The sequence below is a fragment of the Cervus elaphus genome, chromosome 22 (assembly GCF_910594005.1).
Source record: "Cervus elaphus chromosome 22, mCerEla1.1, whole genome shotgun sequence".
Classification (NCBI taxonomy): domain Eukaryota; kingdom Metazoa; phylum Chordata; class Mammalia; order Artiodactyla; family Cervidae; genus Cervus; species Cervus elaphus.
Genome location: NC_057836.1, coordinates 57,422,100 through 57,566,278, shown reverse-complemented (window position 1 = coordinate 57,566,278; position 144,179 = coordinate 57,422,100).

Here is a 144,179-nt window from a genome sequence, read left to right as displayed (position 1 = left end):
CGGTTTATAAGAAAAGGTTAATGGTATTCAAAAATCCCTGAAAAATACCCATGCTGACCCTCAAAAATTCCAAGCTCAGTTTAAACCTGTTGTGGAGAGAAAGGGGGGAACCAGTGCTCAGGAACTGGTGGGCGGGAGGACGGCCAGGCTGTCAGTGAGGTCTTGGTGGACCCGGCGCCTGGGAGGGGGGCGCAGAGGGGCCAAGATGTGGACTGACCTGCTTGCTCACTCTCCTTTGCTCTCATTCGTCCCCTTTGAATTCCTCTAATCTCATTGCGCTTGTTATGTGTCTGCTCAAAGCTTTCCTTTTTGGTTTATCCAACCCTGGGGTGGAATCACTGTCTCCTTACATCTGACTGGAGTCCCTGACTACATGTGTGCGTAGCTTACTAAGTTGCTTCAGTTGTGTCTGACTTTGCGACTCGATGGACTGCAGCCTGCCAGGCTTCTGTGTCCAAGGGATTCTCCAGGCAAGGATACTGGAGTGGATTGCCGTGCCCTTCTCTAGGGGATCTTCCCAACCCAGGGATCAAACCTGCATTTCTTACCTCTCCTGCACTGGCAGTTGTGTTCTTTACCACTAGAGCTGCCTGGGAAGCCCCGACTACACATATGGGAGTGGCCAGGGCACTCTTTTTCTATTTCTGGGGAAAGCATGACATTGAAATAGAAAGCGTAGACATGCTGCTTGGTGTCTTCCTGGTCTCACCTTCTCAGAGTCATCCCTCCAGGATGGTCATAGCCTTGACTGTTCTTTTGGGCTCAGTGAAAACTTCCTCTGGCCCATGGTCTCTGGCTCCTGAGAGTTTTGGCTCTGTCCTGGACCACAGGGTAGGTAGAGGAGTCATGTCTTGTCTTGGCAGCAGTAACTCTCCAGAGAACATCTGACCACTGATGCTACTGTCCAGGAGTACTGGCAGAAGGAGGGAGAGAGAGAGGAAGGGAGGGGGCGTGTGCATTGAGAAGGAGAAGATAGATAGTGATACAGAGGCATTTGAAGGTAGAAAATCTTGAGTCAGTGTTTGATTTGTCCAAGTGCACTGGGGACCCTCAAGGACAGTAGATCAGAGGCATAGAAAGTCCAGACATTTGAGCTGAGATTTAAACCCCCATACCAATTCTCCCAGTTTCATCCAGAAAGTGGGGATAACGCCCTTTAAAGGGTTGTGGTGAGCCATAACTAAGGGGCAGAGAGTGTAAGTATTCACAATGTGGGCTGTTATCACTAGAAGTCTCAGAGTAGAATGTCCAACCCACCCTTTTTTTAATAGGTGCCTTGTAGTTTTGAGGTCAAAATATTGTTCATCTTCGGGTAAAATGAATAGACAGATTGAGGGAGCGCAGGTGGTGTGTCTTTTTTCCTATCGCACATACTGTGTGCTGCGAAATGCTGCTTGTCTGGCTGCTCTCTCTTGACAATTATCTGCACCACATGCAATGTGTATTTAGCATATATGGAGAGGAGGGTGACCAAACCAGAGGCTTTAAACTATAGTATCTTCAGTGACAAAAAGGCTTAAGGCTTTCCCTCTTCAATTATGCCTGCAATTTTCCATGAACCAGGTGCTTTCCATCAAAAAAAATTTTTTTGTAATACCTGTCTCCCTCACAACCATCTCCCCAGTCTCTAATTCTAAGTACTAAAGCACATCTACCAGTGCTATATGCAGGTAAGACCACAAGAGTTCTTGAATTTATCTTTATTCTACTGAGAACTTTCATTCAGGTCTTACTGGTGGACATAAGAGTGATGAAGTGGATGTTAGGAGAATTTCTTACTTTTAGCTCCTTGTTTTTCACCTTTTTCAAGGATTCCTCTTGTTGGTTCAACAAATAAGAGAAGTACCAAAGCGTAGAATATGTTTTTTTTTCCCAATCTAATGAAATTGTAGCTTTGAAAATGTTAAAATATGGTGGGCTGTGTAGAGGACTAGCTCTTTGTGGCTGCCTGGACAGTGAGAATGTTTAGGGCCAGTTATTTGCCTGCCTGTTTGACCTGATGCACTGGCGTCTGAGAGAAATGAATCTCAGGAGAGTATTTATTTGGGTTACCATAGCAACAGAAAGGGGCGGGTGCAAAGGTGGGTTTGGAAACCTGTAAAGAATGCACACAAGTTGGTATGACAACTACAGTACCTACTTCTCTGAGTTTAGATGTTTCCGGGAAAGTCTAATATTTAACTTTTCCAGTGGCATTCAGACTTTTTTCTGGCCATTGGTGGTTAATGTGGCATGACTCAGACTTTGATGTCTGATGTCTTTTTAAGAAGTTAGATTCCTGCAGGAATTCAGTGACTATTACATTTTGAGTCATAATACTCCTGTGGCAGTCTAACAGGAATAAACTTTTTCTTTTTTTAATTATCTCGTTCTATCTTTTTGGCTTCCGACTAATAAAAAAAATGTTCTTTTTACTGATGTGTACTAACACCGGGTGCCCTTCTTTATCATTCCATTATTGAGCTGAACATTTTAAATGTCATTTAGAAGAACATTATATTGAGCTGCTCACAAAGAAATGCCTTTCATGTTGGGATTCAATATGGGAATTTAATTCAGCCTTGCCCTGAGATACTGGAAAGATTAACAGATTATAGGATGAGAATGGAAATTTAAATGACAGATCAAAGAGAGTTGAGTAGGCCGTGGTCTTGATTTCCCCAACTAAGAGACAGACGAGTGAAATAAAAGTGTGTGTATTGGGGAAAAAAGCAGGTATAAAAGCAAGTTATACACATTTATTTGAAATCTCTACACTAGAACCTGGGTGTTGGAATCTGTAGATTCATGGAAATCTGAGGAGCATAGGGTTGCTAAGACAAAGACCTCCTTCCCATCCATCACGTGTTTTTATCTTCACTCTGTCCCGTGCTAAGTCGATTCAGTCGTGTCCGACTCTGCGACCCTATGGACTCTAGCCTGCCAGGATCCTCTGTCCATGGATTCTCCAGGCAAGGATACTGGAGTGGGTTGCCATTTCCTACTCCAGGGGGTCTTCCTGCATCTCTTATGTCTCCTGCATTGGCAGACAGGTTCTTTATCACTAGCACCACCTGGGAAGCCCTGTCCCAACCGTTCCTGCTCCATCTCCTGCTTCAGCTTCTTTAGATCTTGTTTGGAATCTTCTCTTAGCTCCTCCTCGGCACTGAGTAGGTTGACCAGTGGCTCCAGTTTGCTGGGACCATCACATCTGGAGCATTGAAATTGCCATGATGCTTCACAGTTCCAGTCACACTGGGCAGGTGGTCACCCAGCACTGAGTGTGCGTCGCATATTCTTTCCTGCTTCCCGCGTCCTGTTTCCTATCACTGCTCCGTGTGCAGCCACTTTGTAGCTTGTCAGTGGTCCACACAAGTGCAGTATAATACGCCAGCCACTCGCTCTATGTGATTATTTACATTTAAAGTGATTAAAGTAAAATGAAAAATTCAGTTCCTCAGACTCTAGCCAAGTGCCCGAAGGGCAGGTGGCCACCCCCTGGACAGTGCAGCTATAGAACATTTCTAGGCTCTCAGCTGTTCTATTGGACAGTGCTGATCTAACAGAGCTCCTGAGAATGGGGCAGGGGCATGCATGCAAATTTGCTCTGCAATTTATGGTTTAGATATAATGTTCCTTGGATATGTTAAATGCTAGAAGAACCAAGTAATTCTTAGGTTCCAATTTCTTTGAATTTCTCCTTCTACCAACTGTAGAACATGTAATAAGGCTATCTGTCATCCTTATTGGGTCATTTGTCAAGCAGGTATTGAGTACCTGTGCTAGGATACCATGATGAATTATGGTGTCTGCCTTCCAGTAACTTACGGTCTAAAATGAGAAGAAGAGTTGTGATAGTTATCATATAATAAGTCTCTTCATAAGGCACATAAGAGGGGTTGATGAGCAGTTGAGGTTCTCAGAGAAAACTTTGCAGAAGACATGATACAGAACGAGGAATTGAAGAAGCAGGAAGAGGCAGTGCAGTGTATGGATAAGGACCTGGAACATCTGAGTTTGAATCCTGCTTCCTTGCTTCTCCCAGCAGTTTATTTGCTGTGTGACTTTGGACAAGCTTCCCAACTGACCTGTTCTGAAGTGTCCTCCTCTCTAAAATGAGGACAATAATAGTATCTTTCTCATAGGGATGTAATGATTAAATGAGTTAATGATTAAATGAATTAATTAAATGAGTTAATACTCAAAACACTCATTGAGTAAGGTGTGGCCCATGGTAGGAGCTCTGCAACTGTTAATAAACAAGAAGGGAAGGTAATTGAGACACAGCATATGAAAGTGCAGAACATGCATTACAGAAGCATGATGTGTTAGAGAACCAGACTTTCTAGAACTGTAGGGGTTGAAATGGTGGTGGTGGGCGGTGGCCATGCTAGGGGCATGGGGATATAGAACAGGGAGGAGGGGCAGGGAGGACGAAGGACAAAGTAGATGAACATATCAGTGGACCATCCCCATGACTGGTGACATGATTCTGTAAGTGACAGGAAGCTGATTTTTTTTTTAAGCAGGGAAAAGAGGAAATTAGATATTCAGTTCACACAGGTCGCAATCTGATGGCTGGGAGGATGTGTTTGAGAAGATTGACAGCATCTGAAGCATGAGAAGGCCTGAAAGGAGACAACAGATTTGAGAGGTATTTAGAAGGTTTAAAAAAAGAACTGTGGGGAATGAGCAAAAGGGACAAGTACTATGTAGCAATATGTTAATTAACCTAGTGCACTTGAAAGTAAGAACATAGGGTTACATTTGGGGGCTAATTCTAAAGACAGTCTCCCCTGCTTCTAGAAGATGTTGTCACAAAGAATAAGCTATTATTCTTACTTACTGCTTTATTGTAAACTCGTAAATGGAGCCTTATTTTTTTAAAGAAAATTTCCCGATTATGTATGGAGAAAGAAAAGGGAAAACGTGAGGGTGGGAAGTGGTGGAAAGTTTAACATCATTCTGTTATTCTAAGTTATTGCTTTGTCTTTGGAAAAGTAATAAAAGCTTATTTCCTTTATAACTTCATCTGTGTTCTTGGCGCTGTCACATTAACCCCACATTAGTATTAGATTTTAATAAAGGACAACACTGCAGGAAGAAAGATGTTTGCTAAATCTAGGAGCAGGCCATATAATTTTGTTTTTGGAAGGTTTCTAATATTGTTTTTATTTTTTCATTGTCTTGAAAATGATATTTAGCTTTGTCAGATAACTGCAACAGAAAACAAAGGCTTTTTTGAATAGGACTTGGTAAGTGTGCACTTCTGTTTCTTTACCAGTTTACCTCTTGGTAGCATTTTGGAGCCAAAAGTGTGTTGGACACCTTGATTGGAAAGAGTCCCCAGAGTTCATTTCTGGGCTGAGGTATGTTGCATTTCTTCCAGTATTATACACTCAGTGAGTCTGATGATGACATTACAGTATGGGACCTCGTGTCATCTGTGAGCCTCTGATGGCTAATGAGCTTTGCTTCGCAACCCAAGCTGGTTCCTGCTGCACAGGCACCTCAAGATGTCCTTGGCATGCTTCTTCTGGAATCTCTACCCTCACGGCTCCTTTTGAGGGCCTCAGATTGCCTACAATATCTTAGATGATTCAAACCTAAGTGTTTCCATGGATGGAAGATCTTTCCATCTAATACCCCACCTCTAAGATTTAGTTCCCCGACCAAGGATCGAACCTGGACCCTTGACAGTGAGAGTGCAGAGTCCTAACCACTGGACCGCAGGGAATTCCCCCTTCAGAAATATACTTATTGACTCCTTAATTTCAAGTGAGATCAATCACTCTATGATCCTTGAACCTTCATTAATATCAAAATATATTAATGGCTAACATTTTGGGTGCTGAACGTGCTGAATACATTCATTATTTCTTTTATTCTTTAATAGAACCTACTGAAGTTTGTGCAGCTATTATCCACACCTTACAGGGGAGGGAATGGAAAGTTGGAGAGGATGGTGAATCTGTAACAAGTCACTCAATAGAAGGAGATGGAGCTGGGTGATCTAGCTCTAGAATCCAGTCTCTTAACCAATATCCTGTAAAGATCACTTCCCCTGCAGCCACCAGCCTTTCTCACAGGCACCTTGCTTTCAGGAAATGCCCCATGTGGTAGGAAGCCTGCTGAGATGTCACTTGGCAGGATCTTGCAGAAACCAGACTAGCTTTGTCTTTCCTGTTAGGCATGACAAGCTTCTAGGCCTCACTTTTCAGGGACTCCTAAAGTTCTCCTAAGAGAAAATTGCCAAACCTCAGCACGTAAGTGCGGAGTTTCCAGGGGTAGCTTTCTCTTTGTAAGACATTTTGATAGCAGTAGCTCAAACTCCTTGAAGAGGAAGAGACAGTTTTATCATCTTCATGACTATAGATGAAAAATGGACCCCAAAATAGTTAAGTGGCCTCTTCAGGTTTTGAATTGCGAGTCTTCAGAGGTAACAAAAATGGTGGCCGGAAGATAAAGAAATCTCTTCTTTCTCTCAAAGCCTCATCATTTTGGGGTGTATAGGATTCTCTTTGCTTCTTCAGGGTATCTGGCAGCACTCCCAGGGACTGGCCTGATCCCCCACCCCCGGGAGAACAAGGCAGTGCAGCGGCCAGTTCTTGCAGGGGCCCAAGTGGGTTGATTTGCTGAGTAACTGCCGTTTGTTGCTCTCTTCCATGCAGGAAGGGCTCTTTTTTCCCTCTGTGCTGACTCAATTACACTGCTGAGAAAGGCCACAGAATATTTTTATTTTGGTCATCCTCTCATTACCCTTAGATAAAGTAGCCACAGGCACTGTGTAGGTGGCATTTATAGTGGTTTGCAGTGGAATTGGTGTTCTCTTCTGTTTTGCCAAAACACAACTAAGAAAAATCTTCTGGTTGTGGGAGGGAATGGAAGCTGCTCACCCACAGGTCATATCCTGTTACAGAGAATGCTGCCATCACCGTGTGATGAAAAGGGTTTTCGGCTACAGCACTCATCTTTCAGAAAGCAACATGAGACCCATTTACGCCTTCCAGCTACCGTTTCATCTCGTTCCTTTCATCTTAATCACTTCTGGAGCATTATTCCATCTCACGATTTGAAATTCCCAGACACCCCTTTTAGAACAGCTCTTATTCCTCCAAATTATACAGAGTCCACCTCTTTTTACTAAGATTGGTGAAGGTTCCCTTGACTGTTGGATTCAAAGGCTGCTTCTCAGTCTCTCCACTTTGGTGCTATGAACAACACCTTTAGCATGCACTAGTCGGCAGACTCTGTGGATCCCACTCAGTGTCTAGTACATACTAGGAACACATAGAAGACTCGCCCACAGTGTCTTGGCCTCTGAGGAATGGTCTCAAGTGGGCTGCCCACTGTTTCTCTGACACCCCTTCTGTACTTCCTCTTCCTCACTTAAATGCCTCTGGAACTGTAGCCTGGGTTTCTAAACTTTCCATCTCTGTTTATCATTTACATCCTCTAGCCACAGTTTTGTTTCTTTCAATCTACTTCATTCCTACTTCCAGCACCTCTGATATTCTTCACTCCTAACCCACACGCATACAAGGACACCTGTAGACTAATTGTCATGGGGACTGCTTCCAGCAAAGTAGTTAGACATCTTCTCCTCTTCAGGGCAGCAATCTGGGTCCCTATATCTGTCCACATAGGCCTCTCTTCTGTTGACAGATATAGAAAAGTGACTGATCAATTTCAAATGACTGCCCTCCCAACCTCCTAGGCCAAGAGTCAGCAAATATTTTCTGTAAAGGGCCAGATAAATATTTTATGCTTTGTGAGTTTTGTGGCCTCTGTGGCAACTGCTCAACCCTATTATGTGAAGGTAGCCATAGGCAATGTGTAAATGAATGAGTGTGTCTGCATTTCAGTAAAACTTTATTTACAATAAAGCCAGCAGACAGGATTTTGTTTGCAGACCTGAGTTTATTAACCCTTGGCCTATGCTATGTGTTTTTTTAGCCTGCAGTCTTTGAAAGAGTTAACGGGATTCCCAGTGTGAGTTTTGTGATCAGGCCCAGGTCAAACTGCTGTGTTTGGTCCACAGGAGTGTTACCCCTGAACTCTTCAGGAATGTGTGCCCAGATGCTTTCCAACTTCTCTCTCGCCCTCACTGACGCTTTCGCATTCCCCTTTCAGACTTCTGTTGATTTAATCTTTCCCAGAGTCCCTGCCTGAAGCAGGTCCTTTTACTTAATTTCTTTGGTTCTTTACTCTTTTCAGTCATAGCTATGTTACCTTCAAGTCATCTCTTTGGTCTTGGGAATCCTGGATCCAGGTTTGTTTGCTTTTTCTTTTTCGCCATTATAAAAAAAGATAGTTGGGGAAAACATAGATATGGTGGGAAAAGCACGGAGTCTAAAAGATCTGCTGGTTATCCTCAGTTCCTTAGTTGCAGACATGAGAATTCACTCCAGGCAGTTTAAACAGAAATGACTTTATTACAGAGTACTGGATAATTTCGCTTTCCGGGTGGCACAGTGGTAGTCTGCCTGCCAGTGTAGGAGACACAAGTTCAATCCTTGGGTCAGCAGGATCCCCCGGAGGAGCAAATGGCAACCTACTCCAGTATCCTTGCCTGGACAATCCCATGGACAGAGGAACCTGGTGCGGTGCAGTCCGTGGGGTCACAAAGAGTTGGAGACGACTGAGTGACTGAGCACATTGGGTAATTTGTAGATTTACTGGGCCTGGCAAAGAAGTCTGTATGCTGTGCAAGCAGAAATAATGCAGCCAGCAGAAACACTTCAGAATTGCAAGGGATTTCTTTATGTAAGATCTCTCTGCAAACTCTATCTGATGCTCCTCACTCTTGTGCATTGAACACATAACTTCCTTGACCACTGTACTCAAAGAAGCAAAGGTTACCCTGTGCTTGGCAAAGAATTCAATCTCTTCATTTGGTGCTCACTACTGCCTTCCTCATCTTGCATACGTGTATCTGTTTGGCTGAACCTAGGTCATATATAGATGAGAAAACAGTGGAAACAGTGGCAGACTTTATTTTGGGGGGCTCCAAAATCACTGCAGATTGTGACTGCAGCCATGAAATTAAAAGACGCTTACTCCTTGGAAGGAAAGTTATGACCAACCTAGACAGCATATTAAGAAGCAGAGACATAACTTTGCCAACAAAGGTCTATCTAGTCAAGGCTATGGTTTTTCCAATAGTCATGTATGGATGTGAGAGTTGGACTACAAAGAAAGCTGAGCACTGAGGAATTGATGCTTTTGAACTGTGGTGTTGGAGAAGACTCTTGTGAGTCCCTTGGATGGCAAGGAGATCCAACCAGTCCACCCTAAAGGAGATCAGTGCTGGGTGTTCGTTGGATGGACTGATGCTGAAGCTGAAACTCCAATACTTTGGCCACCTGATGCAGAGCTGACTGATTTGAAAAGACCCTGGGATGATGCTGGGAAAGATTGAAGGCGGGAGGAGAAGGGGATGACAGAGGATGAGATGGTTGGATGGCATCACCGACTCAATGGACATGAGTTTGGGTAAACACCAGGAGTTGGTGATGGACATGGAGGCCTGGCATGCTGCAGTCCATGGGGTTGCAAAGAGTCGGACACAACTGAACTGAACTGAAGTGAGGTTATATATGGGACCAGAGCTGCAAGGGAGTCTGAACACTGGCCTGCATAGTACAGAGAACTGCAGTGGGAGAGAGTAAAGTGGGTTAATGGTGGCACCAGACACAGATATTTACTGGCCACAACCGTGGGTATATTACTTTGAATTTTCCTGTAGGAAAAATAGGGCTAAAAATACATTTTATAGCGTTAATAAGATTGTTTGCAAAACACCTGACACATAATAATAAGTGCTCAATACATGAACATTTTAAACTACAGTTGACCCTAACAACATGGGAGTTAGGGACACTGACCTGCATAATTGAAAATCTGTATATAACTTTACAGTCAGCTCTCCATATCCATGGTTCTGCATCCCTGGATTCAACCACCATGGATCATGTAGTACTCTAGTGCGTATATATTGAAAAAAATTGTTTATAAGTGGATCCATGCAGTTCAAACTTCTGCTTTCAAGGGTCAGCTATATATGAGGATACAATGAGCTTGTTAAGGAAGGTTTTCTCATAGAAAAATAGTGAAAATGGAGCAAGCGTCTCACCTCAGTAATTTTAGTGTTCTGAAACTCTGTCATTCTGTCTTTTGGTCAGTTCAAGCAATTACCAAAATGGTCTTTGATGTGTGTTCATTGAATCAAATGCTTTCAGTCTAATTCCAACCTCTAAAATTCACCCACGTGTTTTTACTCATAAAACATATAAATTTGATACATGATCACTGTAGGAAAACTGGAAAATACGGAAAAGTATAAAGAAGAAAGTAAAGATCACAGGCAATTCACACTCATTCCTCACTTACGCATGGTAAAGTAAAAAGACATGCATGGCAGCCAGTTCAGGTGTTCATTGTTTGATGCTAATGGAATTGAGGTTGGGGTTCAGAAAAACTGGAGCACAGGCCACTGTGTTTTGATATCTGTTATTGATTTGTTTCTCATTAACAGCCAGGGAGGCAGCTCTGCTTGTCCTGTACATCTTACAATGGAAGAAACTGTAACAGGAAGTGACCAGTGTGTGGTTTCTTGAGAGGCTAGGATTCAAACTTGGGTGTTCAGGTCCCAAGTTCAGCTCTCTTTCCATTATCATATGTTTCTTCTCTTTTCATGAGTTGTGTTAACATGCAGGGAACAATTCCATCACATTCTTAACCCATTATACTGTCCAGGTGGGCTGTTCTTATGCACTCTATGATAAAGAGAAAATTAATATCAGAGGTGGCTTATTGTATTATAATCATGAAAGTGTGAGTTTTATTTTTTGACTGTGTATGCTATTAGAGTCTCAGTTAAATATCTTTTGAACTCAGTTCATGTTCACAATGAAAGTATTTGACCTGTAGGAAGACATGTTTCTAAATCATTTCCTAGTGATTGGTCTATTCTCAGGAGTTATTTCCTCATATACTGATCAAATGAAAATAAAAGACAACAAATGAACACCATCCAGTTTAAATTTATTTGACTTTTAAAAATATTTTAAAATGCATTCTCACATAATATTTGAATTTACAAGGGGGAGGAATTTTTTTTTAAAGGATACCCTGAACGTGTGCCAGATGCAAAAGTGTTCCCCTCACTCCCCTTTCCCATGATCCGTGGGAGGGGACCCCCATTCTGTTCCTTTCTGCACCCAACTGCAGTACCTCAGTGAAGTCCCTAAGCTCTACTGTTCACCTTATGCAGTGCTTCACCATACATGAGTCTATCCTCAAACTCACGCAGTCTCCTCAGGGCTAAAAACAAAAATAGAAAGAAAAAAAAGCCAAAAAAACCTCTTGTGTAGCTGATAGAAGAGGATGGACGCAGTTGATTTCTAGGGACACTGGGCCTCTCACCAGGGCTGTGGGAAGCAGCGCCGGTTCTACGCGTGTGGCATCACCCCATGAGGCTGGCAGAGCTCACAGCAGCCCAGAGTCTCCATGCACTGAGGGTGAGTCATGGGCAAGAGAGAAGAGCGTGGTAGCCAATCAGCAGCAGAAATGCGCCTCCACGGAGGCATCGCCTTTTGGGTCCTAATGTGACTATTAGATTTCCTGTCCAGGGCGTGCACACATCTGGGTTTCTTCTGGGATGTCACCATATTGTCTTAGTCTTTCTATGGAAGCCGCTCTTAAGAAAAGGCAGGGCTTCTCTTTAGGAAACTAAATGTCAACTATTTCAACATATCTTTCACTCTTGTTGTAGACACGTTTATTGTTTTCTGTGAAATTTAATTGCTTTACTCCTTAGCTAGCCTTTTCCTCACTGCATTTCCCATAATATTAAGAAACTGTCTCTCACACGACAGAAGGAGGACAGGTAGTGAAAAGGTGTCAGTTTTCTTCCTTCTCATGATCACCTTCTAGTCCACAGATGTCACCAAAGACAGACCCACTTTAAACATGGTTCTTTGGTTTCTTCAGTAGAAAGATTTCTAAGCTTGGAATAGATTATTGTGATCTATTTTAAATGCGAACCAACAGGGATATCTTTTTCCTGACACCGTGCTTTACTTGTGTTGTTAATAAAATTAGAAAGTGCTTACGGTTCTGAAATTCTTTAAATTTGCCTGGTAGTAAAAATAGTAATTAAAGATGAAAACTCTTCTTTTTCTTTAATTCTTGGGGAAATCATGAATTCTGAGTGAGAATTTAGTTCTTTCTCTAGGGTTAAATTCTGTCTTTAAAAACATGTCACTTTTAAAATACCAAGGGGTATTGCAAGCCTCCTTCATTTTCTGACAATAGGAAAGTGGACATATTTCCATTAACTCTAGAGCAGTGGCTCTTAACCTGGGCTACACATTAGCGATCACCCGGGGCACTTTAACAAGGACTGGTTTTACCCTCATAGAGTCCCGTTTAATTGGCTTGGGGTATGGCCTGAGTGCTAGGATTTTAAAAACTCCCCAGTGATTCTAATGTGCAGCCAACATTAAGAACTACTGATCTAGAGCAAGGATTTTATAGCACATCCATTGTATCCTGTTTATAGCTATTGAAATGGACCCCTGTTATGCTTATGGACCAAAGGAATTTGTTAGAGGATAAAGGCAAGCTCACTGATGCAAAGAAGAGTTACATGACCGGGTCTCAGGGAGGATGGAAACCTCCCTATCGTTATCCATCAAGGTGGCATGAACTAATGGACAAACTCTTTAGGCACTTCTGGGATGAATCAGCTCCAACCATTTTCTTTCCTTGAGGTTCTTTTGCTTAAGGTTCAACTGCCAGGGAGAGAAAGAGGACTGACTGAACGCTTAGCCCCACCTTTGGCCAGGAGAGGATGGGGTGGAGTGGTTCCCCAAAGGAAAATTGATTTGCTCTTCTTGGAAGAGGGCACTGTGGATTCTTGGCAGACAACATGGACAGATGTCCCCACACCCTGAAACCATTTTGCTCCGGATGGGGAGGATGTAAGGAACATTTCTCTCAGAAAGCAGTTGGCTCAGGATCAGACTCCCTTGGTGTCTGCTGATTTGTTCATAGTAGTTATTCATTCATTCAGAAAATGTTTATTGAATATCTATAATAGGAGTCTCTCTGTGACTGCCAGGTTAAGGAAGTAGTTGATGGTTTTAGGATGCTTACAACCTCATAAGGATAAGAGACATACAAGTGTAAGCATCGTATTCCTGACAGACCTCCAGGCATTGCTCCTCAGAGGAAAAACAGCATCAGTCAGTCACCACTTGAGTACCTACAATTGGTTAGACCCTTATAGGCCCTGGCCAGTGGAAAGGAGACGCTGCTGCTGCTGCTAAGTCGCTTCAGTCGTGTCCGACTCTGTGCAACCCCATAGACAGAAGCCCACCAGGCTCCTCTGTCCCTGGGATTCTCCAGGCAAGAACACTGGAGTGGGTTGCCATTTCCTTCTCCAATGCATGAAAGTAAAAAGTGAAAGCGAAGCTGCTCGGTTGTGTCCGACTCGCAGTGACCCTGGGGACTGCAGCCTACCAGGCTCCTCTGTCCATGGGATTTTCCAAGCAAGAGTACTGGAGTGGGGTGCCATTGCCTTCTCCCATAATAATGGCTAACATTTATTAAATGTTTGCTATACTTAGTAAATGGCATACAGTAAATGCCCCATAAAGACTGGTTGTGGTCTTATGGTTGTTGTTGTTCATATTGTTATGTGACTTGGTGGGCATTGTACATGTATACACATATCAGGATAAGTGCTTTACATTTGCAAACTTATTTGGTTCTCTCAACAACCCTATGAGGTTAAGGTAGCTTTATTAAACACATTTTATGGATGAGGATACTGAGTTATACAGAGATTCAAGAGCTTTTTCCTGGTTCCATAGTTAAAACTAAGTAGCATAGTTAGGGACTAAACTTGGGCAGTATAGCTCTGCTTTCTTAATTCCAGGGTAGACATTGTTTGTTTTTACTGACCAATATAGTGCTTGTATATGGTTGCCTCACAGCTGTTTGTTGAATGAATGAATGAATTGTAGGTTCTATGGCTGGGTTTTTTCAACATGTTCCCTACTACCATGCTGAAGAGCACAAGAATTGGAACTTATTTAAAAATTTACCTAAAACATAATTATGATGACAATTTGTCTACGTAAATACTACATACTCTATGCTTTATAAATCCAATTTGCATTTAAAACATTTTAATTTATTTATTATTATTTTCCCATCTTTATGATATAATTGACATACACATTGTGTCCACTTAGGGTATATGAGTGGTGCCGTGCGTAAAGTAGCTGGTGGGAAGCTGCTCTATAGCACAGGGAGATTAGTTCAGTGCTCTGTGATGACCTAGAGGGGTGAGATCGTGGGGTGGGAGGAAGGGAGACTCACAGCGGGGGGACATATATATATATATATATATATATACACACATATATATTTATACCTGGCTTAGGTTGTACAGCAGAAACTAATACACCCATTGTAAAGCAATTATCCTCCAATTAAAAATATATATATAAGGTATACAAGAATTGATTTGGTATATATTGCAGCATGGTTATCACCATGTTAGCTTGCATGTCCATTCCATCACATTATTACCATTTTTTTTTGTGTGTGTGGTGAGAACATCTAAGATTTACTGTCTTAGCAGTTTTTCGAGTTATGGTACAACATTATTAACTGTAACCATCATGCTGTACATGAGATCCCCAGAACTCGTTAATCTCATAACTAGTCATTTGTACACTCTGACCAATATCCAGCCCCCTTTCCTCCACTCTCCAGTCCCTGGTAGCCACTGCTTTCCTCTCTGTTTCTCTGCATTCAGCTTTTATCCAGGTGTTTGCTTAATGTGATTCCTCATCATTTTACTAGTTTGAATCACTGAAATTTATTCTCAGATGAGTAATAATTTGGCCAGGGTGGGCAGTACTTCAGGAAAAGGCAATAATAACCAAGAGGAGAGATGGGAGTGCTTCATTCTTGTCGTCTTCCTGATTGTATTTCCTGGGCTTGCATTTCCCAGGCTGGAGATGACTCTCCTCAAAGTTAATTCCTTCATTGTCCTTGCCCTGTCAGATGCCTTTCTTTTCTGAAGGATTTCCTTAATCCACTGTGGTTCTTTAAGTGGCTGTCTTGATAACACCAAATGCTGTCTGGCAGGCGAATGACCTTACCTGAATATCCACATATATTGTCAGAGGAGACTGCAAACTTTGTTTTGGCCTTAATTTTAGGAAACCAAATCCCAAGGCAGATATAGCAAACATGAAGACCTTTCCTATTTCCTGTTCCTGCCCTTTGCTAGAGATTAATAGAAATGATTGCTCTTTTCAACTTTGTGTTTATTTACCTATTTTTGGAAGAGCTGCTTATTTGTAAGTGACAGGGGAAGAACGCCAATAAAGCAATACCTGGATGAATCACGGATTGGAAGTAACCCTGCCGGGGAAGATGCCGCTGTGTCTTTCAGACCAGGAGCTCATGAAGGCAGCTGTTTGCCAAAAGCCCTGTAAAGCTTTGCCTTCAGTGCTAAGCTGTGCTATGACAAAACAGATGTCTGTGATAAACACTAAGTTGTAGTCTTCCTGGGCCTGGGACAGTCAGAATGAGGCACACCCCTGAGTGTGGTTTTGGGAAGATCTTCAGTCGAAGAGTCAGAGTTAGCCTGGCTTCAGTACTGGAGAGGGTCTCCAGGCAGAGAACCTGCTGGGGGCTGGCAGGATGTTGGGCATAGGTGGTAGGTGAACCCATGTGTATCCTCACGTGAGATGAGAGAAAGAGAACATCTGCAGGCATTGTTGTTGTTCAGTTGCTAAGTCGTGTCCAACTCTCAGCGACCCCATGGACTGCAGCCCACCAGCTTCCCTGTGTGGCTTCTCAGACAGTTCTAGGCTAGGAGAGAAACGTCCAACTCAGGCCAGGGTGAGCTGGAGGAGATGACCTCTGATCTATGTCTTAAAGAGGTATGAGTCAACCCAGCAGAGAAGTGGGAAGAACTTTCCCACTTCATGTGTGGAGACATAGAAGGAGAGAACGAAGCTGAGGAGCTGACAGAGCTCTGTGTGGGCTAAGATGGGGGAAGTGAGCAAGGACCGGATTATAGCAGGCTTACTTCCTCCTGATAAGGGTTTCTCCTTTATCCTGAAGGCTCTCGGAAGAGGTAGGAAAGTGACGGCAATGGATTTTCATTTTTGAATCATCATTCTGATACAAAGGATGTGTCAGGGGTGATTGAAAACTAGAAGAGGCAGGGATATCAGCTTCAAAGAGTAGTAGCAGGACAAAGAGGAGGGTTTGGGTTTATCAGATGCCTCAGTAAGTAGCAATCACCAGAACCTGGAGAGCGCCTGAGTGGAAGGAGGTAAGGACTTTCCCCGGGCTGGGAGACGGTGAATGATGGCCTTGGTTTCTAAGCAAAGGGCTGCTGGAGGAGAAGCAGGTTTGGAGAAAAAGAATATGAGTGCACATCCCTAGAATCTGACAAGATTTATATACTAGGCTGTTTTTTTCAGTCCCAGCTTACATTGTGTACATACATAATGGTACTTAAGTCCTCAGCCTTGGCTGACACAGGCCAGCAGTCCTTGTTAAGATTGTCACTACTGATTCTCTCTTGAATCATTCCACTGTCTCTGATTTTCTGTCTTCAAAGCAGAGACATCTTGCATCTCAGAATGACTTGAGGTCCTCCCCCAGGCTTGAGCCTTCGAATCTGGGGAACCAAAGCAGGGTTTGGGCTTACCGGCCTCCGGGGGTGGGGAGTAGAAAGATGGTATCACAGTCAAGCTATACCTGACAGCAGTCGAACCACTGGATCTACAGGGAAGGGTTGCTGCCACAGCCTCCCAACCCTGTTACACAGAGCTCCCTCATCACGCAGGAGGCTCCTCTTTCCTCCTGCCCTCGCAAGACAGCGTGCCATAAAAGAGCCACACGTCCTGTGCTCTCGTCACCTGCAGGCTCTTTGTAGATGAAACATTTTATTATTTCCAAGATTCACTTTTCAAGTTGCAGAGTCCTTCCCCGTGTCTCAGAGGTAATAACAAAGCATTCTGCGGCTCTTGCCTTCCCTCCCTCACCCTTTCCAGCCAAGGGCCTCTGAGGCACTCCCAGAGGGAGTTTCCCGTTGCTCGCAGGAGGAGTCCTCACGGTCTTTTCTTCTGAGTGGTCACCCCAACCAGCCGCCACTGCTGAGCCTGCCATTGTCTTGCATTTGTGGTGGGGATTACAATGCCTGTGCAAAAGATACTCTTAAGAATTCCCAATTTGATGTGTGATGGTTAAGTGAAGGTGTGAACCTTGCTAGACTATGGTGCCCAGCTGTTTGGTTAAACACAAGTCTAAATATTGCTGTGGAGGTATTTTGTAGATGTGATCAATGTTTATAAACAGTTGGTTTCAGGTAGAGCAGATAACCCTCCATAATGGGGAGGACCTCTTCCAATTGGGTGAGGGCCTTAAGAGTGAAAACAGAGATGAAGAAATTCTGCCTCAAGATTCTAAAATTGAAATCCTCAATTTCCACCTGCTGGCCTGCCCTGTGGATCTTAGACTTGCCACTCCCCCACAGCCAGTGATCCAATTGTTGAAAATCATTCTCTCTTGCTCTCTCTCCATCTCTAATGTTGGTTCTGTTTCTCTGGACCAAGAGTACTCTGAGCATTCTTCCTTCTTGAGTTTCCAAAGAATTATGACTGTGTCTGCAGGGAAGAGGCCTCTTTCTTTCACCTGTGGGCAGTTTGTCACTAGGGCTCAAAGTGACTTGACCCACGCCTCCCTGTCTCAGTCTCCCTGAAACCTTCATGAACACTTTCCGCCTAGTATCTACCTGTAGCTTATCACTCCATATCACTCAGTTACTGGTGGAGGGTCAATATTCTTGCCTCTAACTGAAACCACCTGTGCTTATTCACCTATGTATCCCCCAGTCCCTAGTAGACTACTTAAATTTGAAGTCATAGTGTTTATTTGGGGAGTTGTCATGCAATATGACATGTTGTGTAATAGGTACAAGTAAATATTTGCAGATTGATGCATTGAGACAGACCCTCCCTACTGACTGCTTTACTGGTCACTTTCTGTGGATCCAACAACCCGAACGCATATCAACTTGTTCCAGTCCTGCTTGTGACAACCAACACACTCAGGTCAAGTCCAGGTAGCACTTTAGATTCTAGTTGAGAGTGAGTATGCAGTTCCTTCCTCTCTGACTGGAATTTATCCCTCCCGTGCTCCCTTCTCACACATCATAGTCATGCAGAATCCAGCTCGTCTGCCTCACTTTGCATTTTCATTATTTTTTCCACTGATCCTGCTCCTCAACACGAATGGAGCCCTGGCTTATATAGCTTTGTCTTAGGCAGTTTCTGGAGTTTCTAAGATGCTAAGATAATTTTTCAAAAAGAAAGAATGGGTCTAAGTAGGGAGGGGAAGATGATGGCAGAAAGGATGGAGAAAAAGACAGAAGGAGAGAAGGAAGGAAGATGGAGCTGATTTAGAGAAGCAAATTCTTACTTTTAAGACAACCTCTGTTCTCTGGGAATTGCATTTAGTTCTGTCAGATTCTTTGGGTAGCAAGTGTTCTGTTAGCTTTTACATGAAGTAGTTTGAGAGGTTTGTTAGTTTGAAACTTGGTATAGTACATAGACGCTAACTTAAGATCTGAGAATAACCTGAGTTCAACTCACTGAACCTCAGAAGCCTAAACTCATTTCCTACACTCTCAGTCTGGAGCAGACACTTAACTGCTATAATGGAAAATAATCGTATTGCACGATATGCTTTGACTAATAAATGTGTGGGATGGCGCTCCCGTGACGGCAGTGCACATGGCTCTAATGTGGCTAAGCGGAACTGATGTCTCTGTGCAGAAATCTGGTGTTAGAATTGTCGTGTTTGCAGCCAGATCCTAGCGAGACTCAGAAGGAAGAATCAACCACAATTAGAATGTCAAATCACACTTCCCCTCTTCAAATTGCATTTCTAAAAATAAGATAATGAAAATATGTATTTGTGTGGGAGAGGGCTTATTGTACAAAGCTGCAAATAAGACACAAGGAAATGTCTGTGCTCAGATACCCCATTCAGGAGGAGACTTTCACTGCAGGGAGCTTCTATGCCATGAAGAAAGCTGCATAATGTGCTCTTCGCACAAAAGGGTCGCAGCCAAGAAAGCTGATTGCGTTTCTAAGCCTCTGGAATAAAAAGACATGCAGACAACATTGTTTTTCCGGTTAAGGCCAGGCTTTCCTTCTCCCTGTCATTGGATTTCAGACATTCTTTAAAGGGGCTGGGGAGAAACTTACATGGTCTATTAAACCTTGCTGCAGTTTTTAAGCCTTTATAAAATGGTTCATTATTGAATACATTTGGAGGCCACTATGTAATGGAAAGCATCTAAGGAGTCAAAGGATCACTCTATACTTTCTTTCCTCCAGCTTCCTATTGTGTAGATAGAACCAAATATAGTAAAAAGGTTTAGGGTTGCTGCTGATGGCAAAGGAAAGAATCAACTGATTTGTGAGGTTCCTTCCTTTAGGAGATTATTCTTTGATAGTGAGAATTATTTGAGGTAATCTCTGTCTTTTGGAATGAAAATATTAAGTGGAAGGAGAGGTTTGGGGGACACATGTTCTTGAGATTGTTTTTATTTGGGGAGTTGTAATGAAATAGAATCATTTTCAGACTCAGGAATAGACTCTTGGATTGTTCTTTTCCTTCCTTTTTGAAGGCTAATGGATTCTTAAGGACTATAAGATTTCTCTGACTCAGGATGGGAGTAAGGAAACTATTCATTTGGAGCAAGGTGCAGCTAATGCTATTTTAACAGTTAAAACTTACTAAGAGATAATCAGTGTGCAAGGAATTGGTGATAAGTGGTTGAAATACTCACTGCTTTGGGGATTAATGACAGATATTTGAAAATGTAGGCTTTTCATTGCTTGCTGCATTTCAGTGTTACTATTTCAGATTACTTTTCTTCTGCCTGAAAAAAAAAAATCCTCTTAGTAATTTTATTTTTTAGCTCAGGTTTGCTAGAAATGTATCCTTTCCTTTCCATATTTTTGGTTTGTTTGTCTTGAAATATCTTACTTTTCTTTTTATTTCTGAGTATTGTAATCTTGGTGGTTGTTTTAACACTTTAGAGATGTCATTCCATTGTCTGCTAGTTTTCATCATCTCCCATGAGAATTAGCTGTTTTCCTACTGTTACTGATTCATGTCAATGTATGGCAAAAACCACTACAATATTGTAAAGTAATTAGCCTCTAACTAATAAAAATAAATGAAAAAAAAGTAACGATACCAACAAACAAACAAAAAAACTATGTACAGAGTAATAAAAACTTTTCTTTGGTTTTTAGCAGCTTGATAAGATATAGCTAGATGCAGTTTTCTTCACATTAATTTTTTGATTTAGAGTTCTCAGAATTATTAAAGCTATAAATATTGTCTTTCATGAGTTTGGGAAATTTTTGGTCATTTTTGAAGACAAGTATTATTTTCATTCTATCACTATTTTTCTTTTGGGATATCATTTATGTGTATGTTAGACTTTTTTTTGTTGTTTGATATGTGTTTATGCTAGTTTGTATTTTTTACACTTTTCCTGTCTGTTCTTCTATTTGGGTATTTTTATGCACCTGTCTTCCAATTTAGGAATTTTGTCTTCTGCCATATTAAATTCATCTAATAAATTCTTAATTTTAGTAATTGTATTTTTAGCTCTAGAATTTTTATTTGACTCTTCTTTATACATTTCAGTTCTTTGTTAAAATTCTCCACCTTTTCATCTATTTAAGATTTTTTTTCTCCTATAGTTTCTTGCAGTTATAACTCATAGTTATTCTAAAGTTTCATTTAGCTCTAATATCTGGATCAGTATGGACCTATTTCCATGTTTAGTTTTTCTTTGGCTTTTTAGACATGTTCTGTCTTTTGGCATGTCCAGTAATTTTTAAATTAAATTTAAGGCATTGTATGTAAAAACAAATTGTGGTCTGCAGATAATATTATCTTCCTATAGTCAGAGTTTATCTTTTTTCTATTGGGCAGAGTTGAGACTCTTTCTTAATTCATGTAAAGACTATGTTTCAGTGTTGGTAAAGCTCACTCTGCTCCTGGTTCACCCCTGCCCATGAGGCCTAACATTCTTAAGAGCTTAAGAAGTTCACTGGGTCCCTCTCCCAGGCAGGGTCTAAACTCTAATCCTTTTCTCCTTAACAAATGAGATTCCTAAAAACTCTGCCTTGTTTTTTAGTTTATCTGCTTAGCTTCTAAGCCTCCTGGCCTTGCTTCAGAAATTGGCATTTATATTAAGGAAAGAGCTGGCTGTATATCAGGCTTAGTTCTCTATTCCTCACCTTGTTACCAGAAACTTGGCTGTTTAAGTCTCAAATTTTATCTCGTAAGCCTTATAAGACAGTGAAAAATTCTGCTCATTTTTCTATCCCTAGCAGTGGTCTTCTGCCTGGGTGCAACCTAGATTTGCATTCTTTTGCCCCAAATCCAGAATCATCCAAACAATTGCACAAAGTCAGTGTGTTTTCTAGCCCTTTCCTCCCCAGAATCTTGTCCCCTTTGGTTCTGCTTGTTTCAGCAACTTGCTGACGCTTTTAAATGGATTTTATTTTTTAATCTTAAATATTAAGTTGTTCCTGAAAATGTTGACCCACCATTCCACTGGCTATCTTTTGCAGGGAAGACCTGTTTGTTTCATCATCTAAGATGTACGTATCAGAAACTGTTTGAGGCCTAGGTGCAAGGGCAGATAGAGCTGATAAGTTCTTGGGGTAGATTGTGTTCTACATAGGAATAGGGTCTTGTTATGGGTTAGATTGTATATCCCTCAAAAAGATGATTGAGATTCTAACCCCTAGTACTTTAGAATCTAGCCTTATTTGGAAATAGCATCATTGCAGATATAATTAGTTATTACGAGATTATACTGAAGTACGGTGGGCTCCTAACTCAATGTGACTATTCTTCTTATACGAAGACAGCCATGTGAAGGCCCAGAGACAAAGGGAGAATCGCCTGTGAAGATGAAGGCACAAACTGGAGTGATGCACCTAGAAGTTAATGATTGCTAACGATAGAAAGTCACTGTCAGAATCTAGGAAGAGATAAGGAAAGTCTTCACTGCAGATTTCAGAGGGAGCTCATTTGCTGATACCTTGATTTTTGACTTCTAGCCAAAACTGTGAAATAATACATTTCTGTTATTTCAAGCCACTCCATTTTCAGCACTTTATTATGGCAGCCCTAGAAAACAGATAGAGGCTTCCTGTCTTTAGAAGTCAGAGAAGCTACTCTGAATAAGAGAAGAAGAATAATTACGAACTCCTGCGAGATAGAGAAAAGAAGGAGCCAGGAGGAAGAGAGACAACAAGTTAGAGTGGTTTGACATGATACTGTATGTTGACAATAATGTTTGTGACATTCTAAATCTTTGGGACATTTTAGAACTGGTACCTAGCTGATATGATGAGATTTCTTACAGCAACCGGAAAAGAGCATGAGAGCAATGTCTAGGTAATTGTGAAACAAAACCAAGTTAAGATAAATGGTGTCAGAGGACAGAAGAACCCTGAAACATCTAAGCCTTGGGCATTCAGAGACATCTTAGGGAGGATTTTGGAATTCTGTTGGCTCTGAGAGTTTTCTTCAGTGGGAGTGAGGAGGATTAATTTTAAGAAATTTTACCTTGAACCCAAGAGTCATGACTATTGGTTATTCATGTGTTCATTCACTCAAAAATTTGTAGCATTTGGTGCCTTTTTAGCTATATTCTTGAGTCATGGTTTTCAAAGATTGCTTTCTTCCCCTGGTTATTTTTTCAAGCAGTGTCAACTATATTATAGGATAGGCTGTTGATGCCGCAAGAATAAATCCATCCTGAAACCTCAGAGGTCTTAACAATGTTTATTTGTCTTTTCCATAACAACTAATGTGGATAGCAATGAGGGGTGTTCTGCCCTGCATAATCATTGAGGTACGCAATGTGATGGAGGCTCTGCTACCTGGATCGTCACCATCACTAAGGCAGAGGAGAAGAGAACGTAGAAGGTTATTTGCCAACTCCTGAACTCTCTGATGGTCTGGGTGACAGAAGTACCTTTGCTTTTGGCTTGTTAACCAAGCCAAAGTGAACCAAGCCAAGTGAAGTGTATGATTCACTTCACTACAAGGAAGTGGGGAATGTATGAGAACATATGGAATGTTTTGATAAGCATTATTGTCTCTTCCATTCCACCTTAGCTAGTAAGTGAGTTGCTATTAATATCCCTGAAGAATAGATGAGAACATTTGAAGCATAGAGAAGTTAAGTGATTTGCCCAAGGTCACAGAGCTAGTGAGCTGCAGAGACAGGACTCACAGCCCGATCTGAATTCACAAGCCCTTGTGCCATGTTGTATGGAGAGGAAAGAGTGGTCAGTACGCTTTGGATTTTGACCTTGATAGTGTTCTTCTCTCTGTCACCCATGCCGTAGGGATTTCTTGATGGTATTTCTGATTCCTAAAGTAAGATATCAAGAGCTGAGTGAAACATGTCTTTTGCTCATTTTTGGAAAATGAGAAAAATAGATTATTTTTCACTAAATATTTCTTAACTAGCTGTGTTACTCTGTTCAGGCTGCTATATCAGAATATCAATGATTGGATGACTTAAACAACAGACATTTTATTTCTCATAGTTCTGAAGGCTAAGAAGCCCAAGATAAAACCCAAGATAAAGGAGCAAGCAAATTCTGTACAGCTGAGAACCTACTTTGTCATTTGTAGGCAGTGGTCTTCTCACTGTGTCCCCAAATGGCAGAAGGAGCTGGGGTCTGTTTTATAAGGAAACCAGCCCCATTCACAGGAGCGCCACTCTCATGACTTAGCCATCCCCAAAGGCCCTAGACTCTTAAGACCACCACACCTGGGATTAGGTTTCAACCTGTGAAGTTTGGAGGGCACAAGCAGTCCAGTGCTAAGTAGCTAACATGGATCCTTCCTTGCTCTGAACCATCACTGCACTTGGATTGCATTGCAATAAGAAGGAACTGAGGGGCATTAATTTTTCCATAATCCCATAATCTTGTAACATCTTTTGGCCTCCCTACCATACATGCAGCACACACACACACACACGCACACACACACACACACACACGCATCTCTTCACTACGTGTGGTTGTAGTTGCTGTTGTTTCGTTGCTAAGTCATGTCCGACTCTTTTGCGACCCCATGCACTGTAGCCCTCCAGGCTCCTCTGTCCTTGGGATTTCCCAGGCGAGAATACTGGAGTGGGCTGCCATTTCCTCCTCCAGGAGATCTTCCCAAACCAGCATCTCCTGCACTGGAAGGATTCTTTACCCCTCTGCCACCTGGGAAGTCCTTAAAGCTCTTTAGGTTCATCCAGTTTCATCCTCACAGAAACTTAGAGGAAGACATTGTGTATTAGCTCCATTATGCCTTCACTTCACAGAGAGGTTAATTAATGTTTCAAGGTCACATGGCTATAACAGTAAGTATTAGAACAAAAATTAATGATTTGGGAAACTGACTTTTCAGAAAAACTCTTCCTGTTTGAGTGTGCAGGAGGGAGAGAAGGGTGAAAGTCTGGAATCAGGGCAGATGATGAGAAGCTACTGCAGCAGTCAGGACAGTGGTATATCATGGGCGTTAGGGTCCTGCAAACTACAGCAGACACTTGGAAGTGTCAGAGATGATGCCAAAACTTTCAGTCCCTGCACCTTGGAGAAGATTACAAATTCAGAGAAGCAGCCTGTTGGGAATGATGCTCTAGGAATAGTAAGTCGCATTGGAAACCAGTTTGGGTCTGACTATATCTTAAAATCACTGCAAAGACCTGCAGTAAACCATACACAATCATGTCACAGTCATGCATAATTAATAAGTAATTCTCCAGCAGTTTCTAATCTGAGGAAATGGTTGATAATCAATGCCTATATTTAATTGCTTATGTTGCAAAGTCAAGAATATTGTGAAGTGATACTGAATTGAGGCCAGTGAAGACTCCGGAAAGATCTAAATTTAAAGATCCTTTCTTAAATATCTGATGAAGAGAAACTCACAACTTGGAAGCAGGCCCTGGACTTATCAAAATCAGATTTTAAAAGAACACAAAGACCTCCTAATTTCTGTGGCAGGCAGGATAACAGCATCCGTGCCCCCCCGCCACCCAAGATGTCCACAGTCTAATCTCCAGAACCTACACGTATATTAGGTTATTTGTTATTAGGTTATTTGACAAAGGGCAATTAAGGTTGCTGGTGATATTAAAGTTGCTAATCAGCTGACTTTAATGAGGGCGAGTGTCTTAGTTCAGGGGTCCCTAGCCTCCGGGATCTAATGCCTGGTGTTCTGAGGTGGAGCTGATGTAATAATAATAGAAATAAAGTGCACAACAAATGTCATGTCCTTGAATCATCCTGAAACTCCACCCCACCCTGGTCAACAGGAAAATTGTCTTCCACAAAACTGGTCCCTGGTGCCAGAAACATTGGGGACCACTGCCTTAGTACATCCAAGTGGGCCCAATGTAATCACTAGTGTCCTCAAAAGGCACAGAGGAAGACAAAGGAGAGCCAGAGAGATGACAAGTGAGAAAGACTGGGCCCAATGTTGTTGGCTTTGAAGTTGGAGGAATGAGGATGGTCTCTGGAAGCTGGTAAGGCAAGAAAGCAGATTCTCCTAGAGCCTCCAGCAAAAAGAAAATGCATTTTGCCAACCCCTTGATTTTAGTCCAGTGAGATCCACTCTGGACCTCTGATATGCAGACTGTAGGATTGTACATTTGCATTGTTCTAAGCCACTTAATTTGCAGTAATTTGTTACAGCAGTCACAGGGAACTAAGTCAAGTATGTTAGAAGATAAACTATTTCTCTGGGTAGTTCAAACTTTTATTTTAACAACTTATCTTTAGGCTGACTCTTGTCTACATGAAACAAACAAAGCTAACAAAGCATCATAGATTTCCATTTGTATTCTTGACAATGGAAACGGTCTTAACCATGAATTGAGCACAAAACTTCTTACTGAGTCATATTCTATCTAGTCTCCTCTTCATATTAAAAAAACCATGCTGGCAACAGTGTTTCTCACATACTGGGAGGCAACTGCTTCTTTTTATCAGGACATACCCTTAATTTAAAAGCAAAAGAGGCCAAGCCAAAAATATGGTGATCTTTGTGAACATACAGGAAACAGTCCTTTGTCTCAGCAGAATAATGTGAGCGGAAAACGTCTTGCTCAACGAACACATTCTTAAACTATATCAATAACTGGTTGGCATGAAAAGGAGAATGGTGAAGATTGTGACCTTATTTTCTTCCTGCAAATTTCCTCCTTTCCAGGGTATTCTCTTAAGCCCATTCTCTCAGTTAAGAGGCACAGCTCTTTCTGCCAATTCTTCAGCGTTATTCTCAGCAGGTTGCTGAGTTTGGGGCTGTGTGGTCACTTCAAGATCAATGCAGCCCTTAACCTTATTAAGTAACAAGACAAGAGAAATCCAGGCAGTATGAGAGTCTGTAGTCCAATAAAAGTTCCTTTAACCAAGTCCCAAGTGTGATAACACAAGCGATGTCACCTTAGAATATAAGATGAAACCTGCCCTGTTTGGGGGTCAGAAAGCAGGGGAGAACTTAACTTGATTAAAAGAGCCCTGTAGCTTATTTTAAACAAGTTCCTGCTCGAGGATCTCTTAAGATACAGCCAGCGTTGTGCTAGCTCAGCGGTATTACCTGCATTAGAAACCATATTACTCACCTGCTTAACTTTAGTCAATTACAGAAAATAGCACCTCTGACTTCAGTCTAATACTTTGAATTTCATGGACGAACATAGAGCCTCTAATAGAATAAATTAACCTCTGACCACATCAAAACCAACCTCAAAAACTTGAGCATCTTCCTAAGTGGGAAAAATAGAAAAAGCTGGAGCCCGGTAAGAATGTATGTCAGCCTCAGAAAGCTCCTTCTGCCAAGAAGTCCTAGAATTGCTTCTCAAGTCCAGATGGTCAGATAATTAATAATCAACCAAGAGTTACTGAGAGTTCAACCAAGCATGGTGGAAGGACCTAACAAGTATAAGATATGCCTAATGCCTTCAAGAAATTTGCAATTAAGTTGGGGAAATCAACCATGGGAAGGTTACAAAAAGTAATTACACCCTTCTTTGTGTATCTGTTGGTCCTGCCTTTACCCCATTGAAAGAGAGACTCCATGCACCTTATTCATCGCTGCACCCACAGTGAGCAGCACAAAACTACATTGAGCAAAGAGAGTGAATCCCCAAATGTGTGAACAGCAGCGCCAGAATTTCTACTCAGTTCTGGTGGTTTAGGAGCCACAGTCTGCTTAGGAGGGAAGTAAAAATCCATATTTGCCCAGCACTACTGCATAAGATTGAGGATATGGTCAACTGCACGTTGGGCTTCCCAGGCGGCTCAGCGGTCAAGAATCTGCCTGCAATGTAGGAGATGCTGGTTTGATCCCTGGGTTGGGAAGATCCCTTGGAGGAGGAATTGGCAACCCACTCCAGTATTCTTGCCTGGAAAATCCCATGGAGAGAGTAGCCTAGCCGGCCATAGTCCATGGGGTCGCAGAAGAGTCGGAAACGACTTGGCGACTAAACAACAAAGGTGCCTTAAACAGTCTCAGGTATACTGTAAGCACCCAGCAATCATTGGCAGGTAGCATTATGATCATCTCCAGTGTGATTAAGATATGTGCTCCTGTCTGCAGGCCCCTCAGGCTCGGTGACCTCTTCATCTTTCCCTGCTCACCACCCACCCACAGTACCTACACCCAGGGCTTCTTATCCTCTCTTGGGCAAGGAGAGGTGGGAAGCCTTTGTTTATCTCATGAAGCCCTTTTGCCTGCACCCCACCTGGGCCGGAGCTTCTGAGACTTAAAAGGCCAGGCTTTGAACTTCAAAAAAGCCTCTTCTCTTCGTTTTTGTTCTAACAACACTTCCTGAGTTGGCAGCTTCATTGTTCAGCTTGAATGAGGAACGTGCCACAGTGTAAATAAAGAAAATACTAGGAATCCCTGTAATCCTGTATACACACCCACCCACCAAATTATTAAAGTGTTACACTATTTGACTTAAGAAGTGTTTTGAATAGCAACAATAACAAATATCTATTAAGCTATTTTTATGGCATGAGCACTGTCTTTGGCTATAGGTCCCTTGTCTCTGACCTCCACTTCATTCCTTGGCCCTGGATTTACATCCCTACCACTGACAGTTTGACTCTGCTGTTTCCTCCTGTTTGAATTGTTCTCCTATTTTGTTTATTTACTAACTATATCCTCCATCGTTTCCAGCCCATTTGTATCACTAATCACTCTAAAACCCATAGCTCCTCTCTCAGCCAGGCACCATGAGAAATAAAAGTGAAGCAAGAGGAAAGGGTCTACCAACTGCAAAGCTAACCGAGGTGATGAGGCTAATAAATACAAGACACAATAGAGAAAATTCCACAGTCCTGTGAAATTCTGGGATAAAAATTATAATTGGTGCACAAGTGTCCAGAAGGCATAGCCAAACAACCAATTATAATCCTAAATCGACACAGGTATAGAATTGACCAAATCTTCTTTATCCTCGAAGCAGAGTTTCTATTATGAGTTTATGAACCTGTTCCAGTTACTAGGTATAAATTAGTTCAGGGGCTTTTCACTTTCAGCAAAGCTTATGTAGACACCCGCGAAACAGGATTTACAAAATATTTTCAGTCATGATTATTTCCACCAAAAGGCTCACCATAAAATTTCTTCTAAGGAGCGAAGCTTATTTACTAAATAGATTTAAAACATGATTTGATTTGCAAAATGGTTTTGTTTGCATGGGAGTTCAGGACAGACAGCCATTGCATTAAAATGAGGCAAACTTGTAATTACTTTACCCAATAGCCTGGAGTGCCATGAGTTCATGCTCTTCCCCAGTAAGCTTAATTCATTCCAGAGAAGTCATCTGAATTTAAGTTTTGGTAGAAGGTGTTCATAAAGCATGTCCAAGAGATAATTAACTGCTCACAGTCATCAATTCAGATACCCTTAGGGGAGTCTCGCCTCCGTCTTTACTCATTTATGACTTTATTTATGCATAGTGAGTCACTCCAAAAAAGAGAGTTTGAGCCAAAGAAACAAGGGATCTTGGCATTTAGATTGGTTCTATCTCTAGAGCAAGGGTTATTAAAAGAGATCCTCAAATCATGGATGGGTTTTAGTGGTATTCTCAAGCACTGGGAATTGTAAGCCAAAAGTTGTGTGTACATATGTGCTTCCTGTGAGGACAGCACCACAGCTCTGATCTGATTTTTCAGAGGGATCCATGACAGCCTTCCCAAAGCCAGTCCTTATTCCCCATGGCTGAGCGCTAGGAAGTTTCAGGAACCACCTCAATTTCTATCACAGTCTTGTATGGCAGAGATACCTGGTTCAAAGCCAGCTGGGTGCCCAGACTCTCAGGCTTCCCAGGTGGTGCTAGTGATAAAGAATCTGCCTGCCAATGCACGAGACATAAGAGACTCGGGTTCGATTCCTGGGTTGGGAAGATTCCCTGGAGAAGGAAATGGCAACCAACTCTAGTATTCTTGCCTGGAGAATCCCCTGGACAGCTGGCAGGCTATAGTCCACGGGGTCACACAGAGTAGGACACGACTGATGCAACTTCACAAACACACTCGCATGCACGCACCCAGACTCTCAGTTCCCCTTGTCTTCCCCTCCTTCACCCTACGTTACCCTGGCACTGACATTTGCCAATTTGGATTCTGAGAACTTGACTTTATATAGAGTTTCATAAAACATATTTTCCTTAATATAGTCAAATGACAAAGCTAAAACAACTGAGCATGAGCTTGATGACTTTATTCAAGTGAAAACAACCCGTGGGTTCGGGAAGTACAGTGCCCCACTAGCAGTGGCGTGCTCTTCCCAAAGGGGTTTGGGTGAGTGCGGGTTTTGTGGCGCGTTGGAGGAGGTGCTGTGGAAATGGCCCGACTGGCCAGGAGGTGGAGGGTTTCCTTGTCAGGTGAGCAGGTCCTGTGCTCTAGGGTGAGGTGAGCTCGCTAAAGCTTAGCTGGGGGATTGTGATTGGTATTACGCTTTCTTGATAGTGAGGCATTTACCGTAAGTGCAAGCTGACTTAGGTCTTCTCTTTATTTTTTATTTTTTGGCCACACCACATGGCGTGTGGGAATCTGAGTTTCCCACCAGGGATCTAATCAGCATGCCCTGCGTTGGAAGCATGGAGCCTTAACCACGGGACCACCAGGGAAGTCCTGACTCACACTTAGATTGGTCACGTGGCCTGGGCCGCTGGGGCAGCCTCCGTGCGGTGGGTCCCTATATATAGGTTGACTTTCTCAGAGTGGATTTTGTACTTTCTGAGCCTTAGTGCCTTGAGAAGGGGTCACCGTGTTGTCATCCTTGCAGTGGTCTATTTGTTGTGAGTTGTACAAGTCTCTCCCTTCAGAGTGATCATCTAATTTTTGCCAGGGGTATTGTGTGGGGCACGACCTTCCTGATGTCTGCTTATCCAGTGATTGTGAGATTATTTGTACCACTTTCATGGGTTTATTTTGACTGTAATGCAATTTTTTTCCTGCATTAAAGTTTGAATTACTTAACGGTATACCATGTGTATACCTTTCTGTGAGCATTGTCTCAATCATTAGATAGAAAATAGCCCCATAAAAAACCTAAAAAGGATCAGGGGAACAGCCATATTGTAGAATAATTAATGAAGGGAAAACACCTTGTTAGGTTATGTTATGATAATGAATGTTAACTGTTGAGGTAATTGAGCCCATTGTAATGGGATTTGATGTTGTTTTAACATAAATGCCTATCAATTTGGAGAATGGAAATACAAAACTCTTTCCCATTGAAATTGATTGTAATAACATTTTGAGAAATAGCCCTACAGATTTCTTTTCAGGAACAAATTACTCTCCCATAGATTAGTGTAACACTATTTTGTTCTTCTGTCTGGAAAGAATCTTTTTCAGTATTTTCAGACCTGTGATTGTATTTACTTCCTCTATCTTTAGGGGAATTGCAGTGTGTTTCATGACCATTCTTCCTTTTCACAGGCAAGTGATGTTTTTGTTGTCGTTAACAAAAAATGTAGCTCACACTGTAGACACGGTCTCAAAGGAAAGGAAAAAAGATGCAGATCAATGATTGCCTTACAGAGATTCAGGTAAGATAAGTTCCCTCTTACTGTAGAATGTCCCAGTTTTTATTATCATGGACTTGAGGTGCTAAAAACACACATATAAATCTATCTGATGAGTGTGTGTGTGTGTTTTGTATGTGTTGGGATATTGAGAAGAAGCAAGACGATCGCTATTGGCCCCGCGGTACTGCAGGAAGATTTTGATAGATGCTGTTTACTGTTGTTGAAGATCTGACTCAAGCCTTCTGGAGAAAGGTCATGAATGACATCCAACAAATCACTTTTATGTTGTACCTGATGTGAAAGTCAAATGGAAATTGTTTATAAGAGTCAATCAGAGTGAAGCTCACTGGTTAGAATAACTTTCCCCAAACTTATCAGTTTACAGGCAAAATAGCCATGACCAAGAGCAGCGGAAGTCAGGAGAGAGAAAAGACCCAGGTCCGGGAGCACCTCGGGACGAGGGCCTGGAGGAGAGAGGCGTTTCAGGGAGGACGGCCTTCCCAGAGCCGGCACAGCGTGCGGCCTGGCCCCTCCGGCTCCTCAGCTTCAACAATGTGGACACTCAGCACAGAGGCTGCCAGCGCCGCTGGACCAAACCTGCCAGGCGCTGCCTGCCAGCTCAAGCATAAAGACCCAGGGAATTGAAGTCCGTGATTAGGAAATTGAAGACGGGCTGAAAACTTGAGATTTCCTGTGCTTAGCTGGGGGGACTCGTGAGAGATTTGATTAGAATGCGCGCCGAGAGGCCGGCTCTTTTGTCTCTTCTGCTCTACTCTGGCCTGAAGTGGTGGGGTGCATTCCAGCGCCCTTATTGGATTTGTCGCCGAAGATTTAAAGCATTCAGAAGTAAAATTCCATTGATCTGAAAGGTCAGGCAGGGCAGGAGGAGGCATTACAGGTTTAATTTCCAGTTCTGGGCAACTTCCTGGAACTTTCCCTCCTTGAATCAGTACCTCATCCATAAAAATGAAGGAAATGTTTTTTTTTGTTTTTTTGTTTTAAAGGAAAAAAGAAAAGGAAAGGAAACATTCCTGAGAAACTATACAAATGATAAAAAGTAAGCATGCTAAATGCTTTCAAAAGATGTTAGTAAAATTGAATATTGTTAGTACTGTTCCAGCCTAAAGTCTATAGAACTTACTGCTACCAATAGAAAGCAAAAATAAGACAGGAAATTGTGTGCTGTAGTTAATTATGATTAATGTGAAAATAAAGTATCTTCTAACAGAGATGAGGAAGTTGGGGCTTCACTATATAGCTTTGGAGCTATGTAATGAAATCCACATATCTAAAAGGAAAAAATAAGAGAGGTCAAGACTAGACCAAACGTGCTCAACAGGAGCAGCAGGAACAGTCCGCTGTGGGTAACTTGGATGCTTTTGACGGGTGCATCAGGAGGTGTGAGCGTGTTAGATGTGGCCCCCTGCCTTCTGGGAGGCCAATGACAACGAGATGCTCTCTTCTTCATGAGTGTGAACCCCTTCCAAGTCATCCCTTTGATGAATTCCTCCAAGTTTTTGTACTGCCAGAGTTATTTTGATTTAGTGACATTTTACGATCCATCTCCTGTGTTTTCTTCCTCCTTTGGTCTAAAGTTAGCATGGCCAGATCACTTTGATGATTCTGAACCTCAGAATCCTGAAAAAGCCCAACGGTGGCACACCCCTGACTTTGCTAACACAGAAGAAGGCAGAGCTGAAGAGCATCTGTGATGGAAAATATTTTGAATGGCCCTGCTCTCTCTTAGCTCCCATTTCATTTTTAACATCGATTTTGTACTCCAGCCTTCCTCTCCCTTCTTTCCATTTGGTACTTTCACACCAGGATTCTTTCCAGTCATTTCCAACTAACTCAGCTCCCACACTGGTGATGGTGCAGAACTCTTTGACGTTCTCACAGCTGATTTATGACAGGGACATGTATTGTCAGAAGGCCAGAGAAAATTAAAAGGCAAGAAAAGAAGCTGGGTGTTACTCATGATTCTGTCTCTAATGCCTGATGTTTCTGCCTAAGCCGCCCAGCACCTTGCCTGGCTCATGTTAAGTGCTAAATATGTGTTTTTCCAATGAAATAATTTAATCTATGGTGAAAGTCCTAATGAGCAAAATTAATGACAGACCCCAAGATCCCAGAGTCATCTTTTAAAATCAGATGTTTCTGAATTTTAGGTGGAAAAAATATTTATACTGTGTTTGTAATTAGCACCTAGGTCAGGGATAACTACAGTCCAATCTGGGGGTCCTCTATGTTCATTTGTATTTTTTGTAGGTAATTATAAGTAATGGGAATAAGTTCCTGTCTTGATTTGGTAAGTAACATTGTCAATACTATTTAATGTTACATTTTCTTTCCTGTAAAAAAAGGTAAAGAATGCAATGCAGGAGACCCGGTTCGATTCCTGGGTCAGGAAGATCCGCTGGAGAAGGGATAGGCTACCCACTCCACTATTCTTTGGCTTCCCTGATGGCTCAGCTGGTAAAGAATCTGCCCACAATACGGAGACCTGCGTTCAATCCCTGGGTTGGGAAGATCCCCTGGAGAAGGGAACGGCTACCCACTCCAGTATTCTGGCCTAGAGAATATCACGGACTATCCATGGGGTCACAAAGAGTCGGACATGACTGACTGACTTTCACTTTCTTTCCTGAGCATTCCTTTTCATTTTTAATAGCACTTCCATCCTGCCAGTCTCTTATACCAAAGACTTTGAGGTCATACTTCTTTTTTCTCTCCCTCATCCAATGAGTGTGTGCATCTGTGCGTGCTAAGTCACTTCAGCCGTGTCCGACTCTGTGCAACCCTATGGACTGTAGCCCTCCAGGCTCCTCTGTCCATGGGATTCTCCAGGCAAGAGCACTGGAGTGGGTCTCCATGCTCTTGTCTAGGGGATCTTCCCGACCCAGGAATCGAACCTGTGTCTCACATCTCCTGCATTGGCAGGCGGGACCTTTACCGCTTGTGCCTGGGAAGTCTATATCCAATGAGTAAACACAGCCTATTGTCTCCACTTTCCAAATACCTGGACTATGACTGTCTCTCAATACTTGGGTTCAAGCTACCACTGTCCCTTGTCTGAATGGTCACAGTGCCCTCCTACCAGGTCTCCTACAGACTTTTCTCAGCAAAGCAGCCACAGTGATTCCTTAGGACCCTTTTAAGTCAGATTCTTTAATTCCTCTGCTCAGAAACATTTCTGGCTCCCCATTTCACTCAGAGTAAAAGCCAGAATCCTTACAGTGACCTTACATCTGCTCTGCTTTGTCTCTTGGACATCATCCAGGACCTCATCCAGGACCTCACCTAGGACCTCACCTAGGACCTCATCTAGGACCTCATCCAGGACCTCATCTAGGACCTCATCCAGGACCTCACCTAGGACCTCATCCAGGACCTCACCTAGGACCTCACCTAGGACCTCATCCAGGACCTCACCTAGAACCTCACCTAGGACCTCATCCAGGACCTCACCTAGGACCTCATCCAGGACCTCATCCAGGACCTCACCTAGGACCTCATCCAGGACCTCATCCAGGACCTCACCTAGGACCTCATCTAGGACCTCATCTAGGACCTCATCCAGGACCTCATCCAGGACCTCATCCAGGACCTCACCTAGAACCTCATCCAGGACCTCACCTAGGACCTCATCCAGGACCTCATTCAGGACCTCACCTAGGACCTCATCTAGGACCTCATCTAGGACTTCATCCAGGACCTCACCTAGGACCTCATCCAGGACCTCATCCAGGACCTCATTCAGGACCTCACCTAGGACCTCACCTAGGACCTCATCCAGGACCTCATTCAGGACCTCACCTAGGACCTCATCTAGGACCTCATCCAGGACCTCATCCAGGACCTCACCTAGGACCTCACCTAGGACCTCATCCAGGACCTCACCTAGGACCTCATCTAGGACCTCATCCAGGACCTCATCTAGGACCTCACCTAGGACCTCATCTAGGACCTCCTCCAGGACCTCACCTAGGACCTCATCCAGGACCTCACCTAGGACCTCATCCAGGACCTCATCTAGGACTTCATCCAGGACCTCATCCAGGACCTCATCTACGACTTCATCCAGGACCTCATCGAGGACCTCATCTAGGACTTCATCCAGGACCTCATCTACGACTTCATCTAGGACCTCATCCAGGACCTCATCTAGGACTTCATCTAGGACCTCATCTACGACTTCATCCAGGACCTCATCCAGGACCTCATCTACGACTTCAACTAGGACTTTCTTGCCCTCCCATGCTTCCTCCCTCTGACCACTCTTGTCCTCACAGGGCCACGAGTGGGGTCTTCACCCCACCTCCCCATTTCCTCCCATACAGAACATGCTTCCCACACATATCTCCATGGCTGCTTCCCCGACCTCCTTTAGGAATTTACTCAAATGTCACCTTCTCCAAAATCCTTCACTGACCACTCTATTTTATTTTTTATTGTTACCTTTCCTTTTAATAGATTGATTTTTATTGGAGTATATTGCTTTAGAATGTTGTGTTAGATTCTGCAGTACAGCCAAGTGAATTAGTCACACATATACTTATATCTGGGCTTCCCAGGTGGCGCTAGTGGTAAAGAACCTGACTGCCAATGCAGGAGACTTAAGAGATGCTATTTCAATCCCTGGATCAGGAAGATCCCCAGAGGAGGAAATGGCAACCCACTTCAGTATTCTTGCCTAGAGAATCCCATGGACAAAGGAGTCTGGTGGGCTACAGTCCATAGCGTTGCAAAGAGTTGGACACAACTGAAGCATGTGAGCTTGCATACATGCATTTATGTATCCACTCTTTTTTAGATTTCCTTCCCATTTAGGTCATAACAGAACACTGAATAGAGTTCCCTGTGCTATACTGTAGGTTCTAATTAGTCATCTCTTTTATACATAATAGTGTATATATGTCAGACCCAACCTCCCAATTCATCCCACCTCACCAACTGCCTTGGCAGCCATAAGTTGTTCTTTACATCTGTGACTCTATTTCTGCTTTGCAAGTAAGTTCATCTTAACCATTTTTCTAGATTCCATATATAAGCATATTATATAATGTTTGTTTTTCTCTTTCTGACTTACTTTACTCTGTGTGACAGTCTCTAGATCTATTCACATCTCTGCAAAGGGCACTCTTTGTTCCTTTTAATAGCTGAGTAATATTCCATTATGTGTATGTACCACATCTTTTTTATCCATTCCTCTATTGATGGACATTTAGGTTGCTTCCACGTCCTGGCTATTGTAAATAGTGCTGCTGTGAATGCTGGGATCCATGCATTCTTTATAGTTTTCTCTGGGCACATGCCCAGGATTTCTCTGTTGTATGGTAGCTCTAATTGTAGCTTTTTAAAGGAACTTCCATACTGTTGTCCATAGTGGTTGTGCCAATTTATATTCCCACCAACAGTGCAGAATGGTTCCCTTTTCTCTACACCCTCTCCAGAATTTATTGTTTGTGGATTTTTTGATGATGGCCATTCTGACCAGTGTGAGGTAATACCTCATTGTAGTTTTAATTTGTATTTTTTTAATAGTCAGTGATGTAGAACATCTTTTCTTGTGTTTGTTGGCCATCTGTATATATTTCTTTGGAATGACCACTCTGTTTTAAATGGTTTTCTCTTGACATTCCTATCCCTGCTTTATTTTTCTTCATGTTACTTATCATCAGGGGATGTTCTTATACTTCACTTGTTTGTCATTAACTGTGGGTCCCACCAGCATTAGTGAACTCCTTAAGACTTAAGGTCTTCATCTGCTCTGTTCCCTGCTCTGTCCTTGGAACTCAGAGAGCTGATTCATTAAATATTTGCTGAATGAATAAATGAACACTTTCCTATTGTTTGCACTCAAGTTCCAATGCTTACCTCGATTAATTCAGCTTTTAGCAAACCAAGTAGACTGATTTGTTCTATGACAGAACTTAATAATATGATTTAATACATATTTGAAAGTAGATGACAGAAATTCTGCCAGACCTGTACTCCTCAAATGAACGTAGCTTTGTATGTAATTACTTTAAGCTTCATGGGAATGAAACTTATTGATCTAGAATTGCATGCTGCTTTATCAAATTGCCTTTGAAATTATTGGTACTCCATTACCTCTGTAAGCCTAGCTACTCAGATTCATCATACTTAGAAGTCTAGAGGGACAGTCATGTTGCCTGCCTATCAGGGAGAAAAAGATGCAAGGGGTTAGCAAATAGGTGGAAAGTATGGTTATGGTCATACACAGGTGGAGGAAACTGGTTATAGTCGATTACTTGTTATATATAGGGGGCATTGCAATGTTTAAAATTATTACACTGTGTAAAGCCTGGAAAATATTAGGTGAATCATCATGTTAAAGGTGAAATGGTTATGAAAAGCATGGCACAATCTTTTCTGAACATTTATTGGCCTTGCTTAAGAACTAGAGAAAGCTGTAAGAATATTTGTCATAAACAATAGTAACCAAAGAAAACAGATCCCTTAAAGAGCTGACTGCTCTTGAAATCCCATTAAAGTACCAGCTACATTCCAGAGTCCATTAATAAACCTAATTAATGGCATCCTATTTTGGTATTAATGAGACAACTCTTTGACATAGTCTTTGGCTTTGTAACAGTAAAATATACAAAGAACAGTAAGATGTAGAAAATAAAAATAGACAATTCTTGGCTCTGTTACTCAGCCCATGAAACTTTGAAGCCACTAGAGTTTTCTAGCTGAGAATGCTTTAGTAGAATTAATTACTCATGTGAACTTATTTCCTTTTACCTTTTAATTATTGTATAAATATACTGATATATTTATGTTTATGTGGGTGTTGAAATATAATCAAAGATGATAAATCTGGAAAAATGCTCTATTTGGAATAGAGGTATTATTAGGTGACCTTCTGAGTTCAGCTCAGTCAGAAGTATTTTTATCTTATTTAACCCATTATAGTTATTCAGATACACAGTATTTTTAGAAGTCCTGTTTAATTTCTTTTATTAAATACTAATTTAAAGGGCTTATATCATGGCAGTCTAGTATGTCCTCTCTTATTTAAAATAATGCTAAATTTACTGGTTGTAAAATATGATAAAAAAATCTATAGTGAAAAGAAGTATTAGAAAAATGCTTTTTTTCCCACTTTCCTAAAATTTTCTAAGTTTTCCATTCATCACCAACTAATACATGGTCATGTTTATATCTGCCCATAATGTTTTGCAGCCTAGGGTACAGTGGTTGTTAGACATTTGTGCCTACCATCTATATTATTAAAGTTATGTCAGAAAATGTGTGGCAGCAATGGTGCTGTGCATAGAAAAGGCTGTCAACCTTGTTGACTATCCTTGCAAACCCTGAGAGAGAGTGTCACATTCAGTATTAAAGGAGTGAAAGGTGTGCTATTGAATGAGTATCAAATTATGTAGCCTTTTGAAGACCACTGAATTTTCATCAATCTGTTTTTATTTCCTTATAATGATTTTTATAAACATTGTAAAGCCTGTGTCTTTGCAGGGGTGAATTTCTCTCTTTGCAATACAAAAATAGTTTTTAGGAGGTTGTTCTTACGTTGAGACAAATGGACACCAAACAGTTGGGGTTCTAACTCCATCTTTGATACTTTGTAGTTGTGTGATGTTGGGCAAGTAAATTAATTTCTCTTTGCAATAGTTGCTTCATCTGTAAAATGGGGATATTAATTGCATCTTCCTTAAAGTCTTGATATAAAGATAAAATGAACAGATATGTAACATGGTTAGAACAATGTCTGAAATATAGTAGATTCTATTAAATGAATGAATGTATGAATGGACTTTGGAATCAAACAAATCAGAGTTTGAATGTTCTTCTAATTATTAGGCATATGAGCAGTTATACAGCCTGTCTCAGTTTAGATTTCCTTGTATGAAAAGTCAGGGAAATAATTTCTGTCTTCTAGGATTGTTGGATAACATCAAATGAAATTATATTTTTCACTATTAGAGTGAAAAATCTATACATTTGATTCTCTGCACTGTTGGGAAAATATGGGGAAAGGGTTGATACTCCATTAGCAGAAGTATAAACTGGTGCAACTGTTTTGAAGGACAGTTGGCAATATCTGTTATCCATTTAAATGTACCTGTTTTTGTCCAGCAATTTTACTTCTAGAAGTTTATGTTGTTGATAAGTAAAAATACATATGTGAGGATCCTTATTGTAACATGTTTGTAATAGTGAATGACTAGAAACAACTTAGACATCTATCAATTGGGAACTAGTCAAATGATAATAAATTTATATAATAGAATTATATGTAGCCATGAAAAGGAGTGAGATAGATACACAGTTATAGAAAGATATCCAATATGTATTATTATATTAAATAGCTGGTTGAGCTAGTTGAAGAATAGTATATATAGGTATCATGTAGAGACACATGCATATATATGTATACATACATACATATAATAAGTATATATAAACACAAAAAATATGTAGGATCTTGTATGTAACCAGCTTGATATACTCCACTAATTTGGTACGCAGATGAACACACTTGCCTTATTTGTCCCACTAACTGCTCAAGTGTCCACCTGCCCCAATGAATTGTCCAAGAATTCCAGGGTTTATGCAAGTTCAAAATGGGCATGTCATTCCAGCTCTCAACACCAGGGGGAGCCAGCACAGCAGCGTCTGTCCAGTCCTCTCTCGGCCTGGCTTTTCCTTTCCAGGCTGAGCTGTCCTGGCCGGTCCTAGTGCCAGATGCCAGGTCATGCTTCTTCATGGCTGTTGGAATGCCTCACTCTTCCAGAATCCTAGAGGCTGTGATGGGTCATGTTTGTGCTGTGGAAGAATAGTTGTCTTAGCTTGCACAGTCCTTATTCTCTAAATCACAGGCCTAGTCTCAGTTGCATTTTCAACAGGAGCCCTTCAGTGGAAGCCCACGGACTCAGAGATGACCTGATGTCCTCTTGCCCTCCTGGCGAGGCCTCTGTGTCTTTCCCTGGTGGAACCACCCAACCAGCCCTTCAACCAGTTTCCCTAACTTCGGGCACAGATTGAACTTCCTCTTTCCTAGAAGACAAAGGGGACGGTGGTTCTCTCTCAAATTCGTCCGGCTCCTCTCCAAACTCCGCATATCAAGGACAAGAGTGGCTTTTGATAAAGCAAGCATGTTTGTATTGTCCCTTCCTCTCCCATCCCAGGGCATTGGGTGTCTGCTGGCCTCGTGTTCGCGTAACTACAAACAGCTGCTTTTTCATTGCAGAATGAAGACATCCCCTTCAAGGTGAATTGCTGGATCTGCCCATTCAAACAGGTAATACTTTGGAGGAAATGGGTGCTCATCCCTGACTTACTCGGCATCCCACTTGTCTGAATATTTGTATTTCTAAAGCATGCAAGTTTTTGTTTATTTATTTGCTTGTTGATAATGCATAAGGGTCTAGAAAGTCCCTGGAGGAACTGTTATGAATGCTACTTGTCTATGAGAAGTAAGAATGGTTGTTAGGAAGAAGACTTTTATTTTTTACCTTATACCTTACTTTTTGCTAGGATTTTTTAAAGTGCATTTTTTTATACATATAAAAGATGATTTTGAAAATAAGTAATTGTATTTCCCAGCCTATGACAAATATTAAAACATGATTGTTTTCCTTTCTCTACCTGTCACTAGCATTTTTCTGACCCCGTTATCTGGACAGGAGAAGATGGTCAAATCTGTCACGTCTAATATTCGTGAAAGTGTTTGACTATAGTTGAAATATGAGAGAAGAGTCAGAAAAGGCTTCAACTGTTTTAAGGTGGGCCAGTGTATGTGAGTAGTCTTTAGCATAATCTTTGCTCATAAGGCTGCCATATACAGTTGTATAGGATGTACACTGAATAAGATGTGTATGTCTAAGGGACATGTTCATATAACAGGCATAGTAAATTGGTATATTTATCACTATCGTTGCCTGGAAGACACAAAAAGTGTCCTGTTCAAGTAAAGTTGTTATGACAGTCTTATAGCAGATGACAGTAAAGCACATGGGCACTGCAGAGCAAACGGCAGCAGGCCCCTGCCGGAATCGATCATTTCCAACAGTAATGGTGAAGGCTGCTCTCTGCTCTTCTCTGACTTCCATTCACCTCTGTAGTCGCGCTGTCATGTGCCACCGTAAGCCTTTCCTGTAGGAGGAGAGAAAAACAAATGATGGCATACACTGTCCTCTTCTCTGAACCTTCCTCTCAAACAAGGTATCTTCAGAATCAGTGGCCGAGTTCATTGTCATTTTCTGTGAACCAAGATGGAGGTGTTCCTGTGGTCCTTGCTTGTATTGGAGTGCTCTTAAGAAGGATGTGACTGAGTTTAAACTAGATGAAATTTTTGTAATTTCATTACAAAATTCAGAAAATTCTCTATCTTCAAATTGTTATGGACATTTAATGACAAGGAAACCAAATAGGGTTAAGAGCATTTGCTTGAATTTATTTATTTATTTTTTTGGTATATTTATCAAAACATAGAAACTGTTTTAGGGTACTGCTTGGAACTTTCCAAAGATTAATTTTTAATACATTGATGCCTGTTAATGTTTGTATATGTTATTTAACTTTATGCTTAACTTATTTATAATATAATCATTGATAGCTGTTTTTATATCCTCAGTGTGTAAACTGTTGTACTCAGACTCTAAAAAAACAAGTGCTACACAAATACTAAAAGTTTATGCATTAAAAGGAATACAGTTGCACAGGAGTCTGCCTGTGCAACTCCATTGGCCTTATCCAGGTATAAAAAATAAATCATCTGATAACAATGTCTCTGAATAGGGTGTTAAATAGATAAAAGGTTCTATCAGTTAGGACTGTTTCAATTGTAAGGCCGAAAAACTCACATTGAATTGGCTTAAGCACAAAGAAAATTTATTGCTCCTACAACAGAAATGTTCAAAAGTAGGGAAGGCTTCAGGACTGGCTTGAGCCAAGGGCTCAAACAATGTCATGAAGACCTAATCTGTCCCCAAGTAAGTTTTTATTCTTGGGTTTCTTTTATGCCAGAAAAACAACTGTTAAAAGCTTCAAACATGAACTTATCCAGTTTCAAGTCCAGCAGAAAAGAGCATGCTCCTCCCTTAGACTCTGCATCTAATATTGATCATGGACACATTCTTGAGCCAATTGCTGTAGCTGGAAAACATAATCTTCTGTTTTCTAGAAATGAATCACATGCCCACTTTGGAGTCAGGTGTGGAATCAGCTCTACACCCATAATCTAAGGTTGGGGGAAGGGCTGGTTCCTCAGAGAAATGTTAGGATGCAGGTAGCAGAAGAAAAGGTACTGGGATGCAAAAAGAAAAAGTACAATAAGGTAGAAGTATCTAACCAAAAGAGAGTGGGTAGTCCAGATTTCCAGGTGAACATTCCTATCTAAGGTGTAAAATAAAAAACAACAATCTAAGCTATTGGGAATGTGTGATGATGATAGTATTATGTCCTTCTGCTCTTCATTGATTCATTAGATTCATTTAAATCTTGGTGACTTTTTGTCTAAGTCTGATGGAAAACATTTGTAATATTTTGTTTTTGAAGTGATTTCCTTTTTAACTTCTTTTTTAATGTTAACAATTGCATCTCTCCCCACACCTCCCATCTTATGTCTTTGTAGAAAACTTGGGAAAATCCCATGAGAAATGAACAAAAATCACTGACACTCATCAGCTTAAGATTTTCACTATTAGCATCTTGACATATTTCCTTTTTTCTATTGTTTTATTTTCCATCAAAAAGTATAGGAGTGACTTAGAAAGATCAATGAAATAGTGGCAGTTCTGGGCTAAGAGCTTGATATCTAAAGATTCAGATACAAATATTTCAAGAGGTTTTAATGTATAAAATCAAATCTCAAAAGACAATGCATTTTCTGTTGCTGTGTTCTATGCTGCAGGCAAGACATTATTCTTTCTTGGGGTATGAAAGGTTATTTCAGTGATATTGGCTTAAATCAAAGAGTCAGGTCAATCTGTCATATGTCCCTGAGTTTTCCAATCAGTAGGATTTACAATATTATTAACCACACTTTTATGTCATTTTATCAGCTGTAGAGGTCCTGGACAAACTCCTGTGAGAATATACAGGGTGTCATGCATTTTTAATACACTTGATATTAGGTCTTCCATAGATCTCCTCTCTATTCATATTGGTATATTTGTATATTAAATCATTTTTAGAATAACATGAAAGCAAAGCAAAGGAAGGTTGCTGCTCTTACTTCCCCGAATGCTCTTTCCCCTTCTGCAAATGGAGATTGTGTTTAATAAAAAGTTACCTAAAAGCAGGTCTCTGGGTGCATTAGCCGGGGGCCCTCCGGGCCCAGTTTCTCCTGTACTCGTGAAGGCCATGGCTCCCTTCTGTTATTGAAAAAGATGCAAGTTCCCACAACCATGTGTAAAGTAGATAGCCAGTGGGAAGCTGCCGGACAGAACAGGGAGCCCAGCCTGGTGGTCCATGACGACCTGGGGGAGGGAGACTCGAGAAGGAGGGTATATATGTATGTATTTATATAGTATGGCTGATTCACATTGTTGCACAGAGGAAACTAACACAGCATTGGAAAGCAATTATTCTCCAATTAAAATTTTTTTAAAAGCATACAGCTTCCCATGTTCCTTTCACAAAATCCTGTATTAATGTCCTATGGTTCAGACATTCACTTTTGAATTCTTGTTTTTAGTGTTTGGTGACCACTTAAATAAAAGCCATAAATGATGAATATTCAGATTCAGCTATGGCAAATTTCTCTGGTTGCTATTTGTGCCCAGAATTTCTCAACCTTATTCTTGCCCCTGATTTATAAGACAGCCTACTCAAGTGCTGTGCATGACTGTTCAGTCGCTCCGTCGTGTCTGACTGTTTGTGATCCCATGAGCTGGAGGGCGCCAGGCTGCTCTGTCCATGGGATTCTCCAGGCAAGAATACTGGGGTGGGTTGCTATTTCCTTCTCCAGGGGATCTTCCCAACCCAGGGGTTGATCCTGTGTCTCCTGCATAGACAGGAGGATTCTTTACTGCCGAGCCAGCTGGGAAGCCCCACTCAAGTGTTACTGCACTCTGATTTGCTGTTCAAGTCTCCAGCAATTTCGCCTGATGCTACTGAATGTTAATTTGGAAGAATCCTATAAAGACATCTAATCTTGAAAGTTTTAGGCTATTGGCATTCACTCTCTCCCCTCTTTAGACTTCTCATCACCCACTTGGCTAACCTATAATGTTCAAAGTCATCTGACATTTCTTTCATCTCCTCTAGCAGCTCTTCACCAACCCTAAACCAGGTGGTGGAAGTGAAGTGAAGTCACTTAGTCGTGTCCAACTCTTTGTGACCCCATGGACTGTAGCCTACCAGGTTCCTCCATCCATGGGATTTTCCAGGCAAGAGTACTGGAGTGGGTTGCCATTTCCTTCTCCAAAGGATCTTCCCAACCCAGGGATTGAACCCAGGTCTCCTGCATTGTAGGCAGACACTTTACCATCGGATCCACCAGGGAAGTCCTAGGTGGTCTAAAGTTCTGCCAATTCCATGACCTTGCTGTTTTAAGTTGTTTCAGTCATGTCTGACTCTGTGTGACTCTATGGACTGTAACCGGCCAGGCTCCTCTGTCCATGGGATTCTCCAGGCAAGGATACTGGAGTGGGTTGCTGTGCACTCCTCCAGGGGATTTTCCCAACTCGGGGACTGAACCTGGATCTCTTAAGTCTCCTGCATTGGCAGGCAGGTGCCACCTGGGAAGCACACCCCCACCATGGCCTGAATGTTTTTAAGTCCCTGCCCCATTCCTGTTTCTCCAGCCCCATGTCTGGACAACGGAACCTATTCTTCCAGTGGGAAACCAGACCCCACCATCACTCTGCACCTGTGTGGTTTGGATGGGGCTGACCCAACTCTCCTCCCAGTCTTTAGGCCAAGTCATTGTCAATACATGGGCTTGGTAGGACCCCTAAGAAAGGAGCATTCCCCCTCCATATGGGTTTCCAATTGGAGCTGCTTTTAGCTATTTTCCAGTAGGTGATTAAAGACTGTCTGAAAGCAGAGATGAACAGGGAAAGAGGTGATTCCTGGAGACTAGGTGGGGTTCTGGGACCTTGCCAGGTCAGCCTCTGGAGTGACTGAGCCATTACAACCCTTGTTTCCTTCAGTCAGTTTGAATTTTGTCATTTTTGAACCAGAGTCTGGGCCAATATAGAGACAATCAACATTTAAATATGTCCTGCTCTAGGGAAAATTTCCTCCTGGATCGCTGGCAGCGATTGTCTCTCTCTTCTTTACAGACAGAACTCTTCACAGAGTTGCTTACCGTAACTTTCCCCATGGCTGTCCTCCCCATCTTCGTGTCCAGCTGCAATCTGATTTCTGCCTGTTCCCCTCCGCCCTTTGCTGATGCTGGCGTCACTGAGACCTGGATTCCCTCCTTGTCAGCAGGTCCTGGGGCTGCAGCGCTTACTGATGCTCCCCGCAGTGCTGAGCACCGAGCGTGGCTTCCTCCACTCCTGTGTTAAAGCCAAATGTCAACGGCCACAGTCGCTGTTCTCCAGCAGAGAGCATCATCTTTGTACCTCTGTAACTATACGTAAATGATTATAGGTAATTATGTGTTTCGTTGTGCAGTTGCTCAGTCATGTCTGACTCTTTGTGACCCCATGGACTGCAGCGTGCCAGGCTTCCCTGCCCTTCACCATCTCCTGGAGTTTGCTCAAACTCATACCCATTGAGTCAGCGATGCCGTCCAACCATCTCATCCTCTGTCGTCCCCTTCTCCTCCTGCCTTCAGTCTTCCCCAGCATCAGGGTCTTTTCCAATGAGTCAACTCTTCGCATCAGGTGGCTAAAGTATTGGAGCTTTAGCATCAGTCCTTCCAATGCATATTCAGGGATAATTGTTAAATGAATATGTGACTTGCCCTAGGCCCTGTGTCCTCATTTGTGACATCCTTTAGGATACTAGAATCAACCTGACGACTCACAGAAATCCAGGTGGATTTGGTGAATACTTCAGCTAACTGTGGGGTTTCCCTGGGGGCTCAGACAGTAAAGAATCTACTTGCAGTGCAGGAGACCCAGGTTCGATCCCTAGGTCAGGAAGATCCCCTGGAGAAGGGAATGGCTGCCCACTCCAGTATTCCTGCCTGGGGAATTCTGTGGCCAGAGGAGCCGGGCGGGCTGCAGTCCGTGGGGTCACAGAGAGTCAGACACGACTGAGCAAGTCACACTCACCGTCACCTCCCCTGGGGTAACTATACCACTCAGTGACAGGTTTGCAAAGCTAGTGACTGCTCATGTTTCAGGTCTTAGCTCAAGTACCTTTTTCTTTGGAAAGCCTACAATTACCTTCCTTTGTCTTTAGGGTTGGAAAGTCAAATGCCAATCAGGTAACAGAGGAGAATGCTGAGAGGATGTTAGCAAAAAGGCAACTTAAGCTGTATTCTTCAACATCCTTGCTGTATTTTGCATTAAAAACAGTTCATCATTTCTACAGAGAAACATTTTCCCTTCTGTTTTTCTGGGAATAAGCTGCTTCTTCTGTCTTTACTTTCTCATTTTTGATAGTTTCGCTGGTACAAGAACAGTGTTCTAAACCGGAGGTTAGGCAGCGGTGTGAGCACGGTGGTTGTGGCTGCTTGCGCTTGGCTTCAACATCAGGGACAGAATATGAATGGTGGGGACCCAGGGAGCTTGGTTATTGATGCCTCTTGTTCAGAAGTTTATTTACTACTCAACTTTGGCTGGAAATGTGGGTCCAGCTTTGTCAGAACAGGTGAAAATCTAGATCTTTATGGAGAATCTCTTTATTTTAAAGCTTGGGGCAAATAAAAGAAACAGAAGCAAAGTAAGTATGTGCCAGACATAGCTGGAGTTCAGATCTGGCTTATGAGTTTGCATCCTTTGTTTAAAGAATCAAACTCTGGTACTTGTTAATATCTCTAAACAGAGTGGGAGGATAGCTGTGTGGGTGAGTGAAGCACTGATCTTTCTGCTTCCAGTTTCTTCTCCCTTCAATCTTTGTAGTCAACAGAATAACTTTATAAAATGCAAATTGGATTATGGTGTTCCTACCTAAACACCAGCACCTGACTCCTCATTCATTACCTTTAAGTTAAAATACAAACCAACTACTATGGCCGTGCCGGAGTCTTCATCCTCTTATATGTCTCATACTCCAGGCACATTTGCCTACTTGCCACAGCCTTGGAGAAGTGAATCTGTCCTAACTTTGTTCTTACTTTCCCCTCAGGTTAGAATGCTTTCCTCCTCATCCATACTGCTTTAAATCATGCCTGTCTCACAAATTCCATATTAGGTGTAACGTCCTCTATGAAGCCTTCACAGATGTGTAAGACAGAATTAATGAATGACTTCTTATGTCTTCTCCCCTCCCTTTTTATACGACTGATATAGGTTGGGCTCTGTTCTAACACATATCCATTTTTAACTGTCTCTCTTGCTGTGTTATGAAACACTCAAATGTAGGAACCAGATCTGGGACTCTGCTTGAGTCATCTCTGTGTTTTATTGCATCCTTGCTTTTTTAACTTATTTCATTGGCCTGTCAATCCCTTAGCTTGCCAATTAAGTTGGAAACACATTAGGGTAGAGATTGGATGGCTTATAAGCCATCTTACACTGTTATATCTAGAGTACATGCTTAATAATTATCTTTTTTGAAATGTCTGAATGATTGCATCACAGTCAACACCTTTTGGAAAATAATAATGAAGATACTGTGTAAGACCAGTGATTTGCTCTGTCTTGTCTTAAAAATAAATTGATTCTAAGGACCATTAAACTGGGCTTATTACTCTTAATTGAAGGGAAATCTAGTTCAATTTTATTTTTTACAGTGTAAAACCAGAATTATAGATTTTGTTAAGGAAATTCTATATTTGTTACATTCAAATTCATGAAGCACAGTGCTTTTTAAAAAATCATACTGTACAAAATTGTTTTATGAGTATCGAAAGGATTGCTGGCTTTCATACTTAAGCAGACCAAATTTCAGCTTTGTTTGCACTATTCATTTGCTTAGCAATGAATACTTTGTCTCGTCTCCTACCCACACATCCAGTACAAAGGCAAATATCATTGGGATGTGATCGCTCTGCCATGATTATTACTGCTACACCAGACACTCATTTTCTGTGGACCACCTGTTGAACTGTCCTGTGACAGATTCTAGTATGGAGCCATCTTAGACAAAGTGGTATATGATATCTATTATTTAGGATTCTCTGGTTGCAAGAAATAGAAACTGATTCTAATTTTTTATTAGACTATCACGTACCTCATAGAATCAATAGGCTTGATTTTTCTAATTCTGGCAAATTCTGATTTTGTTTATTTTCATCCTTTTTTTCTTTGGATAAGTGATCCCACAAGAAATTTGCCTTAATTTCTAGTCTAGCAGAATGTCTTTTAGTCTCCTTAATGGTAAGACCTCAAAAAAGAAGTAGCTCTCCCATCACGACCTTGTCCACCTCAGCCTTGACTTTCTTCCTTTCTATTCTGTGCTCCATAGGAAACATGAAGTAACACCAGGAAGGAAAACTTCTCCCTTCTTTTAATGGGCACAGTTGCATTCCAGGTTGTAAGTGAGTTTCAATTCAAGACAAGTGGAACGTCAAATGCAGGGTATTAATGAGAACTGTATTTTTCTTCATTGGTGGCTATTAAAATGATATATGCCAGTGCAGTGGACGAGAGGAAACCCACTCAAGACCTTCAGTGTTACCATCCATCGTTGAATCTCACACACAGGTGTCATTACACGTGTGGTGTAAGCACAGCCAAGCTGAGGCCATGGCTGCTTCCCTGTCCTGTCTGTCACTGGGCCGTCAAGTCCCAAGCCAACAAAGAAGGTTTCCTTATTATTGATTCAGTGAGAAGCAGTGAGGAAAAGTTGGAGCCAGCTCTTAGTGGTTGCGTTCCTGAGCCGGGTTCAAGCCAGGTCAGAACGGCAAGAATCAGGCAGCAAAACAAATTATTCCATGCAAAACGCTGGCCTGAAAGGTGATCTGCAGAGGTGAAGCTCTGTTTTCCCAAATTGTCTTGATCTCTAAGTCTTAGCTTTCTGTCAACTGTTCTCATGTTTAGTGACAGTTTTAAGGACTGCTGTTTTTACTAGACAGCAGTCATCCCTGCTATTTTAAATCAGAGTGGAAGGGAGAAAAAAAAAAAAAAAGAAACATGCATTGGGAGAGGCAGAGTGAGAGAGTTAAGTGAGAAGAATTCAGATGGGTGGTTAACATGACATGGATCCCCTGAATTCATTCCTTCATTCATTCACTCACTCACTCACCCGTATGGAGCACCTCTGTGAACACTGTGTCAAATGCTAGGTGTGTCCATGGCACTCAAGACTACCCTCAGATTTGACAACTCACTAGAAGGACTCACAGAACGCAGAAGAGCTGTTATATTCATGTTTTTGGTTCATTACAGCAAAAGGATACAGATTAAAACAACTGACGGAAAAAGGCATGTAGGATGAGGTCCAGGAGAGACCAGTGCAAGCTTCTAGCTGTCCTCTCTCAGCAGAACCACACATGTGTGAAGTATTACCAATCAGGGTGGCTCAGCTGAGCTGTGGTGTCAAGGTTTTTATTAGGGGTCAGTCGTGTTGGCGTGGAGCACCTGCGTTACTGATTTTAGCTACTCTGTCCAGCTTCTACACCCTCAGAGGTCAGATGGATACAAAGGGTCTCAAGGCCCCAGGCAAGCAAATACAGGCAATCACCATAAACCATGTTGTTAGCATAAACTATCTGACGTGGCCCAAGACTCTAGGCATACGGAGACACTCTATCTGGCAGGATATTGCAAGGGCTTAGCGCTTACCTCTCAGAAGCGGATCAAGGGCCAATTCTTATTTAGAGGATGGGCACACCCCAAGTCTGTCAAAGTAAACTTTTACTGCACGTGGGGGATGGGGTTCTTTTTCCCAGGAGCCTAGAATTCTGGCTATACAAACAAACGCATGTAAAATAACACAACCAATACTATTTGTTCTTTTGACTCAGCTTCATGTCTTCTTCACTAGCTAGCATATCTACTGTGTGCATGGGACTGCTCTAGTTGCTGGATAAAGTAGTGTTCTAGACATCATCTCTGTGCTCATGGAGCATCCATGCTAGCGGGGGAGATAGAAAGCTGACAGGTATTGTTAACAGATAATTGTGTGTCAGATATCATGAAAAAAAGTAAAGCAAGGTGTGGGAATAGAAAGAGATGAGGATACGGGATGGGAACAGGTCCCACTGATAAGACAGCATTTGAGCAGAGCCTTGAGGAGGTTGAGTGTGGGAAGGAATTCCAGGCAGAGGAACAGTGATTGTAAAAGCCGGGAGGCAGGGGCTTACTTAGTGTTCAGAGAAGAAGGAAGGCAGTGGTCAGAAGCAGAGTTAGGTGGGAGAGTGAGGAAGAGATGCCCTCAAAGACAGAATCAGGGCTGGATTTTGACTCTAGGAGAAAGACTTGGGAAGATGTTGAGGAGTGATGTGATCTGAATTACATTTTCCAAGTATCTCTCTGGTTTCTGTGAGGCAAGTAGACTAACATGGCAAGAATGAAAACAGGGGGATGAGAGGGGAAGCTATTGTAATGGTTGGTGGCTTAGAGTAAGTGGCTTATGGTGGCTGCAGCCAGGCTGGTTAGACAGAATCACAATCTTTATCAATGTCACATGTAGAACTGCAGGATTTTCGGGTGGAATATGAAGGAAGAAAGGAAGGAATAAAGGATAATTTCACTAAGATAAGTGGTTTCTCAGTCTGAATTGCCCTCTGACATTTAATTTCTAAAATATTTATCTAGTGCTTCATCCTGAAGCACTCAAAGATCAAATATAATTAACACTTATGTAGTGTTTTATGATTAACAAAATTTCATTTAGTTGCTGAGATACTACATGGCATATGAATTGATATTCCCATTTTATAGATGTCAGGTGAGGCCAAGGGTCAAGTTCTGTCAGTGAAATATGGCAGGCATGATTGGTTCAACCTTAAGCCTTAGTTTTCTCATGTGACATCATTATTCAATGAACCTTTGTATCTTTCAAGTGTTTTTGGCTGTATGATTCAACCAAGCTTAAACAGTGAGGACATTCCTTATATTACAGAACAGCAAGTCCATGGATGGGTAAGTTACAGTCATGTTATAATTAGGGCTCAGGGATGTCATTGAAGACCCTAGTTCTTTCTGTCTCTTTAACCTGGCCCTTAATGTTTGCTCCCTGATAAGGGCGTTTCTCTTTAATGTTGCAAGATGGCTGTCAGTGGCAGTCTGGGCTTCATGCTTTCTCTTCAAGTAAGAGAAGCTTATCATTCAAGCGGGGATGAAAACCTTCCTCATCGTTCTTCCTGGAGCTGCTTATCACCCCATGACCAATGGCTGTGTGTGTTTGCTCAGTTGTGGCTGACTCTCTGTTATTCCAGGTCTGTAGCCCACAGGCTCCTCTGTCCATGAGATTTTCCAGGCAAGAATCCTGGAACAGGGATCTTCCGAACCCAGGGATCGACCCCACGCCTCCTGCATCTCCCGCATTGGGAAGCAGATTCTTCACCACTGCTCTACCTGGGAAGCCCTGGCTCTTGCCAGGCAAATGTCATGCCCTGATTGGTTTATATTAGCCAGGATTTCTCCTTGATTCATGAATGGGGCAGGCAGTGGGAACAGTTACAGCAGAGGTCCTAAAGAGCATTCCTAGAACACTCTAGAAATAACAAAGACACGAGAGTGGTTGGAAGGAAGAGAATTAAGGGGTGAGTAGTAGAGAATGAGGTTGGACAGGGATGGGGGTCAGATCATGTGGAATCTTATCATCAAATGACTTGGGATATTGCAGGATTTTGACCAGAAGATTGGCATGCTCTGACCTGTATTTTGAAAGGATTTTCTGGCTGTTGTGATAGAAACAGATGCTAGGGAAGCAAAGGTAAAAGTTACTGGAGCAGGCAGTATTGGTGGCTTATGTGTTGGTAGCAGGTCAACAGTGGAGTTGTGAGAGGTGCTTGGGCTCTTAACTATAATTTGAATTCAAAGCCAACAGACTCTCCGAAAAGACTGGATTCATATTCAAAATAGGGAAAAAATGTATAGTTAAATTAAAGGTTACTAATATTGAGAGTTAACATTTATTGGGTTTCCCAGATGGCCCAGTGGTAAAGAGTCATCCTTGCCAATGCAAGAGACACAGGATCTATGATAAACACATGGACTATTCCATTTGGTACCCATGACCTATGATTTAGATGCCACTGTGATCACCATTTTAGAGATGACATAACAGGGATTAGAGAGATTGTGTTACCTAGCAAAGGTTTCACTGCTGCAGACGGTAAGATGGAAGACTTGTGATTTGAACTGGGTCTTATTTATATAGTTGATTCTCCTGATATTATAAAATTTAGTCTATGTAAAATGTGTGGTGACTAATAAAATCCTAAGTGCTACAGGAATCCTTGATAAATTTTATTGAATAAAATTACATCACCGGGTATATGGAGATGCCCAAGCCATGCCCAGTTTGCGGGTATTCTTTGGCCAACTACCCATTTTCCCAGCTGAGATATTCCCCCCTTTCTCCCTGCTACAACCAGGCAGATACAATTTCAGGTTGCCTAGTTTAAAAGCAATTATACCTCTAGAGATTCTCCTTACCTCTGATTTCTAAGTGCTGGTTGTTTATAGAATTACTGCTCAGATCCCTTTAGTTCAAAATGAACATGCCAATGAAACTGAAATGAGAATCTGCACTTCTAAATTGGATTATCGGCTTCCCTAGTGTACCAGTTTGCACCATTCCTCCCTCAGCGAAGTTGCCAGTGATTCTCAGCAGTTTAGTTTTATAGCTTATGCTGGATGGTTGGAGCTAGGTGCATCTAGTTAACTTATTAGTTATGCTGCATCTTGGGAATGACTGTTGCCACAGTAACAGACCAACAGACCTTCTCAACCTTTTAAAATAGATTCTAAACCTTTTTTATTCCTTAAATTATATTGAGAGAAGGGTAAGATCCAACTACCAGTTCTAAATTAGCATGTTCCAATGGAATAATAATAATAAAATAATAAACCCAGGACGTATTCTCTTGCATCTTTCTCTTTTGCTTTCTGCTTGGAAAACACTTTACTGCTTTTCTTTGTACAATGGGAATCAAGTTGAAATCAATATGGCTGTTTTGATACAATCGCAATTCATACAGCATGTTTCCATTGCTTACTATTTCTGTTTGGCACTGGCATAATTGACTGATGTCAACGAAGCTGGATTCATGTTTATCAGTTAACTGCAACAGAGCTGTACAGAGGAGGTAATACAATGCAGTGTTTGCATGAACTTGATAAAAAGAGTGGGTAGTTTAATTTCTCCCCGAATGGAGTATTAGAAGAATTAGCAGACTCTCTGGAACATGGTATGCTTTCAGGTAAATCAGGCTTGGATCTAATTTCATTCGTTACCTTTTTCATTTCCAGAAAATGATTGAGATAAAAGATTTGTTGAGGAAGCATTTTTTTAAAATACAGTTTCAACAAAGTACTGCATATTTCCAATTTAATAGTAAGAAAAACTCACTATATTCCCAGGACTTTGCAATAACAATTAATTATGGAAGGACAGAACAGCCGGATGTCAAAGTTGAAGAAACCTGACCTAGGTATACATTTGTGACTTGGGAGCTGTACTCTGAGATCACATGGAGGATAATTTATGCTCTTATGTGGGCAGAGGGAAGAATGCTGATGGTCCACAGACCATCTTTGCCATGCTATTGATTGGCACATACTCCTCGGGGAGGAATTTGCCTTCTCTGCCAAGGGAAATAAAAATATGGCAACACATTGGCAGCTGCTAATGAGAATGAAGAGGCCAAATGGGAAAAATGGAACACATTGTATTTATTTAGCTGGTTTGAGACTGGATTAAAAAGATACTGTGTACCAAGTGCCACTCACATTCCTAGTTAGCATGGAAAATGTCTCCCTTTAAAAATGGAACTAAAGTTAAGGAATCTCTGCTCACCTGGGAGCTTAGATTTACCCTGTGACTTGCTGCCCATGATCTTGCTGCCCTGCCTTGCCCACCTACAGGGTGAAGCCCTGGGCTCAGCCTCAGCTACACATTATAATTGCCTGGGTACCTTTCAGAAAGCTTGAAACCCAGAGCAATTCATCAGGATCTCTGGCATTGTTATTTAAACAAACAAGCAAGCAATGTCCCAGGTGATTATAATGTGCAACCAAGGTTGAGAACCTTAGGTTTATGAGATGTTGCTCTCCTGACTGCCTAAAAGTTGCAGAAGAGGCAGAAGTCTTTATTGTACAGAGGATTCGCTAATTTGGGGGAGAAAGCATATTTGAGGCAAGTGGGAAGAAAATATTTCCTAGGATGATGAGGTGTACAGCTTTTTTAATCTGGAAAAAAATTTTTTAAATGGAAATAAATGCTGGGCATAATAGTCAATAAGGGCAAATGAGATTTATTAGCACCTAACTTTGTGCAAGGGACATGAATAGATATTGTTATGTCATATTTCTTTCACTCTTCATAGCGATTCTATAAGGTAGCTGAATTTGTCCACTTGACAGATGAAGAAATAGAGGCTCTGGGAAAAATATGTAAGGTTACACAGCTGGTTGGGCTGGAGCCACATCTGTAGCTGAGAAATGTCAAAGCTGCTTCCTTCAGGCTCACTGCTTTTCCCGCAGCCTAACTTTAAAGAGAAACTGTGCAACCTTGGACTTTTCTCCCTTCATAGTCATTTCTCAGAGCTATAGAAACAAGCTATAGAAACAGCTATTCTGTATTCTTCACATTATTTGAAATTGCCTCTGTTTTCTTCTTTGTTCGTCCTTTTTGCCTTCTATTTTGTTATCCTATCTTATTATATTCCTGCCCTCCTTCTTTTCCCTGCTAAGGCCAATATTAGACTGTTGTGCATTGCAAAATCTGCTTTCTGGCACATTGAATGTTTTTTTTTACCATTATTTGCATACATTCAACTCAGCACACATTTCATTAAACAGATGGGGAACTGAGGGGAAGCAATCTCATTTTTTTTCTCTATGATTTGAAATATTTTTCCCAATGTAAGAGTCTGACCATACATCTCCCATACTGTAAAACTTCACTCTTGCCAAAGCCTCCACATTATAAATGAGGGAGAAAAATGAAAGGCAGGATTCCCACACTGTTGGTTTCTAGAGTAGGCTATTTGTATACCTTGGGTAAATGCCTGCTCTTCATGTTTGTCTGGGGAAGTACACTGAGATGCTAAGGGTATGACCTAAAACGATGATTTGAAGAATGGTGTGAATTTGAGGTGGGTCCTCGTGTGAGTCACGATGAATAATACCTCTGTCTGCAAATGGATGATAAGCTGCAATTGAGATTCCTGTTTCCAATATAGTTCAGGAGAAGACCTATTAAAATATCAATAAACTGCCTCCATTAATATAGCTTTGTGGCAGATGTAATTGGTGAGTTTCTCATTTTTCCATGTTCCTCCTCCCCCTGACTTATTTATGAGTGTTACATAGTAATGAAAAAAGATAGGTCGTAATGAACTACTGCCAGGCAGTACATTTTTCCAGTGTTGCTAAGAGTTCCTTTTCTTTTGGACCAAATTCTTCTTTTTTTCTTTTTTTGTCCTACCCAGTCATCATTAGTCTGTGTTTTGATGATAAAACAGAATGAGGAAGTCGGATATCCATAATTAATACATGTTTACCACGCCAAATGGTTTTTTGCTAGAGAAAACAGTGGCAGGAAACAGTGTAAGAAGGGCTTCATTTCTCCAGCTCTCAATTAGCAAAGCCACATTAGTTACTGCAGAGAGTGGTGTCTTAAATAGCTGTGCTTTGGAGTGGGAGTCCGCAGAAGAGTTTATTTAAATAGAGTTTCTTGGGGCATTCAAGGCATTTCCTGGTTCTTCTTTTTTATCTAACAGAATTAAAAGGTGGCAAAAAATTATAACAAATCTTCTGAAAAAACAATTATGCTAGCAGCTGCAAATCTGAAAACCAACCAGACAGTCAAGCTGTCCAATATGGTGGTTCCCACTGGCAGTCCTAATAAGAGATTGATATTAGTTACCATTTTGGAACATTGGCTTATTCGTCGTTTCTGCCTTGAAAAAACTCCAGACATTTCTGATGGAAATCAGAGGTAATATATGGCTTGCTTCAAGAATGATAGCTTTGTATCTGTTCCTGGAAATCATTAAGCCTCATCTTCTCTCTGCCACATAGCCCCATGTTGTGCCGGAGCCATAGAATTTTCTTCCTTCTACTTTGTATTTGTGGTGTTTATGCGTTTCATTGATTATGTGACATAATAAAACATGGGAAGTCGGAGCCTCACGTGCTGTGTGTTTTGTTCAACTGCAATGCAGGGTGTTGGTGCCCTGCTCTCCACTTGGAGAAGCATCTTGCTGGGATATAAATAGATTTATAATGACTGTTAGGCTCTGTGCCTGCAAAATATCCTGGTAGGTAGCTCATTATAGAGCTAACATCATTAATAAAATAGCTGAAAAATTTCACAAGTACAGGAATATCTTTTATATCAGTAGCTGTAAGGGAAATACCTAGCGTATGCATAATTTGAGACTCATTTTAAAGCTATAATTTATCATCATTATCTACATATTATAATGGCAAAACAGGTTTAATTGCTTTTGACTGGACTGGCATGGTGATAAGGAGAAAAGTTAGTAGCAGATGGCCCCACTGTCAAAACTGCCGTCTCTTAGCCCAAAATAAAGTAGCAGCCTGAGGAGAGCATGTTTCTGGTTTTTAGCTCTATCCTATCATGATAAGCATGAATTAGCATTTTCCAGTATCATAATTGTCTAGAGAAATGGAGAAATAGTAATTATTTACAGAAAGATAAAATAGCTGTGAAATTCAACTTTAACAGGTTTAAATTGTCTAATATTTTTGGATTAGCAGAAATATTTACTTTTGATATGACTTAGTGGGTTTCTAAAATATTTCCACTTCAGCTTTACAATATTAAATTGCTGGCATGTACACATTTTAGAGCACATCCATTTTGGTACTGCATAATATTTATTCTTTTGCTTCTCCCGCAAAGTTCTCCATTCTTTTAGTAATATCAATGACAAAAACCATTTTATTTGGAATAACCGGCCTTTATGTAAACAATTTGTCCAGCAGCCCTTAAAGATGTACACTATTTATATTTCTCTCTATTTGAAATTCCAGCATTACTGCATCAGTTACAGTATAACTGGCAAGAGTCCTCCTACGTTAAACCCAACACTGATAGATAAATGTGATTTATTTATTTTTAAAAAATGAGAAAATAAGAAAAAGCCCCCCCTACTCAGTCATGGAGTTCCTCAGCAAATCAAAGAATTTAAGATCAAATCATAAGAATTCAACCTATAAAATTGCAAAAATTAAGTCTTCTTCTTTGTCTTTTACGACTTTGGTGGCCCAAGAAGAACACAATTATCAGGTGGTAGATTATACTGTTGGCTGGTCAATGCAAGTAAATTAACCACTCCAGCTGATAGAAGAGAAATGCCAGCCATAGCAACTTAAGTGAAGGTGACATGCTATCTGCAAAATAATGTGAATTCGAAAGTGCAGTTTAACCCCGAAGTAAAGGGAAAAAAAAAAAGAATGGAGCAATCTGCCAGACTAAAATAATGTGCGACAGAGAAATTATTCGGAAATGGAACTGGTTATAGAGATACAGATTTATTATTTGGTTGCTGTCATGATAAATTTGCCTCAGCTATGCCCATACATGTTATAGTATTCATGTCTGAGATGAGTGGAGATGTTGCAAAAGGCTTTGCATGATTGAAAATTCATTCTGAAAATATAAATGAGTAAAGGCTCATTTTTAGGAATATATATAGATGCACACACACACATTTACACACACATAGATGTATGTTATACTTAAAAAAAAAAAAAGGTCAGTTACTTGAGATGTTTACACATCATAAGGGATTTGAGACTATAAAATGAGTTTATTATTACATATTGGTATAAATGGTTGAAAAAAACCATTTCAATGGCAATAAAATGGTTAGTATGACCTAATATCAAATAGACACTATGTGGATCAAAATTATTAAGTGTGTTTTTCATTCACTATTAGTAATATGTCTAGCAACATTTTATTAGTTTTGTTTTCACATGTAGCAATTTCTGCTATCATGATATATTCAGCATGAAACAGACTTAGCCAAATATTATGAAAAGTAAAAAGATAAGTGAAGTCTCTCAGTCGTGTCCGACTCTTTGCGACCCCGTGGACTGTAGCCCACCAGGCTTCTCCGTTCACGAGATTCTCCAGGCAAGAATACTGGAGTGGGTTGCCAGTTCCTTCTCCAGGGGATCTTCCCGACCCAGGGATCGAACCCAGGTCTCCCGCATTGCAGGCAGACACTTTAACTTCTGAGCCACCAGTGGAACCCAAAAAGATAAGAGGATATGCAATTACTTTTGGTGTAGAAGGGAAATGAGATTATTCCTCTAGTCAGCATTCATGGAGCCCCCCATGGCTTGGGAAGCCATAATTCCTGTTAGGTGAGATTTCACAATTTGCTTGGTAGATTTCCACTAATGAATTATACTAAAATATCCACTTCTACTGAATCAGTTTTCCTCAAGATGTATTAATCCATCCTCAAGATGTATTAATGTCTGGACAATTCCAATGATATGAAGCTTGTCTCTACTCTTGGAAATTTTCTGTTGAATGAATATTGTCATTCGGTAGCACAGTTCTGCTTCTAGTTTTTCTTGTTTTCAGACATTCTTCTGGGGCCATCTGAGGCATCTGTGGCTGTACCATTGTCTTCATCTCATCTTCTCGTTTTAATTAAACAAGTCTCCTGACTCCTCTTTATTCAGATTTCTTGTCTCTAACACTAGGCATTTTAAATACATTTCACTTAAAATATTATACTTTGTATCAAGTATAGGGAAGGAAAAAATACTTTTTCTTCTACATATTATAGGCTCATTGCCTGTGTGCGTTAGTGCTAAACTGATTCAGTCTTGTCTGACTCTTTGGGACCCTATGGACTGTAACCTGCCAGGCTTCTCTGTCCATGGGATTCTCCAGGCAAGAATACTGGAGTGGGTTGCCTTGCCCTCCAGCAGATCTTCCTAACCCAGGGATGAAAGAGTTTCCTGTGTCTCCTCCATTGGCAAGTGGAGTCTTTACCACTGAGCCCCCAAGGAAGCCCACTTTGAACTTTTAGAGGCAGTAGATTGTGGGCAATTAAATACATGGGAGGGGCTTCCCAGGTGGCAGAGTGGTTAAGACTCTGTCTGCCAATTTAGGAGATGCAGGAGATGCAGGTTCGATCCCTGGGTTGGTAAGATCCCCTGGAGTAGGAAATGGCAACCCACTCAAGTATTCTTGCCTGGTAAATTCCATGGACAGAGAAGCCTGGCAGGCTACAGCCCATGAGGTCACAGAGAGTCGGTTTCCAGGCATCAAGGAGATCAGTTCACGTGTATTCAGAGTGAGAATTTTGTGGTGTGTGAATCCCTAGTGTCAAAATTGTTATCACCATCATCATCTTCACGGCATTATTCTTAACATATAGATTAACTGACAGCTTTATACCTTGCAGGCACTACCTCAGCGTGTATGATCACATTTGATACAGCAGCAAGTGAGGCAGATGCTTTTATGATCCCCATTTGACAGATAGCAAACTAAGGTTTAAAGAGTTCAAGTGCCCAAGATCATACAACTGATAAGGGTGACCTGAGATCCCAGCCCATATTTCTTAGACTCCAGAGTCTATGCTGTTAACTATCAAGCTTTTATGTTGTCGTAGAATTTCAGATTTTGGGTGATTTATAATTAAATGAAGTGATACATGCTTAGCCCATATATAGGTCTTTTTTTTTTTTTTAGCCCATATATAATTTTGATGTTGGCATCATTCTGGAGCTACAATTTTATTTTATTCCTTTTATTTGAAGAATATATGCACATAATGAATCAATTCATATTTACTTAGATGTATATTTATAAAATTTAAAATGACAGATTTCCCCTCAAATAGTTTTTTATATTTAAGCTCATCTTGAAAAATATAGGATTGGCTAGAGTTCTTGAAATGACCAGTATTTGAAAACTTGTTGGAAAAAAAGAAGCGAAAAGTATAACCAATGAAAAGGGAGAAGGTTAGTAGGTAACATCCATATGTTTTATTACAGTGCTCTTGTTTTATGTTTTGAACAAATTGGAAACAACAATCAAATTAATGTAATGTAGAAGCTACTAGTTGGGGGCAATTCAGAAAGTTTTACTGTAGTAAAATCTATTTCACCTAATTCCTGTGTAATAATTTATTATATTCTTCTTTAGAATAATGGAAAGAGAGCATTTTGAATCTATGCTGCTGGAAATACACATTTTACCACTGTAATGTATAATTATAGCCTACTATAGCAGCTTACATTATCCTTTAAATATTTATCTCTTTGAATAATTGGGTTTGGGAGATCTGAATTCATTTGGTGCATATGCTATTAATTTTTCATATATTTTGATAGCATACCAGTTCTTCCACTTGTTTAGCATCTAGCAAATGTAACTGATCAGGGTGGAACTTTATAGCAAAATTATTCATCTTTCTGGATCCTTGTGAATATTTACATCCAAAAGAAAATGCTCGTTACAAACTGGGAAAATTCAGTTACTGACTTACTTCTGGTGGCTAAAAATTAATTTGACTAGCCTTCTATTTTACTTCCCTTCGTCCTTGAAGGTAATGGTTAAAAATAAATGAAGACAATATTACATCAAAACCACTCCAGAGCTCACAGGGGTTCATAGGCTGTTTCCATGGCACCCGGGGTGGCAGCTCACCAGCAGAGTTTGGCAAGAGCTGCCGCAATAAAATGGGCCTAACTTTTGTTTTCTGCAGGAACAAGTAAGACTCTAAAGGCCTGTGTTGACAGGTAATGAGATTTAATTCATAAGAGGACAAAAACGCGGTAGTAGGAGGGATAGAAAATATCCATATTCATCGCTTAATCAAATAAAATTCTTTCAGAGGATTCTGGGAACTCTCCCCAGTTGTTTCCAATGCTTCCCTTTGATAGCTGTAAACAAATTACCTTACGAACAACTTCTTAATCAGGGAAGAGGAGAGCTGTTCTCTACTTGATCTTTCCCTTTGGGTGGTCCCGTTAGAGAGCAGCGGTCTTCCTCCAGACAGCCTGGCTTCTGAAAAAGCCATATAGCATTGTGCTGACAGCTGTAGACCTCTTTTTTGTTAGGATAACAAACATCCTGTGTTGAGGACAGCATCAAGCCAGCTTGCAGTATGCCCAATTAGAGAAGCTAAAATCTCATTTGTTTCACCATGGGAGCCCCCTGAAAGCACACCGTTTTGGCCTCATTACAGTATTTTTAACTTTACAAAAACAATTTCATTATGGAAATTAAAGAAACTCATTTGGCCTTAGCATGTATACCCAAGTTAATAAATTCCAGAAGTATTTCAGCTACCCACAGCACGTAGCTTTGTCTTCCCTTAATCACAGCCAATAGTTGCTTTATAGAAAATACGGTGGGTCCAGGGAAGGTTGTCATTTTCATCTGCTTTTGATTAAAAAACAAACAAACCTGCAAGAAAAATATTAACTTCAACTGTGTTGAAATAGAATGGATTCATGAAGTTGGTGTCTTTGTGAATATGTTGATCCCCTGAATACATTAAGCTTGACATGCTTTGTTTACATGCAACTTCTTTGGCCAGTGACCACAGCATCCAGTGTGAAACTGAAATAGCATCCTCTGCCTACTCAGTGAAGTCAATGTTGGATGCTTAAAGAAAGCACTGAAAATTTCCACATTTACTAATGTTTGAAAAGGGAAGAATTTTCCTATGGAGGTAGTTGGCTTGTGTTTTACCAAATAAGAGGGGAAGTAATACAAGTAATGGAATGGTGATGTTTGGTAGTGTTAGATTTGAGAGTCCAAACAGCTTTGTATAAAAAAATTATCAGTGTGACTGCCCAAGTAGTGGATATGTTGTGCTGGTCCCCAGCATATCTCATGTTGGACCCTGTGCTGGAATACATGGAACTTAGTGAGTTACTTTCTGAGACGTGAAATGATGGACTAAAACACATCATATCTATTTTCCCTTTTTTTGTTGTTGTTGTTCGTCAAAATTTAAATATCCTAAGATCATCTCATTTAGATCAAGTTATAATCAATAAATTGATGACACTAAACAGAGGACCTCTAAATTTATAATACTGATACTTTAAATTATTAATTAAGATGTAAATACATACTTTTCTTCCCATCATCTGAAGACAGAAAAATTGTGTATTAAAAAAGTTGGCAGGGGGTGGATGGGGAGAGGGAGAAGACAAATATCACTTTATAAGCTAGAGAAAATAACTGTCAAGAAATATTGTAATAGTTTAGTTTGAAAAATAGAAGATAATGAACCATAATTCCACCTTTCTGACATACAGAAATCTACTATTTATTTTTGTGTGCTTTTGCCTAGTAACTCTCTGTGTTCATTCAACCTCCTTCCTTCCCTCACTGGCTGCCTACCTTCCTCTCTCCCTTCCTCCTTCCCTTCCTTCCATCCATCCATCACTTTATCCATCTATTCATCTATTGTTCATCTCTGTCTGGAGAACAGCTGAACAGTTACAGAGAATGTTCTTTGTTACATAATGTCAGCCTTGCTGCATTTTATGGTCCGATGCCGGTCATTTGATGCGTCTCCTACAGGGATGCAGAAGTACTCACAAGGGCAGCACAAACCTAAGTGCGATGAGGTTTACTGTCAGATTAGTTCCACACCCCCATGAAGATAACTTGCTGCCTCATGGAGGAAAATTCTGCCAGTGTCTCCAAAAATATTATTAGCAATTTAAGCTAAATATTCCTGGCCTTTCTCATCCTCAAATATAGCAAACAGCAACTTGATGTAGTAGAAAGATTACTGGAAGGCTTAAGTTTTGGTCTCGCTCTGAGTGTTAACTATTGCTTAATAATACATTGTACCAAAATTTAGTGGCTGAAAACAACAATAAACATTTATCATCTTAATAGTCTCTGTAGGTCAGGAATTCAGGAGCGGCTTGTTTGGATGGCTCTGGGTTGTATTAGTTTTCTAGTACTTCACAGGCTGAGCGGCTTAAAACAACAGACCCTTGTGGTCTCACCGTTCTGGAGGCCAAAAGTCCAAAATCAAGGTGTTTAGCAGGGTCATGCTTCCTCCAAAACCCACAGGGAAGACGCCCGTGTTGCTCCTTCTGTCTCCTGGTGTCTGCCTGGAGCACAGTCCTTGGTATCCCTCAGTATGTAGATCATCACTCAGTCTGTCCCAGCTGTTGCATGGCTCTCTCCTGGTGTTTCTCGGTATCAATACCATCCTCCCACTGTGTGCCTCTCTGTCTGTGTCTAGATTTCCCCTTTGTATAAGGACACCAGTCATGTTGGTTTAGGGCCCGCCCTAATGACATCATGTTAACCTTCTTACATCTACAGTAATGAGGTCACATTCACAAATGCTGGGCGGGGGTGGGGTTAGGAATTCATAGTATCTTTTTCAGGAAATAAAATTCAACCCATAACAAGACTCTTTCATGAAGCTATAGTCAAGATGTTGGCCAGGCCTGCAGTCATCTGAAGTTATAACTGAGGCTAGGAAATCTGCTTTCAGGGTAGTTCATTCACATGACTCGTGTAGGAGACTAGAATATGCCAACCCAAAATATACCTTTTTAGCATCAGGGTTATTTTGAGAAGCAGAAGACACAGGAGAAGCTCTGAAGACACAGCATAAGTTTCCCTTTCGTGAAGGAAATTTTTATTAATAAGGGAAATGTCCAAAGGATGTTTCCCACTCTATACCAGGAAGAGAAAAATGACTTACTCCCAAGACAACCTTATCCATGGAGAAGGCATTGGCTTAAATTTGTATACTAGATCTTACCCTTGTTCAGCACACTTTTCCTGACCACCTTCCCGTAACTTGCCCAGAAGCCCAAACCCCCTTTCCCTATGTTTTAGCCCCAAGTTGGTTTATAAACCCAAGTGGTAACCACTCCTTTGAGTTTCTCATCCTTGAGTTTCTCCCAGGTATATATGAGAGATACATTTAGTAAACTTATTTCTGTTTTTCTCTTGTTGCTCTGTACTTTTTAAAAGATCCCCAGCCGAGAACCTAGAGGGATAGAAGGAAAATGTTTTTTTTTTCCCTCCCTGACACTGGTCTGTCGATGCTGGTTGTGGCAGTAAACCCTAGTCTTTCCCCAGTTGGGCCTCACCAGAGGCTGCTGGAGTGTCCTCATAACAAAGCCACGGACTTTCCTCAAAACAGGCAATTCAAAAGAAGACAAAGCAGAAGTGAGAATGTCTTTTGTGACTTAAATTTGGGAATCACACACCACCCCTTCCACCACATTCTCAGTGTTAGGAGTGAGTCATTAAGTCCAGCCCACATTCGTGGAGTGGGGAATTAGATGATACATTTTGAAAGGAAATACATCAAAGAACTGGTGCACACACTTTACAATCACCCCACTCTACTGTTTAGCAGCTGGATGATCTTGGGAAAACCATAGTATGTTTGAACCTATGATAATCAGCTCAATCATCCTGCAATTGTGAGCATGAGTTCACTGCTTTGTAGGCCTGGAGACAGTCCCAGTCAGAATCGGAACAGGAAGGACCTTAAATCTCCTCCTGTTTAAAATTTCATGTTCCATATAATCCCAAAGCAAGAAGTCATATAGTAAGTATTTCATCTACCTTTCATCCAGAGTTCTTGGGTGAGAGAGATTCCCCGTCTTCTTCTGAAGCCTGTGGGTGCCTTTCCTACTCTTCTGAGCTCAGCATGTTCATGCTGCTCTCTGTTACTACAGATGGACATCAAGCTCAATGTTTGGATATTTGTGATATTTGGATATTTGGTGATGGTTTCACTGTGCTTATAAGTCAAGGTTGAGTGCAGGAAACCAGAAACACTATATTTCGAGCACAAAGTGATTTAAACGATCTGTTGTACAGAATTACGGTCCTTTACAGAATCAAGGTGCAATGGTTAGTTTTTTTTTTTTTTTTTTTTTTATTAGTTGGAGGCTAATCACTTCACAATATTTCAGTGGGTTTTGTCATACATTGATATGAATCAGCCATAGATTTACACGTATTCCCCATCCCGATCCCCCCTCCCACCTCCCTCTCCACCCGATTCCTCTGGGTCTTCCCAGTGCACCAGGCCCGAGCACTTGTCTCATGCATCCCACCTGGGCTGGTGATCTGTTTCACCATAGATAGTATACATGCTGTTCTTTTGGAATATCCCACCCTCACATTCTCCCACAGAGTTCAAAAGTCTGTTCTGTATTTCTGTGTGCAATGGTTAGTTTTATGTATTAACTTGGCTGGACTATGGGTGCACAGATAGCTGGAAAACATTGCTGAGTGTGTCTGTGAAGGTGTTTCTGGAAGAGGCCCGCATCTCAAGTGGTGGGCTGAGTAAAGAAGATCACCCTCACCATTGTGGTTGGGCATCATCCAGTCCACCGAGAGCATGAATAAAACAGAAGGGAGGAGAAGGGGCAGATTTGCTCTCTGCCTGAGCTGGGACACCCAGCTTCTCCTCAGACTTTGGCCCTCCTGGCTCTCCATCGTTCAGACTCAAATCAGGACTTAGAAAACTGGTTCCAGCACGTGGGACTTCTCAGTCTCTAGACTTATATACATATATGTGAGATTTGGGAAAGATGGAAGGAAGGTGTGGGGAGGAAGAAGACAAGAAAGGGAGGAAGGGATGGCGATTGAATGAACACAAAGAGAGCGTCACTAGAAGAGAACACACAAAAGTTATAAACACATGAACATTTTCTATATATATTCTCTTTTCCTGGAGACCCTTGACTAATACACGAGGTGGGAGCTAGAAAAGCTGAAGTCATGAGGGTTCTGCCAGACTGCTGGTTGAACATTCAGCACTGGAGCTACAATCCAGGCATCAAAAACCTGCTGTGATGGTTGCTTTATACCCACAGAAGGGGCCTGAGTGATAGGAAGCCCGCCATTGTAAACACAGCCTGTCGGGACTTCCTCTCCAGCCGCCAGTCACAGCCGCAGGAAGAATACCACTGCCACTCTGTGCCAATGCAGTCTTAATCTCTGCAAATGTGTCTAGTTAGCAAAACACAAGTTATTCTAAAAGTCCTAGCTGCAAGGGAGTCTGGGAAACGTCATTTCACACTTTCCAAACTCTCCAAATAGAAGCGGGGTAAAATGAAAACCTGCCAATCCCAAAGGAAATCAGTCCTGAATATTCATTCAGCTGAAGCTGAAGCTCCAATACTTTGGCCACCTGATGCAAAGAACTACTCATTAATAAAGACCCTGATTTGGGAGAAGCCCAAATGCAGGAGGAGAAGGGGATGACCGAGGGTGAGATGGTTGGATGGCATCACCAAATCTATGGACATGAGTTTGAGTAAGCTCTGGGAGTTGGTGATGGACAGGGAAGCCTGGCGTGCTGCAGTCCATGGGGTCACAAAGAGTCGGACATGGCTGAGTGACTGAACTGAACTGAAGGTGAAGGTTGAGAGAGTCAGTGAGAGGTTATGTACATCGTACACTCTGACTGAAGACTTATTATGGTCACTGCCATATACCATGATAACTGATTTTGATGGCAATGACCTGGGAACACTTTACTTTCACCAGGAAGCCCCTGATGCCTTCTCGTGAGTGTTCACATTCTTTCAGTGGTTGCTAGTGATTAGGAATTCCCACCTACCCTCCCAGTAATTAGGTTTCAAAATTTTGAAGACAAAGAAAGATCTCGTGCAATGTTTTTACCACAGCAACCTCAGCATCTGACCCAGTGGATCTGCTTTTTTAGAAGCACAACAGAAGTTTGATGAATGAATGAATGATTATGAGCTGTTAGTCTTCAGGCACTTTCATGCTTTCTAGTTGCTGGATTCAGGTTGCAAAGTATTTGTAAAAACAGAACCTTCTTCAGAACCAGAATCAGTGCAGGTAGAATTTTGAAGAGGGGTTTTAAGCAGGACCATCATAAAGAAACTGTCTTTTAGCTCTCTTTTCTCAGAAATGCCTGACAATCAACTATCTGGGTCAATTTGGTTGAAGAGTTCTCTTGCTGAGTGCCATTATCCCATACTTTGAAATTTCACATGACCTTGGATTGGTTTTTAACTGGCTCTTAATATCTGTTTTAATGGCATAGCTTATTTACCTGCTTTTCACTTATGTATCCTATTCACAGTCTGCTGATGTATTGAAAGAGCTTTTGAAGCAGACCAAGATAGTCATTCTGTTCAACCTTGTGACCCAGTGTTTCATCTTAAATATTGTTAACTATAATAATGTTATTAAAAAACGTCCCCAAGACTATGTGCCTAGAGTAGTTAACAACTTAATGATATACTCATTTTTTATTTCAAGCAAGACCATCTTTGCTTTATTTCTGGGCACCGTGTCATTTGCCTTTGACCTCAGCGACCCAAGGAAAATGTGTTTCTGGTCTCATAGGTGCCTCTTGTCTTGTTTCTCCCTTATTTACTGCACGCTTCTATTGAAAGGGCAAAATAAGAAATCTAAAATTTATTCTCAAAATGCACATGATTCGGACTCCAGACACTGCCCACAGAATTTTTCACGTGTGTGCCACACAAATCAGTTGTCTTCCATTTGTCTCTCTTGTTTAGTTTGTACCTGTGCTTAAGAATCTGCACTGGTGGCTCCAGAATTTTACACTGGAGGGCTTGAGGGTAGAAGTCTGGCCTGTGATTTTGTGGCTGTGTGTGTACTGGGGAAGGAGGCATGTGCATACCTACATATTGGTGCCCAAAAGTTTTATTCTTTTTAAAAGATTTTTGTGTCTAACATTTTGATAAAATGGGAATATTAGAGTCTTAGAATGTCAGAGCTATGTGAGTTTTCAAGAGATTTTCCACTTTTATTCTCTCATTTTACAATTAAGAAAACTGGGGTCCAGAGAGGTTAAATCTAGGGGGGAAATGAAAAAAAAAAAAAGCAACAAAGCACAGTTGGGGGAGTTGACCCAGTTTGGGGACACCCAGGCTAAACCGGTGTTTAGAGTTCTGTTTACTCCAGTGTTAGAAGACAAATACAAATAGTCTTTCATTGCTACTCAGCAGTGAGAAAATTAATTCAAAAGGCCTGAGATATCCTAAACATCAATAGTCTTGGCCAGATGAGTAGTTATATGAACTCATTTAGGAGAGACAGGATATTGATAAATAGATTTGGCTGCTGCGGCCAAGTGTAAACAGGTCCTTCATTGTCTTAGAAGTCAACAATTCTTTTTAAACATTAGACATACCTTCTGAGAGATACAATGATCACTCCTAAATGTTACTGGGGAATTTGAAGTTTGAAGAAAGTTTAAATAAAAATCAAAAGAAGAAATTAATGCCATTCAGTAGGCAGTCTGCCCTGTGTACCGTCTGATTTGTGCTAGGAGCATTGTTTCATAGATCAAGGGTTTCACATTCATGCCATACACACCAACAAATCTGAAAAGTGGAGCTTCTCTTCTCTAAATTGAGGCTGAATTTCAAATAGGGGTATTCTCACGATTCTACGTATTTTGATCAAAGTGGTGGAAACTATAGTATAAAGCAAATATGAAATTTTGACAGGTCACTTATCTCCCTAATCCTCACACCTGTATAATGAAATTTACACACCTGTATAATGAAAGAGTTCTTGATGAATCCCCAGGGGATGGAATTGAGTGATTTATTCATTTATTTATTCATCCATTCATTTAATCATTTCTTCAACAAGTAATTGAGGATCGAGGATGCCTTTTATTTCTAAAAATGACCCAGTCCTTTTCTCACAAAATGAGATTATGTTGTAATTTGTTTTCTGCCTGAACCTCTCCTGCTGCTACTAGACTATGAGCCCCCTGAGGGCAACCACTATGTCTTATTCACTGATGAATTCCTTTCAAGAGGCTAGCTGCCTGTCGCAGAATGGATATTTCATCAATAGCAATCAGTGAATGTAAATATGCCCCTACTAAGTCCTCAGTGTCCTGACAGAGACAGAAAACCAACAGACAAAAGTCGGAGCTCCTAGTATGGACTGTGAAAGGAATGTAAATTTGGTTTTAAGGAAGCATAAAGGAGAAGCATTGACTCCAGCTATGTGAAATCAGGGAGAAAATGTTGAATCTTTACAAAAACTGTGAGATAAGTGCTGTTCCTTTCATTTGCATCGATGAGGGAAGTGAGGCTTGATAACTCTTAAGACTCAAGGATTTCAGTCAGAAGGTACTGAATCTGGGTCTTGAACTCATGTGTGTGCATCCAGACCTTTTCCCCTGACTCCGCTGTCTTTCTTCCCCAGGTTCGGGGAAGTGGCCAGGAACTCTGTGAGCCTCTGAATCACTTGAGATGGAAGAAGTTTTGTGTTGTGGTGTCTTTGAGCTTGGAGAAGGAAATGGCAACCCACTCCATTGTTCTTGCCTGGAGAATCCCAGGGACGGCGGAGCCTGGTGGGCTGCCGTCTATGGGGTCACATAGAGTCGGACACGACTGAAGCGACTTAGCTGCTGCTGCTGCTGCCTTTGAGCTGATAGAACACTTCCAAGATTCTTCTTTGTTTCAGATGGTCCTCCTGAAGGCAGGGAGTCTGATAGGTACAGCACTCTCTTTCTTAAAAATTATTTATTCATTTATTTATTTTGACTGTGCTGGGTCTTCATTGATGTGTGGGTTTTTCCTCTATTTGCATGAGAAGGGGTGGTTATTCTCTAGTTGTGGTGCTCGGGCTTCTCATTAGGGTGACTTCTTTTGTTTTGGAGCGTGGGATCCAGGGCATGCAGAGTTCAGTAGTTTTGGCATGTGGACTCAGTCATTGTAGCCCCCAGGCTCTAGAGCGCAGGCTCAATAGTTGTGGCCCACAGGCTTAATTTCCCTGAGGTATGGGGGATCTTCCTGGACCAGAGATCGAACCCATGTTGTCTTGCCTTGGCGGGCAGATTCTTTACCACCAAGCCACCAGGGAAGCCCTGGTAAGTGCAGAATTCTTGTATCTCTACTCCGAATTGTCCATATAATGACCAATAAATGTCCAATAAATGAAGTGCCATTTCAGCTTGTTTTTCAATCTTCAGGGATATATTGATAATAGAAACATAAAGTGCCTTGACTTCTTATTTTGTGATTATAAAATAAAAGTATTTAAATTCCAAAAACAAGATTGGTGTGCCCATCCTTTTTCCTTTCAGTTTTAACTCCTGTTTTGATCTTTCGTGCTCCAAACATCCTTTCTGTGGTTTCAAAAGGTAACTTCAATACTATTGGTTATCAATTTAATGATGGCTTTTCAGCTTCTACTCACTGGATCAAAATGTTAACCGACCTTTGTCTCTGCCACAAATCCCACCAAAGTGTTTACAACTATCCCAAATCTCTTTTAAATAAAAATAAACAAGTTCAGCAGAGACACAAACACCACGCAGATAGTTAACAGCAGCCTGTGCTCTGTTCCAGTCGTTAGCTGCAGCTTGCAGAGATTCTTGACAAAAAACGAAAAAGAAACAAGAAAGAAAGAGAAAGCATGGATGGTCTGCCTCTTTAATGAGGCTTTCCTTCTCATTTATCAAAGATGGTGTAGCTTTGCCCAGCTGGTCTGCTTTGAAAATCGGAAAATCACTTAATCTGATTCACATAGAAGACCTCTCTAGCAGGTGAAGAGATACATATATTAAGAAATATGTTTCTTTGATTTATTTTTTTAAGCCATGTCCTTTGCCATGGGTCATAAGATTTAGGGCCTATGCTAGAGGTCATTAAAGAATACCAAAAATCTGACATTTGAGTAGAAAACATTATTTTCTTTCTGATTATTTAAGTGTCTTCCCAGCCAGGATGGTTGAGCAAGCATTAGAAGGAATTATGGGCTTCCCATGTGGCTCAGTGGCAAAGAATCCGCCTGCAATGCAGGAGATGCAGGCTCAATCCCTGGGTCGGCAAAATCACCTGGAGGAAGGAATAGCAACCCACTCCAGTAGTCTTGCCTGGAGTTGGGGGGCACTTGTGAAACCAGAAAATAGGCCGTCCTGTTGCCGATGAGAATCCTTTCCTGATACTTCACAGTGGTAAGTTAGGCAAAAAAATGTCCTTTTATAAAGGGTGAAATATGCAACAGTGTTTTAAATCTCCTTGGCATGGTTTGTTCAGATAAGGACACACACAAAGCTCAATACAAATGGTCTTAAGTGACAAAATAGAACCTAGTAGCTCTTGCAGCTCTTGCAAGACAAAGTCTAGGACTTAAAGCAGGCCCAGGTCTGTTTTAATTTCTGATCCCCTGATGTCTTATCATCGTGGTTTCATTGTAGGCTCCATATAAGCTGGCTGCCCACAATGCCAGGACTACATCCTCTCAGGTTAGAATCCAAGGCAGAAGAGGATACCTCTCTTCTCCAGTAATTTGACCTAACACATACTAGCTCAAGCTGGGTCACATACCCACTTCCAGATTTATCCTTATGGCCTGGGGGAGTGATGCTTTCCAGGGATGGGCCTGAATCACGTGCCTTCGGAGGCAAGAACATCACCAATCTAACAGAAGCATTGAGTGGAGAAGGCTATTCTCTAGAGGAAGACTGGGGCACGTTTACCTGATGAAGGTTGAGTGGATGTGGACAATGTGGATAATCATTACAAAGCACATTTGATGACAGTCTTTTCAGAAATCAACAGCTTCCTTTCCTTTGTTCATTTGTAAATTTCTCTCAGCTTTAGCCCAGCAGAATCATAAATATGCAAGGAACAGTTCAAGTCCTATGGGAAAGAGTATGCTTCAATATGATAATGATCCTTTCATTAAAATGTAAGTTCTTGTTATTTTAGAAAAAAAAATACATGGTGAAATTTTAAAGCAATAACCTGAGTTGACTACCGATGGGCTAGAGCACTTGGGGCACACGGGCAGAAGTCTCCGGAGGAGAGGGGCCTCTTCAAGCTCGGCTGAGTCCCTCTTTCCTACTGATCACCCACTGTGCTCCGCGGTGAATATTGCCTCCGTGTTAGCGGGCTTCTTAGCATTCAATTGCTGCAGAATTTCCTCCTCATTATTCTAATTCTCCTTCAGCACACAGAACGCAAGTCACCACACACCATTTGAGAAAATTTCAGTGTCCCTTTTCTTTTCTATCTGGGCTGGATGGTTAAAAAGAGTTTAGATTTAGTTTGACCACAGAGAAATGCAGTGAGTCTTGACGTGAGCCTTCCCAAGCTCCCAAAGCCCTCTTCTGTTGTATCGTCTTAGATTTCTAAGCCTGGTTTGGTGGCGCAGCAAGCACCCCGAGGCTCGGTGTTTTAGTGCCTTCTTCCTACTAATTGTCCTGAGGATGAGAGGAAGGACCCCTGGCTGCAGGGCAACGTCATCTGGGATGCTCCATTTGAGAACCAGTGGGGCCTCTGGAAAATGGACCCCATCCATGCCTTTAGTGTGAAAGTGGCTTCACATTGAGGGTCCATGCCAGTCTGTAGTGTCACCTTCAAATGCAAGGCTGAGAGTGATTCACTTAAAATCCCACCTGGAACGATTCAAACAAGTGTCTGTCCATGCTGATTAGCTCTCATTTCCACACTCTGGATTTGAAATAGATTGGATAGTGGTATTCAGCATACTCAGCTATTGATTAATTAGCAAATATGTCTATGCACGAGTACTAATATACCACCAAACATTCTCTTTTGCTAGGTTAGTTTGTATACAGATAATATTCTCCAGCAAAATTGACCCCTAAGTGAGAGTTCGGTTAGAAGCTGGATACCGGAGTAGTAACTTGTACCCAAAGCATCCCTTTTCCTATAAAATCTCTCATTTGGTCACAGCATGAATATACACTATTCAGCCAAAAATGGGAGATTGCTTGAAGCCTTTGATTAATGCAAATAATTGCTGCACAAGAGCATCTCTGATACTTAGGAGGCCATTAAGGGTGCACAGCTGCCATCAACTGGGGGGAGCAAGCTGTGCATACAAAGATGACTCAAGGGCGGATTCTGTGGCCGGAGCATCCTGGGTGTCCTATAGGTTGGGAGGATAATCCTTACAGTCGTTTGTACAGTGTGTGCCAGGGATAGGGATATGGGTGTCTGGGACAGAGTGCCACTTGGGGCAGAGGAGGTAGAGCAGAATGGATGAGAAACGAAGTTTCCTCAATGGCAATTTCTTCTACGTCTCTGGCACTTTATTGTTTATCTACTTTGACTTGTATTCCCACAGTGTGTATGTTAAGTAAAGAAGAAGTTATCACCTCCGTTTTACCACTAAGGAAAATGAGGATCATGGAAATCAAAGGACTTGTTCAGAATCAGAGTGAGGATGGCTGGAGGAGTCAGGGCTGTTTGAACCCAGGTCCAGTATTTTTCCTGCTTTACCAAGTGGAAGCATTGCTCTCTGGGGCTTCCCAGATGGCTCAATGGTAAAGAATATGCCTGCCAGTGCAGGAGATAGAAGAGATGCAGGTTCAATCCCTGTGTCAGGAAGATCCCCTGAAGAAGGAAATGGCAACCTACTCCAGTAGTTTTACCTAGGAAATCCATGGACCGAGGAGCCTGACAGGCTTCAGTCCATGGAGTCACAAAGAGTTGGACACGACTCTGTGCACACACGCACAGCCTTGCTCTCTGGCTGGGCATAAAGATGTGTGTGAGTTCATCCCTTAAAGATCATGCGTGAAGCATAGGGCATGAGAACTACGTTAAGGGTAACTGAACTTTGTATAAATATTGAACCCTGTGCGCCAAAATCAATACATGATTGGCCAGACTTTGAACCTAATTGTCTATGGAGCACAGTCTTATTTGCATGGGTCATGCTGTGCAGTTCTTGGCAAACACTTTGAACACAAATCTGACTAGTCAGTCCATGGAAAATGCATTTATTCCTGGAGAAGACTCATATAAATCAAGTTTGCAGAGATAGTATAACAAATTATGAATTTACCCTAAGTAATAGAAGATCTGGAAGAATATGATGGCCCAGTTTCTTTGTGCACATGCCGCATGGAATTGCTGTGGGGTTTCTTTGCATTTGGTGGTTTATTTGCTAAGTCATGTCCAACTCTGCAACCCCATGAACTGTAGCCCACAAGGCTCCTCTGTCCATAGGATTTCCCAGGCAAGAATACTGTAGTGGGTTGCCATTTTCTTCTCTAGAGGATCTTCCCAACCCAGAGATCGCCCATGTCTCTCCTGCATTGCAAGCAGTCTCCTGTATTACAAGTGGATTCTTCACCAACTGAACCACTAGGGAAGCCTTTTTTTGTTTTGTTTTGTTTTGCATTATTTGTTTACAATTATTCCTTTTCCTCTCACCTTTGCTATGATTGAGGGCAGAATATGCTTACTACTTTCTCTGACTTTGGTCTTGGCCCTATGACCTAGCTTGGCCAATGGAATATGAGGGATGTTCTGTACAAAACATGTACAAACCATCCAGTGGGAAGCTTTAAATGTTCTTCTGTGGTTTAGATTGCATTTATGTCCTGCCCTGCAAGTATTCCCAATAGCCACAGTCCTTCATCCTGAGTCTTGGAATAAGAGAGAGACATGTGCAACAGATCTGAACCCAACCTGAAGTCTGAAATAGAACAACTTTAGCCAACCCAAAGATCTGTGAGCAAGCAACACATGTTTGTTAATGAAGGCTACTAGGATTTTTGCATTGTTTGTGATGGAGCATTACTGTAACAGTTACTGGCCAATACGGGTGTCAAGTCACGATCAGAGAGATACAGACTGGGGATGGAGTGAGATCAGGTGATTCAACCTCATTATTGGGTCTGATCACCTTCTCCCTTGAAGGTTTCTTTTCCTTTGCTACTCTGGCTTACTAACTCCTCTTCTGCTCAACATAGCCTGCTTTTTTCTTGATGGGGAATACCTTTAAGTGAGATAACTTGTCTCTTTTATGTTTAAAGTTTTACCTACAGAAAAGAACCACATTTCCCTGATTTCTAGCTATAATGATGCTTCCTCTGAGCTTCCTCGCAGTAGCAGCATCTACTTAGTTAAGCCTGGACCATCTGGCAGGTGGGAAGGAAGCCCCTGATAAACTCTAGTCATAGTTGAAATTAAACCACAGTTAATCCTGAGCAGTTTATGACTGGAGCGTTTTGTGATCAAGGCAAACAAGGACTGGGGTCCTGCCTGCCTCTCTGAGATGGGGATGGGAGATGCGTGTTTATGAGCTCAGTAACTTTGATTGCTGACCAGCTGCCTGGGAAAGTAGGGGAGAGAAGGGGAAGCCGTGAAACGTGGGGTCAGACTGAGGATCAGGGGCAGTCAGCCCGGCAGTTATTCCAGGTCCTCCAACCCCGATTAAACCAAATCTACTTAGTTAACCGAAACTGACCAAGTCAGCTGCTTGGAGGGAGGAGAGTTTCAAATGGAGACAACACTTAATATAGTCGTATAATCTCGGGATTAAGACCACGAGCTCAGGAGCAAGTCTCCTTGGGTTTACGCCCTGGCCTCTGCCAACACTAAGCTGTCACATGAGTGAACCTCAGGTGTTATATGGTGGTAGGAAAATGTCCACCTCCTAGCTTTGTTTTGGATATTAAATTAAATGACATGCATAAATGAGTACTTACTAGGGTACTGCTTGGAACATAGTAAAAACTCAATAAATATGGCTTATTGTTTATCAGATACACGGTAGTGTCAAATCTTGCATGATACCAGATGTAAGACAATCTTTATGTTTAAGGAGCTTAGAGTCTAACTGAAAAGGTTATCTATAAGGAAGTAAACAATTGTTCAGACAGTATTATATATTTGAAGGGGAAATCATAAATGTCAGTGTATATTTTATATTTTAGCATTACCTAAGATTTTTCAGTGCTTGGAAAACAGGAAAAATTATTATGAGACTGAGTAAATAAATTATAGTAATTTTGCATGATCGAGTACTATGAAGCTATGAAAAAGGATGAGAAAGAACTATAGATTCTAATTTTGGTGGTCCCAGGGTGTATTGTTAAGTGAACGCCAACACAGTACAGGTTAAGTTTATAGTATGCTACCTTTGGTGAGAAAGGCAATCAAATAAAATAATTATGTGGCTATTTGATTACAAAATAAGAAACTGGAAGGATAAGCCAATTTTAATTAAAATGGCTACCTTTATGGATGAGGAGGGATGAAAACCAGACTCCTTTGAGTGTAACTTTTATATAATTTTGATTTTTCATCATATGAATATTTTACATATTCAAAAGACAAAATTAATTTGAAAGATTGAAAAAAAAAAAGACAAACCCCCAAATGTAAACAAATGAAAATAAACTAGTCTGATTCTATATCAGAATTATAACATAATCGTGCAGGAAGTGTATCCCAAGTGGCTTTTGAACAGTGTTCTGACTGTTCATTAGTAGGGCACATGACTGAAATGAAGTGAAGTTGCTCAGTCGTGTGCGACGCTGCGGTTCCATGGACTATAGGGCACCAGGCTTCTCCATCCATGGGATTCTCCAGGCAAGAGTTACTGGGGTGGGTTGCCATTTCCTTCTCCAGGGGATCTTCCCGACCCAGAGATCAAACCCAAGTGTCCCGCATTGCAGGCAGACGCTTTACCCTCTGAGTCACCAGGGAAGCCCTATGACTGAAAACAACTACTAAAAAAAAATCTTAAATTTCATTCAGTGATTTTGTTGTTAGTAATAGTAACATGCTGTTACAGACTTGAAACTGTTTCATTTATGTTGTATTAAAAAAAGAATGTTCACGCTATTAGAAAACAAGGTGTTCTAATATGAATATAAAATCAAAGACATTAAGAAAAGTCCTGTAATTTAAATTTGGTCTGAAAAATATTAATATAAATTTGTGATTTCCGAATCACTAAAGGATTTAGGAGCAATAATACTTCAGTAGAAAAGAGTACATGTAATAATGAATTTTGTTTTCTAACTACCATTCCCCATTCAAAGGAACCAAAGCAAATTAGAGAAATGGCTAATTTCAAATTTGGAACAGGGGATAATATGAGCAAGGGACAGATAGTGCTAGGAGAGAAGAAACACTCAACAGACTAACAGGGCATGTCAGAGAACTCAGGAGTCCACTCAGCGGTGCTTCCACTGCCCCAAATTTGTGGCAATTTGAGCATCAAAATAATAATTATTATAATTAAGTTAAAAACATTGACTGAATAAAAACCGTGAATCCTAAGAGAGAATCACTTGACAATATTGGAAGTGGTTATCACATCAACTCTTTATTCTGAAATGTAGTGACTGAAAAGAAAAGAATAAGAGTAACAAGTTTACTGTATTCTTTTTACAATAAGAATAACATGTTTACTGTAAGAACTATGTTTCTGGTTGCTGAGGAAAGCTCCTCTTTACCAAAAAAAAAAAAAAAAAAAAATCCAGGATCTAAATGTTGAAAATTATGGGATGAGGAAATCACCATCTGCAGCCTCCAGGAAAAGTCTTGATTTAGACAAGGATGGTAGATGGATGATTAGACCATTAGGTGAGAGGTTGTTGGGGCATTGGGATGCTGTCATGGTGCGAAAGGATCAGACCTTACTTTAATTGCTGATTGCAAAGGGAGAGCCTACCTTTATGATCAGGGTGACAATGTAGGATCATGCATGGTGGGACAACCTAACCTTAGGTGTCTCCACCTGATGTAATCTGAAGATCCAGCATCTCCTATCATGTTCTTGCCTGAAATACTTGCATGTGTGCTCAGTCACTAAGTTGTGTCCGACTCTTTGCAATCCTGTGGACTGTAGCCCACCAGGCTCCTCTGTCCATGGGGATGTCCCGGGCAAGAATACTTGAGTGGGTTGTTATTTCCTTCTCCAGGGGATCTTCCTGACCCATGGATTGAACCTGTGTCTCTGGCATTGGCAGGCAGATTCTTTAACTATGAGTCACTGGCAAATCCCCAAAATATTTAACTAGAACCTATCAAATGCTTGCTTCTTGGAAGAAAAGCTATGACAAACCTAGAGAGTGTATTGAAAAGCAGAGACTTCACTCTGCCAACAAAGGTCCCTATAGTCAGAACTGTGGTATTTCCAGTTGTCATGTACAGATGTGAGAGTTGGGCCTTAAAGAAGGCTCTGCACCGAAGAATTGATACTTTCGAACTGTGGTGCTGGAGAAGACTCTTGTGAGTCCCTTGGACTGCAGGGATATCAAACCAGTCAATCCTAAAGGAAATAAGTCCTGACTATTCATTGTAAGGACTGATGCTGAAGTTGAAACTCCAGTACTCTGGCCACCTGATGCGAAGAGCTGACTAATTGGAAAAGCCCTGATGCTGCAAAAGTTTGAAAGGAGGAAGAGAAGGGGACAACAGAGGATGAGATGGTTGGATGGCATCACTGACTCAATGGACATGAGTTTGAGCAAGCTCCGGGAGTTAGTGATGGACAGGGAAGCCTGGCGTGCTGCAGTCAGTGGGGTTGCAAAGAGTTGGACATGACTGAGTGACTGAACTGAACTGAATGCTTTTGAAATGTCTATGTTATTGACAAGCTCTTCTATTAGATTTTAGTCAAGCATAAACCACATTAATGCCACCACTAGAAGTGTGGATTTCTCTATTATAGAATTTATTTATTTGCTCTTAATAGTGATTTCCAGGCAGGATAAGCCGTGAGAAGACCTGTCCTTTAGTAACACTTGTTTGTGCTTTATTTTTCTCTGACTGTCTTGTCAGAATCCAAAAGGAAACCCATCTAAGCCTTCACATCACAACAATCAAGTTTGAGAAAGTGTAGTACATCTCAGAACTGTTTGAGTAAGGGTCAGATTCCATGTAAAATACAGGTTATTTGCAAAATGAATACAATAGAGCTATTATGCATCATTTTGGGATTTGAGGAAGCATACTGACCCTTTTTTTTTTTTAAAGTGAGTTAGTGCTCAGGTGATTGGCTTAGGGATCCAATGAGATGAAATAAAATCTGTGAAAATTTATCCTGAAAATAAGGCAGATCAAGATTAAATTTTATACTATCTCTGGGGCTGGGTGTGAACCTGATACTAAGATTCTGCCCTGGCAGACGTTTGTCAGCACCATGCCTTAGTTAGGGTAGCAGAGACTGAATGGAGGACGTTCTTTGATCCCTTTGATCCCTTTGGTGATTTCTTGTGTATGGTGCTTGTATCTGTGTGTCCCTATGTATGTATCCCTTCCGAATGCTTCTCCTCGCCCTCCACCCCTGCCCCACCACAGGAAAACTTTCTCTTTCTTTCACTGCATGTCCCTTCATGCAATTGGACTCCCACTGTCAGTCATTAAACACTCAAGCATTCCAGACAGTCTGGGCTCTGTCTTGGCATGGCTTTCCTGTCATTCAGGGCAGCTGGGGGTTGGACTTGCAGAAAATTGGAGGGCATGGTGAGCCCTGTTATTGCTGCCTTGCTGCTTTGATTCCCCCCAGCAAGGGAAAAAGATTTGGAGGTGGAACCTCCGGGGCAAGTAAGCAGTTTTCAGGTGAGACCTACCTGTCTACAAAGAGAGGCCCTGTGAGGAATAAAGTGATCATTTAAAACTAGAAACAATCACAGAATAATAAACAAGGACCAGGAAGCTCAGCTTGAGTTCAATTCAGTCACTCAGTCGTGTCTGACTCTTTGTGACCCCCATGGACTGCAGCATGCCTGGCTTCCCTGTGTAGCACCAACTCCCAGACCTTACTCAAACTCTTGTCCATTGAGTCGGTGATGCCATCCAACCATCTCATCCTCTGTTGTCCCCTTCTTCTCCCACCTTCAATCTTTCCCAGCATCAGGGTCTTTCAAATGAGTCAGTTCTTCACATCAGGTGGCCAGAGTACTGGAGTTTCAGCTTGGTGTTCTGCAATGACCTAGATGGGGTTTGCGGGGAGGGAGGATCAAGAGGAACAGGATACATGTATACATATGACAGATTGACTTCATTGTGCAGGAGAAACTAACACAATATTGTAAAGCGATTATACGCCAATAAAAAACTAGATTGTTAATATTACTTTATGTAATTGGATATCTACAAAAAAGAAACACTAGAAGGATAAATAAGAAACCTTTGTCTCTCATTTAATGATTTTGATTTGTTTCTAAAAGCCTTGCCACTAAGTGAAAAGCCATTAAATAAAAACATTTTTTCTATTAATTTTAATTGGAAAAAGTTCTGATGCATTCTGCCCAACCCAGAACACCCAATCAATATTCAAAATAGAAAATAGGATCAACTGAACAACAGGAATATCTTTCTGTAAGTAATAACTGACAATTTGAAAGTAAATAGGCATCGTTTATTTAAAACATGAAACGTAATGGAGGTCTATTGTAATGTCAGTTACTCACCAAGGAAGAGAGATGATGGTTGGCGATACCAGGGGGGCATTCTTTTGAAGATAAGAGAGAGTCAGGTGATCAGCTTCTAGGCAGGCAACCAAGGGGAGGCAAGGTGGAGGATGGTGGAAGAGGTGCTGGGTTTTGAAACCATGTGAGTTACTGGATTCTTTTTATCTCTCTGTCAAGCTTAAAAAACTCAAGAGGCCACTGAAATCTTTATCTGGATGAAGTTGGTGGGGGAAAATTTACAAATGCTGTCTCTATCTCAGCTCAGTTCACTCACTCAGTCCAACTCTTTGCAACCCCACTGACTGCGCCATGCCAGGCTTCCCTGTCCATTAATCACCAACTCCTGAAGCCTGCTCAAACTCATGTCCATTGAGTTGGTGATTCCATCCAACAATTTCATCCACCTGCTTTCAATCTTTCCCAGCATTAGGGTCTTTTCCAATGAGTTGTTTTTCTGCATCAGGTGGCCAAAGTATTGGAGTTTCCGCTTTAGCATCAGCCCTTTCAATGAATATTTAGGACTTTTTTCCTTTAGGATTGACTGGTTGGATATTCTTGCAGTCAAAGGGACTCTCAAGAGTCTTCTCCAACACCACAGTTCAAAAGTATTAATTCTTCAGCACTCAGCTTTCTTTATGGTCCAACTCTCACATCCATACATGACTACTGGAAAAACCATAGCCTTGACTAGATGGACCTTTGTTGGCAAAGTAATGTTCTGCTTTTTAATATGATGTCGAGGTTGGGCATAGCTTTTCTTCCAAGGAGCAAGTGTCTTTTAATTTCATGGCTGCAGTTACCATCTGCAGTGATTTTGGAGCCCCCAAAATAAATTCAGCCACTGTTTCCATTGTTTCCCCATCTATTTGCCGTGAAGTGGTGGGACCAGATGCCATGATCTTAGTTTTCTGAATGCAGAGTGTTAAGCCAACTTTTTCACTCTCCTCTTTCACTTTAATCAAGATGCTCTTCATTTCTTATCTTTCTGCCATAAGGGTAGTGTTATCTGCATATCTGAAGTTATTGCTATTTCTCCCGGCAATCTTGATTCCAGCTTGTGCTCTATCTGCTGATATTGTGCCTCTATCTGCTGATGGCATATCCACCTCTCCTTTTAATTTTTTAAATTATTTTTTGAAGTCTTTTTTGAATTTGTTGCAATATTGCTTCTGCTTTATGTTTTGTTTTTTGGCCCAGAGGCATGTGGGACTCTTAACTCCCTGACCAAGGATGGAACCTACATTCCCCGTGTTGGAAAGTGAAGTCTTAGCCACTGGACCTCTAGGGAAGTCCCTCTCTGTCTCAAAAAATGACATCTCTTTCTGTTATTCTTTGTATTCATTCTCTACCAAAGTTCTCCCACTAACACTCCAAGAGAAAAAGAAAAGTGAAGAAGAAAAACTTTTATTTAGTTACTTTATCATGCCCTGTGGTTATTTGTTTATTTTTACTTGTTTTGTTGGGGGAAATGATTGTCTTGGGCATATAGGCTAAACATTTAATTGAATTAAATGTTTGTTTTACTCAAATCTCAAAGAGTGACATTTTATAAAAGTTAAGAAGTGGGTTTCCTCAAAATCTTTTCCACTGTTTTCCCCCAAATATCAGCTTCTAAGATATTTCTTCCCAGCTGTTTTTGCATATTTATTTTCTTGTTGCAGACCTCTCTGTTGAGACTAGAATTCACAGCATCTCCCCACAGTTTCTTCAGTAACGTTCATTAAGATACTCTTTAGTCTCATCACGTAGATCATTAATGAAGCTGTTAACTAACACTGGTGCCTCATTGATTCCTGAGGCAGGGCTACCAGACCCCTCTGTAACTTGACACATTGCTTTTATCCTTGGTTTCTGTGTCACCAACCCTCAGCTTTCAGCCAGTAGAGAATGCTGGAGTCCAAATCCAATTCAATTTGAATTTATTTTGCAAGTAAGACTTTATTAGAAACTGTATTAAGTGCTTTACCAAAATTAGGTTGTGTTACATCTTCATTCTCTCTTTTTTATTAATCATGCAATTCCCTCTCCCTTTAAAAAAAAAAAAAAGCAATTAGGTTTGCCCAGCTTGATTCAATCTTAAAATCCAGGCTGCTTACTGCCCCCGGTTCCATTGTAATCTAAATGCTTTCAGATGCTAACTGTCAGGCGTCTTGCTTCTCTATGAAATCAGTGCCATATTAGCTTCTATCAAGACTTGACACCTCAGGCCTTAGTGGTTTTAGGCTGAAAATCCCACCTGATTAATGATGCTTGGATCTGGAAGTATCTCCAGAGGCATTGAATAATGTGGTTTTAAAGGGCTTTCCATGAAGTCCTGTTTCCCGATAGGTGTCTTGGGAACCACAAGGGAATGATAAGGCAGAAGCCCAGAGGAAAAGGTTCTTCATCCTTGCTTCAGTCAGAGCAATTCAGTTTTCATCTGTCTTCTGTATTTAGTGTTCTGTGTAGGGCTATCTCTAGGCCATATGGCGGCTTCATGAAAGTTGAAAAGAAGTCACCCTTCCTCTGGGTGGACACTGACCCACAGTAGGGTGGCTGTGGTTTTCAGTAACACTTGATTTCCAAAATGGGACTCCATGACCAAAAAGTGATTTGGGAAACCTTTGACCCAGGCCAGACATCTTAGGTTTGTGCATTCTGTCACTTCAGTCGTGTCCAACTCTTCGTGACCCCCTTGGATTGTAGCCCGCCAGGCTCCTCTGTTCATGGGATTCTCCAAGCAAGGATACTGATGAGGGTTGCCACACCCCCCTCCAGGAGATCTTCCTGACCCAGAGATGGAACCCGCAACTCTGACTTCTCCTGCATTGGCAGGCAGGTTCTTTACCGCTAGTGCTGTCTGGGAAGCCCCAGTCATTTTAGGTACCCCAAGATAAAACCCAAGGCAGCAAGACCAGCTTTTCACCACTCCACAGCAAGGCGTTGTATTCAGGTCCTTTGTCTTTAAGTCTTTTGTTATTTTCAGTGGATAGGCACTCCTGCCTTGACCGAATATTCATGCTCACAGACAAATGAATTCATTCAACACATGCTTACTAAGTTCTTACAAAGTCTGTGCTCTCACGAGCCTACATTCAATAGGAATAAGATACATCCTAGACAAAATCCTACATAACTGAAATGCTAGGTAGTATAACAAAGAAAAAGAAAGAAAGAGAAAGCATGATAAAAGGAGAGATTTAGCTATTCTCTTTCTCCACTTGGTATTTAAAATACATTAATTATGGTAATAATCAAATATATATCAAACATAGTTTTAATTCATGTAATAAATATTACTGAAGAGATTAAAAGGAATACATGCAAATAAGATGTGTAATAAAAACATACTTCCTGCCTTCAAAGGAGCATGAAGTCTAGTGAAAGTCAGGATATACATTTAACCAAACTATAATGTATTTCCTAATGAAATAATTGTTCACAGGTCTTTCAGAGAGCAGTGATTAATTGCAGCTGGCAAGATACTGGGAAGGGGAAGGTTTTATTCAATAAAATTCAACAAACATTTGTGTGTTTGTATTTAGTAAGTAAAGGTTGGTCATTTGTGCGAGGCATCAAGAGGGATGAGAAAGATTTCGCAGGAGGTCAGGGGAGAGAAGGAATGAGCAGAGACGGAAGAGCTGGTCTGAAAAACAAAGAGTAGCCTGATGTGGTCAAGATGTGCAGTGTGGCTGAGAAGACCCTGAGGCATGAAACTGCGTGCTAAGGAGTTGTGGTCTATCCCACAGGCAACAGGGAGAGATGGGAGGCTCTGATACGATGAATGAACCAATCTAAAGGAGGTTCACAATGAATTTGTGAACCTTATATATATTACCCAAATATGTATAATTAATATATAACACAAATAATAGTCAATTTTATTAGGGTTCTCCAAAGAAACAGAACTAGTAGGATATATATGTGAATGTGTATATATATGTGTGTATGTATATTTATTTCTAATACTGATAAATGTCAAATTTATTTACTATTTTAAAGTATATTTAAATATCAGAAATATGTTATATATATTTTATACATATATATATTTGCATGTATATGTAGAAAGAAAGCAAGACTGATTGAATTTTAAGGAATTGGCTCATGCAGTTATGAAGGCCAGTAAGTTATGAAGGCCAGTATGTTCTTCAGGGTAGAACAGCAGGCTGCAGGCAGAATTCTTGGGGGAGGTTAATCCTTTTTTTCTTAAGGTCTTCAACTGATTGGATGAGGTCCACCTACATTGTGGAGGATAATCTGCTTCCCTGAAAATCTACTGATTTAAATGTTAATCTCATCTGAAAAGTGAGGCTTCCCTTGTGGCTCAGCAGTAAAGAATCCACCTGCAAGGCAGGAGACACAGGTTCGATCCCTGGGTCTGGAAGACCCCCTGGAGGAGGCATGGCAACCCACTCCAGTATTCTTACCTGAAGAACCCCATGGACAAGGAGCCTGGCAGGCTGCAGTCCACTGGGTCTCAAAGAGTCAGATACGACTGAAGCAATTGACCACACATGTATGCGCGCGCGCACACACACACACACACACACACACTCATCTAAAAAGTACCATCATAGTAACATTTAGATTAGTTTTGAAACAACTATCTGGGTACCATAACTTAGCCAAGATGACATAAAATCAGCCATCACAGACATGTTTCTACCATTTTGTCTCTGGTACTTGCTAGATGCTCAGTAAACAGTTCTACCACGGCTCGGTAGCAGTAGGTTTGTGGACAGTGTAAGTAGCAGCATGTATCCAAGCAGTGGGAATAGGAGGAGAGCTCTGAGGTAAATATTTCGAGAGGGCCCAGTACTGGAGCTCAGTGCTTCCCAAACACTAACTTGCTTGGGAAGCACTTGGAGATCTTGTTAAAGTACAGATTCTGAATAGGTAGGTCTGAAGTGAGACCCAAGACAGGCATTTCTAAAAAGGGAAGATGATACCACTGGTCCATGGTCCACACTTAGGACTGCAAGGCAGTAGAATTTCCAAAGCTCTTTGTGGAGGAAGAGGAGTCCTCTGAATTATGATTTGAGGGGTAGCAAAAATTGCCTCTAATGTCTGTTTGAAAGCAATTGTTGTCATATTTTTGTGCCTCACAGTCCCTTAGAGACCTTATAGAATGTAGAGGCTCCCCCTCCTGAAATTGTGACTGAATATGTCTGGTTTAAAGCCAGGACTCCACATTAATAACAATAATCCAAGGGGACTATGATGAAGTTCTGAGATTACCCTTTGAGAAAAACTGGTTGAAATTTTTAAGGCTCGGGAAAAAATACAAATATATTTTCCAGGAAAAGTCTTTGAGTCATCTTCAATGACCTTTGCTGGAAAACAAAACAAAAGTAGGAGATGAAGAGTAAATTTTGGCAAATTTAGAGTTTTACTGCAGATGAGGGAATATATAGCCCTGGGGAATGGCGAGTCTACACCTGTATGGGAAAACCATACTGGACATCAGTTCCTCTCCTGATCAAGGCTTCCCCAGGGCAAGGACCAAGAATTGTCCTTAGGACCTGTGCATAGATACAGGAAGTCTCTGGCTGTGCTGGTTATAGTATTTAGGATTATCTCGTTGTTATAGAAAAATGCCTGTAAGTGAGTTTACTGAGATTTCTCTTTTTCTCATATAAAAGAAGTCTAGCAGTAAGTTGTTATGTGGTGTGGCTGGTGTGATGACTCCGGAAAACTCACAGACTTTTTCTATCCTTACTGTATTGCTTCATGGTCCAAAATGACTGCTAGAGAGCCAGCCATCATTTCCACATCTAAAGTAGCAAGAGGGACGGAGGATTGAAGAAGGGCATATATTTTTTCCTTTTAAAAAGACTTTCCAGAAGTCCCATGTAGTACTTACTTTTACATTTTAATGACCATGCTTATTCAAATGACCAGTGTAGTTTGAATTATGGAAAATATCTCTCTAGTTCCAGCCTGTATTTGTATTCTCTGCTAATACTCAAGTGTACTTTTACAAAGGGAAAGGGGAGAATCAACACTGGAAGGCAGCTAGAAGTCTCTAGGATGAGTTGCTAGAGATTAATCAGTCCACAGAGATGCAGAATGAGAGGGAGGGGAAGTAAAAGGCATTTTTACTTAAATGATGTAGGATGGAATTACGCATGAAGGCAGGGGCTTCACAGCTAATTTTGTAATCACTGTGGTATTCATTCATTTATTCAAAAATGCTAATGGAATTCCTTCAGTATGCCAGACACTACACTGTTTGATAATACAACCATGAATAAGGTCTTTCATGAACCTGATAAGAGTTACTGATAAATTGAAAGATTGTTACAATGTGTCAATTGCAATATTAATGCTAAACATAGGTGCTGAAGTAGCCCATAACATTGATATCCTGACTAGCCCTGGAGAACAAGGAAGATGTCCTAGGTGGGGTGTGGGGTCACTGAGAGTTGAGGGGTGAGGAAGAATTCATAGAAATGCGTGCATGTGTAAGTGTGTGTATCTGTATGTGTCCACATATGTGTGCAGAGATGCACATACCTGGGGGAACGTTCCTGATGCAGAGAAGTCCCTTGCACTAAATAGGGAAGGATGTTAAAGGGACCTATTGTGGCAGGCTGCAGAGAAAGTTGGCTGGATCCTGAACTGCAGTATCCATACGCATCCAAACCAAGTGGTGAGCCAATGAGTGTGTGTCCCAGTGTGTGCAAGTGTGCTCACCTGTGTGCTTTCATGGAAAAGTGAGGCTTCATTGGGCGTGAGGCTGAGAGAAGCAGTTATCTGTAAGGCTATGTAGAAAATCAGACAGTCACGTCTGCCTCTTTGCAATCCCATGGACTGTAGCCCACCAGGCTTCTCTGTCCATGGGAATCTCCAGGCAAGAATACTGGAGTGGGCTGCCATTTCCTACTCCAGGGGATCTTCCCAACCCAGGGATCAAACCTGCATCTCTTGTGGCTCCTGCATTGGCAGGCAGATTCTTTACCATTGCACCACCTGGAAATTCCTGGAAAGCCCAGGAAATTATATTTTTAATATCCTCTACACAAAATCAAATATGTGAATGATGAAAGATATTTTTCTCACCTACAAGGGATCATGGTACTATGATTGTGTTAGGGCAGGGAGATGGCAAAATCTGGTGTGTCTGTAGCCTTGTACAACTTCCATGCATGCATGCATATGAAAAGGCTGGAGTAATTCTCCTGAGATTAGTTTTCAAAAAATAGTATTTTACATTCAGAAGGGCAGAAGGCATCCTTGAAACCAAGGGTTGAATTTTTTTTCAAAGATGCCAAATTTGAAAATTAAAATTTTGGTGAAAAGCTCTTTAATCATTGTGGTCTCTTTGGGCCACTGTGGTAGATCCATCACAAACCCTAAATACCCAGGATGGAAGGTTAGCATACTGATAAAACTTATCCACAACCCCAAAGATGCTGTCATAATTAAGAAGTTTTTGTTTCTCCTAATGGAGTTTGATGGTCTTAGTTTATCAGCAATTGTATTAACAACACAAAACTAATTAATCTTGGTATACCCTAGCTATCCACTTAGAAGCCGCATGCGAAATTCAATTAAGCCCCTTTGCCTTTTATGAAGCATCACATTCAAGAAGCTTCGGTGTACAGCTGAGAATTAGGTAACAGAAAGAGCTTGTTGGGGTTTTCAAACCCAACTTTTGAAATTAAACAATAGGTTTTAGAATTCTTCCGTGATTCAGAAAGTTGGAATCTGAATGAAAGAACCGAACAAAAACCCTCCCCGAGCTAATCAGCCCTTTACCTCCCTCGCCTTTCCTGGGATCAGAAGAGAAAGACGGTGGCGTGTGCCTCTGCCTCTCTGGCCCTGGTTTGTCACCAGAACTTATACCTCAGGCTGTTTCTTGAATGCTTTTTGCAAACTCTTCTTTTCCTGGCTTCTGGCATGCTCTCTGCTGTCAGTCTTATTGATTAAAACCCTTGGTGGATTTCAAGACCTCCTCGCCCTGTATTGTCACAGATCTACTTAAAATGGATTTTTTTCTCTTTGCCGGACCTGTGTTTTTCAGTTGGTTGAGCAGATGCAAAGCAGGTGGTACTGAGGTTTCAAATAGAAGCTGTTTCTAGTTAACTGCAGGGATAAACGGTGGCATTATCACTTCTTTTGTTTTCTTGTCTCTTTACATTTTTATTGATCTAAAAAAATTCTTTATACTTTTCAGTATGTATGGTTAATTCAAATAAGTTGTATTGATTGCTCTTAATAAAAGAATATTTGGCAGGGGTAACAATCTGAGGCCTTGAATATCTCAGACATGACGTGAGAAAGATGTGAAAGACACCGCAAGACTGAAAATGTGTTGTGCGTACTGCTAGCTGCTTCACCCATGTTTATCTTCCTTTCCCTTCTAACAGTCCTTGGCACTGGAAAAAAAAAAAAACAATCATGGAATCTGGTAAATTTGATTTCAGCCCCTCTAGCCTCAAGTTTGGAAGCTATGACTTAAGAGTCATCAGAACATTTTTTTCCCCTGGCTGGGTTATTTGGTTCAGGAGCCAACAGTGATCTAAGATGATCCTATCCGAGTGAATCTCAGGACTTTTGTTTGGAGTGCCAGGATTAAGGCACTCTATCTCTCTTTTTTTCAAGATGAAATATGTGAGAGGAAGTGTGTAAGACTGTCATTTTGTACCAAAGGGACAAAGCTGACACATGGAAGAGTCCAGAGGTCAGAGGTTACAGAGAGATTAACAGAGATTTTCAGAGGACATGCTGAATTTATGGGTCAAAACCAGCCAAACTATCATTGGCCTTTTCAGTTTGGTTAAACAACCCATTTTAAAAATGCTTAGGGGCTTCCTAGGTGGCGCTAGTGGTAAAAACTTGCCTGCCAATATAGGAGACATAAGTAGAGGTGGGTTCGATCCCTGGGGCTGGAAGATACCCTGGAGGAGGGCATGGCAACCCACTCCAGTATTCTTACCTGGAGAATCCCAAGAACAGAGAAGCCTGGCAGGCTCCAGTCCATAGAGTCACAGAGTCGAACATAACTAAAGCAAGTTAGCATGCACACCTCCAAAACGGAAAACATTCTGAGTCAGATTTTGCTTCATAACAAAATACCCGAAAATTCAATGACTTATTAAAAACAATAAGGTAATTTATTATTATGGGACAACTGCCTGTGGGTTGGCTGGGGTCCACTGATTCGGGTTCAGCTTTGCTGAGGGGCTCTGCTAATATCACCTGGGCTTGCTCATGAACCAGCTACAAGCCAGCCAGCCTGTTGATTCTTCTGAGGATAAACTGGGGCTGTGCTTGAGTCTGAGCTGGGTTGAGTCAATTTGCCTGGGACAGCTTCATTCCATGTGCCTCTTACTCCCTTGGGACCAGAAGGCTAGCATAGGCATGGTTTTTTCACAGCATGGTAGAGGCACAAGATGAAAGCAGGGACATGCACAGTCTCTTGAGGCTTGGGCTCCTTGCTAGCTCTTTTCTGCCTCATTCTTTTAGCCAACGCCAAAGGAGTGACTACGTCCAAAGTCAAGAGATGAGAAATTAAACTTGATTTCTTTTGGGAGGAAGTGAAAAGTCACATAAAAGGGCAGGGAAAGAGGAAGGAGTGATAAATTGGGACCAATGAGGCAAACTGCCACAATAAATGATATATGACCCATGTATGCGTTATCTTAAGAGCTCAAGACAGTTAGAAAACTGGGTCATAAAACTGTATAGAAAGCTGTTATGCCAGATGTGGCCACCATTTGAAACCTAACTTATGTTAGTTAATCTATACACTTATTTGTGTTGTTTTTCACTGAAGAAGCACAATTTAATTTCGAATTATGCTTCAGTTTCTATGTAAGCTAACCTCTATTCATACATGAATTAATCATTTTCTAGATTTGAAATATTTACTTTCTCTGTACATACTATTTAACGATTGTAAAAACCAATCATTTCCTTGGAAAAATGATGTTTGTATATATTTATGGTCTAACAGAGGCTTCCCTGGTGGCTCAGATGGTAAAGAATCCATCTGCCAATGCAGGAGATGCAGGTTTAAGCCCTGGTTTGGGACGATCCCCTGGAGAAGGAAATGGCAACCCACTCAAGTATTCTTGCCTGGTGAATTCCATGGACAGAGGAGCCTGATTGGGCTCCTACAGTCCCTGGGGTTGCAGAGCTGGATACGAATGTGTCTTTACGACTGACACTTTCACTTTTTATGGTCTAACAGTGCACCTTATGTGTGAACATATTTAATTTATTTTACTGGAACAAAGCACAAGCATTGAAAGCCTGGAACTTTTCGCCTTCCGCATTAATTTGAGACCTGGATACTCTACTGAGATTATGAGCACAATGCTAATAATAATAACAACAATAATAGCTGGTGCTTATACAGTGTTTCCTATGGGTTAGACACTATCCTGAAGTGCTCTACATAGATGACCTCATTTAATCTCAGAACTCAATATTATCTCCATTACACAGACAAGGAAACCGAGGTACAAATTCAGACACATGGTAAATGGCACATCTGGGATTTCATGATCTTCAGTATGTTAAAATAACAGTGGAAGTGCCATCATTGTACTGTGGCACACCATGATATCTGCTGTTGTTGTTCAGTTGCTAAGTCATGTCTGACCTTTTGTGACCCCATGGACTGCAGCACACCAGGCTTCCTTGTCCTTCACTGTCTCCCTGAGTTTGCTCAAACGCATGTCCATTGAGTAGAAGGTGCCATCCAACCATCTCATCCTCTGTTGTCCCCTTCTCCTCTTGCTTTCAATCTTTCCCAGCATCACGGTCTTTTCCAATGAGCTGGCTCTTTGCATCAGGTGGCCAAAGTATTGGAGCTTCAGTTTCAGCATCATCCTTCCAATGAATATTCAGGATTGATTTCCTTTAGGATGGACTGGTTTGATCTCCTTGCAGCCCAAGGGACTCTCAAGAGTCTTCTCCAGCACCACAGTTCGAAGGCATCATTCTTTGGCACTCAGCCTTCTTTCTGGTCTAACTCCAAGTTCACTGGTGATACCTGTAACAATATTATTCTCTGGGCTGTGAATTCCTAGAGACTAGTTTTATTAATTTTTGTGAGCCTAACACCTGTTATAGGGCCAGTAGTATGAGGATTATTAATATTCCATGGATACAGAGATACATTTACCACTATAAATAAGTGATTACTCAAATCTATAATTCATTTAAAGTCTTATCTGCCATACTGCCTTGGTATTCACTTAGTCATGGCTCATGCTTCCTGTGCTGTTTTTGTGGGTGAATTCATTTTTCCTCCCCTTGAGATGATAGATCCCTAAGTATTTCAGTGATGTTAGTCTGCTATTGACCCTGATAATCAATAAAACTCCAGTAACGTAGACTATAATGAAAAGTTGGTCAAGTGTGGAGTTTGATGTTGTAAGAAAATATAGGCATTGGTCTAGAAATGAGAGTTCTTTAATTGATCATTTTTTTCAAAAGTTAAACATCAAATCTCTTAACTGCAGTTAACGCTTCAAAGATATGTGGAATCAAGAGTAGGATGCTCCTGGGATCTTCTTAGTATTTTATTCAACTTTTATTTTGATTATTTATGCTCTTACAGCATCTCCAATATTGTTTGGGGCAGGAACATAAATTGTATTCCATGCACATTTTGGACCATAGCTTACTCAGTTCAGTTCAGTTTTCAGTCGCTCAGTCATGTCCGACTCTTTGCCACCCGATGAGTCGCAGCACGCCAGGCCTCCCTGTCCATCACCAACTCCCGGAGAGTACTCAAACTCATGTGAACTCTCTAATACTCAGAGCTGAAACTGAACTTAGAAAAATGGCTTAGAGTAAACAAATCTTTTGGTTCCCTTTAATATTACCTTCTGTGATTCATTGACTAACACAATATGACGCAAACAGAATTGGCTTCATTTCTTTGCTATTGTGTTTGCACAAATGTTGATGAATTAGCCCTTGAACCAGACACCACTATTATGAGTTCCTTGAGAGTAAAGTTTATATCTTATTTATTGACATGCTGCAGCACCTAATATGGTAGCTGGTGCATAATAGTTAGCAATGAAAGGATAGACAGATGGGTGAATGACTATCAAAGAAGTAAAATTGATGTTTTTATAAGATATATATTAATGTCTTTTGATCACATGGAGATATTGCCAATCAATAGGCTAATGGCAACTGAAACACTTATTTTCTCACCCAAGTTAGTAACAACAATTGTAACAGTGATTCTTAAAAATAAAAGAGCAAAAAAGTAAAAACTGTATCTTCAACTATCCACACCACAGATCCTACTTCCAACTGAATGCTGTCCGTCAAACATGGGGAAGTAGGCTCCTTATTTAATCCTACTTTGCTGCTTTGCTTACAGCATTTTTGCAGTTTCCTTGAAAAAGATGTCACTCTCTCAGTCAAACATTGGGATGCTTGTTAAAAGTCATACACATTACTTTGTGCTTACCATGCTCATATTTCATCAAGGTGAAAAGATGACATCTGGAAAAACAAGAGATGACAGAGGTAAAAATGTTAACTTTATTGAACTAATGAGATAATATAGTGATCAGCTGGGGGATTTGATGGCAAAATGAGAGTTTTGAAATGTTTATTTAGCTACAGGACAATGATAAAATATGCCAATTACAGGACAGGACCTCATCTGCATTTCACTGTGGAAGACTACATTTTCAAAGGACTCATTTTTAGCCGTGTGTCCTTTGATTTATGTCCCCTAATATTTAAGTAGGTGGCTAGATGGAAGAGTTGGAAACATGCCTTGAACACCTGACTATCATTTTGCAGCTTCTCACATGAACTGTCTTTTAAAGCAAGTACCATTATCCTGTGTACCTTCATAACAAGGGCATTTTGACATTTTCCTAATAAATTATTGATAAGTGCATTGAAAGATGTAAAAAGCTATGTAACTGCTATTATCTAATGTTGAGCATCCTGTAGTTCATTTTTTATATGCCCATTATTATTGTATTTCTTCAGATCATTTCAACTGTGAAAATTCTCTACTTTCCTTAGAATTTATATGTAATGGGGACTTTGGGTTTTTGAGGTTTCTATGGAAAGTACTGACTCTCGAAGAGGTATTCAGAATTTTTTTATTTATATAAAATTTTCATTTTATTTATCATAACACCTTTAGAAACCCTCAGCCTTCTCATCTCAGGATAGGATTATATAAAAAATTCAGAAAATGTAATTTTCTGTTTTGATCGTTGAAATCCTGGAATCACGGTTACTCTGTCAGTTACACCACAGTTGTATACGTCATAGTGATTGTTACTTTATTAATAACTGTGACAGTTGCTAGCAACTTTCCTCCTAGGGCCTTTTTCCCTTTGAAGCACATGTTGAGATTGTTTTTAAAGAGCCATAGCCATCTTCTTGTAGAAAACCACATTCTCTTATACAGTTGGAACCACACTTAACCTCTGCTTGGGTCTTACCATCATAACTTTCCCAGTCCTAAGAACTTAAATAATACATTTGTTTGTTCTTTTTTAAAAAATTTAATTGGAGGAGAATTGCTTTACAAAGTTGAGCTCGTTTCGGCCGTACAACAACTCTGATCAGCCATGAGGTTGTCCAGTCGCTCAGTCGTGTCTGACTGCGACCCCATGGACTGCAGCACACCAGGTTTCCCTGTCCTTCACTAGTTTGACTTTGCTCAAATTCATGTCCACTGAGTCAGTGATGCCCTCCAACTATCTTACTCGCTGGACCCCTTCTGCTGCCCTCAATCTTTCCCAGCATCAGGGTCTTTTCCAATGAGTCAGCTCTTTAAATCAGGTGGCTGAAATATTGGAGCTTCAGTTTCAGCATCAGTCCTTCCGTGAACATTCAGGGTTGATATGTGTATATGTATACTTCCTCCCTTTGAGCCTCCCTCCCACCTGCCCCTGTCTGCCCCTCTAGGTTGTCCAGAGTGCGGGCTGGGCTTCCTGTGCTATATTGCAGCTTCTCACTAGCTAGCTATTTTACACCATTTGTTTGCTCTGATGTCCTCTTTTTACTTCCACTAAGCAGTTGCCTAACTTGTCCAATACTGTATTTCTGTCTTCTTTTATTATGAACCTGCCTTCCTTTACTTAAAAATTTTTTTTTCTACTCTCTCTTTTTATTTAACCAGAATCCTAAGAATTCTTTTAGAAAGATGGAAGGAAAAAGTAAAATCCTTTGGGGGATTTAGTGTAGATAGGAATTGACCGAATTAATAAATGTGACTTTAAATATTCTGGATAACATGGCAAAATGAAAAACATTGTTTTTTCAATGCTAAAATATTATTCTCCCCAACAATCCCGCCCCTGCCAAATATATGAGTTATGTAATAAAACAGAGAAAGTGAAGTAATCTCTGCTTCTCAGCACTGTCATCTTGCTGTTGGCTTGCCTCTGACACTGGCAGTAGTCATTATGAGATATATGGATTAGCAGGAGAGTGACAAGAGCCAGTGAAAGGATTTCGGACGCATCAAGGAGAGGGGCTTCTAAAAGCTCTGCTGTTTGCTAAAATAGGCTTTTGTTAAAATGGAAATCTCCAGTCATCTCGAAAATAATTGATTGGCAAATACAATGAGTGACCTAGCTGAACCAGAAAGAGTTTGAAAAGTACCAACAACAAAATTATATCCTTTTAGCCAAATATGTTTTCTTCTTTTTACTGAAATATGATTGACTCATAATAATGCTAATTATGCCTAATTATCATCTCAATTATTTTATCCTAGCAAGAACATTTCATCATGGTGGTGTTTATCAGTTATCCAATAATAATTTATATTGTTTCCACTTTTTCAAAAGAAAAGTTTCACTGGTTTAAACACACTTCTATGGTTTGGTGAGATACATAATTATTACTGGCTTTTTAGTTGATTGTTGGTTTTTGATGAATTAGGGAGCATTGATTTCTTTAAACTCTTCTATAGGAAATTGTATCTGTGTAGGAATTCTATCCTTGTAGGAAGGCCATCTTTGGCTTTACAGATTAATTTTGGGAGTTGAAGTATCTCTTTGTGGGATAAATGTGCTACAGGACCCAATATAGAAGCAATAGGAAGAAAACATTGTTGCAAAGTCTTATATATGAAGGTAAAACTGTTAGCCACTCCGTCTTGCCCAACTTTGTGACCCAGGGACTGTAGCCTCCCAGGCTCCTCTGTCCATGGAATTCTCCAGGCAAGAATACTGAAGTGGGTAACCACTCTCCTCCAGGTAATCGTCCTGACTCTGGGATCAAACTTGGGTCTCCTGCCTTGCAGGCAGCTTCTTTACCATCTGAGCACCAGAGGTGGATGAACAACAAGGTCCTATTGTATAGCACAGGGGACTATATTCAATACCCTGTGATAAACCATCATGGAAAAGAAAAAAAAGTACATATATGTATATATATATATATAACTAAATCAATTTGCCGTACAGCAGAAATTAATTCAACATTGTAAATCAACTATACTTCGATAAAATTAAAGAAAAATTAAGCTGCTACCATAGCCTCAGAGTTCCTAAAAAAACAAATAAAAAATCCTTACAGACCATTAAATGGGAAAATTCCCCTTTTGCCTTTGTATCAATCAAATCTTCAGCTGGTCTGCTTTTGCATGTCTCCAGACTTGAAGAAGTCAATTGACTGAAACTATCCTTCCCATCAGTGGAGAGTTCTTTTCTCTGAACAGAAATGCTTTTAACTCTTGGTCCCGCTTCCACCTCTTGGGGCCACACAGAGCACATTTAAAACCTCTTCTGCATGACAAGCCTTCAGTTTTAATAACGGTGCTTAACATTTGTGAAGCATTTGCTCATGGACAAAGTGGTTCCACATACATTATCACATTGACTGCTCTCAGTGGCCCTGTGGCGTAAGCATAGTTATCCTCCACTTCACAGAACGCTTGCCTGTCTCTGCTGCCTCAGCTTCACCTTCCTCCAAACCCATCTTGCTCAACTTTGGAGTCTTCGGACACACTTCTGTTCTGGCTGTTGCCCTCTGAGTTCTTTCTCTCCTGTCTGTTTTACTCGTTAAAAAGCGTAGCTCTGGGAATTGAGCATCCTGCTAGACTTGGCCATCACAACCCTGCTTTAACCTACTGCGATCCAAGATGGCTTTTGTAAGGCAGTGTGTATAATACTGCATTCGGCAGTGCCATCCTGTGAAGGACTGATCCAGGCTTGACCTCAGCTGAAACTTCTGAGAGTTTTAGTCACATGTCTGTGCAGTCCCCGTCCTGCTCTTACCTTTCCCCATCCTTTACATGTGGAGTGTTTTCTTCTTCTATTTTTGTCTTTGGCTGTGATTCTAGGACAGCACCAATCACTCCTGAGGGCCTGGGGTGAGCTGACTGACCACTGGACGCGGACAGATCTGCCCCGAGCTCAAGTTCCTGCCGCGCAGCTCGTTAGCTGGTCTTTCCATCACGGTAACTGGCAACGCCATCCTTCCAGTTGCTCAGGCCCAGAACCTTAAAATCAGCCTTGACTCCACTCTCCAAAGTCTTTTCAGCGTCAAACATTTCTGGAAGCTGATCATATCTCACCACCTCCATCAGAACCTCTCAGACTGCCGTGCGTCAGTTCTCGTCTGGGTTCTGCAGCAGCTTGCTAATTGGCGTCCTCACTTCCACACGTGCCCCTTTACCGTCAGTTCTCTACAGCAGTCCAGATGATCATTTTAAGTCATGTCAGAGCAGATTATTCCTCTGCTCAAAATTCTCCAGCATCTTATCATTTAATTCGGAGCAAAAGATAAAATACTGACAAGGCCTACCATCCCCAACATGAACCATTTCTTCCCTCTGCCCTGTGAGTCTCTCATTCAAACTGTTTTCCTGCTTGTTCACTCCATCCATCCCTGGATGCCTTGTGTTCCTCAAACTCATTAAAAACCTGCTTTAGGATCTTTTAAAAAAAACCTTTTTATTTTATATTGAAGTATAGCTGATTAACAGTGTTGTGATAGTTTTAGATGGACATGCATCCATTCTCTCCCAAACTTCCCTCCCAACCAGGCTGCCACATAGCATTGAGCAGATTCCCTGCACTCTACACTAGGTCCTTGCTGGTTATCCATTTTAGATATAGCAGTGTGTACATCTCCCTCCCAAACTACTTAAATATGCCTTCTCCTTGTTTTTCCCCTTGGCAGCTGTAACTTTGTTCTCTAAGTCTATGAGTTTTGTAAGTAAGTTCATTTGTATCGTTTCTTTTTAGGTTCCACACACAAGGGGTGTGATGTATGTTCCATCATACATCATATGATGTTTCTCCTTTTCTGTCTGACTTACTTCACTCAGTGTAGCAACCTCTAGGCCCTTTCATGTTGCTACAAATGGCATTATTTCATCCTTTTTGATGGCTGAGTGATATTCCATTATATGTATGCAACACATCTTTATCCATTCCTCTGTCGAAGGACATCTAGGTTGCTTCCATGTCTGGGCTGTTGTAAACAGCACTGCAGTGGACATTGGGGTGCGTGTCTTTTGAAACGCTCTTCTACCAGGTATCTGCTTGGCCCATTCCATCACAGCATTTGGATCTCTGCTCCAATGCCCCTTCTCAGAGAACCTTGCCCTGGCTGTACAGAACAGAACTTCCTGTCTTCCACAGCCTGCTGGATTTTCCTCAGTAGCACCCGCCATGGCCTGCCGTGTGGATATGAGCAAAAATGGATTCAAATTAGGCAGCAGCAAACCAGAAGCAGTCAGGAGCACTCCAATGATGGAAGCCCTGGCCAAGATCTATATAGAGAGGGTGCAGAAGCAGAGAAAGGAAATGATTGGCTATAGCTTAAAGCCTAGCTGACTGTGGGCTTGGCTTAGAGTTTGATTTTATACTCTTGAGGCCTTTACAGGTTTTAGTTTCTTTACACTGGCCACCAAACATTAGAGCCACTTCAGTCTACTGGCCTCTATGTTTAATTAATTTAACAACATATTTACTTGGTTGCATTACTGACTGTCTGTCTTCCTCAATTATAACGATAATTCCTGAAGGTCAAGACTTTTGTTTACTGCTGAATCCCAACACCTAGAATAATGCCTGGTACATAGTAGGCATACAACACATATTTGTCAAATGAGTTTTTTACAATATCGTTACATTTCTGACTTCGGTTTCTTTGTAAAAAAAACAAAATGGAATAAAAAATGAATGGTGTTTGTGTTAATTTTGTAGAGGTGTTATAACAAAATATCACACACTTGGCTTAAAACAGTAGATGTTTATTCTGTCATAGTTCTGGAGGCTGGAAATCCAAAATCTAAGGTATCAGGAGGGTTGGTTCTGTTTGCTTTCAGGCTCTGAGGGAGAATCCTTTATTTGTGGTTGTTTTTAATTTTGTGTATTTATTTTTGGGTGCCCTGGGCTGTCACTGCTGTGTGCAGGCTTTCTCTAGTTGCTGCGTGGCGTGCAGGGGCTACTCTAGTTGGAAAGTGTAGGCTTCTCATTGCAGCGGCTTCTCTTGTTGCAGAGCACAGGTTCAGGGCATGCAGACTTCAGTAGTTTCAGTTCATGGCCTCAGTATCTATAGCACACAGACTTAGTTGCTCCTTGGCATGTGGGATCTTCTTGGACCAGGAATCAACCCATGTCCCCTGCATTGGCAGAGGGATTCTTAACCCATCAGGGGAGTCTTTGAGGGGGAATCCTTTACCTATCTCTCTCCTGGCTTCTGGTGGCTCCCGACAGCCCTCAGTGTCCCTTGGTTTATAGAGGCATCCCTCCATCTTTGTTCCCACCATTACATCACCTTCTCTCTGTGTCTTATCCCCTTCTTTAAAAAAAAAAATTGTCGTTGGCTTTAGCATTCATCCTAGCCCAAGATGATCTCATTGCAACTTAATTTTAATTGCACCTGTAAAGCCCCTCTTGGATGAAGTTGCATCCATGTATTCCAGGTGGGCAGATCTTTTTGGGAGCCACCATTCAACCCACTACAGCACTATTGTGAGGACTACACCAAATAAGGTTTATGGAGGCTCTTTGTATAATTTAATGTAGTAGTCAGATATGAGTCATTATGTTCAAACCGTTCATCCTCTGAGATCTTCTCCATTGTCCCAGGCCGTTAAATATGTTTAAATACTAATTCTAGTTTCTGATATAGTCTGAATATATATTCTGATATATTCTATATTCTGATATATTTAGGCCTTCCTAAATCCTGTGTGGCTCAGATGGTAAAGAATCTGCCTGCAAGGTGGGAGATCCGGGGTCGACCACTGGGTCGGGAAGATCCCTTGGAGAAAGGAATGGCAAGCCACTCCAGTATTCTTGCTCGGAGAATCCCAGGGACAGAAGAGTCTGGCAGGCTACATTCCATGGGGTCGCAGAGTTGGACGCACGACTGAGCAACTAACACTTTCACTTCCCTAAATCCAAGTTGTTAGTAAAATTGCTGAATATGTCTTCCATATATTCATCCTGGTAATTGATTTTAAAGACACAGTGAAAGCACAGAGCCATGGAGAGAGCCGTGAGATCTGAAAGCAGGCTGCTTATTTGGTTGGCATGAATTGGTTAATCAGTACCTTTTGGGTATCAGATTTTGTTCAATTCTGAATCTCCCTCAGGGCACAGTCCTTTTTCTGTTTCACCACAGCAATATTATGGTATCCTGTTGAATATATTATGGAAATATAGATATAGTTGGCATATCCTATTTCATTTATTTATTTGTTGATTTATTCACCCACTCATTCAGTCAGCAAACATTGAGTGCCTGGTACCTAGTACCAGGTGTCTAGAGAAGGTGTCTAGATGTCTAGACACATAGAGAAGGTGTCTGTATGCTAAGCGAGCTCATTGTCATTATCTCCCAGTCTACGTACTGGATTTAGAATAAAAACTGTGTGTGTTGGGGGAGGGGACCGGAAATGAAGTCAGCAAGTCGTGACTTTTTTCTTGTCCATCTTAGCCATCACTGTTCCTTCTCTAGGTGTTTTCAACCATCCCAGTCAGCTCATCTGTTCATGCATTCCAGCTTTCTCCTTATCTCATTTGAAAATTCAAAGTGCATTTGCTGGCCTCCTGTCTGAGGGTATTGAGGTTTCTCCGAGTCTTCAGATTCTACCTTGTGAAGGTTGATCAAGCCCCTTGGAAATCTCTCTTGGTCCTTTGAGGTATAATTCATGCAGGGCAGCAGACCTGAACCCCTTAACAGAATCTGGATGCCCTTTACTATATAGCACTAATATAAGTATTATTTTAAAGACAACAGCCACTACTATAATTTATTCAGACACTCTACTGGGTTAAATGCTTAATATATTATGTTTAAATAGCCTTACAAATTTCTCCCATGAAGAAAGCATGTTATCTCTGCTTTACAGATCAAGAGGCTATGTCAGCAAGGCGCTAGGTAACTTGCCAAGGCGCTAGGTAACAGCTAGTGACTGTCAGAACCAAGTTCAAACCCAAGGCTCATATTATTTCACCACCAGGCTACCTGCCTCTGTTCTTTGCCTTGGATCTCAGAGCTCTTTAACTCCCCCTGGTATTCTCTTACTGATCTGTGCTCTACCCCTTTAGGGCTAGAAATCCCCCGCCCCAACCCCTGCCCTTTTACACAGCCCTGCTCTTCCTCTTGGTCATGCCTTGACTTAGACCACCAGCCCAAAGCGAAAGCTGTGTAGCCCTGCCAACTGCACGTTCTGAATAAACCGCAAACGCTTGCTTTGTTGTCCCTGGCATTTTTCTCATCAAGCCTCAGTTCACTCGGGGCTTTTGCCTTTCTGACACAGTTCTTATAAGTCCATGCCTCTTTCATCTGGTTAAGAGCCCTTCTTAGCATCTTTAGAATATTTCCATTTTAAAACTTGAGTGTCTCGGAGAATTGGCTTCTTTCGGTACTTCTTTTTTTTCTTGATGAGATTTATTCGCAATTGGATGTCAGAATTACTTTTTTTTTAAAAGAACTTCCCATTTTTCTTGAGTAATCCCCCTTTTAGCATTTTGTAGTCTCAGCTTCACCAAAAAATAGTTTTATATATATACAGTGGGTCAAGCACTGTGTTCTGTACAGAAGTCTAAGAATCCAGTTCCTCAATTTCTTGGAGATATTATAATATAATATGTATAGCAGCATGTACTGACATATTTATTAAGTGTCAAATGTATGGTTCCTCATTAAATGGCATAGAATGGTTTAGGGAAATAGATGTGACCCGGAGCAATGAGGGAAACCTTCATAGAACAGGAGGGACTAGAAGGATAATAATAGAGCATATGTAACATTACAAACCCACTTAATCCTCCCTACAGCTGACTGTGTTAAGTACTTAGAGTAACTTCATGTTTCTGGTAAGACAATGGAGGTACAGAGAGGCTAAGTTAAGCGAGTTGTCTGAGGACACACAGCTTGTATGTCAGGATCTGAACCTTGTGAGTGCCTCTAGAGTTAAAATTTTTAACTGCCCGGGGGTTCCTGGGAAGCCTTTAGAAAGAGAGGAAAGAAAGGCTGCCAAGTGAGACATGCTCAGGTCTTGTTTGGGACAACATTGAGAAGAAGAGTTTTGTTGAAGGACCTTTACTTTTGATGATAACATGATGCCTTAATATCTAAACTGAAAACCAACTGAACCACGTGGGCTCAGAGACCTGAAACAGCGCCGGATCTCCCGGTTCTGATATTGTGGCCAGAGCAAAAAGAGGCGAGACTCATTCTGAGAATTAAAAAACTGGAGTGGCAAGTGACAGCACGCAGTGTCGATAGTTGCCCCTTGCAACTAATGAAATGCATTCAGTGTGAAAGACCATTAGAGTACGTTTTGACACCTTGGGTCGTTCCCATGCTCACAGACAGTTGTATTGTTAACAACATTGTCACCGAAAAGGAAGAAAATGACACACACAACAGGTAAGAATAAAGCCATGAGAAAGGTGTGGACTTTCTTAGAAAAATAAATTTTGAGAAAATCCGAAGAAACATGCATTTGTGTCAGAACTCAATTATGAAACACCTGGAATGCAAAGAAAGGTGAGTTTGAATAGCAGTTGGCTGTATTATCAGCTGATGGGACCTACCCCCAATAGGTGACGCTGTGAAAACACTACTCTCATGATCTGCCCCCATGTTTTTCATGGAGCATTAAGTTGCTTTCTAAGGATTTCTAAATACCAGGTGGCTGACGGGGTGTGATTATTAACAATCAAAGAGCTCTGTTCACAAGGGTGAGGGCTGCAGTCCTGGGAATCTGGCTGACTTCCAGTTGGGTAATTACATACAGAAATCTTGTTGAATCCCCCTTGGAGCTCTAGTCATGAAAGCAACTTTTAGGGTGATTTGCAATTGTGCCTGTGGCCGGAAAGAAAGTACAATGGACCAAAACTAAAATAAGCAGTAGCCTCCACTTAGAAGGGTAGAAAGCCACCATCATGCCTGCTATGGGAGGCTGCTGCTGCTGCTGCTAAGTCGCTTCCGACGTGTCCGACTCTGTGCGACCCCATAGCCGGCAGCCCACCAGGCGCCCCCATCCCTGGGATTCTCCAGGCAGGAACACTGGAGTGGGTTGCCATTTCCTTCTCCAATGCAGGAAAGTGAAAAGTGAAAGTGAAGTCGCTCAGTTGTGTCCGAATCTGGCTAATGGTCTCCATTAAAGAAAAGAACAACCACAACGACAAAGACTGCTGATGCAGCCAAATATAATCTAAATGAATTCGTTCAGTTCCTAGTTTTGTCAAATACCATCAACTACTAAATTACAACAGTATGTCAGAGATTAGTTTTGAGGTAATAAAACATTTGCTTTTGCATCATTTATCCTGGATTATATTATTTCTTAGGAGACAATTGTAGTCTGAGTCCTGTTAGCTATTTTTGATATAATAAAGCAAAAGTTTTTTTCTTCTGTAAATAGTATCATCTTGAACTTTGCATCCCGTAGATAAGGAAGCAGATACAAATTTGCTGTTAAAAGATTTGATAATTTGCATTGTTGGATCCCAAAACCATTAGATACACCTGAAGAGCTTAAAGATTAAAAAAATGCCATGTCCCCAGGTCCCACCCAGGACCTATTTGATCAGTAGTTCGGGGTAGGGGTAGAATTTGGTAAGCTGTATTTTTTAAAATCCCCTTCTGATAGTTATGATGTGCAGCCAGGTTTGAGAACATCTGATGAACCCCACTTAGGCTGTAGAAAATTCCTTTCCTTGAGAGTGAAATGTATTTTAAAAATGTCTTAGATTAAAAGAATGATAGAGACCAGGATAACTTCCCATGCAAAGGAGAAGCAGAACCTTGGGGACTGATGGTACATGCTGGGCCAAGGACATCTGGAACCACAGCCTTTTCTTTTGACATGGCCTCAAAGTTGTTGTTGAAGGTAGAAAGCTTTTTTTAAAAAATCTGATTAGTATCTGATTTATTAGACAAAGATTATCAGCCACTGAGAAACCCTGTGTCTTAAGTGTGTTTCACAGTACTTTCTTGAAAATAGGCTACAGTTATTTTCAAAAATAATTGCTTTTTTTAAAAAAAATAAGGAATTGCAACATCTTCTATTAAAATCTCAAAGGGAAACTAGGCAAAAGTTCATCCATTTCTCTTTCTAGAGGCATTGTCTTTGTTCCCACGTTGATAATATATTTATAGAAGTGATGAAAACTACCTAACTTAAATTGACTGTTTATAAAAAAAGTTTATTTTTTGTGGCATGGAGAAATTCTAGTGTCTTCAGCTGAACCATGGCCGTCTCAATTCATCAGACCACCTATAACTCAAAAGAGTTGTTTTCATCCGATTTTGCCAGTTTATTGGCAATGGAAAAGAAAAGTTTATTCATCTTGTTAGATTAGATGATCTCTAAGGTCCTTTCTGTCTCTCAAATTCTATTATTCTTTTCCATCCCAATGATAGACAAAGTACAGAAATTCATCACATCTCTCTAGTGCAGTAGAAACTAGTAGAATCCGCAAGTATTTCAATCCCAAAGTTTTGGTCTTCTCTTGTATTTCACCGGTGAAGCACTTTATGCAGTCTTCATTTTTTTATGATTAAAAAGTAAAAATTCATCAGTAATAGTGGTCACAATCAATATGACGGTGCTGACTGGTGATGGCGAATAGTCGTCTCACTACTCTTCTCTTGGGTCTTATTCCTAGCTGTTGATAAATAATCTTTGCAATAAATAAGATCCTCTAGGATATTAAATTATATGAAACCTATGGAATATCAAATAGCCTTGCCACTACCTTTGGTATTCCTGCAGTTTTCACATGTCTGTGAACTCCTCACTATTTTGCAGGGTTTTAGTTATGTGTCTATTTCACCTACCAGGCCGGGAACTCTTTGAGGGTCAGATCATTCATCTTTACCTCCTGAGGACACAGTCTGATGCTTAGAGCATATTTAGTTGGCATTTGATAGGATGTCTCTTGAATATTGAGTTCAACAGCTTTCCAGTGACTGCTTAATTTTTTTGAAATAAATCTTCAAAGACAAAAATCCCTTTGCAAAGTCTATGATGAAGCTCAGAAAAGAAGCTAGAAGAACCTAAGTACCTAAAAGATGTTAAGTCAAGAGAAGAAGGCTGGAACATTCACTTATCAGGCCAGTTTTTGTTTTTTTGGGTTTTTTTGCTTCTTCTTCTAGCAGGGTTAGGTAGATCAATTAAGCAATCATTATATTTCACTTCAATTTAGTGTCTCTTAGTGTTTAGATCAAATGATACCATATGCACCATTGATTTCATGGGGGAACTTCTCCCTAAGCCAATATTTAGGGATTTAGTGGGCTGCCTTGGCAAGATATTTAAACAGCCTGAACCTTACTACATCTTTTAAAATGGAAAGGTTAAGTTATATCCATAGTTTTCTATCATTATTAATAGTGGAATCTTTTCTGTCTTTAAACACATGCTTATGTAAAACCTTTTATGTAAAAATGGTACATGCAGTGTTACTTAGATTGAAAAAGTGGTTACTTAAGATATTAGCACTAGTAATGAAACAAATGAGCCTGAATCTTAGTGATGTAACAAAATAGTTTATTTTCTACTCACACAAGGTCAGTTTATACCTGAGAGTAGACTTTGAGGGATTATGTCTCTCTCTGGATGATTACTCTGCAGATAGAGTCTCTGGCACCTTCAACACGGGGACGCCAAGGCAGCCCTAGGTTTTGACCCAGCTAGAAGATGGGAAAAGAAAGAGAGGATTACCCATGGAAGATTGTTTACAGTCCAGGCCTGAAAGTAGGAGCGTCAGTTCTGTCACACCTAACTTCAAGGGGGACTGGGAAATGTGATCTTCCTCTGTACTCAGAACAAACAAGAGAAATGGGTTTGGCAAGCAGATCGCTGTGCTCTGCCACAAAGGATGGGGTCTGGCACCCAGGAAAGATTGCCCAGCACTCTGAGGAGCACAGTATTTAAGCCCTAAAGCAGATGTATCCCAGAACCCCTCAGCTTAAATGTTCTCTGATTGTACTCAGTGCTGTGCCTGAAACACAACAAGGGTTCCATAAAATATTTCAGTTACCCTGTATCTGAAACAGAGATGCTAATTCCGCTTGGTCACTTAGCACAGAGCAGCGGTAACACAGGCTGTGTTTTGGTCCCTCCTCTCTGCCCTCTCTGACGGTGCACTCCAAGTAGTTCTGGTGGGCCTTGAATGTGGGCTCACGGAGTGTGAGCTTGCAGAGCTATCTTGTTTCTGGTGTGAAGTTGTGGAGTAGGGTTAGCTGTCTTTAGTTAAGATTAAAGAGGATTCAGAAGACATAAATGTGTAGAGTTTGACTCACCCATACCAGATAAGGATTCAAATCCAGGTGATGCTCTAGATTTCAGCACTTCTTTCTATGTTTAATCACTGTTGCGAACTCTTGGCAAGATCTTACTCTACCCATGCCTGGCTTGTGTCCTGTATTGGTCCAATTCTTTCATCCCTCCTCTTGCCCTATGTCTCTCATCATTTCTGCTTTTCTTAAGCAAGCTAACTATGAACAGAGTTTCATTATTATTTGATGACTTCCAAAGCTGTTTATTCAATGCAAATGTCTCTCCCCATTTCTATAGGTCTGTGTATCCAGTTGCTCACTTGGCAAGATATTTAAATAGCCTGAACCTCACTACATCTTTTAAAATGGAGAGATTAAATTAGATCTACATTTGGATCTCTCAGTGTATCTCAAGTTCAGAATGTCCAGGACCAAAATCCTGTTCTTCCTTTCTCTCAAAGCTGCTCTTCTTGAGTCTTGGACATCTTGGAAGAGGCCCCTTCATTCACTGCTTCATCACATTCAGATCCGGGAATCATTCTGTTCCTCCTTCTTTTTCAAACTCTTCCAAGTTAAAACGTTCACAAAGCTATAATGACTCCTGTCTCCTTAAAAGGGTTTCAGATTGCCCCCCTTTGCCGTTAGGGCCCATCTGCTCTCAGCTGGACTATTTCCACAGCCCTGAGCTGGTCTCAGAGCCTCTAGTCTCTCCCCCTCCAGTCCGCAGTGTGTATAACATACGCGTCCGTCCCTGCGTAGGCCTTTTGCCTGCCCTGAGGCTGCTCATCGTCAGACTCCTGCCAACCGTTTGTCTTCATTTACTGTCCCTCCCGAACATGAACACTTTGCTACAAATCACTTTCTTTTTCTAAATGCTCTGTGCCTCTGGTGCCTCCAAGCCAGGATCTAGAAACAGACATAGACAGTAAATAAACAAATGGACATGGCTATGTTCCAATAAAACTTTATTCAGGGGTTTTCCTGGTGGTCTAGTGGTTGAGAATCTGGCTGCCAATGCATAGGTCATGAGTTCAATCCCTGACCCAGGAAGATCCCATGTGCTGCAGAGCTGCTAAGCCAGGGTTCCGCAGCTACTAAAGCAATGCGCCTGGAGCCCATGTGCCACAAGAGATTCCACCACAATTAGAAGACTGTGCGCCGCAACAAAGATAGCCCCTGCAGCAATGAAGACCTAGCACAGTCAAAAGTAAGTAAATAAATCTTAAAGAAAATAAAGCCAAAGCATTAAAAAGGCTATTTACAAAAGTATATGGGGGCTGGATTTGACCTTGAGGCTGTAGATTGTTGACCCCTGCTCTTTGTCTGTACCCGTTGTTCTTCTTGCCTGGAATGCCCTTCCGTCTTCATTGCACACCTCATTGTCTACACCTCCACCCCCATTTTGAACTTCTAGTTTTTTTAACTTTTTAATGTTATGTTGCAGTATAGCCGATTTAACAGTGTTGTGATGGTTTCAGGTGGACAGCAGAGGGACTCAACCATACGTAACATGCATCCATGCTCCTCCAAACTCCCCTCCCATCCAGGCTGCCACATAACACTAAGCAGGATTTCCTGTACTATACAATAGGTCTTTGTTGATTATCCATTTAAAATACAGCAGTGTGTACCCGCCGATCCCAAACTCCCTGTCCCTTTTCCCCATTTTTCCTCTCCGGCAGCCATACGAACTTCTAACTTTTAAAATGTTTACTTACCATTCTTCCTTTATGAAGCTATGCTTGAATAATACTTACTGGCAGTTTTATGCATAGAGTCAGTTCTCACTATTCGCTGTGGTTATTTCCTATAAAGGTGCCTCAAACACTGAGTTAGCAAATACTGAACCATTGCTCCTGGGGGAGGTACAGGGTTGGGTTCCTGAGAGCATGTGCTCACAATGCTTTCACCAACCAGTTGATACCAACCTTGTTTATAAGTGTTTCTGTCTAAAGACACCTTATATAATGCATTGTTTATATATTGTTGGCTTATTAGCATTGAACTCACAACCAACAGCCCTATAACTCACGCCTAAATGAAGCTTGTCTGACCCACTTATTTTCTCCGTAAGGCTCGTCACTGCCTTCTGCGCTTAGGATCACCAGATAGCACTATAGGACTACACTGAGGGGACATTTCAAATGTCAGAATCACCAAGAAAGAACACAAATGTGGAAAATGTGGCACTAAATTGACCATAAAAAGAACAGTTGTTGGCAGCGTGGAGTGGAAGCAAGAAGTCTGAGAGCCCTGTCTCAGACTGTTGCTGAGAACATGCACACCAGGAAACGCAACATTTTCACTGCCCTGTACATGTCTGTGAAAGACCATGAAAGACCAAGAGTGCTGATTTTGGGGTTACAAATACGCTTTAGGGAATAGAGGAATTTGCAGATACAGAACTGGTGAGTAATGAGGACCGAAGGCATCTCCATGACAGAACCAACAGACTGGATCGTTCGGTTCAGCCACTCAGTCATGTCTGACTGCAACCCCACAGACTGCAGCACGCCTGGCTTCCCTGTCCATCCCAACTCCCAGAGCCTGCTCAAACTCATGTCCATTGAGTCGGTGATGCCACCCAACCATCTCATTCTCTGTTGTCCCCTTCTCCTCCTACCTTCAAGCTTTCCCAGCATCAGGGTCTTTTCTAATGAGTCAGTCTAATGAACAGACTGGATAGCTAAGTCCTTGTAAACTCATTAATTTGTTTTCTTTTTCCTTTCTCCATGACCTTACTGTTTAAGTGAAGGTTTTCAATATTTGTATAAATGAAGGAAGGAATAACTGAATGACTTGAATAAAATATATTTTGCTTAATATTTTCAGCACAGTCCATAAATGCAGGAAAACTTTTTTTAAATGCTTTTCTTCTGCATTTGTTAAGTGATTAGCAATTCTGCTGCAACACATAGGGAATGATGTTGCTTTCTTCTTATTTAACATCTCATTAATGATCTTCAATAGTCAGTAAACAATAAATTAATGAAATCTACAGATGATCCTAAATTAAGAGGTGTTGAAAACATCAGTGAGAGTACTGCTGAAGCACAAATGCACTTAGAGAAGTTAAAAATGTGAAGTAAGTCAGGACGGATGCAACTGGAAAAATACAAACTAGAAAATTTAGCCAAACAAGTTTCAAATGTTCAGGAAACCGGGACACTACTGCTTGTTAATTTTAAATTACCCGCGTACTTATTCACTCAGCAGGCATTTATGGAGGGCCTACCATGTACATAACCTAGTGCTCTGTCCTGGACTTTATCAAAGTGAAAAAGACAGTTAAGGCCCCTGCCTCATGGAATTTATATTCCAGTGGAGGAGACAGGAGAGAGGACTGAATAGTTAAGAATCTCTGAGATAAGTGGGATGTGATATTGGAGTTGAAACATGAGGGGTAAGTGGAGGAGTAAGGTGGAGGAGTGCTCCAAAGAGAGGAACCTCAAGAGTGAAGGCCCAGAGGGAGAAAGTTAGGCATGGCAGATACAAGGAGCAGAAAAGAGGAAGAGCTCACAGCTGGGTGACCGGGAGGACAGAGATGGATTGTAACCATGAGAGAGCAGCCAGGGACATGTGTTGGGGTGCTCTTTAGACATTGCCAAGGAAGTTGGATTTTATTCTAGGTACCAAGGGAAACCACTGAGGAATTTTAAGAATGGTAAGAGACAGTTTGATTCACACTATTGAATGGACTCAGGACAAATATATAACAAGGTGTTCAATTAGGAGGCAGTAGCATTAATTCTGGCTTCCCTGACTGCTTAGCTTGTAAAGAACCTGCCTGTGATGCCGGAGATCCTGCTTCGATTCCTGGGTTGGAAAGATCCCCTGGAGAAGGGATAGGCTACCCACTCCAGTATTCTTGGGCTTCCCTGGTGACTCAGATGGTAAAGAATCTGCCTGAAATGAAGAAGACCTGGGTTCCATCCCTGGGTTGGGAAGATCCCCTGGAGCAGGGCATGGTAACCTGCTCCAGTACTCTTGCCTGGAGAATCCCATGGACAGAGGAGCCTGGTGGGCTGCAGCCCATGGGGTCACAAAGAGTCGGACATGACTGAGTGACTAAGTGCACAGTGGTAATTCTGGCAAGAGAAGATGGTGGCTTCTTGGGATCTGTCTTGGAGTGAAAACTGGCAGGGCTTGCAAATGGACTGGCCGAGAGTGGGGAAACTGTGGAAGGACAATGAGGAATCAAGGATGACTCCTAAACGTTATGACCTCAGTAACTGATCGCTTGTGAAACCAAGAGCTGGAGCCCATGCTGAATTAGGGAGATCTAGAGGCTAGAGGAGATCAGTCCTGGGTGTTCATTGGAAGGACTGATGCTGAAGCTGAAACTCCAGTACTTTGGCCACCTCATGTGAAGAGTTGACTCACTGGAAAAGACCCTGATGCTGGGAGGGATTGGGGGCAGGAGGAGAAGGGGACGACAGAGGATGAGATGGTTGGATGGCATCACCGACTTGATGGGCATGAGTTTGAGTAAACTCCGGGAGTTGGTGGTGGACAGGGAGGCCTGGTGTGCTATGATTCATGGGGGTCACAAAGAGTCAGACACGACTGAGTGACTGAACTGAACTGAACTGAACTGAGAGGCTAGAGGAGAGTGAAAAAGTTGGCTTAAAGCTCAACATTCAGAAAACTAAGATCATGGCATCTGGTCCCATCACTTCATGGCAAACAGATGGGGAAACAGTGGAAACAGTGGCTGACTTTATTTTTCTGGGCTCCAAAATCACTGCAGATGGTGATTGCAGCCATGAAATTAAAAGACGCTTACTCCTTGGAAGGAAAGTTATGACCAACCTAGATAGCATATTAAAAAGCAGAGACATTACTTTGCCAACAAAGGTCCATCTAGTCAAGGCTATGGTTTTTCCATTGGTCATGTATGGATGAGAGAGTTGGACTATAAAGAAAGCTGAGCACCAAAGAATTGGTGCTTTTGAACTATGGTGTTGGAGAAAACTCTTGAGAGTCCCTTGGACTGCAAGGAGATCCAACCAGTCCATCCTAAAGGAGATCAGTCCTGGGTGTTCATTGGAAGGACTGATGCTGAAGCTGAAACTCCAATACTTTGGCCACCTGATGTGAAGAGCTGACTGATTTAAAAAGACCCTGATGCTGGGAAAGAGTGAGGGCAGGAGGAGAAGGGGATGACCGAGGATGAGATGGTTGGATGGCATCACCGACTCAATGGACTCAGTTCCGGGTGGACTCTGGGATTTGGTGATGGACAGGGAGGCCTGGCGTGCTGTGGTTCATGGGGTCAACCTGTCGCATGGTTCAGTCATGGACACGACTGAGTGACTGAACTGAACTGAACTGAACTAAACTGAAATGAGCGGCTAGAGAGGGCTTCCTTGGTGGCTGAGATGGTAAAGAATCTGCCTGCAATGCAGGAGACCCAGGTTCAATCCCTGGGTTGAGAAGATCCCCTGGAGGAGGGCACGACAACCCACTCCAGTATTCTTGCCTGGAGAAGTCCATGAATGAGGAGCCTGTCAGGCTACAGTCCCTGGGGTTGCAAGGAGTCGGACATGACTGAGCAACTAACACACATACACACACAGAGGAAGAGTTTAAAGGAGGGAAGAACAGAAACTGTACTTTGTAGATATGTTAAGCTTGAGTATTTATCAGACATTCAAGAGAGATTTCATTATGATTTTAGTTTGTGTTTTCCTGATGACTGATAATGTTCAGTGCTCTTTCATGTGTTCATGACCCATTCATCTATTTCCTTTTAAAATGTTCCTGCTTAAGATTTGTGTCTATTTTAATTGGGTTATTTATTTTTGCTAATTTTTGATAACTATTTTTGCTTTTTTTGATCATAAGAGAAGAATTTTAGTCTTTTTAAAAAGTCTTTGTCTAGTTTTGGTGTCAGGTTAATGCTCACCTGTAATTTGGTTACAGATTTTCATAATGTATCCTTTGATGAATAGAAGGTTTTATTTTCGTGATGTCCATTATATCTTTCTTTAAAAAATTATAGTTAGCACTTTCTGGTTTCAAATAGATCTTTGCCTATCTCAATGTAGAAATTTTGGGGAGAGTGGCACTCTTGGGGGAAGTTCCATGCCTTTCCCCTTACCTTGCCCTGTGCATCTTGTTTGTCTGGCTATAGTTCTGAGTTATATTCTATCATAATAAAATTATAATCTAGTAAGTAGAATGTTTATCTGCATTCTGTGAGCCACTAACAAATTAATCAAACTCAACAAGAGGGTCATTGGAACCTCAGATCCACAGCTGGGTGGTCAGAAGCACAGGTGGCAATCTGTACTTTAGTTGGCATATAAAGTGGAGTGTGGTGCATATATGTGGAATCTAGAAAAATGGTACAGGTGAACTTATTTGCAAAGCAGAAATAGAGACACAGGTACAGAGAACAAACTTATGGATACCAAGGAAGGAAGAGGGGATGGGATGGATTGGGAGATTGGGATTAACATATATACAGTACTGTGTATAAAATAGGTGACTAATGAGAACCACGGCTGTAGCACCAGGAACCTAAATGGGAAAGAAATCCAAGGAAGAGGATGCGTGTGTGTGTGTGTGTGTGGCTGATTCACTTTGCTTTACAGTAGAAACTGATATAGCACTGAAAGGAACTACACTCCAGTTAAGAAAAATAACGTGGGATGAGGGACTGTCTTATAGGACTGAGCCCTTAACTTGTGGGATCTGATACTGTCTCCAGGTAGGGAGCTTCAGAGTAGAATTGAACTGGTGTCCAATAATTGATTGTGTGGGAGACCACCCTCGCACATTGGAAACTGGGTCCAGAAACTTTTTACTGTCTATTGAGATTTTTACTTATGGGCTGACATTTGGTCTATCTTGGAAAATGACTCATGTCCATTTGAAAAGCATGTGTATCCTGCTTCTGTTGAGTAGGTCTGTGTATGTCTGTTTGATCTAGTTGGTTTATTGTATTGTGTAATTTCTCTCTCTCCTTACTTGTTTTCCGTCTGGTGGTTCTGTTCATTATCGTGAGTGGTGTACTGAAGTCTCCAACTATTAGTATAGAACTGCCGATTTTCCCCTTCAATTCTGTTGGTTTTTGCTTTATGTATTTTGATGACCTGTCATTAAGTGCATGAAAGTAAAAGTGCTAGTCACTCAGTTGTGTCTGACTCCTTGTGACCTCATGGACTGTAGCCCACTGGGCTTCTCCGTTCATGAAATTCTTCAGGCAAGAATACTGGTGTGCCTTGCCTCCAGAACGGCAAGGAAGGTTGCGTTCTCTTTGCCAGGGGCTCTTCCTGACCCAGGAATTGCACCTGAGTCTTCCACACTGAAAATGGATTCTTGACTGTCTGAGCCACCAGGGAAGTCTAAGTGTTTCTGATTATTCTATCTTCTTGCTGTAACGAGCCTTTTATTATGTGCACTGCCTTTTGTCTCTTGTAACCTTCTGTAGTTGTTGTTTTAAAGTCTGCTTCTCCCATATTAGGTTAGCTACACCTGTTCTCTTTTGGTTACTATTTGCATGAAATATTTTTCCATGTTCAATCTGTTTGTCTTTGGATCTTAAGTGAGTCTCCTGTAGCCAGCATATGGTTGGATCGTTTTCATACTTTCTGCCAATCTTTGTCTCTTGAAAGGAGAATAGGAACTTTCCAAGTTTCTGCTGTGTGCAGGCACTGTTCTTGGCCTTGTCAGTAAAGCCAAAACTAAGACTTGTGACTAATTCCTTAAGTCTGTGACTTCAGGAATTTATGTGTTCTTGGAGGTCAGTCAGTCAGTCAGTCAGTTCAGTCACTCAGTCATATCCGACTTTTTGTGACCCCATGAACCGCAGCACGCCAGACCTCCCTGTCCATCACCAACTCCTGGAGTTTACTCAAACCCATGTCCATCGAGTCGGTGATGCCATCCAACCATCTCATCCTCTGTCGTCCCCTTCTCCTCCCGCCCTCAATCCTTCCCAGCATCAGGGTCTTTTCCAATGAGTCAACTCTTCTCATGAGGTGGCCAAAGTACTGAAGTTTCAGCTTCAACATCAGTCCTTGTTCTTGGATGTATACAGTCATTAAAAAAATAATCACACAGTTAATTTCTTCCTACTGTATAAATCCTACAAAGGACAACATATAGGGGAGGGAGACACAGAATGATTTGCATGAGATTAAATTCAGGCTTCAAGCCCTAATTAATTATCTAAATCTGGAACTGACAAAAAATAATAGTGTAAATGTTCCTCTCTCTTCATGACTTTACTTGATGGGCAACTTACATATAATTTTTTGACAGATCACTATTTCTTTTAATGAATAAAATACATCAAGAAGCCATTTAAACATTCAGAAATAGACCACAGAGGGTATGCCTATAGTGATAACTTTTCTTAGAAACAAATAATATTAACCTATTTAATACTTGGTTTCATCATAAGAACAGGCACATTGTATTTTCCTTACTGCTGGATTATAGGTATTAGAGATGGAAGAAAACAGAACTGGCTACAAAAGTCAGCCCCCACCTCCTCCCCACGACTTAAGAAAATGTCTAAATCTCCAGGAGCCTGCCTGACCTCCTCGTTCTGGTCCACCACTTTAGAGTGATTGCATCAGCTCACCCATTGTGCTGGGCAGAGGGAAGCAGTCCTAATGTAGCCGACAGGAGGTAGCGGGTAGGGTAGATGATTTCCCAAAGCTGTGTGATTGTCTCAAGTGCCTCTATGGGCTAGCCAGCCATGACTGGCCTGATTACTTCCTTTCTCCACATTTTTGATTTTGAGTTCTCTTAGCTAAAAGTTAGCTTAATTTTTAAAACTCTCTGAAATCCAATTATTTAAATACATTTCATATCAATATCGACAACCTCATTATATGCTGTTCCAAATCCATTAATAAATTAACCGTAATTCAACTCACTTCTGTGTATTGGAGTTTTTGCCAGAGGTGCTGTAATTAGAAGAACACCACCAATTGCTTGTTATTTAATCTAGCGATTTATAAGGATTTTTTAAAAAGTGCTTATAATAGGAAACCAAGTGGCATTAGTTGGGAGTGTTGTTTCTCCATTCATTTCTGGTCTCTAATAATTAAACACAGCTTCCTGAAAGAGCTGGTAATGAACAGCAACGTGATGATAATATAAGCTATTAACTGACTCATCAACTCATAGGACACAAACTGTTCAGTTAACATATTTTAGAAGTTGGAAAAAAATTCTCTTTGGAGAATGAGAGTAGAAGGTGGGCATACTCATAAGTGAGAAAGTCTAATTTTCTCTTTCAGCGTGAACTTTATGAATAGTTTTAAGCTCCCCAAATCTAGAATTCAAAAATGGATTTCGATAAGCGTGGCGTGTACGGGAAGCCAGTGCCGTGACCGGCAGGGAGATTTTGTCAGGCCGTGCGGTTTTATCACAAAGCCCACGGCCTGCACAGAAGGGCAGGGCCCCGCTTCTGTCCCGGTCAGCTCTTTGCTTTGTTGATCGCTTCCCTTAGTGCTGCTGTCAGGACTTTGTCAATAGTCACATGGATCTCATGACTGGCATTTTGCCTTTTTAAAACCATCCCCTTTGCGGTCATAGAGAATTGGAACCTTGAAGCCTGGTGGGACTGGCTGGTGCCTTTTTTATTATCATTTATGAATTCATCAGAAAGGAATATTGACTTCTAATTAAAACCGGAAAATTACTCCTGGAATAAATTGCTAAAGGTCAGTCTCTTTGCAGAGAACTTGCTGTGTCTCTTTTTGTGCCACATTTTGTCACTTTTATAGATAAGGCAGCTTTCAACCTATTTGTAAGAATAGGTAAAGAAAACAAATTATGATATTAGATCTTACTTTTAGTACTGAATTCAAGTAGTTTTCTTATGCTTTTTCTGTTCTTGGTATGTTTCTCTTCTGAGGGTGGGGAAATTTGCTCTGTAATTAAAACAATTAGAATATCCCATTTTTTTCCTTAAGGAAAGTAATATGTGTATCTTTGGTCTAAGAGAATTAAAATGGCAAAACTACTTTGGAACCTGACTTCCTAACAAAAGAGAAAGTCTTTCCCCCAATTATAGGAAGTTCTAGGAAAATCATTTGTCTATTTTGGATTAGGAAATCAAAGTGAATCAAAATACTGTAATAATCAAAAGAAATAATCAAAAGAAACAGCCTTACTTGAGATTTTGGCAGTGAATAGATATTTAAATATTTAACAACTCTTTTTATCTTTACCTGTTCATAAGTTATAAACAGGGAGTTGGAATGAAATGAAGAAAAAGCTGCCTATTGGCTTTGAAATTAAAGTAGGTATTACGCCCAGGTTTTGAATAACTCCCCTTTGGTCTGTCAGAAGGCTCTGCTCTCAGTCTTGCTGGGGTTAAATTAATTGTGTGTATAAGGATGTGGTCATCATGTCATGTCTTTGCCATATAGTCACTTATATTTTTAGATTGTTGAGCAGGTTTTGAGATTTATCTACCCTGAAAAAATACCTTGGAGGTGATTTCTGTAACCTTGTTGTTATTAAATTTGATTAGTAGATTTAAAAAATTGCAATCTTTCTAATTTAAGCACTTAGAGCAGAGGTTATCAACTGGGGTTGTTTCTGGCAAATGTCTGGAGACATTTTGGTGTCACTAACAGGGGTCGTGGTGTTACTGACATCTAATAGGTACCCAATATCTTTCGATGTTGACAAGACAGCCTTTAACAACAACAAAAAATCTGGCCCAAAATAATAGTGTAGGAGTCGAGAAATTCTAAGTTAGAGAAATATGATAAAATGTTATTCAATGATAAGAGTGCCTCAACAGTAAAACGTCACATTGGGAAATACAAATTAAAAAAACAGCAATACAAGATGTCTTTTTCATCCATCTGGATAGCAAAAATCAAAGGAAATAATAACACTAAGTTCTGGTAAAGATGGTAGGAAGCAAGTACACTCATACATTGCTGATAGGAGTAATATGGCAAAATCTGCTAAAAATGAAAGTATGACTTCTGCTTCACACAGCAATCCCTCATTTGAAAATATCAGTATACAAATATCCAGCCTTTTTGTTCTGCTTAAAAAATTATGGGGAAAAAAGCCTGAATATTAACAAATGGGGGGAATAATTTGTGGGACATCTATAATATAGAGTATTATAACTTATTAAATGATAACATTTTAGATCTATGTCTAAACATGGAGGGTATCCATGATGTCTTATTAGGTGAGAAAAATCAGTTCCATAATAGTGTGTGTATTATGAGCTCATTTTTGTAAAACAACTAGCAAATTTCTTCTGTTGTTGTTGTTGTTTAGTCTCTTAGTCTCTGACTCTTTTCTAGACCCCATGGACTTAGCCTGCCAGGCTCCTCTGTCCATGGGATTTCCCAGGCAAGAATACTGGAGTGGGTTGCCATTTCCCGCTCCAGGGGCTGTTCAGAACCCAGGGATCACACCCGCCCCTCCTGCATTGGCAGGCGGATTCTTTACCACTGAGCCACCAGGGAAGCCTGCATACTATTAACTGTTTAACTTGGTAATATCATTGGAAGAGATAAAAATGGTGATGGCTGGAGCTTAATTGTTAACTTTTACTTCACTTGCTTTTCCATTTCCAACTTGAATCTTAATTTCAAAATTACTTCTGTAATTTGCAAGCAATTTGACAGAGAAAACCTTAAGGAAAGTGTATCAGTCTTCTGTGGCTGTTTTATATTCAATATCCTTGTCTTGTTAACCTCATGGAAGTTTACACCTCAGTTAGTGTAATCACTAGAAAGATATTGGGCTTTGTTTGTGTTTTTACATGATAGGTGAATAATGCTAAACTTTAAGATATTATAAAGTAAACATATGTAAATGCTTCCTTTTTTGTCTTCATGGCAAGTATTTTATTTTACCACTTATCATAGGATATAGATTTCATATAATAAAAATTTCCTGCATTAAGAAAATCTGAAAACAATATCATCTAATGATAGCAGATATGAGGATGAGAATTGGGAGCAGCTCTGCAGGCCCATGGGCCAGCCATGCAGAGCCGTCCAGGGACCTGTTGAGGAAAGGGCATTGTTGTTTTCCAATGTCAACCTCAAAGGTTAGGAACCCATCCTGAATCTTTTATTATCTCTATGTTATGGGGAGTTATAAGCATCTCAATAACACAGAAGTTGTTGGAGGTGTGACTTGATTTTGTTACAGTTTGAGAATAATAATGCAGTTACTTCCTTTCTTGAAAATGACATGTGACTACTTTGGTGCATGAATTATGGTTAAAATATGACTTTGGCTACCATCTAGAAAGGGAAAGAACAGTGAGAAAATGTGTCAGTACTTCCTTCAGAATTTAGGTGTAATGGATTCAAAGTCACAGCAGAAAAGTATTCACTGAACTCCGTGACTCTATCCCCAACGTCTCCCACAAAATCTGCTGCATTATGGAGTCTGTATTGTGTTTTTGACCCTATTATGATCTGTTTGTATGTATTAACTGTGTTGATTTTCATGACAATCTGAAGAGCCATATGTTATTTCAATCCTTATTTTATAAATAGGAAAACAGACACAGAGAAATTAGGTAACTTACCCAAAGACACACAGCCTGAATGGAACAGAGCCAGAATTCTGGCCAAGGAAGAATGACTCCAGAGTCATTGAAAACTTAATAGAAATTCAAGATTATTATGGAAATAGAAGGATTTTATTATTTTCTTCTGAACAACATAAGAAGAAAAACCTACCACATCCTCATTCAACATATTCTCAGCTTTAATAATCAGTAACTTGGTAAAGAAGACTCTTATGGACTAATATAAGAATTGATATTGCCTATTATGGACTTGCTAAAGAAGACCCTATGGATTAATGTAAGAGTCGATATTGCCTATTATGGACACTGGGTTTCCCTGGAGGCTCAGATGGAAAAGAACCCGCCTGCAATGCGGGAGATCTGGTTTTGACCCCTGAGTTGGGAAGATCCCCTGGAAGACAGCATGGCAACCCACTCCAGTATTCTTGCCTGGAGAGTCCCCATGGACAGAGGAGACTGGCAGGCTACAATCCATGAGGTCTCAAAGAGTTGAACATGACTGGGCGACTAAGCACAGCACATTATGGACACTAGCGTTTGATATTTAGCTGGGAGTTGTTCATAATTTTTTAAAATTGTGTTTATTTTGGTGCAGTAATTAAATAGCATAATTTCTTCAACTTCGCCTCTTCTTTAGACTGAATATGTATATATTCCTGTGATTGCCTTGGAGTCAGTTTGTAGGTAACACAATCTCCTATAAATAAAAAATATTGAAAGTTTAAACCATTTGAACCATAATCCAGCTTTTCTGGCCTGGTGATCTTGTGTCTATGATTATAATGTATGCAGTTCTGTTACCTCTTAAAATCTCATGTATATGTTCAATTGCATTGTGACACCAATACATCACAGGATGTAGGTTATTAGATGAATAAAAATAAATAGTTCGAGAGTGCTTTCTCACATTTGAGGTTTAATTCTCTCTCTGCTGGGAGTGTTATATTGAGAAGGACATATTTTTGCAATCTTTCCACCTTTGCAGTTACAATTCTGAATTTCTGTCTCCCCCTTTCCTTTATTATTTCCCTGTTTTTATAAAATTCTTCAGCCATAAAGCCTACCACTAGATGACTGGCTTTGTGGGGTCCACTTTGCATCTAAGTTTTCTTGTCACTAGTGAGCATTTTTCCCCTTCTCAATTTATTGCATAATTTTTCACACAGCACATAAACCACACATCCTAAAGTGAAAACACTGGTACAGAGTCCATATTTGGGTGGCTGAGTGCATCCCCTCCTTTTTTTTTTTGCCCCAAGGAACAGAAAATTCAAAACATGAAAATCTGTAACAACTTATCCACTGCTTTTGATGAACAAACACTTGTACTGACAAGGTGAAAAAATATCTAAGTGTGAAGATCTTTGAGCTAGAAGATTTCTGACAGTTGAGGTTATCTGAGATGGGAATAAGTGAGGGGGAGGTACGGGGTCTCTCCTTCCTGGAGACGCCTGTGACAGGGCAGATGGCCCTAGGGTCAGACTCCCTCCAGGATAATTCTTCACGATGGTGCCTAGCATGATGGGGAGTGGGCATCATAGCATCTGTCAGTGCTTCTTAGGGCTTTCCCAGAAATATAATTGAACAATGTAATCAGCCTGAGGAAGAATTGACAGGAAGGTATTAATATACCATAGCATTCTGCCTAAAGAAGAGTGGTATCTTTGGGAACAATTAATCCTATTGAACCAGTGCACTTCTCTCTCTCTCTTTTTTTTTTTTTTTTTTTTCATCATAACCTTCTTTTACCTACGAGATGTAGAGGGTGAACAAAGTTGAATAAGACATGACTGTCACCTGTTCTCCAGAGGGATGTGATCAATTGATGATGTATATAAGCATTCTTGGAACTAAGTCTAGAAAATATCAGATTGAGGTAACAATTATTATGAAGTATACAAGTTATGTGAAATTGAAAGAAAAAGAGGAGAGATTGGTTACAGTCAGGGATGGAACATCTAGGAGGAGCTCAGTGAGGAGGTGGTATGTGAACAGGGTCCTTTAAAATGCGTAGGACTTGGGGAGGAAGGAAGAGAGGGATCATGGGAGGAGGGCAGAGTCTGAGTAAAAACAGGAGGATGCAAGTCGTGCAAAGTGACTACTTTGAGATGGTTGAAATAGGGGATATCAAAGAGCTTGCAGTGAGAGAGAAATTTGGGATTCAATCATGGAAGACCTGGTTCCTTTTAATCACTTGGTGGAAGGGAAGGAAACAGTTGCTTAATGCATTGTCTAGCACTCAATAGATGCTCTATGTATGTTTCTGAATACATACCCAGTTCTCTCTAACCTAAAGAGTTAATTCCAATCTGATTGTGTGCTCAAGTATGTTTTGGCAATATTGGCTCCTACCCATTGTCAATATGAATTTCCACCATTAATCCAGTTTTAAGCAGAGTGTGTTCTGATTTTTAAATCTTATGCAGAGGGGAACATTACTTTGTGACACAGCATTATGCCCAGAGTTGTAAATATGGAGTAGGTGGCCCTTGACTGAAATGGGGTTAATATAACCCCGCATTTGTTTGGCCAATTGGAAGGAGATTAAACACGTCCGTATCCAGCAGCAATACCCCCAAACACTATAACTCTGGCATTAAAGAAGAGAAACAACCCTGATGAGAAATACCTTGGCTACTCCGTCTTTTTCACCCTCTCCATCTTGGGCGTTGGATTGAAGGGGAGGCAGAGTGTGAAAAAGGCGAAACAAATCACGTCAGCGTGATGGATCGAGGTCGGGCTTGGCACACCCCAGGTGATTGTGTTGGGAGGAAGAGTCATCAATTTGCTCCCCCAAAAGGGTGTGTGGTAGTCATAAATATTTCACAGAATGTGGGGTGGCATCTGCTTTTTTGTTTACTGAGAACAATGCCTGCTAGAATGTTCCTCCTCCAGACGGTTGTTCCTAGTCCTGATCTATCAAAAACTTACTTACCTACATTGGGAACTGTTGCTATTTCTTTTGTTTTCCTTTGAGTTTTCATTTTGATTTTTGATAACTGCATATTCTCCAGAGGCAGCTATTTTTTGTCATGCATTTTGTGGGAAGCAAGAGAAAATACACATTCTTGGTTACCGGTTTGAAGTGGCAGTTTCTAAAGGGCAGAATCATTTTTCATGTACTGGTATTTCATGTACTGGTATTTTGTGATTCGGAGAAGAGAAACAGAGTTCTTATAGCATCACAATCAAGAGAGAGATCAAAGTACACTTTGGAATTTTAGTTGGACCTGTTACTGCTTGTACATTGTCATAATAATTTATATTTTTTAAAGTTATATGATTATCACAAAAGCTGCAAGGAAGGGTAGGAATTAACAAGTTTTTGGTTTTTTTTTTCCCAAAAAGGAGCAAAGCAAGCCTGAGATGGGTTAAGATACTCACCTGAATTGATACAATTAGTTTGGTGGTAGAACTAAGATTAGAACAATGATCATTCTTGCACAGTTGTATCACATGTGTATGCGTGCTTAGTCATGTCAGACTCTTTGGGACCCCATAAACTGTAGCCCGCCAGGCTCCTCTGTGCATGGGATTCTCCAGGCAAAAAGGCTGGAGCTGGTTGCCAGTTTCCTTCTCCAGGGGATCTTCCTAATCCGATGATTGAACCCCGAGTCTCCTGTGTCTTCTGCATTGGCAGGCAGATTCATTACCACTGAGCCACCTGGGAAGCCCTATATAGTTCCTTAAATATGTGCAAAAGGAGTCTTTAAAATGTTGCATCTTTTTGCCTGTTAGTTTTGTTATGTAAGGAGCATTCAAAAGTCAGTGCAGTTAAGATCATGGTTGGCTATAAAGTTTATTTGTGTTATTTTGCCCTCTTTGCAGTTAGGAGAAATTGGGGTGGGGCAGAGGAAATGAGTGATTTGTTTGTGGTCATGGAGTGAGCTGTGGGAAAGACGGTCAAGGCTCTGTGATTTTTCAGGCTCAGTTTAATCAGGTCCCCCTGCAGTTGAAACCTCTTCCTTTTAATCCAAGTAATGAAGCTGCAGAGGAGATAGTGCGCTTGTAATCATCCGTCAGGGCTGCGGGGTAACTGCGTCATCCTCTCCCACCATCACTGTTACATGCTGGAAATGCAGCTCCCCAGCTTAGCCAAGGGCTTCCTCCTTTGTTAAAATTACTGTAACTCTGAGTTATTGCGAGGCCAGGCTGCGCCCAGTGCTGTTTCCAGTAGAAGTGAGTTGTTATCCAGTGTCTGTGTGAAAGCAACAGAAATGTTTTTGTCAAAAAAAAAAAAAGTTCCAAATAAACACTGGAAATGATTTTGAAATATAACTTAATGAGGTTTCTGTGGCAGCTGAATGTTCAACTGGGCACAAACCCGAGGTTATTTCAGTTTTATTTTTGCCCCCTCTCTGGGGGATTTACGATGGAAAGCAGCTTATATTATTTTGTAATAGGATCCTGCTTTCAGTTTTTTTCTTTATTTTTACAAATATTTTTATTAAGTGCTATTTCCCTTATTTTCTAGGACCAAAAAAAATTTTTTTTCAGTAAAAGATTTGAGAGGGCATAATACTGAAGAGTGGTGACTTAGTTGCTAAGTCGTGTCCAACTCTTGCGGCCCCATGGACCATGGACAGAGGAGCCTGGCAGGGATTACTGGAGTGGGTTGCCATCTCCTTCTCCAGGGGATCTTCTTGACCCAGGGGATGCAGACTCTACCAACTGAGCCACAAGGGAAGCCCAATACTGGAGAGAGGTAATGTGAGAAATTGTCCACAAGGACAATATTTCAGCGTGCGTCTGTCTTTGCAGTGACAGGCGTGTATCTGTCCTCACTTTTTTGCACTTTGAGGCGTGGAGCTGTTTGCTCCTGCTGCTGGCGGAGCTGGCCAGAAGGGAGCTGGACTGGGCTTTGTCTCCAGGACCTTGCTTGTGTAAGAATGCAAGTCATGCTGGTGTTTATTTTTGGTTGGATTGTTTTTGTGTCTGGGATTAATGGGAATATAAAGTCAGAAATGGGACTTCGGGGACATAGAAACAGTGCTGAGCAGGGAGGCTTATTCTTGAGGAGAGCAAGGAAAAGTAAGTGTGAGCTTGGCTGGATGGATTATTCATCCCTGCCCTCCATTATGAACATAAACCATTGTATAGGGCCAAGATGCAGATGCCCTGAGAGGCACTGCAGTCAAACTGTCCTTGGGAGTAACAGCCTGGTCTTCCCAACCATGTTGGGCCACTCTGACAACATGCTCTGATTACAGTGAGCCTCCCCCTGCCATCCCCAGTCAGATCCTGGGACCTGAACATTCTGAAGATTTTCTTTTGTTCTCTGGAGTTCCTGTGACTTTTCAGTTTAGGGCATATTTTGGCTTCCTGAATACATTTTAGGAAATGATCAGACTTATTTTTCTGTAATACATGCATACAGTCGTTTCTTGTTTGGCTCCAAGTCAATAATGCAATTGATTTAGGTCATAAGAAATAGAATTAGATGAATTTTTCACCTTGAAATGAGATTATTGGGTCTGATAGACAACTCCATTTTTCATTCAGCTATTTATTCAGTCAGTCACCCAACAAATATTTGTTGAGTGTTGCCTGCATCACCAGTAGTGTCCCAGGCATTGGAATACAACTGTGAGCAGTAACACAACAGCAATAGTAAGGTGGAGCATTTTGGTGTTCACTGTCTGCCTGCCATGGTTCTAATAGCTTTTTACATATGAGCTTACAACAAAATGAGGTCATTTGCTACCTTATTTCCATTTCACAAATGAGAAAATTGAGGTTCAAGGAAAATGCCTAATAAAAGTAACTCTAAAAAAAGTGAATGTGTTAGTCACTCTGTCGTGTCTGATACTTTGCAACGCTATGGCTTGCAGCCCACCAGGTTCCTCTGTCCATGGGCTTCTCCAGGCAAGAATACTAAAGTGGGTAGCCATTCCCTTCTCCAGGGGATCTTCCCAACCCAGGGATCAGACCTGCATCTCTTTTGTCTCCTCCATTGGCAGGTGGACTCTTACCATCTGAGCCACCAGGGAAGCCCCAATATAAGTAACTTGCCCAAGGTCAAATCCAGTCTCTCTTCAGAGCCCAATCCCAACACCACAGAATCTTACCACTTAGGAGAATGTAAGCTGGAGGGCAGTGGGTCACGTTCTATTAGAGTGAACAAATAGATGCATGCACTAATTTCAAGAGAGTTGCTTATTCAGAGAATGAGGACAATATGAGCTAGTGTATTCAGAGAAGAGCTCTTTGAGGAATTGACAGGGGAGCTGAGACCTGAGTGACTAAAAGCCAACCTACAAAGTCCCGGGAGGCACTGCACACGGTGGGCGGGGTGGGAGGGGAGCAACCAGAGTGAGACCCGAACACGCTTGGTACGAACACACTTGGCATATTGTAAACAAAGAAGGAAGGCCGTAGCTACCAGAGTGTGGAGCAGATGAGATTGTATAAGACAAGTTAAGAAAAGTGGGCAGAGGCCAGACTATGAAATTAGAGAGTTTGGATTTTATTCTCAGTGCAATAAGGAATTTTAAGCACAGGCAAGAAAACACCTGGTTTATATTTTGCAAAGATTCTTCTGACTACTCTATGGAGAAGAGGTAGCAGGTGGCCCAGGACAGAAGTAGAGACGTTAGACAGAGGACTAATGTACTAGCCCAAGAAGAGATGATGGTGGCTTGACTTAGTCTGGTAATAGTGGAAGGGGAGAGGGGTCGTCTTCCGGATATGGAGGGATGTAAGATGCTGGCTGCTTATTAATCCACTTTTGGGCAGGGGCTTTTCACTTTCGTTACTCACTGTATTTGTGATGGCATGCTACTTTCAGAGTTTTTTTCTTATATTTATTTTTGCAAAAACTATTTGAATTAGATGCTGTTTTCTCTATTTTGCATGGCCCAGGGTCAAATGTGTTTTTTTATGAACCTAAAGAGAAGTTAATTGAATATTCAATTCAAAACATTATAATAGAGTCATGTGTATCTTGTCCTCAGGTAGTGGATAGTCTAATGAAGGAAATAAAACATAAATACAAAATAAAATGCAGGGCATAGGGCAAGAGATGAGTGCTTTAGAAGTATAGGTAAAACAAAAGGAGAGTTCAGAGGAGGGAGGCTGCTTTCTATAGTTACTCTTTTTCTTTAGTTCCTACTATGGCATTGGGAGCATATGAAGATGTATTTGTGTGTTGTTTTAGAAATTGTCTTAATTTGTATGGAGTTACTGAAACACCCTTGAGATGTACAGCTTTATCTCTTTGTATTCTCCTTTCCTTCTATGCCAGGTAAAATTTTGAGCTCAGTTCAGTAACAGGATTGATCTCTTGAAATGCAAAATGTAGACAAAAGTGCATAGTGGTCAAGAAGGCAAAAGGAAGAAATCAAAGAAAGTATAAAGAGGAAGTAGCATTTGACTTGGGTTTTGAAAGAACGTGTGTTTAAACAGGATGGAATAGTCAACTAATGCCCCAATAAGGCTGTATAATAAAACACCTCACACATCATGCATTTGCTCTCACCCATGTGTCTAGGGGGTTGGTCTGGTCTTGGTCTGGCAATAACTTGGGTAGTGAACCTGTGCCACTGTTAACTCATTGGCACTGACTCCAGCATCAGAACTCCTGGAATGGAATACCTCACTTTGGCTGCACTAGTCAGCAATTGGTTTGGGGACAGGCACATAAAACGGTCAAGCTAATAAGAGCCAATAAGACTCAATTCTGTTATTGTTGTTGTTTTTTCCTGAGATAAAGAGAAAGCTAATCTTTTTCCCCCAATTTCTCCTGAAGTTATGAAGGTAGGGAGCTGCTGCAGCCATCATATGTGCATGCTAAGTCGCTTCAGTTGTGTCTGACTCTTTGCAGTCCTACAGATTGTAGCCCACCTGTCTTCTCTGTCCATGGGATTCTCCAGGCAAGAATACTGGAGTGGGTTGCTGTGCCCTCCTCTGAGGGATCTTCCCAACCAAGGGATCGAGCCCGTGTCTCTCAGGTCCCCTGCATTGGCAACTGTGTTCTTCACCACTGTGGCCACCTGGGAAGCCCAGCCATCGTAAGATCTGTGTGATAATGAAGCCATATACAAAGGACGGCAGAGGTGGAGAAAGAGACAAATGGGCCCAGTGCCAACGGGGGGCTGCTCCATCAAGCTATTCCGAAGACAGAATTACCTCTTGCTTCTAGTCTACAGATAAGAACAGTTGAGTGGAGCATCTGTCGCATACTCAAGTCGTTTGGGAATGTATTTTATTTTTTGTAACTTGCTGATAACATCTCTCATGAGTTTTTTAGCCCTTTCATGTGTCTGTCCATGATTATAAAACTTCTTAGACAGGAGATTTCCCTACAGGAAGACTTAATTTCCTTTCTGCCCCCTCCTCACCTGGCACCATAGAGAGCGTGTGGAGGCTGACAACTAACTGGTTGCTGACAGCTCTTCATGAAGGCTACTCACCCCAAGATGTGACTCATTTCCCTCATTAACTTTACAGTTTGCATTCAAGTTAGTCAAGAAAAAGGATCTCCTACCTACTGCTCCCACTTGTCTCCTTTGTATATTTTTTCCTCCTAAAATTAGGTAGCTTTACTCAAGAAGACACAGTTCCATGCCCAATAAACATAAACTGTTGTTATTGATAGTATTCTGTGATTAACTTCCATCCAGCTTTAAAGTTTAAAATTTTTTATTTCTTCAATGGTTTCCAACCCCAAAAAACATAGAAAAAATCTAAGTAAATTTTAAATGCTTTCTTCTTCAAAGACATCTCTTATCATCCCATTTTTATATATTTGTATGTGCATACACAACTACATACAAATTATTTCTTGTAGATCAAAGTTAAAGATCATATAGCCTTTGTTCAAGAAAATAGCAGAAGTTTAACATTCTTATACAGAGAAATAATTTGGAATACATATAGTTTAAAGCAGGTAAAATGAAATTACCAATGATCTTATTATTATATTTTCTTTGAGAATTATACCTGATACTTTCATCATTTACTAAGCACATCATTTTGTTCTCTGCAACAAATGTGTGAAGCCTGAAGAGCAAGTATTATTTTTACTGCTTTTTACGGATGAAGAGACTGACGCAGAGAGGAATTTGCCTGAGGGTCCATGTAAATGACCAGGTGAGGATGATTCCAGCTTACTCTCCCTGTCCCCAGACACCTTTGATTCTTACCTCGTTTGGCATCTTGTTCGTGGTGCTTTTGTAGTATGGTTGGCTAAGGTTTCTATTCTAACATCTCCACAAAATCAAAACCGATTGGGAGTATACCAGGATTCGGATGATTAAAATTTTGAGAGGAAGAGAGGGCTCATGACTTAGACAAACCTGCGGTATGTGTGGTAGCCATCATTTCTATGCACACAGCAACCTTGGGCAGTAGATATCATTCTTCCCATTTTGTAAATAAGTAAAGAAACTGCAGTGCGATATTGTGAAAGAATTTATTCAAGACTAGTAGCAGAGCTGAAATTTGAACCCAGGATTTTGTAATTCTCAGGACTGTCCACTTCCTTTTGCACAATGCTGTTTCCCATACTTATAAGAGAATCCGTTAACTCCCATTCTCAGCATTGCCACAATATTCAAAGGGATTATGAGAGATAATGAAAAAAGATGAGGTGGTAGAAAAAAATTCTGATCCTCCTCCATACAGAAACAAAAAATACTTCCAGGGAAACTGTTTTCACTACTTTTTAATCTGCATGCCATTAAAAAAAGTATAAGGGACAAAGGAAATGAAACCTGATGTTCCTTTGAAATCTACATATTCAGTGAATTGCCTGTTAAATAGAATGTGATTAATCTAGAGTCTTATTTTGAGAAATTATTCAACATCTGTTAGTCAACATCTGGGAATAACCAACAGTAGTAGGTAAAGGACAGAAAGAAAATGTGACTGTATCAGGCAGGTTCCTGTTAATAACACAGATGATTCTGGAAGCAAGCCTATGGCAGTTGCTCAGATGCAAATGCCCCAGTTCATCATCTCTTTTTTAGAGTTGAGAGTGAAGAACAGTGGCTTAAGAAGCAACTGGAATCTCTAAAGTTCATGGTGTGACTGTGAGCACGTCATTTCTGGCCCCTTTAGCCCTGTTTTCACCTCTGAAATTACACCTAATTGTCTTCACAAAGGTTTTGGGAAAAGATTCATTAAGGAAATTACCACTCATTTAGCAAATTGCTGCTCAAGTTCACTAAACGTCTCCCTGGTGGGCTTAATGAGCGCGAGGCCCTGCTCAAGGTAGATGAATCACCTGTGTTTCCCTGGGGAAGAGTTGTGCGTTTCTTCCTCTACCCCACTCCTTGTCTAGTGGCGCCCAGGACTAACAGTTTGGTTTCCTTAGGAAGAACATGACCTATTTACCCCATCTTTTAAAAAGAACGCTGCTTCTTTAAAGTGGTCCGGTTTGTTCTGAGTATTTCCTTCCTATTCATTCTAGACTTGTGAACATGAGGGGTATTTAGAAAAAGACCCTTGGAGAGCAGCATGAAGACGGGCCCCCTTGATGTTTCCATAATGACAAGTGATTATTCACTCTGTAATTTTCGGATATGATTAGTCGGGATAAACATTATTTTGTGCTGAACTGATGAATAAAGGCACATAAGAGTGGCATGCCAGACAGTTCAACGATCTTACCCACTGTTAAGCATTTCATAACCCACTTGTTTCTCAAGTCATCAATGAGCACAGGAACAAAATGCCAAAGACAGCCTGACTTGTTCAGCAATCAGGCGGGTAGTTGAAGATGCTTGGTCAAAATCCGCAGTATTTGCCTGTATGAACAAATGATGAAGTAGACACTGTTATTATTGGAGCTGATGGGTGGAAAGTCTGGAACATTAGAAATTTGTCTTTTTTTTTTTTCCTTGTTGCTGATAACTTCAGGCTTCAACCATCCTCCATTCTACATTCTCCTCTTGAAAGAGAAAACATGGGAATTATTCTGATTGACTAAGAACTTTGGCTGATAGAATATTGTTCGTTTCTTCTATTTCTGGCCCTGCGTGTCTTTCACATAATGGTCTCTGAAATCAAGGCCTGGGCTGGCAAATGCTTTGAGCAAAGAATCTTCTGGTGGAGGCTCAGTGTGATGAAAAATTTTTGCCTTCATCTTTTTGTTGATTTGGGGGCCCTCCTGTCGCTGGATGGAGGCTCTCAATTGGGCTACAAAAACATACCTCAGGTGGCTTTGCAAACCAAAAAGTCAGCTTTGTAGGTATGTTTTCTCTAATTCTATTAATTCTATCATTTTTTAATATTTCTCTAATCATATTCCAAGCTCATGTATGAGGAAATATAGGAGTCCATTTATTCATTCATGCATCTACCTGACATTTTATTGAGATTTTCTATATGATATTATCTATACAACACAATCTATACAGTAGTACCTCCAAGTAGTAGAGAAACCATAATGAGGAGAAAGGAAAAAAGATGGTTCATGAAGCTCAGATCCTTTACATCAGTGAAAAGCAGAGTTAAGGAAAGATGATGAAGCTTGTGTGTGTGTGTGTGTGTCTGTGTTTGTGTGTTGGGGGTGTCAGGAGGGACAGAGACCAAAGGTCTATAAAAGCACTGCCAAGGGGACTTCCCTGGTGGTCCAGTGGTTGAGAAACTGCCTTCCAAACACAAGAAACATAAGTTGGATCCCTGGTTGAAGAACTAAGATACCCCATACCCCAGGGGGCAACTAAGCCCATGTGCTGCAACCAGAGAAAGCCTGCACACCGCAATGAAGACCTAGATCAGTCAAAAGGAAAAAGAAACCCTGACCAGCTCACCTCTCTACTGAACAAAGATTTGTTCTAAGCATGGGGGAAATAATGGTAATGGGGTTTCTGCCTTCACTGTGTTTTCGTTTGGCTTGATGGCATAGTTTGGAAGATTCTACTTCAGAAAATTTGAGTTCTTTTAAAGATCTAACAGTATTTGGTAAGAAGAGGAGGGCAGGCCAGGTCTTGGAGGTCTTGGGGGCTCAGGAAACAGGCAGAAGGAAATAAATGACTCTTTGTTGCATCCGTACCCGCCAGGAACCTTCACTCAGGGTTTCTGCAGTCATACCCTGTAGGTCAGGTCTCTATGTTTCGATGACAAGGCAGCCTCAGAGAGAGAATTTTGCTTCTTCAAATGAGGAAAGAAAAGAAGAGAACCTACCCACATCCAAAAAGGCTGCAGTAATTAAGTCGTGCTTCTTTTGGCTAAACATTAAAACTTTTATAATCCTAGGCGGCCTGGCTGCACCCAGACCAATTAATTCCTGCTTTCTGGAGGTGGAGCCCCAGCACCAGTATTTTTTTAAAGCTACCAAGGTGAGTCCAGTGTGCAACTCCTGTTGAGAACAACTGTTTTAGATGATATTTAAGGTACATTTCGTGTATATTTTGTTCTTCATGACAAAGACTGTTAGGGCAGGAAAGAACCCTAAAATCATCCAATCCAACTGGTTAGTTGTACAAAGAAAGACGCTAGGGGTGAGATAAGTCAGGTGACAATATGCTTATGGCTGATCAGGGCTAGAGCTGGTGTCTTCCTGTCACTTTGTCTGGTTGGCTCCTCCAGAAACACGTGAACACAGTTAAGATGAAGGCTTACTCTTGGAGCTTTGTGTGTGTGTGTGTGTGAGTCACTCAATCGCGTCTGACTCTTTGCGACCCCACAAACTTTAGCCCGCCAGGTTTCTCTGTCCATGGAATTCTCCAGGCAAGAATACTGGAGTGGATTGCCATTCCCCTCTCCAGCTTTACTACAAATTTTCTTGAATTTTCTTTTTTCCCTTTTATTAGCCATACCACACAGCATGCAGGATCTTACTTCCCCCACCAGGGGTCAAAGCTGTGTCCCTTGCGCTAGAAGCACAGATTCTTAACCACTAGACCACTAGGGGAGTCCCAAAGATTTTCTTGAATTTTCTTTTTTTAATAGTGGAAGCCATTTCTATACATACCACAATACATTAATATTTTAGTATCTGTTTTGATGGGCTTTATTTAAGGGTGGTGATCTTTTTTTTTTTTTTCCCTAAAGAATATCCTGAAGGCAAGGCTAGAAAATAGAAAAGTAATTTAAATTTTATCAAGTTTTTGCATAACTGGTGTATCTCTGCTGTCTCAGAAAAGGATTGGGGAATCAGAGGTCAACTTGAAGAACCTCATTTATATGATAATTACCAGTAAGCAGTGGCCAGCGATTCATGATACAAATCATGTGTTCCTCTGGGACTTGTATGTTTACTGGGCAGGAAGTATGTGATTATGTCGTACTAATTAGTTTCTCGGTGACAGAAAGAATGTAGCACAATTGAGACCAAGTTTGTTAATTGTGTGCTGTTTAGTTTCTTTATTTACTTGTTATGGCAGAGTTTTTAATTTAATTTTTAATCCACAGTAAGTCTCTGGGTGAATACACACCTGGATGACTAGATACTAACTTCATATTATCACTTTCATAGTTTATAAGATGCTTTAATATGCTAATCTTATGTAATCCTAGCACCAGTCCACGGAGGCACATATTATCATTGTCATAAAACTCCCTTTCCAGATGAACAAGCTGAAGGCAGAGAAGTTAGAATAAGACTTGGCGATCCTACAACTAGAAGTGGATCATATTACTCAGAATCCACATCTCCTGTAATTAATAATTATAAGGAATGATAATAAACAGCTAGAAATGATCATTGTTTAGCTGACTCTTTCTAATTTTCTCGACTACCAAGAAAAAGTCTATGAAGAAAGGAGATAATAAGAAATTGTTATCTAAGGGATGGGGAATAAAATTACTGGTGGGAGAATAAATTTGAAGAGGTGCTATTTTCACAACTAGGGGAGAGAGCTTCAGTGGACAAAAGCTGAATTTAAAAGCAATGGAATGCTATATGCTATTTGTAGTTCAGCCAAAAAAACAGGAGCGGTCTGAGAAAAGGGAGAAGGTAAGAACAGCAAAACAGAAACTGACAAAGACCAATAACAGCAAATATGGAAAGGCAGAAGAAGGTGGAAGATAATGAACAAATATAGTGAAAGAGAAATCTGTCATTAAACAAGGCATGATGGGAAATTAAAATTAGATGAATAATACTTTGTTTTTTAGTGATTTTTAAAAAAATGTTTCTTAAGTCAAGAAATATTCATTTAAAGGGTAGACAGAGAGTCATTATTATCTGAAATGGTACAGAAAGAATGGGTAGGAGCCATTTCTATTTACAGCAGTGTTCACTGCATTTGTCGCTAAGGCAAATGATTCCTGAATATGTGTGATAGAGCCTTTCTGACAAATAACACAGAGAGTTGTATTGCCTGAAATATGAGAGAAATGCTAGCTAGCATGGAAACCAGAGGCCCTCAGATATGGGTGACGTGGAAAGAATATTATCTCTGAGATGGCAGATTTTGCTATGCTTATAAAAAGCCTTGGGCAAAATGTAGATTTTACAAGAACCCAAGTCTATCATTGTAGAGGTAAAGCATTCCACAATCTGATAGACAGAATGGTGCTGCCATAGAAGAGTAAAATTCACGAACACAAAGGGCATCGTTTGATTTAATGCCTTTTAAAATCCCTCATGGTTTCCTGAGGAAATGTTTCCATATTTCCATAAATTCACAGTCAAAAAAGAATTTGGGGCCAAGGGTATGCTATATATTGTTACCAGTTAAGTCTCCATTAAATAAGCTTTGATCGTGCTTGGCTCTCAAGTGGCCCATCAGGAGAACGTCAGAAATAACTAGTGTACTACTCAGGGTTCTCCAGAGAAACAGAACCAATAGGATGCGTGTGTATGTGTACGGAGAGATATGTTTTAAGGAACTGGCTTGGGTGATTATGAAGACCATCAAGTCCAAAATCTGCTGGATGAGCTGGCAGGTTGGAGAAACAAACTAATGTTTCAAACAAAGTCTGAAGGCCATCTACTGGCAAAATTCCCTCTTGTTTGGAGGAATTCAGTCATTTGTTCTATACATTCCTTCAGTTGGTTGGATGAGGCCCATCCATTTTGGAAGGGCAATATGTTTTACTCAAAGTCCACAGACTTAAATGTAAATCTCATCCACAAACCCCATCCCAGAACCATTGAGAATAAAGTTTTACTAAATAGCTGGGCTACATATTGCAGTCACATTGACACAAGAAATTAACCATCACAGCTAGCCTGGTGAGATTTTATATTCATTGACTTTTGTACTATATGAATTCTCTTATTCAAACTCTTCAAGGTGTGTGTGTTTGTGTGTATGATCAGTTCATCCCCAAAGGAAAGGGAAACATCATTGGCTGACGGCAGAAATCATACTAGAATTCAAGTCTTTATTGGTGTGGATAGGAAATCTAAGAATAAATGTATAAAGCTGGACATAACTTTTGACAACAGATTCCAATAGCTTTAGATGACAGTATCTGTGGAAACTACTATATGAATATATAAGCACAGAGATGAGTGTTTCTACTTTAAAGGAACAATCTTTGGATGTGCTTAATAATGGAGAGATATAAAATTTCCAAGATGTTCCAAAGAATAGGACTTGAGTCTTCAAAAGGAAAAGACACTACTACATTTGGTTTATGGAATAATAATAATAATAATGGCTAACATTGTAACAAGTCCTTTAAATGCATGATTTTTATGGAATCCTCAAAAGCAGTCATCTGAGTCTTCAAATGAGGAGACTACAGCACAGAGTGGCTAAGTAATCTGCCCAAAGTCAAGAAGCCAGCAGATGCTAGGATGTCCTTGTGCAAAGCGGGACTTTGACAGTCATGTGGGTTGTTCTCCAACACAGTGTCCAGTTTTTCCCGACAACAGTGTTGGCCAAGGGCCATCCTGCTTCCATCCATCATCTCCAGACACAGATTACTGCCTGTTTATCATTTTTGCAAATCAAACAAGGATTCTGGTGAGAGGTCCATTTATGAGCAGTGACCTACAGTTCATTCTAAGCCCTGCAACTACCACTGAGCCCTCCGTGCTGCCTGGCCATCACTCCACTCATCTCTGGTTGGCAGCTTTCTCTGTTCCCATGATGGATATTTGGGACCTTCACCAGTCTCCTCAGTACCCTTCCCATCCCTGGTCACTCAAGGAGAGTGACCTTACTGAGCCTTACTGAAAATGTAGAGGCTGGTGGACATGCATTCCTACAACTTACCTCCTCTCCATCCAAAAGGCAGCCCCATCTTCACCCATCCTCGCCCCTTCCTTCCATCCTCAAGCCTTTACTCCAAGCTGGTAGGTTCAGAATGGTCCAGGAGGAAGTTTGGTACTTCGGGTAGAGGGGGGCCAGGGGGATTCTTAGTGCATATTTTCTATTCAAGCTAAATCTTGAACTTTCCCATATGATCTTTTCAATCTTTGCCCACTGGATTTTTTAATTTCCTGACTCAGGGCTGCTTAATCCTATTTTTTACTCACCCATCAGATTTAATGCACAGATTTTTGTTTTTGCTTCTTTTTTTGTGATAATTTTTGCTTCTCTCTCAACCATAGTGATGACTTGCCTTCCTGAAATTCTTCCTTGAAATATTTAGAACGGACAGTTGGCTGCATCATCACCATCATCATCATAATAGCTAAAGGCTTCCTGAGTGTTTACCATATGGCTGGTGCTATTTTAAATGCTTTCCAGGGACCTCCTCATATAAAGATACTTAACTTGTAGCACTAATTCCTTTGAGAACCTGAATCCTTTTCCCAGAAAAATCTGCACCCACGTATCTTCTGTTTTATTGTCTATTACTGTGAAAGAAACCACCCCCAAACAACAGTTTTTGTTTTCTAAAAATTTCTCGTGATTGCGGCATTGATAGGTGATTCTTCTGATTCGTCTGGTGTCAGCTGGGACATTGGTGCAGCCAGGAATTCCAAAATGGCCTCATTCACATGGCTGGAAGTTGGTGGTAGCTGCTAGAGGCTTTTGGTCATTTGCTTCAGTTGTCTTCCTCGTGGGCCCTTCCATGTGGCTGCTTGGATTTCCAATAGTCTGGTGGTCTCAGAGTCACAAGAATTTTTACAGGTAGCTGGCTTTTCTCAAGCCTTAAAATCTTAAGACCAGATCGCAAAACTGACACTTCCTCCAAATTCAAGTAGATCAAGTTCAAGTAGATCACAAAGCTTTCCCACGTTCACAGGAGGAGCCTACACAAGCACATGAATACAGGGAGGCATGATTCAGTACACTCACCAAAGACCCAGCCTCCTGTGTGCATGCACAATTTTGTACAATAATTTCAAGAGGTATGTACACCTCACAAGTCCTTTTAAGGATCCCAAGGAATGGATAGGTTTCAGGTTAAGAACTCATGACCTAGGATCAAGCAAGGCAACCCTTTTGCCCAACAGTCTAATGTAGAGTTGTGGGAGATGAGTGTCAGTCTGAAAAGAATTGCACCTGCATAGTACATGGCATGTTCTAGGGATAGTTAGCAATCAGTTAACTAAAAGACTTGGAACTAAGATTGAAATCAGATTATGGAATATTTGGAAAGGCAGCCTGTGGAGCTTGAACTTCATTCCATGGGCACTGGGGAGGCTACTGCAAGTGTTTTTAAATAGATATAGAGGCACAAATGTCAGACTAATTCAGGAGAACTACACAAATTAAGAAATAAGGAGAATGGTGCAGAGGAAATTATGTTAAAGAGCTTTCAGAGGTGATGGGGTTTTGACTCAGAAGTAAGCTTTAAAGTCAGTACTGACAAAATCATCCACATAAAGAATGGAGTCATAAAAATTTACTGTAGTAAAAGGTTTTGTAGTGCATGATGTAGCAAATATATGACAATATAGAAAGCATTATATATCTAGTATCACTTTGTGTGTTTGGATTAACAAAGAGCTCCCTCGGCTTTTATGGCTTCAGTTGACATGAAGAAAAAAATCAAGAAGGGAATTTTTGGAATTGCTTTCTGCCCAGAGTTAATAGAGTTTCTAGTGTGGCTGTAAAGGAGTCTAAGACTAAGATAGTCTAATTTTGGTCCCTAAGAACAAAGACAAAACCTGTGGGATCAAAGCAAACCTTGACCGTTAGTGGGTTACTTCTCACTAAGGGAGAATACTAAACATACAGCAAAAATCCCAAAGGTCAGAAAAGCGTCAGTAGTAGTCCATTTACTGTTTGTCAGCCCACAGAACTGAGTAGAAGACCTCCCTACTTTGGGCCCTAAAATGATACCTGCAGTAGTGTTTAAAGGATGTATACAAGAGGTTAGGTGGAAGGACATAAAAGCTCACATTTATTTCAGGGGTAGATTTCTCTCGTAGACTTGAATCTGCTGTTTGCTTTCTGAAACCACCTCTGTTGGCCTTTATCATTAAGCTCTTGTTTCTATTGGTACCTAAAAGTGGCTCTACTAGGTGAGAAGGTGGATCGGTGCTGAGCTGTCTACATTTTCCACTGCAACTTTCTAAGGTTTACTGATCACTATTTAAAGGCTTGAACAGGATGGCACTAAGAGTGCCATCCAGGGGTTTGGAGCTGGTCAAAGTCAATGAGGCCACAGGGGTTTCTCAATACTGGTGGTTCTCAGACCTAGAAGAAAGAATGCTTCTGTCTCATCCCAGACATTTTCATTTACTTGGTCTTGGATAGAGCCTTGGATATTATATGCATGTGTGTTGCTGGTCTTCCTTTTTCTGTTTCTCTTTTTTAAAACTTTATTGAGGAATAGCTGATGTGATGATTATATATATATATATAGAGACATCATAGAATGATTACCAAGATCAAGATAACTGAAAATGTGTGTTCTTTGACCTGCATCACTGGAATGGGTGATTCAAATGGGCAGCCATATTTGGAAACCACTGCTTTATACTCTGCTTCTTACTATGGGGCACTTTTGAGCTAACTTAACCAGCCATGGCTCCTGATTTTGTACGCGTTAAAGTTATTTGGGACAGATTGTTTTCAGGCACTTATTAGGAGATGGAAGATGGCAAAAGTAAGTCCTGTATCTATGGTATCATAAGTTATTGGCTCAGAAAATTCAGAGAATACTGGAAGACTTAGGGGGTTTTTAGCTTTCTACTGTCCTAGCAGTTAGGTCTCTGTGATGCAAGCCAGGCAAAAACCAGCCTGGGAAATACACTTAATCTGCAAATGAAAGAAAAAGGAAAAACCACAGCTGTTGGACTTCTCGCTAACTGCATCCTGGTGCTCGTGGGCTGTGTTTTGTCCTCTTGTACTCGACTCGGGGCGTCCCAGCCTCCCTTCTCAGCAGCCCAGCGTCGTGACTTCTGGATTTCCGTCGTCTCCTTAGCCATCTTTAATTGTCACTTCCTTGTCAAAAGGCATGGCTTCTGGCCTTAATATGCTCATTGTACTTTGAAAGGCTAATTCCTTTTTGGCTGTTCTGCACTAAGCATGGCCTTTCATCTCTCAGCTCCATTTTCAACGCCGTTCTCACCAGCTAGCATTTTACTCAACCAGTCTCTCTCTTTCTCTCTCAATCCTCCCCCGACCAGTGCCCCCCACCCCAGTTTTAATACTATTTCATCTCTCTTATTCTCACTTTCAACAACCCAAATGTAGTCTCTCAAGCAAAAGTCACATTCAATAACTTCAGGTTTCCATTTGCTATATTGGAGCACACTTTCTTTTTTCTCACTTCACCAGCAATAGCCTTTATGCTGACATAGCAAGAGCTTTGTTCTCAGGATACCGAGAGCTACAAATAAATGTGTGTATGTGCATGTGTATACATAGCAAGATAGGGAACGAGAGAGGGCCGAAAAGCTGAAATATGGACGAAGATAATGGTTTATGCTGGGCTTGAAAACTAGTTGGACAATCTGTCTTGACTTCAGTTGAAAACTTTTCTCATTGAATTGCCCTCTTGGGGATGGAATCTATTTAAATTGATCTTTTCTATGAGTCGGCAGATCATTTTAGAAACATTTCTGTAAAGATGCTCTGTTTTCATGCTTAGGGAAGCACACTGCGTGCTGAGTGAGACCGAAGGAAATGTCAAATTAATTCATTATTTCCCTGGCAATGTTCTTTTCCCAGGAAAGGGCGGCTTTAATAAGGCAGGTGGCTGTGTGTGCCCTGGCGTGCCTGCCTCTGTAGGAAGCTTGGTAATCTTCTCCCCAGAAAACTCGGCTCCCATGCTTGCTGTTTGAGGCTCTGGAATGCACTGTTAGTTTACAATCCCACTCCTGGACATATTATATAAACAGTGGGGCAGAACAACAATGGAAATTATGGCAGAGAAGGCTTGAGCTAAGCCTTTCAGAATGGCCGGCGTTGCGCGTGGCTGTGGGTCTGTTTTCAGCACCCTGCCTGAAGGAGTGAATGGCCGCGGTTCCCTGTCGAATGCAGGCGACGGTGGGGCCACTTCAAACCATCAGCGCAGCAATGTTATCAAGCGGCCGAGTTCCTGCTTCTGTCAGTAAGCCATCATTATTCCTCAGGAGCCCACTGCAGGAGAGGGCCACTGCGACAAACACAGTCTTCTGTTGCATTTTAATGTGCGCCAGTCAGCTTAACGCTGGCCCCGGCATCCGTTTCAGGTACTGCCTTTCCACAGCACATGCCCGCGTGCTGCCTTCAGCCGGGGCTCCCCGAGGTGTCTGAGAGAGCAGAGAGGCGCCACGAGAGGTCACCTCCAAAGAAAGAGAAAGGAGCTAAATCCGCGGGTGGACAGAGTGCTTTGCGATCAAGTCCTGTGACCTGTTCCAGAGTCCTGTCTGCACCGGTGGCTGAGCAGTGTGCACATTCACCGATGGACTGTTCGCAGGTCGGAGGCTGAGACATCTACCCCCGTCACCATGCGCTTCTGCTGCCAAAGTGCACCAGAGAGTCTGCTGATCTCTGGGGGCTTGTGGGTCCTGTGGGGATTCAGCTTAGTTCTTTAGGGAGGGGTGTAAAATGTGGGTGTGATGCTTGTTGTCACTTGACATTTCAGGCTTGGGTGTGAAGCCTCCAGAGGTTATTTTCTTGAGCTTCCATACCTCGATTCTAGACGGCTACTGTGGTGGCTGGCCTGTCATTTCTGGGTCACAGAAACCTGTCTTCCTGGAAGAACAGACAACTGAGACAGTGACCGTCTGTCTAACCTTGTTTGTCCTGCAGGGCAATGGGGAAGAATTTTGTTATAATATCTGAACCTGATAATCGCTATACTTTAAAAAGTCTGAGTATGTACTTCAGGGCTGAAAGAAAACATATCCTTTGGCAAACTCAGTAATCATCAGCTATTGACACTTATACTTCTGGACATTTTTATAAAAAAATGTTCACCTTGAATTTCCTAAACAAGCTACACCTCCTTGGAGGTGTTGTAGGTAGTCTTAGGTTAAATGTTTTCATAGCTTTTGCTCTCTTCGTATATTCTGTTAGCCCAGGGTTCCCAAATGCTGCAATGAACTACCAGCAAAAGAGAAAAATATGCACAATGTGATGAATTTTTTCTCAAAGATGGATTTATTGAAATTAAAGTTCTGTTTTATTTTGAAATTATGACTTTACTACTTCTAGTTGAATTGCCCTTTCCTTATGGAATGACAGTGAAACATTGTTGTTTGTGGTTTTTTACACCTTAACTTGGCAAAATGAAGCTTAATGTCTATGATAATATACTCAATCCATCTATTCACTCAGCTACGTTTTTCCCCTTGGTTCTTGAAATCCAGAAGTCTAGGAACTGCTGTTTCACCAAATAAATCATAAATTCTTAGGAGAAAGACTCAAAATGTCTGTGGGTTCTCCCAGCTGCCAAGTAATAACAAACCAGACTATAACAAAGAGCCAATTATGTAGTGATGTGAGATGTAAACCTGTAAAAGAAGCCACAATTTTTTCTAATTAGCAATTCTCCACTCCCTAGCTTTTCGAACCCTTCAGTTTTCTCTGCCATTGAGTATCGAGTCAGAGATGTTTACCAATTAATGTACATCAAATGTAATTCATATACTTAGTCATGAAATGTTCACCTTTGTGTTATGCTGTGTAGTTTTAGCACCCTTAAAAATGTGTGGCCTTTGTCAGAGACATCTGACATACTTTTTTCTTTTTCTTTTTTTTGCTGCCCTGGGTCTTCCTTGCTGTGTGTGGGTTTTTTCCTACTTGCAGCAAGTGGGGGCTCCTCTCTAGTTATGGTGCTGGGCTTCTCTTTGCGGTGGCTTTAAGAACAAAACTTGTGTATTTTTAACTGAAGGATGATTGCTTTACAACATTGGTTTCACGTCTGCCGCAGAGCAGCATGAATTAGCCATAGGTGTGCATGTATCCCTCCCTCTCGAGCCCTCCTCCCACACCCGCCCCTCCCTGCCCCTCGAGGTTGTCACAGAGCCCTGGGCTGAGCTCCCTGAATCACGCAGCAAAGTTCCGCGGGGGATCTGTTTCACATGTGGTGGTCTGTATGCTTTCATGCTCCTCTCTGCATTCATCTCACCTGGTGGCTTCTCTTGTTTTTGGGTCATGGGCACGGGCTTCAGTAGTTGCAGGACACAGGCTTAACTGCTCTGCGACATGTGGGATCTTCCCCAACTAGGGATTGAACCTGTGTCCCCTGCATTGGCAGGCAGATTCTTAACCACTGCACCACCAGGAAAGTCCTGGACATAGATTCTTTTAAAGTAAACAAGTTCCCAGCCTCTTCTAAATTTTACTTTTTGAACACTGGGATCAGGGTTTCAAACCAAGTTATGATGTAAATGCTTAATGATAGTTGCCTATGCTTTCAAGTTTCTACCAGATGTTATATAAAACATTCTCAGTCTCTCCAGCATGCTTGCATGAGCTTCCATGTTGTGAGATTCCACACTGAATATCTGAATAACAAGGTTGGTTCTTTTGACAGGTACATCTTAAATAGGAAGAATCACACAGATCATCTTTTACAGCCTATATTTATTACCGGTTGCTGCATAAAATTACTATAAACTTAGTGACTTAACACATCCTTGATCACATCACAGCTTTGATATGTCAGAAATCTGGGTACAGCTTAGCTGGCCTCTGCATCAAGGTCTCTCACGTGCTATCAAGGTATTGGTCAGGGCTGGTTCTTATCTAAGAATCAAGTGGGCAAGGATCTGCTTCTAAGCTCATGTGTTTGTTCGCAGAGTTATGTTTCTGGAGGATTGTTTCAGTGGAATAAGGGCCTCAGTTCCTAACTTACTATTAGCTGGAGGCCACCCTCAATTCTCTGCCAGGTAAGCCTCCAGAATGGCCACTTGCTTCATCAGAGCATGCCAGCTGAAAAGGCAAAAGAGAGTTAGCTAGCAAGACGGAAGTTATAATCTTATGTAACATAAACATGGAAATGACATCCCATCCCTTGCCATAGTCTATTGGTTAAAAACAAGTCATAGGTCCCACTCACACTCAAGCAAAGGGGATTACATAAGGGCATGAATATCACGAGGCAGGGGTGATTAAATAACTTTCAAATTGAATAACTTTAAAAAATATTTTTTCAAATTGAGTAACTTTAAAAAATACAATAAAACAGCATTACATGCAATTCCCTTTGAAAACTCTTTCCAATTCACTTCTCAAAATTAACTTACAAAATTTTGTGTAAAAACACTGACCTCAAATAAATAGGGGGAAAAATGGGAAGAGCTAAACAGTTTTTTGTTTTGTTTTGTTTTTAAATTAAAAGTTAGAAGTAGTAGTTGTACTTCAAAGTATTTGCAGGATGAAATCTATCAAGAAGGCCATGTAAAACAGCCTTCAGATTCAGAGTTACATTTTCAAGTGAGAGTTTCTGTGTTCACAATTCACCAAGGATGCCTCTGTTGCCAGAGAAGGCAATGGCACCCCACTCCAGTACTCTTGCCTGGAAAATCCTTTGGATGGAGGAGCCTGGTAGGCTGCAGTCCATGGGGTCACGAAGAGTTGGACACGACTGAGCGACTTCACTTTCACTTTTCACTTTCCTGCATTGGAGAAGGAAATGGCAACCCACTCCAGTGTTCTTGCCTGGAGAATCCCGGGGACGGGGGAGCCTGATGGGCTGCCGTCTATGGGGTTGCACAGAGTCAGACACGACTGAAGAGACTTAGCAGCAGCAGCAGCAGCCTCTGTTGTGGTCCCTCACCATGCCCTCCTTAACCAGCTTCAGGAGGAACCTAGCCTCTTGTGTTATTCTTGGTCTGAAAGCTTGTGGCAGCCATGCAGAGTTTGTCAAAGTACTGCAGACAGGTTTGGGGTTGATTGAGATTGTATCCAAAGCATCTTAGGGTCTGACTGCCATAAAACCCTGGACTATGAAGGTATGAAACCTAAGAACCTTGCTTAGTTCTTTGTTTCCAGCTCTTCTTCAAAGAAAGAGGTCTTTGAGTTCATTTGGGGGAAGTGAGTCTGAAATGGTGAGAGATCTGAATTGCATGTATGTTTGCTACTTATAATAGAGAATATCTTAAAAACTAATGCCAGTGAAGTATTGTCAATGGAAGTTCCTCTCTAGCATTCTTTAATAACTGTATCATATCTATTTATAATTATCATTTTGTTTTCTTTCCAGTCAATCATTGAGGAGGTGTTTCGTGTGTTCCCAGTGTATAATAAATGTGGTAGGGAATACAAATTAGGGTTATGACAAGGTTTGCTCTCTGAAGAGACTTGTATTTAGAAGCAAGGAGTGGTGAGAGGGGAGCAGAGCATACACAACTGTAATGGAGAAAAAGAGAGAATTCGACAGTCAAATGCCCCACCCTCAACCCGGCGGTCTAGGAAGGAGAGGGATCCATGTTGACTGGAGTTACTAGAAGCCTTTTGTGGAGTTTGGATAAGAAGTGAGAAAGTTAGGAGAACGGGAAAAGAGAATAAAAAGGCAGGAGGAGCCCAGAACTTACAGAGAAAACTTTGAGAAGCTGTCCACAGTGAATGGCGGGGGATGGAGCAGGGAAAAAGAGGAATCTGGCTCGGTTCGTTTTTGAATGCTGCCGTGACAGTGGTTTGATGGGCAGTGGAGAACCGTTCTAGATTCCTCGGCAGATGAGAAAAGTGGTATTTGAGGGGAATCTGTTTGATGGGTATGTGAATGATGGATAATATTAAGAAAGTCTGAAAGAGACAAGCTTAGGGTGACAAAAATCTAGGCTAGGTTGGTAGCAGTGGACATAATGTATCAAAGTGATATTTATGATGAAGAATCTTCAGTTTGGGGAGATTGACAAAATGTGCTAATAGCTGTGTTCACTGTGCCTAGCCCTTGGGCAGCCTCTTCTCTCCACTGGAAATTGGATAGCATCTAGGCAATTAAGGGCTTAGATAGGATTCCCATTGATCATTGGCTGTGCTAACAAATTGTCATTTTGGCTTTGATTCCTGGGATATATTTTTTATTAATAAAGGTCTCAAAAGTCCAACAGCCCCTCAGTTATTGATATTTTACGATTTAGAACAGTGAGTCAG